This window comes from Pygocentrus nattereri, chromosome 7 (assembly GCF_015220715.1).
Source record: "Pygocentrus nattereri isolate fPygNat1 chromosome 7, fPygNat1.pri, whole genome shotgun sequence".
NCBI lineage: Eukaryota > Metazoa > Chordata > Actinopteri > Characiformes > Serrasalmidae > Pygocentrus > Pygocentrus nattereri.
Window position 1 is genome coordinate 28,343,398 of NC_051217.1, and position 119,573 is coordinate 28,462,970.

General features: G+C 38.6%; 3 protein-coding genes and 2 long non-coding RNA genes across 9 annotated transcripts; 2 read left to right on the top strand and 3 right to left on the bottom strand.

The window, feature by feature from the left end:
• Positions 1-213: 213 nt before the first annotated feature.
• On the bottom strand, positions 214-61,518 carry tp53i11b (tumor protein p53 inducible protein 11b). Of its 4 annotated transcripts, none has more exons than XM_017711152.2 (7): positions 61,396-61,518; positions 19,200-19,337; positions 8,715-8,773; positions 7,092-7,140; positions 5,754-5,850; positions 4,595-4,696; positions 214-1,287 (listed from the first exon to the last, which is right to left on the bottom strand). In XM_017711152.2, exons 2-7 carry the CDS (start codon positions 19,326-19,328, stop codon positions 1,154-1,156), a joined length of 570 nt encoding a protein of 189 aa, XP_017566641.1. In that variant the 5' UTR covers positions 19,329-19,337; positions 61,396-61,518; the 3' UTR covers positions 214-1,153. The 4 variants fall into 4 exon arrangements, with proteins under 4 accessions (XP_017566641.1, XP_017566644.1, XP_037395597.1 ...); XM_017711155.2 differs by lacking the exon at positions 61,396-61,518 and adding an exon at positions 60,477-60,596; XM_037539700.1 differs by lacking the exon at positions 61,396-61,518 and adding an exon at positions 48,524-48,601.
• LOC108435354 lies at positions 60,818-63,384 on the top strand. The gene is made up of 2 exons (XR_001858439.1): positions 60,818-61,144; positions 62,996-63,384. It is a non-coding gene; the product is annotated as an uncharacterized LOC108435354 (long non-coding RNA).
• A 3,918-nt stretch (positions 63,385-67,302) lies between these two features.
• On the top strand, positions 67,303-86,087 carry LOC119263707. The gene is made up of 2 exons (XR_005130482.1): positions 67,303-67,659; positions 85,530-86,087. It is a non-coding gene; the product is annotated as an uncharacterized LOC119263707 (long non-coding RNA).
• Positions 86,088-93,037: 6,950 nt separating this feature from the next.
• si:dkey-29p10.4 (E3 ubiquitin/ISG15 ligase TRIM25) lies at positions 93,038-101,646 on the bottom strand. 2 transcript variants are annotated; one of them, XM_017711151.2, is made up of 7 exons: positions 101,534-101,646; positions 99,072-99,910; positions 98,750-98,845; positions 96,785-97,033; positions 96,627-96,649; positions 95,479-95,627; positions 93,038-95,188 (listed from the first exon to the last, which is right to left on the bottom strand). In XM_017711151.2, exons 1-7 carry the CDS (start codon positions 101,568-101,570, stop codon positions 94,632-94,634), a joined length of 1,950 nt encoding a protein of 649 aa, XP_017566640.1. In that variant the 5' UTR covers positions 101,571-101,646; the 3' UTR covers positions 93,038-94,631. The 2 variants fall into 2 exon arrangements, with proteins under 2 accessions (XP_017566640.1, XP_017566639.1); XM_017711150.2 differs by having other exon boundaries at positions 101,330-101,643.
• A 2,174-nt stretch (positions 101,647-103,820) lies between these two features.
• On the bottom strand, positions 103,821-117,387 carry cd81b (CD81 molecule b). Its single transcript, XM_017711099.2, has 8 exons — positions 117,160-117,387; positions 114,754-114,868; positions 110,110-110,207; positions 109,096-109,170; positions 108,883-108,996; positions 105,599-105,694; positions 104,668-104,751; positions 103,821-104,471 (listed from the first exon to the last, which is right to left on the bottom strand). The coding sequence occupies exons 1-8, from the start codon at positions 117,223-117,225 to the stop codon at positions 104,406-104,408; spliced, it is 714 nt and encodes a 237-aa protein (XP_017566588.1). The 5' UTR covers positions 117,226-117,387; the 3' UTR covers positions 103,821-104,405.
• Positions 117,388-119,573: the final 2,186 nt, after the last annotated feature.

A 119,573-nucleotide genomic window follows, 5' to 3' on the forward strand; every position in this document is an offset into this window, starting at 1 on the left:
CTACGCTGGACATTTGTCACTGTGCAAAACTTCAGAGCCAGTACCTCTACTACTCACACAAATCACTCTGCACTTGAGAGAGAAAGAAATATCAGAAGGCGGCCTTTGGCCCAGGTAGTTTGTATGTTTCTCTTTCTTTTTTAAAACCAGTCTCAAGAATAGGAAGTCTTGGTCCTCTAGGATGAGCAGCAGGAAGTCAGTAATGAGAGTCTCTAAAAAACTAAACAAAAAGCCTTGATTGTACATAAAAACACACATTCTAGTGTTTACTGCCCACTCTTACACCAACACGAGTCACACGAGCAGGAGCTAAGAGGTCTCTGGAATTATAAAAAGGACTTTATCACCATTTATTCCATTTCTACAAACAAGAACCACAGCATTCCAAGCTGAGCTATGGTGTGCAAAAACATGACAAACTCTGCTTCAGAAATAGCTACATAGTAACTACACAGTCCAAAAAAAAAAAAAAAAAACTAACAAAAGATTCACTTTACAATGGTATGAGTTTCTCAGAATAAAAAAGGAAACAAAAATGAAAAAAAAAAAAAACAAACAAAAAAAAAAAAACAAATATGCATGTTAAAGCCATGTTCCCATGTTGTGTTTAAGCTGGATATTGGAAGAATAAGGACATTTAGTGGCACAGAGGTGAAACCTACTGTTTGGATTCACGATTAAAATCCAGATGTGCCACACACCTTCCATGGCCAAGAGCCAGGGCAGATGGCACTGTTCTTACCAGGACGAAAGCATGGTGGGATCACCTCCTTTCCTGTTACTAAGTGATGCACCAGCCAATGGGTCCCTTAAGTATAGCACTGCTTGAATAATGGTTTTAAAACATGCAGTAGCATGCCTCATATATGTTGAAGGTTGCGTGCACAGCTTTCATCTTTCTACACTGACGTGTGAAAGGAGATAGAGGTACACCAGGAGTCAACAACAACCAATATAGGGAGAAAATCATTTAAAACAAAAGATGCCAAATGAGAGTTGGATCTGATCAGTAGTCAAGTGCGAGGATCCATGCCAAATTAGCATGTTGGTAAAGTTGATCATATCAGTGTTTAAAGCTTCTTGCTAAAACTCAGATGTGGCGGCCCCACCTCCCGCATACACCTCACTCTCCAAGACATTGGGGATTAGAGCTTTAGATCTTTTTAGGCCGACGTCCCAGGTGGTAGTAGTATGAGAGGGTGATGGTGAGGAAGAGTATGCGGCTGAGGAGGAGGAGGATGGCAGGATTTGACAACAGACCCAGCTCCACCAGAGTGACGGAGGTTACTGAAACAAAGATTTGAAAGCAAAAAAAATTAGTGAACTAACTGAACCATGTAGCATTATCAAGTGAGATGTTTTCAGAAGAAAACCTCATATCTCCAAAATGGTAACTTTACAGGAAACGGAAAAATAAAACCTACATTACTTTTAATGTAAATCAATGGAACCAGAATATTTTCAGTTATTTTTGGCTGTTTGTTTTGGTCCATTCATCATAAAATTTACACACAAAGTAAAGGGTAACAGGCATTTTCAAATTATGTCAAACACTGAAACACGACAAAAATGGAGATACAAGGTTTTCTTCTGACAGCAACGATATAATCATAAAACAGGCATTCCAGATCAAAAGATGTCAGCCTTTACTTCTGGCCAGTATTTTCCATGCAATATAAACCACCATTTTTCCCCATATGCTCAACAATTTCAGTTGAGCATAAGTATTAGGACAAATGGATGACAAGTGATTCTGACTTTCAGGTGTTTCATGTTTCCTTAACAGTAAACATGTAAAATGCTGTGAATGTGTAGGGTTGTACAGGGGTCTGGTTTTGCTGTAAAAGCAAGCAGGTTTGAACATGAGATTAAAGCAATCACCAATCAGAACCATTGCAGAACATCTGGTCTTTCCAGTTGTGAAAAGTTTGAAAAAGAAAGAAACTACTGGAGATGTAAGCCATGTGTCAGGCCATTGCAGAAAGACCCTAGCAGACTACAGGAACAAAGTCAGAGCTGACTGCACCAGTTCATTTGTGAAGCATGGTGGTAGTAGGCCTGACCCAACATGACTGTTTCTGTAACTGGTTGAGTTGTCTTCCCTGATTATGTAACTGGTGATGACCGCTGCAGAATGCATTCTAATGTGTACAAAAACGTCTTCAGTGTGGTCCAATCAGGAGGCAGCTGTCTAAGTAGGCAGCATTTTAAGGCAGCAATTGATGCTTTTGAGACGAAAGCTGTCCCATTCAAAAGACAGCATAAGTCAGCTGCCTGCTAAGGTGCCTTATTTCGACCAAATCTGAACGCAGCATCGTATTTATCCTTCTCAATATCGCTCTGTTAGTTATTTCTTGACTTCTGTCTTTACTGTTTTGATTGATTGTTGTATTTGTGTGAAGTATTGAACATATTTGTTTTTGTAGAAATGGTTCCTGTGGTGATTTTTTGGCCGTTCGCTTGTCTTGTCTTGCAATCAGGCTCTGTGTGTAGCGAGCTAGCTAACTTGTCAGGTGAAGCTAACGTTAGTTAACTTAGTTATTGGGCTAGCTGTGTAAATGCACAGGCTCTCAAAAACAAGAGTGTACAGTCTAAAATATTGTCTGTTCACTGTTTAGTAGAGCATGTATTAGTTTAATTCTATACTCAGAGATTTTTTTCTGTTTCTAATGTTATAGAACCAGAAAGGCGCTGGCTGAGGAAAAGAAACTTACAGGAAAGGAATCTGTACAGAACAACTGAAAACAAGTCAGAACTAACACTGCAGGCTGACGTTCTCCCTCAATGTTGAAAAATACTTCAACTTAGTAGTCGATCAGAAATCTTTATTTATTTATTTTTTTTTTAAATATAAATACCACAGATGCTAATTTTTGCCTGTCTGCTTGTCTAGCATTGCTCTGCTTCTCACAGTCACAACAGCTGACGGTTACATTTCAGGACTAGAAGCATATCAGCCAGCTTAACAGATGGTGTGTGATGGTGTGCACTTTATACAAAAGTATCAGTTTTTATCCTTTGCGTTAGAAATAAAGCAGATTCTTTAAGGTGGATGAGGACAGTGAATGAACAGAAATGATTCTAAAAAGAGTAGTCATGATTTTCTGTATTCTACGGAGCCCCGTCGGTGTAAATTAAAATAATGCCTAAATAAATAAAAGAAAATTAATAATTAATTATTAAATCATTAATAATTAAATTGATATATTTATAATAATATAATAAATAATTAATAAATTAATATAAACCTTATTGATGTGTGGGAACGAGATCCTAATGTGTGGCCACTTAATAAGGTGTGGGAATGAGATGATTAAGTTGTGACCATGACTAAGTAAGGCGTAGGAACGAGATCACGGCTTACTAAGTCATGGCCATGTATTATTTTCATTTATACAGGAGGTCACCAGCAGGGCTCCATGGTATTCATCTGGGGTGCTGAGTAAAGTCACGACACAGATGACTCCTAAAAGCAGCCTGTTCTACATACAGAATTTCCAACAACAGTGTCAAAGCAGAAAAAAGTGCTTATTCACTGAGGTGATCCGCCTTTACAGTTGGATCTGAGTGTAACCAGCAACTGTGAGTAATAGATAAAAACATGTACAGTGCAGTAAAGCTTATGATGTGTGATGGTTCTGAATGTGATGCTTGCTATGGGTCTTTTCTGAAACAGAGAGGTGCCTTTAAAAGCAGTGAGTTGTTAGGCAGTCACCTCCAGAATGGAGCGCACTAATTGTTTTTCCATTATCACACCTTAAATGCTTCCTCCAAAACGCATTGGGTGGAAGTTCATAATGCACCAAGACGAGCCTCATACACACTAAACCAAAGACTTCATTAGAAAGAAAACGCCGCCTAGTGATATCAAGGGGTCACAGACATGAGATAGTTATTGCATGCATAGACGGTGGATGTTGTGAAATGGCTGAAAAAAAATTTGAGAGGCACTGAAACCAAACATGAAATGAAGGATGTAAATACTCTTCATCTTCTAGATAATGTATGTTTATATTTTATATTTTCAGGTAAAGTGGCGCAGTTTTTTTTTTTTTTTTTTTTTAAAGCTACAGCATGGACATTTTTGTCACATTTACATCACGTCTTCTGTGAGTCTACTGGCTGGTTGCAAAGTAGAAATCTGATTACTGTCTGACTCATTTAGACCCAGAGTTTCCCTTTATCTGATTACTCAAGAGCATGTAAACGTGTTGACTGGATTCCTGACAAAATCTGATTTTCTGCAGTTATCAGATTATTAAGTGTATGGTCCATGTTTATGGACAACAGTGGCCAGAGATAAAAGCTGATATTTTGCTTTAATCTCCTTCTGGTGTTTTGATCTCAAATACAAACTTTATACATTTTATAAATATTTATCAAATGACCCATTTCACACCATTGTTCAAACATTTTTGATTCTTAGTATGTAATGCTTTTTTGTACTAAAATATTTTGCTAATCTTTTCTAAGGGATCCGGTCTTGTTCTGTGGGTTAACTACCAGAAGAGGGCACTACTGTTCTAGACTGATATTATAGCACCACAGCAGAGACCAAAAACACCAAACATGACAAACTTAAAGGTAAACAAACCTAAAAACTGGATGGCAAAGTAGCACGCTTCACTGAGCAGAGTCCACTGGATGATAACTTTCTCAGCAGTGTACAGACCGTTCCACATGATTAGAGAGAGACCTAGAGAGAAGGAGAGAGATGGGAAATGAAACATTTATAAAGAACGAGGACACACTTCTCCTCCATATCCTAGCATTTAATCCACTGCTTCGGTCAAGTGGGCAGGGATATGAAGCTGAAATATTGTCCAATGAGCTGTGAGAACAGACGCACACACACCCACTTGTGTGTTCTTTGTTTGCCACCAGTGGCAGAGAGAATGAGGCTTAGTGTGTAATTTAATGACTGAGTGGCACGGAGTATCTAATTCCCAAGAAAATATTCCTGCTTTCACATTCCAGCATCCACCCACTCACTCCTTTCAAATGACAGACACATATGTGGGCACACACACTCACACACACATAATCTCGAGAATTCTCTGTGTGAAAGAGTGCACAGATGTGTGTGAAACAGCAGACAGTTCTATTTTGGTGGAATCTGACCAACATGAATCATATTGAAAACTACTGTTTCATCATTTCAGTCAGTACAATACATTGCTAAGCAAACCACCCTTTATTTAATTTCTTTTCTAATTATTCTTTTTTTGTGTGAAAAAATTATAGGTATAATTATAGGTAACAAGAAAATTACACAGATTTAATATAATATAAACATTTTCAGTATTTAGTGTCTCCACCCCTTTACCTTTATTACTCTGCCCATCAGTCTGGTAGACTTGCTTTCCATTTTTCCAAACAAATCGGCAGGGATATTTTCCACACCTCCAAAGTTCAGTCTTAGAAGTTGGTTGCATTTTCTGCTTCTGATGATGCAGGTTATCCCAACACATTCAATGATGCTGAGGTCGGAACTGTGTGTTCTGAGAAGCTCAGCAGCTTCCTTGTTTGAATCAGTTTTCCCCCTCTTTTCTATGTAAAGGCTTAATAACAGCTACACATCCTTTTAGACCCAGCTACACATCATTAGATCCATTTCAGTCTCTGACTTTTGCACAGAACTGTGGCATGTATTTCTATATTGCAATGCCAACATTTTTGGAAGGGAGAGAGCAGTAACACAGCAAAACAACAATGGGAGAAAAAAGAGAAGAATGAAATACAGCAAGACTTACTCAGCAATGCCCCTCCATACAGACGTATAGAGACACTGGTAGCCGTTTGCTCCTGGTCGAATACAACCTCATAAAGCTGATTAGGGAATGCCAAGGCCTAGAAGCCAGAGACAGCAAAGACAGGACTCATTAGTAACATGCCAGTAACATAACTGTAACTGTACTGCATTCCAGTGTGACCAGGCTGAGATATCGGTTAAAAGATTAAGGAACTCTTGCTTCTGCTAATTCTACTCATTTTGGCACTTAGAGAAAACTTGTCAGTAATATTGAATGTTTCCAGCTTATGTTCACAGGCATTCATTGATATTTAGCATCGATTTTTTTTGTTTGTTGTTTTTTCACTCACTTACTCTGAAGAATTCAGATACCTCTCAGATTAAAACATTTGTGTTATCAGCAAATTAAATCTTGACAGCTTGATAAAAACACTAGATGGATAATCAATGTATGCAAGAAGCAAAAATGGCCTTATGGCATAACACATTTTGCATTTGAGAGGAGACAATCTCTTTCAAAGCTTACAAATGATTTCATTTGGATTTCATTTCAGCTGACTTCACATTAAATATTGAGCTTTATCATGAAAAAGCTAAAACAATACCACTGAACCAAATAAACTGCAGTGAACCAAAATTAAAAATGGAAAGAAATACTAAAAAGGAATTAATAAGTAGTATGTAAAAAATTAATTTGTGTGGAATACTATTAAAGGTTAACTTCAAAATGCAGTTTCCAATAACTCCACATATTTATTGACAATATCCTCATTTCTGCTCAGTAGTGGGCTGAGAATATCTACATTCATTACATGGAAAATTGGCCATTTTCTCAAACTTTCTGCATAATTAAATGATTAAGACATAAATACAGTCATTCATGTAAAATGTACCATTCTAGAGAAGCATGAGTCTGACTTGTTTAACTCCTCTAAAAGCTAAAAAGTAGTACCTTTTTCCAGACTTACCACTTCTTTACTATTATCAACATTACATATAAAACTCAGCAGACATATCCAGGGTCATTTTGTGTAGTAAATGAAGTGGCAATATTTGTGATGTACATTACAATCTCTGGTTTCTACCTTCACCATTCAAAAATACAGTAGGCAAGTTTCTCTATAATGCAGTATTTCCCTTTAAACCACTCAAAATGACTGATTATGCAGAAATGCTGAAAAATATTTAGAAATCAGTGAAATGCTCCTTTAAATATTTCACACACTGCACATGATTTATCAGTTGACTACAAATTTACCTTCTTCTCTTGCCAATTAATTTCCTTTCCCCAGTGGCCTCAAATAAGCATCTAAAATATTTCTTTACTGGTGGTACTCACCATTAAGGCAATCACTGTGAAGACCACTGCTGAGAACAGGATCCATATTCTGTAGCAGAGAAAAATATTAAAGTGACAGGAAAAAGATCATCTTTGCAGAGGAGGTTGAATTAAAAGCATACAAAAACTCAGATGTAACAGAAATCTATACAATTCATACTATATGGAAATTCTGCAGATTCTCCTCCATGATAATTGAAGGCATAAACTATCTTGGAATGTATTGAGCTTGAAAGTGAACAATCTAGAACAATTCACACAAGCTCAAGAAAAAAACTTCACACAGTGTTACAAGTAGAGCGGCATGTAATGATAATTCATAACTTTGCTTGACTTTGACTCAACTTTCTCAAAACTGCATTAAAGTTAAACTCTTCTGCAGCATAAATCAATGAATGAGAACTAATGAAAAGAAGCATTGCTACTGTGTCAATAAAGAATTCATATCCTGTCATCAAAAACGTTACCATACTCTTTTTATGCTTCGCCTACAAAATTAATATTTCACTTAGTAGTGAGTGGTATAGCCAAAAAAATTACAACATGGTTCAAGAAAAAAAAATCTGGACTGTTTGTGTGTGTGTATATATATATATATATATATATATATATATATATATATATATATATATATATATATATATATTCCAGTACGTTTTGTTTCAATGGCTTATCATTAAGAAATGACCATTTGCTTTTTAAATAAAACCATTTTTAACAACCAAAGTAAATCTGAAATACGTTTACTGTACAAAATAGTAACAACAAAAGGGAACAATATCTAAATAAGTTTCCATGTCAGCTTTGCTTTCTAACACTATCCCTGCTGGCCTGGCTTTTTGGCCTGGCTTTTTGCTAACAATTATTTTCTCATCTGATTTTCTTCAAGTCTGAAGTTGCGAAGTATTTGGCAGCTGTTAGATCAAATTTTCCTTTCTACCTTAAATGGAACAACAGTTACATTCTGGAATCTGCTTTGGTTAATGTGTTGGGCTAAGGCTAACCCCAAAAGACCAGCCACTCATTTATGTTTGTAAATGAGTAAAAAGTATACTACTTCAGATGCGGGAGCTAAGCAGCAGGTGATTAAGGGTGTGCTGTGTTTTCATTTTCTTTCGGAATGTGACAAAAATCCATGACTCAGCCATTTAGTTCAACATGCCAATGATGGCGTGTTTAGTACAGCTTTTATGTCACATTATCTGCACATTTGTGACATACTAGTATAACAGTTATAACATTGCCCATATCTGAGATTTTATAACCAGTATACTTGCCTCACTGCTGAAAGGAAAAACATCTAGTTAGAAAGATTAAAAGATCCCTGTAAACACATTCACAAGGCATCATTCCAACACAGCTTCAGTTTCATTTGTACAGCTGTGGCATCTTTCACCAAAACAGTGTTGAAACGTTTATACGCAGAACAGAAATAAAGAAAAAGAAAAAAAACAATAATAAACAAAGTAGTATTTTGCAGTCCAGCCACAGAACTATTAAATATCCACTGGAATACAATATTCCAGTGTCTTGCACAGAAAGTGCTAGGGGCTAAAATAAACAGAGATAGAACTCGCTTTGCTTTAGAACCTTTAGCACTGAGCTCATTCATTGTTCTCTTACCTCAAACCCACAGGCTCGCGCACAGCAAACTTAATCTCATTCCCCAGCATTTGACTGATCTGGGAGAGAGACAGAGAGCATGAAAGGGAGAGGTATTTAGTTACGGCATAGAGAGACAAGAACAGAAAAGAAAAAAAAAAAACTCAATGGCAACCTTTTTGAGGTAGGAATGGAATCAAAAATCATGTTCAAAAATCATGTTCATAAAATAGACATGCCATCAATCATTCATCATTTAGACAAATAGGAACATCTAGATCAGACAAAACTGGAGTGTGTTAGCCACTGCGAGAATGCAACATGGCTGATTTGCATCATTCAACAGCGCAACTGCAGCCTGTATATTATTGAAATATGTATATTTAGCATAAAATCTGATTTGGTAAAAATTAGCCGATATAGCCTCCCACACACAGAGTCTGACAGTTCCCACATATTCACAGAATGAAGTTCACAGCTAATGTTCTGCATAGCCTCCCACATTCAACAATTTCAAGCTGGTGAAAACAACACATGACTTCAGTTACTCTACAATAAGACTTTCATGCCAGCTCATCTTTCACCCATATAATCACTGTTTTGCAGTCATACATTTTAACCATCTCAGTGACACTGTGGCAGATACTTGTCCTCTTCTTTCTGTACTATATTTTTGATATTTTTCTGCATATTTTACCAAATTCATTTCTTTCATTCAGTTCTTTTACTAGGTTGTAGGGAAAGCTGCTCTTTTTGTTATTTCAGGTACATTTTGCACCCATTCAACTGAGATAACATCCTCTGAACAAGTCAGAAAGAGGAAAAGTCTTTAGTGTTAAGACAAAAAAAAAGGAAAAAGATAATGAGTTCTGCTCACGTAGAATATTAGTTGGCTTAACCACTGGAACACACAGTGAGGGAAAACAAATATTGTTTTGATATTCACTTGATATTCACAATTCTTCCAGCGCATATATACACTTCTGAATTTACATGCATAAATGCCTTCTGTACTTATGAACAAAACAAAAACATTAATTCAAATTTGATAAGGAAAAATATATTTAAAATACACACATACATTTACATAAAAGTTAAAAATAAAGTTAAAAATAAACTTCTGCATATTAATACTCATCCCCTGGTTGGGAAGATTTCTCACAAGTAGTAGCAATCGTGAAGGATGCACTGGAAATAGCTACAGTGCCATGGCAAAGACATTAAAAGTACAGTTGGATCAAAACCTTGCAATTAGAAAGTTTATGAAACCACAACTAATAGTCCTGGTATGCCATGCAAGATTTCTCTCAAACCCACTTGAAGAGTTACAGGATGACCTGAAGCAGCAGAAACAACAGTTAAACAGAGAGCAATAGACAACTGTACCAAAATCACCTCGGTTTCTACAATCCACCCAAAACTCCTCTGCTGAAAAAGGAGCACAGAGCAGCCCTCCAAAAAATGATCAAATTAGCATTCTGACCAATCAGAATGGTTTTGGAATGAAATACTCAGGTCAGATAAACAAAAAAAAAATCTAACTTTCGGGCAATAATTCAGCTTTGGAGAAAAAAAAACGGCTGCATGAATGACCCAGACAACATCATACTCCTACTGAAGTACAGAGGTGGGAAAATTATGATTTGTGGCTGCTTCAAACCGTACATTACACACCATTCAAGGAAGCATGAATACAACAATTTAGCTGGACTTTAATCTCACTGTGCCAAGAAAAGGAAAAAGATAGATGTTTCAATGAAATAATGACCTTAAACAGAGTCAAAATAACTGGTAAAGTTGCTTGCATGTCCTAGCCAATCTCCTGACTTGAATCTAACAGAAAATGTATGATGAACTTCAAATTTGGGAGTTTATCAGAGGAACCCTCCTAGCCTTGGAAAACTGAGCCACTTTGCCAAGAGAAATTGGCCAAAACTGGCCCAAAATACTTCCATGAAACAAAGACTTCTCTAAGTAACTAAGTTCTCTGTAACTGCCAATAGTAGCTTTGCAACAAAGTTCTCCTGTTATTAGTTTGTAGTATCTGATTCATTTTGCCCCAGTCAATTTATCATGGAAACAAACTTGAAGCTGCTAATTTTTTCAGTTTTCTGAAAATAATGGAAGCCAGTAGGAAGCTGCTGAATTCTAAGCTATACTGCGCTCTTACTATGTTACTCCAGTGTTTGAAAGTTGGACAAAGCTCCAACTGGGTCATTCTACAGAAGTGGTTCAAAATATTGTCCTTCCCTTAGAAAAATAATTTGCTAAAATGAGAATCTGAAACATATTTGGACACAATATGTTAAATAGTTAAACATATTGAACTATGTTTGATAATAATTTGATAAAAATATTGATATGCTGTTAAATAATGAGCATTGCATGTCTCCAAGCCATATTAATGAAACGAAACAAAAATAAATAAATAAATAATTCAAATCCTACCAAGATTAAGTAGAAATAAAAAAATAAACACAAAAACTGTTAAATATGTTTTCACCACCGGCACACACAAACATAATCTCTCTGGTCTGAATTAAGATGTAGCCACTCCCCTCAGTTTGTGACCTGCAGCAAATAATACCCCCCCACCCCAGTATCAAACAGTGTTAGTTAGAAAAACTGATATTGAGAAGATGATAAACACTGCATAATGTCATAGCTAAAATGAGTAAATACAAAGAACCATTTTTGCTTTGCACAGTGAAATTCCAATGTACAATAAACATAATGGAATTTTAAAGGGAAAGAAGAATTTTAATGTTTTTTAATCCCAATTTCAGCCCCTTCTGTATAAACACCCATATATACACTCATCGGCCACTTTATTAGGTACAAATAAAAATAGCTAGTAAAAGGCTGGACCCCATTTTGCCTTCAGGACTGCCATAATTCTTCATGGCATACTTTTAACAAGGTGTTGGAAACATTCCTCAGAGATTTTGGTCCATACTGACATGATAGCATCACGCAGTTGCTGCAGATTTGTCGGCTGCATATCTATGATGCGAATCTCCCGTTCCACCACATCCCAAAGGTCCTCTATTGGATTGAGATCTGGAGACTGTGGAGGCCATTGGAGTACAATGAACTCACTGTCATGAAACCAGTTTGAGATGAAATGAGATTTGTCACATGGTCCATTATCCTGCTGGAAGTAGCCATCAGAAGATGGTTACACTGTGGTCATAAAGGGATGGACATGGTCAGCAACAATACTCAGGCAGGCTGTGACATTTAAACGATGCTCAATTGGTACTAAGGGGCCCAAAGTGTGCCAAGAAACTATCCCCCACACCATTACACCACCACCACCAGCCTGAACCGTTGATACAACGCAGGATGGATCCATATTTTCATGTTGTTTACACCAAATTCTGATCCTAACATCTCAATGTCGCAGCTGAAATCGAGACTCGTCAGACCAGGCAACATTTTTCCAATCTTCTATTGTCCAATTTTGGTGAGCCCGTGCAAATTGTAGTCTCAGTTTCCTGTTCTTAGCTGACAGGAGTGGCACCCGGTGTGGTCTTCTGCTGCTGTAGCCCATCTTCTTCAAAGTTCAACATTTTATGCCTTCAGAGATGGAATTCTGCATTCCTTGGTTGTAACAAGTGGTTATTTGAGTTATTGTTGCCTTTCTATCATCTCAAACCAGTCTGCCCATTCTCCTCTGACCTCTCACATCAACAAGGCATTTTCGTCCACACAACTGCTGCTCACTGGATATTTTCTCTTTTCCGGACCATTCTCTGTAAACCCTAGAGACAGTTGTGCATGAAAATCCCAGTAGATCAGCAGTTTCTGAAATACTCAGACCAGCCCGTCTGGCACCAACAACCATGCCACGTTCAAAGTCACTTAAATCACCTTTCTTCCCCATTCTGATGATCGGTCTGCACTTCAGCAAGTTGTCTACATGCCTAAATGCATTGAGTTGTGGCCAAGTGATTGGCTGATTAGCTATTTGTGTTAACAAGCAATTGAACAGGTGTACCTAATAAATATAAATATATTTTTTTATTATATACATATTTTACTTACAAAGTTTCTTATTTGATACTATTACGTGCATGAAATAAACAGGGTTCCAAGTACAGGAACACACATAAAAATTATTCGCTATGGTACAATACAGATGTGGCAGAAGAAGACGACAATAAAAAACGCTGGAACATGAAGTCTATATTTAGCTCTCTAGTCAGGTATTCTCCCTCTTCAGTACTGGAGAGCTGAATTTTAAACAGTCCTCCGATGAGACACACCTGTTTTCCCTAATATCACAGACAAGCACACAAATCGAGCACTGTATGGCAGTGTCTTTGCCTCTATAGCCATCACAAATACTTCATTTTTGTGAAAAAGTCTTTACGTAAATATTCCATTATTTAGGAACGTGCAGTCATTCCCAGCACTCCAACAGGAAGTAGAACAATATTGAATATTCTATAATGTGAAAATGCACTCCATAAGCAATGTGTAAAATAGCTCTTAATTAACAAAAAGGTCTTGAGCTAAAGTGACCCCTTCATCATAAAGACACTGAGAAGGAGCAAATAGTATTAAAGTACTGTGCTGTGAGCAGCTTACATAATAACCACAAAAGCCAAGTTTAGCAAGTTTGCGGTTTTTAAGGCTAACGCAAAAGCAGATTAGCATCAAAGCAGATTGGCTATTTTTACAAACACAAGGTAGGCACACTACTTCAAGCAGCAGAAGCAGAAGTCATTTTGGCTTCCAGTTCAGTTTGCACAAAAGGGTCACTGCTATTACATTATGTAACCGAGGATGAAAACATCAAGGCCCATTCTTGAGTGCCCTTTTAACTTCTTTTTGCACACAATCACAAGCGCAAGCAAATGCCACTTTGTCAGCTATCCCTCGCCTCTGGCTAGCAGAGCAGCTTTCTGACGAGGCTGCAGCCACATTTGAAGGACTTCTAGTTTTTTGATGTGAAGAGGAGATGTTTGTCCTAAGAGTCACATGTCCAGATACAGTGCAATAACTTATCCATTCTTGGTAGTTTTGAGTGGGGTGTATGTGCACAGACAATGGCATTTTGTCAACTTGCTAGCAAAGGAAGCAGCAACAGGAGCAAAGCAAAAGGGAGTGAAGGACAAAGAAAAAAATATTAAAACAACAAAATCTGAAACAGAATGCATGTGTGTAAGTATGTGCAAATTGCTCATATAACCAAACAGCTAAACTAGAAAACCATAAATGTGGAAATGTTTTTTTACACCCCTGTATTGTATTGCTTACACACACACACACACACACACACACACACTTCTCCTCTTCTTCAGTCATAGGTGGGAGATTCTGTTTATAAAGGAATGAAATAATACAGAACAAAGGGATACTGCAGGTGAAAAAAAAGCAGACAGGCACAGACTTGTTTGATGGTTGACATTTTCCTGACTGCAAACACGTCCAGAGAAAATCAGTTTTCTGCAAGAGGAAGCACAAAAAGTCCCAGAGAAAAAAATGATTCATCATACTTGCAACATTATCTTCCGAGGGCACACCTGTTCAAAACCTGCTGGGCACTGCTGAGAGGCGCACCACATCTGTGATTCAGGCCAAAAGGTTAGGGGGCTTAACAGATGAAAATTTCTCCCTTCACCTCCTTCTCTCTTACCTCCTCCAATTCCCTTTTTCTCTACTCACCTCCTCACCTTCTCATTTCTTTACACCATTCTCTCCTTATCTGCTGTTCTTCTCTCATCACCTATTTCCCTTACCTCACTTCTTCCTTTTCTTTTTTCCTTCCCACTACTTCTCCTTCCCTCAATTCCTTTGCACCTTCCCTCCTCCCTTTTTTCTTCATTCTGTTCAGCATCCATCCAGTGTATGTGCTCATCTTTTTCTTTTAAATACTGAAAGCTTGCTTTAAAAAGAAAATTTAAAAAGAAAACTACTGAGCTTTAAAAAGAGCTATTTTAATTTATATCTTGGAGCACTTCATTTAAGATGATTACATGAAAGTCTGCACACACTTCTTAAACACAACTACCCTGCAGGAGGAATTTCAAAGCCATAAAAACTAAAGATGAACCAATCAATGTCTTTGGGGCCGATACCAATAGCCATTGAGCACTGCCGTGATAAAAAGTTAGAGTGAACAATAACCCAGCAAGTAACTGAAGACTGAAGGCCTTGCTCTAAGAATCATGATTTACATTTCTGGACGCGATTTCATTTTTCCAAAATGTGCAAAGACAACCAAAGCTCCTTTCTTTTCCCTTACAGTATTTAAACAAGAGCAAGCATACTTCATACATATTACATATATTTTTAACATAGATTTTTCGTTCCTTAGATCTGAATACATGATCCAAAGATCTCCCTCCATTCTTGTCCCATTTCAATACATTAAGACTTTGTCTTCCAGATTAAGTGTCCTTTTCTGTTCATTTCTATGACCACATAAAAATGTTCTGCAAAAAGGTTGTGACAAATGCAGGTATATAGGCTTTAAGCAAGGTAGCAAGCAAGTTCAAAAGAATATGTACCAAGAAGTAATAATTCATTTTAAAATACCTTTAAAACTAGTATTCAGCAGCTAATACAATCACAGTAGAGAATTGGTAATAGATGTGACAAAGTTATAAAGTCAAGGCAATGGAATATGGTACAATTATGTTTCCTAAGTAAAGGTACTGAAAATGTTCCAGTGAGGGTACCACCCCAGTGACAAGAGGGGTACAGCCCCAGTCACAATTTAGTACTCTTTTTTTGAGTCTAAGAAACCCATAATATAGTGAATTACTAAACTAGACAGGTTACTACACAGTTTTATATACACATAGACAATGATTTCAAGCATGTGTATGTGTAGTGTACGTTCTGTATAAAAACTCGCTGGATTATCTTATAGTTTACACAGTGAAAGTGGACCACTGTCGAGAGACGCTGACCACCATATAAACAGCATAAAGCAGTACTGTTAATATTTCTGTCTCCTTGTCCCTTTTATCTGTCTGTAACTATCTGGAAGCACTGAGGCCCCTCCAGTCATCAGTATGAATACTGCTGTTCAATGCCAGAAATGGCAAGACATTCACAAGGAGATACTTGAAGACTTGGAGAGTAAACAGAGACCTCTGACATTCAAGAGGGTGTCCACATCATGAGAGGAAATGGGGAGATTAGAGGCTCAAAATGGGAGAAAATTGAGGATTTCTCTTTCTATCTCCTACTCATGCTTTCATGAGGATTTTGTGTAAAGGTATTTTATTGAAGATGTGACTGCACTGATGCTTTGCCTCCATCTGTTCCTGTTGGTTGCTCAATATATTGTTTGCTAATTGTTATCACATCAAGATAATGGCCTTCATAGTACTGGTATATGCAATGTGTGAATAAGTCCAGCCACTATTAACATTCAATCAAATTCAAAACAAAGGCAATAGAATAGGACATAGAATAGCACCCATCAGCCTAAGGTCGTGCTCAATGCCAAATGCAGACTAAAGGAGTATTAAGCTCCCCAGCATTGAGCTACAGAACAGTGCAACTACATTCTGTGGAGTGACTGATCTCCATTCAATACCTCTAGAAGTTGGGGTGGCATTTCTAATCCAGAAGTAAGCATTCAACATCAATATTGAAATCTCTAATGTTCTTATGGCTGAATGCAATTGAATCCTAACAGCAATGTTCCGACATCTAGTGTAAAGACTTCCCAGAAGAGTAGAGGCTGTTACTGGAGCAAAGAGGGGGGCAAAAAAACCTATTCCTATTAATACCCTATGTTGTATGAGCAAGTGTCCACAAACATTTGGACATATAATCATATTACTACATGTATTAGCATTAGTGGGGTCAGGCACTAAAAATGGATCATTACTTCTATATTACAAAAACCATTCCAACTCCTCTCAAAAGATATTGGATTGAGCTCGATCACTCCAGTGAACACAACTCCACTGTGCCACAGCCAAATGCTGGGGGGCTTTATACCCCTTAGGCAGGTGCTTGGCAATGGGCACAATGACTTGAGGCTCATGTGCTACTCTAGAGCATCCCGTTTTATGGTCAATGGTTTTCTATGGAGATTACACAAGCTATTTATGCACAACCAAGCATAGTGTGACTGTAATGGAACTGCTTCCTTGTTTTATTCTGCAATACAGCTTTGTGATTTTTTTTTCTTCCTCAATATTACTCAGCACTGCTCACAAAGTTGACCTCTGGCAGCTGTTCTAACGTTAGTAAATCATGTTAACACATCGACATTTAGCAAACTGTTGTTCGCAGGAAAAAAGCCCTCAACAAGAGAGTTGACATCACAAGCAAAAAACATGGTTGGCAGAGAGGGGCAGACCAGCAGTGAGAGAGTGAGAGAGTGAGAGAGAGAGAGAGAGAGAGAGAGAGAGAGAGAGAGAGAGAGAGAGATAGAGAGAGAAGACTGGAAAAAGCAGGAACAAACAAGGTTTTGGAGGGAATACTCAGGCGAGTTAAATTGCCAACCCACTCATCCGTCAGACAATAACACATGCACGCAAGGTCTTTTTTTTTTATGACTGAAAGCGGATGCGAGTGCAGGGCTAGAAATAAAAATGAGGTAAATGCAGAAATCCATTGTGAGAGCATGCTGTTCACATTTTTCTCTCTACCTTCTGGTGCTGCCACATGCTTTGTTATTGAACTGAAACTAAATAATTAATCTCCATAGTGAACAGAAGGAAGCAGGAGAATGTTTGAACTGCTGCACCAAAGGCCCTGCAAGAGTAGCATAAATATAAAACAAGAAATCATCACCTCCATGACAAAGCTTCCACCAAATCCCTACATGATTCAAACTTCTCTCTTCATAAACAAGACATTAGAAGCTCAACCTTCTTAGAGAAAACAAGTATTTTTTATCCTGAGAGTCTTCCCTAGCAGGAAAGAGTGAATGGAGGGGGGAAAAAAAAAATAGTACTTCCTTCTTTTGTGTTTGGTAATAAAACCTAGCCACATAAGCCCTCATATGAACCTACAGCAAGGACAATGCTGCATTTTTCTTAAAATTGGACATGGGTTTACATTCCTAATTTTTTACAATAAATAGGCTATTTTTACTAACCTGTTACTAGTTACTGTTACTCAGTATTCCATACCATTCCAAATTTTGGTACCACCACTGAAAAGATTTGAATCACAGTTTTCATTAATATAAAATCAATTTGTTGAAGATACATGTTTGAATGATTATTGTGCTACTACTCTACATATTTCAACTAATCTCTAGGAAGCTGTAAAGGTTTGTTCCTCTCTGTTAAGGATGATGAACAAACATATAGATGATTCTTTAATGACCAGGAATGCTATAAAACACTGAAGCAATATTAAAATAAAATTAAAACTTAGAATTCCTCAGGTTTTAAAAAGTGCTGATCAAATCTTGGGGCAGATAACAACCAAGACGTTAGTATAAATAGATTATTAAAGCACATTATTATTTAGTAATTTTATAGTGTTCCCACAAAACTTTGCATTGCAGATTGCAAGATTGCATAAAACATCTTAAAGTACCTTCTGGTGTTTAAGGCAATTATAAATATGAAAAGTAATTCCAAACTTTTGACCAGTGGTGTACAAATGAAGACAATTCTGTGTCTGAGCTAAACTATGTATCTAATCTAAATCATGTACCCTGACCTTAACTAAGCCAAACATCTGCAGTTCTGTAGGTGTTTATCTGGGTTCTGTTGTGACCTCCTGGATGAGTCCTCGGTGAGCTTTTGGTGAAATTTGGTAGGCCTGCCACTCCTGGAAACGTTCTCCACTTGCGAATAATGGCTGTTTGCTGGAGTCCCAGAGCCTTAGCAATGGTTTTGTAATCCTTTCCAGACTGATAGACTTCAGTAACTTTGGTTTCCGCATCTGTATTTCAATCGCTTTTCCTTTTTGAATTGCTTTTTAAGACCTTCTAGCCTGTTTCACACTGCCAAATAGGGTCTATTTAAGCGATGTTTAGATCCGGCAGGTCTGGCAGTAACCATGCCAGGGTGTGGCTAGTGAAACTGAACCCAGTATTTCACTTGAATTTGGTTAACTGGTTGATTTAGTAGTTATGGGGGCAATTACTTTTTCACAAAGGTATAGGTAGGGCTAAACAGTGTTCTACCTTCACTGAATGAAATCATCATTTAAAAACAGGCATTCTGTGTTTACTTGGGTTATTTTTGTCTAATATTAAAGTAGTAGTTTGATGATCTGAAACATAGTAATAAAATATAAAAGAATATAAAATGTTTGATTTGGAAAGAAATTGGGAAAGGGCAAATACCTTTACACACTGTAAATTAAGACAAATGCCAGCCGCTTGGTTTTGGCCTGAACTTCTCCTCAAGCATCAACAAATTATTAATGAATTAATTAGTTAAATTCTGTGAGGAGCGTCGCATTTCTTAATATCCTAACATGTAACTATGCTCTTTGCTGACAGGACATTACGAAGCAGAGAGAGGTGTGACAATGATATTTATCAGCATAAACACAAAAGAAGCTGACCTTTGACCTGTGCACCTCTCCATCGTCATCCTCTCCTCCAACTCCCAAGATTTTGCGGGTCTTGAGCCGACTCACTAGATCAGTCTGACTGTGCTTTTTCATTAGCGGTGGATGAGGTTTAGCAGTCATTCTGGTAGCCTAAATGGAGGAGGAGTATAGCGAGAGTGAGATAGAGACAGAGACAGAGACATGATTTAATGAGAAGATTTAAATTAACAAAATTTCACAAAAATCCACATCATTAAGCAGCTAAAGCACAAGGAAACAGGTGGTCACTATGGCAGTAAGGCTACTGAGAATAACTTTATTAAACTCTACACTGTTTTGAAGGAAGCAAATCAAATCATGAATCCTGGTAAATTCTCATAAAATCTTCCATCTTTTCTTACATATACACCCTCTCTTACCTCTCTTCTGTGATGGGTTCAGAGACTTTGGTTCCAAAGCTTTGGTGTTGATTTATTGAACCAGAATAACAACAAAAAGGTAAGTAGATTTCTACTCATATGCATGCTTGGATAACATGGTAGAATTTACAGAAACTTAAATTAAATACAAAAGAATTTTAGGTGCTAGCGAGTGTTTACATATCAAAATATATGTGGCAACATTGAGAAACCATGTTGTTAAAGCAACTTATTAAAAGCCAGACACAGCCAGATTTTTGCCTGAGCACTAAAGAATTTGCCCCCTGTGTGCTTGTCCTTGCATGTATAACATACATCAATAAAGTAATTCAGATTCTGGATTGCAAGCCTTGCATTATATAGCCTCCTTCTGGCCATTTGACCAACGGAATGGAAATAGAATATTTAATACATATAACTGAATAAATTGTTTCTCTGCTATCACATTGACTAGGAAACTATTGGCACTCTGAGCTCAGCTGATCTGCTAGCAAGCAATGAGGGGTGAAAAGGGAGGAGTCAGAACCTCCTGCTGTAAAAACCGCTCCACAACGATGACTGTGCTGAGATAAAATAAACAGCACAAGTGCAGCTTATGATGTATAAAAAAATCCTGTATGTCAACTGTCAAAATAAATTGTACTTAAACACTTTTCTAAATGTTGACTTTCTTGCTGATGCATGAAAACAACAAACCAGTTAGCTTCCAATTTTATAAATCATACACGTTAACATTGAAACATTGTATCAGTGTTACTGGAAAAAAAAAATTGCACAGTTCAACTGAGGCACCTCCAAAATGGCTAGTGTGAAAAGGATCAACTAAACACACCATATTGATTAACACCATATTGCCCAAATTCCTCATATCACATCATTGTTCCACTTAATCAAGTTCCGATTCTTCTAAAGCTTGCAAGCAGGTTGAAATGAAATGAGAAACCCACAGCACCAGGTTGCATCTTCAAAGCTCAAACAAGGACAAGGTGATTCCCTTTCGCTGCACGTACTGAGCAGCCCTGCTTTGTTTGCAGACGAGGAGCCAGCTGGTCTCTACTCATCATGGGGAGAGATGAGCTCAGTGTCACAATTCAATAAAGGAGAGGACAAAACAGCATCTGACACCTTGGCACTTCCAAGCCTGAAGGGGCTGAGAGGATGTGAGGGCCAGAGAGTCATCCTTCCAGCTCCTCACACCTGAGACAGAACACAACCGACTACCCAGCCACCAACTGCCTATGACCCAGCTTCCTGCACACAGACGGAGGGTTCATTATGACGGTCCTCATAAATGAATTAATTTCCAAATTTCCAATAAGAAAGTTGCTCATGACGAGCTGACAAAGTTGGAAATTACAGGTGCACCATCTGAACCGGCCAAATTCGGAAATGGCAGATTTTTGCTCCAAACACCCAAATGGCAATTGGCAATGCTTGCGTAGTGCTTAAATGCTGCTTGATCCATGTTATTTAAATAAGCAACTCATTTTACAAATTTGAGATGCCAGTTTAAAGAGAAATTAAATGTTTATAATGTGATTTAGATTTGTGTGTGTTTGTGTTCATTTAGCTCACTCAGTGTGTGCTTCAGGTAAAAAAAAAAAAAAAAAGTAACAAGGCAAAAAAAAAACAAAAAACGTTCATTGGCCAATATGGTTGTAAATAAATAGAAATCGTAATCAGCCATAAATATTCATGCTAAGCGCATCACTACTGTGATGCACTCAAGCAAGTTCCAGTCAGTACATTCTCTGTTATCACGTGTCACCACAGTAGACCAAGCTTCCAAACCAAACCAAAGGTAAATATATGCTGATGACTCTTCACTAATAATTTAAGTTAAAAAAATTTAAGTTTGTGTAGTTTGTGTAGGTAATCTCAGTTTTTACAATGTTTAATAAATAACATTATGATGTGAAAATAGTTCACATGGACCTAAACATAAAAGTCACACGAACACAAGTTGGATATGAAAACAAAGTCAATACAGTTTCATCACAAAAGTCTAGTGAGAGCAACAACAGTTACATGTTTCAGCTCTCATAAGACTTTGTTGCTTTTGTTCACTGCTCGTTGATTTATCCATACTTCTCCTGCCATCCCTGTCCAGTGCAGACTGCTGAAGGTGTCCTTCATATCGTATTGATATTTTTTATATTGCCAACATTCGACTCCACGCCCTTCAGTGAGAAATACATTTACCATGGCAGTAGCTGGAAATAAAGTTGTTCTTATCAAGAGAGCCATGAATGTAACTTATGTAAACTGCCATTTAAAAGCTGCACACGAGTGAGAGGGCTACAGTCACAAAGTCGTAACAACAGCGCATGAGCAGCTGGGCTTCAGGGTGAAAATATAGATGGATCTTTATTTGGGAGATATTGCTGTGAGGATTGGGAGAACTGATGGAGATAAACACACAGTTAGGAAGGAAATTAGTTAAATCTCACACACACACACACACACACACACACACACACACACACACACACACACACACACACACACACACACACACACATACACACACTTATTGCTTATCCTTCTGGGTCATGGGAGGATATTTCAATCACATTTTTAAATAATAATAATAATAATAACACTAATAATAATAATAATAATAATAATGTTATTATTATTACTGTTATTATTATTATGAAAAGAAGAGCATGTTGTACTGAACTTTAAATTGATCCAGGCTTCTCTGTATCAGTAGTCATCCCATATTATATAATAATAATAATAATAATAATAATAATAATAATAATAAGTTGAACTTATATAGCGCCTTTACACAAAACCCAAGGTCGCTTTACAAAATGCATATCACCTTACACAAGGCCCGAGGAAGATGCAGGAGAAAAATGAAGGAGAAAAAGATGAGATTTCAATAAAGATTTGGAATGAGAAAGAGAAGAGGTAGAGCGAAGAGAGAGAGGAAGAGAGTTCCAGAGCAAGGGGGCCGCAACACTGAAGGAACGACCACCCATAGAGCTGAGCCTGAACCTAGGGACCACTAGAAGGCCTGCTTCCGAAGACCTGAGGTTACGAGTGGGCTTGTAGGGTATTAGAAGGTCGAGTAAGTATGCAGGAGCCAGGCCATGAAGTGCCTTGAATGTGAGAAGTAGAATTTTATAGCGAATACGTAAAGTAATGGGCAGCCAATGAAGTCTCTGAAGAACAGGAGTAATGTGCTCAGATTTTTTAGTGTATGTGAGAATCCGTGCTGCAGAATTTTGCACTATTTGTAACAACCTAAGTGACTTAGCGGGGAGCCCATAGAGCAATGAGTTACAATAGTCCAGGCGAGAAGTAACAAAAGCATGGACCAGAGACTCAGCTGCAGCCGGGGACAGTAAAGGACGGATACGTGAAATATTGCGAAGGTGGAAAAATGCCGACCTAGACAGAGACTTGATGTGCGGTTCAAAAGACAAAGAAGGGTCAAAAAGAACACCTAGGTTTCGGACAGTGACAGATGGAGTGATTGTAATATAATTTACAGTGAGAGCAAGATTTTTGAGAGCGTTAACAGTTGACTTGGAGCCAGTAACTATAAACTCGGTTTTGTGTGCATTTAAAGAAAGAAAATTTGCCCTAAGTTCAGGTCAGTAAGACATCTATTTAACTGGGGTGGGGGAAACAGTGCTGCTGGTTTGAAGCTGAGATAGATCTGAGTATCATCAGCATAGCAATGAAAGTGTAAATTGTGACTACGAAAAATATAACCGAGGGGGAGAATATAGATTATAAAAAGGAGGGGACCAAGGACGGAACCCTGAGGGACACCATGTTCAATGGGCACTGTGTCAGACGTATGGTTCCCAATTGAAATAAACTGAAGCCTGTTAGTCAGATACGAGTGGAACCAGGATAGTACGGTTCCAGAGAGACCAATCTCAGTGAGCCTAGTTAAGAGAACATTGTGATTTACTGTGTCGAAAGCAGCAGTGAGATCAAGAAGCAAAAGAATGGAGATGCAACCTGTATCCGCGGAAAGGAGAAGGTCATTTAGGACACAGAGAAGAGCAGTCTCTGTGCTATATCATGGATTCTTTTAGAGTAGATATACAGTCATTTTCAAACCAGTGCCTGACACAGAATTAGCCACAGCTAGAATTAATAATGTTAACACATCTTCTCTTGGGTCATGGGAACAGATTTGTTTGATGTGATGAAGAGACTGCAACAACTGTTATGATGTATATTCTATAGGCTAACATTCTTTTTTTTAATAAAAAAATATATATTCATTAAATCTTACTCAGTAAACAGAAATGCATGTACAGAACACTGGGATGGGGAGGGAACGGTGGTTGTTTTTGATTTCCTTCAATTCTGTTATTGTGATAAAAGAGCTGCTTGATTAAGAGAAAATAAAACAAAACAACTTATTAAAAAAACTCTTCTTTTTATTGATTGTGTGGCCATGTGACACTGTCTGGGTGGTCAATTATCAAATATGTCAAGTTTGCAGCCTCCCTAAATATGATACAATCTTCTTCTTTCGGCTGCTCCCTTTAGGGATCGCTACAGTGGATCATCTGCCTCCATCTTGCCCTATCCACTGCCTCCTCTTCTTTTACACCAACCATCTCCATGTCCACCTTCATTACATCCATAAACCTTCTCTGAGGTCTACCTCTTCTCCTTCTACCCGGCAGCTCCATCTCCAACATATATACAATGATTTCAGTTTATGCTGTAAATTATATAACTAAAAACCTCATGAGCATCAAAAAGGTTGAAATGATCTGTTTATGTAGAGAGGTTATGGGCTGTACAACTGGCCTGTTATGAACACTGTAAATGCTATGGAACTTTTTTGTAGACCTGTTGCTCCCTGGTTTGATTCCTGCAGAAAAACACCAAAACAACAGGATTTCCTCATTACTCCATTCCTGCACAGCACACACTAGAAGATGTGACTCTGAAAAAGAAATCATGCATTGCACATTGGCATCTGGCCTTAAATCCTCCTCTGTCATGTAACATTATAAAGGTAACTTATGTACCATCTATTTCATGAAGTACATGGGGCTGGATGAGTAAAAATAACTGGCAGTCATCACAGTATGCGCACTAGCCAGACACTAAAAGACAACACTTAAAGAACACTTAGCTGGGTTTAAGAAAAAGTTTTATCAGCAGGGTCATCTGTCACACCTTGATCGCAAATTCCACAATCACATCTAGGTAGCGAGCTTGCCTAGTATAGCTTTACAGTATCTGTTATTAAGTTTTATGTCTTTATAACAGTCTTAGATCAAACTCCTAGCAGAACAAGCAGGATGTCCGCTTTACTATTCAGAAGACTTCCTGCCAGTCTCATTCTTGGCATAGATTCATAGCATCTGGAGGAGGGGACTTGACTGGACGAATGGAGAAGCTGTTGTCCGTCACATTTAATCATTGTACAAAACGAACTACTTTATAATAAATAAATAAATAAATAAAACTAAATGCTCACAAACATCAATCCCTGAGATTGTACTGCATTAAAAATGGGTTTGCATGATGGAGATGGGCTTGGGAATACTTTGATAAACTGTTGTCAATGAATATCGTCACTGCATCAACAGATAGAACACCGCACTATTCTCAGAAGATTCTATATGTCAACAAAGTCCACAAACTCTCCCAACTCAATATTGACATTGAGGTTTGCAGTAAATTAACTAACACACCCATTGTGTTTCCTGTGTTTACCACACATTTAATTTGCGATGATGCAGTGATGTTTGACCATGATGGCAGTGACGGATGGACTGCCAAATTAATAGAGGTATAGTCAGAGATGACTTTGGTCAAGAGGTATAGGAAAGGATGAACAGCTATAGGTTATTTGTACTGTGGTTTGATCAGATGAGTGTGCGGTTTGACAGGGTCAGTGTTGTGGAAAATTTAATGAAAAGTGTGTGAGGGTTTGATCCCAGCACAGTAGGAAAAGTTTTTGTTTGTTGTGATGCAGCTTGTGACCAACTGTAGAGGCGTTTGGCTGTTTGGAGTAAATATAGGCTAACGGCATTAAAAAGAGCTCACAAATAATGTGATGTTTCACTTTTTGGTCTAAAATTAATTTCAGTGGCATATATGTTATACAAGGCTTAATTTTAAGCCCATTTATGTATGTTTAGTCTCAGTTCGTAGGCTGTGGCTAAGGCCGTTTGCACAGAGGTGAAGGCCAAGTGCTCCATGGGCTTTGAGAGACTGCATCACAGAAACGTTCGTTTCTAACGTATCATAAAACATTTCTCTTTCTGTAAGTCTTTTAAACCTGTAAATGCTGTATGTGTTACATCTTCGTAAATTCTTTAAGTGAGTACCTATTGCACTTCTGAATTCTACAGAAAGCAGGATATAATCGACCACCACTGTAAAATGTAAAACACTGGGTTTTTACTTTTAAAAAGTAGGGTAACTTGCCACGTCTTTTTAAAGTAAATTAGCAAATTCAGTTTAATTGAAGTCTGCATATAAATTTAATTTAAGTAAACTATTAAAGGTAAAGATGTACAAATTCTAAAGCTCAGAATCTAAAGTGAATATTTCTAAAAAAATCTTTATAGACACAAACTTGCTCCAAATTTGGGATAGTAATTTTGGTACAAATTTGGATAAGTAATATAGTAATATTGAAGGTGTACAGTAAACAGACTGCATTAACTGTGAAAGGTTTCAGTTTGTGTTAAGTACACATCTCTGATTATTTTCAATTAATGAACCATTAAATTCAGGCTAGATATTTATTGTTATTAGGCCTCTTTGGGTCAAGGGAACAGGGCAAAATTCTATAGAGCAGTCCATGTCCACACATGGTGGAAGTGATATAAAGCAGTGATTTAAGTATATTATCCCATGGGTGAATGGGCAAACAGAACAGCCACAGAAGGTAAGACTGTGGTATTACTGACAGCTGTTAGTCATGATTTATGAGAAAGACTCCAAGGAAATCTTTGAACTGAAAGTAATTTATAACATGCAGCAACCAGAGTGGAAAAATAACTGTAAGGAGAATTGTGGTAAACTGAGCAGATAATATTTGGAAATGCCCAAGAGAAACCTCTCAGGAGCTCAGTGAATTGCTAAATTTCCTTCGGGATTAATAATACATCTCTCTCTCTCTCTCTCTCTCTCTCAATACCAGCATGGTACTGTGACAGGATGCCACCTGTGCAACAAGTCCAGTCGTGAAATTTCCTCACTAATAAATATTCCACAGTCAACTGTGGAACGATAGCAACTCAGCCACAAAGTGGTCACGTAAAATGACAGAGCGGGGTCAGCGGATGCTAAGGCACCAACTTTCTGCAGAGTCAATCGCTACAGACCCCCAAATTTCATGTCTTCAGATTAGCTCAAGAACAGTGTGTAGAGAGCATCATGGAATGGGTTTCCATGGCTGAGCAGCTGCATCCAAGCCTTACATCACCAAGCGCAATGCAAAGTGTTGAATGCAGTGGTATAAAGCGCCGCCACTGGACTCAAGAGCAGTGGAGACATGTTCTCTGGAGTGACTAATCACGCTTCTCCGTCTGGCAATCCAATGGACAAGTCTGGGTTTGGAGAATGGCACTTCTCTGACTGCATTGTGTCAAGTGTAAAGTTTGGTGGAGGGGGGATTATGGTGTGGTGTTGGTTTTCGGGGCTTGGGCTCGGCCCCTTAGTTCCAGTGAAAGGAACTCTTAATGCTTCAGCAGATGAAGAGATGTTGGACAATTTCATGCTCCCAACATTGTGAGAACAGTTTGGGGACGGCCCCTTCCTGACTGCCTACTGTACACAAAGCAAGGTCCATAAAGACATGGATGAGTGAGTTTGGTGTGGTAGAACTTGACTGGCCTGCACAGAGTCCTGACTTCAACCCGATAGAAAACCTTTGGGATGAATTTGAGCAGAAAGTGCAAGCTAGGCCTTCTCGTCCAACATCAGTGTCTGACCTCACAAATGGGCTTCTGGAAGAATGGTCAGAAATTCCCATAAACACACTCGTAAACCTTGGGGAAAGCCTTTCCAGAAGAGTTGAAGTTGTTATAGCTGCAAAGGGTGGGCTGACATCACATTAAACCCTATTGATTAAGAATGGGATGTCACTCAAGTTCATATGCGTGTAAAGGCAGAGGAGCGAATACTTTTGGCAATATAGTGTATATACAGTTGACACATTATAATTTCAATATATATCTATATTAATTGTAATTAATTGTAAGGGGATTAACTATGTACCATGTCATCACAGCTTTGGTGTTCACAACTGTATTTGACACAGTGGCAGGTATTGCAGAAGTACTACTTACAAAAATAATTTCAAGATGGGGCCTACCATGCTCCATTCTGCCCTTCCATACATATTCTGGGCATACACTCTTCAGTATTCAAAATAGCTTCTAAAAGCTGGAACATAAAAAGTTTTATCCAAAGAACTTTCATTACTGGTGACCCATACAACACCTTTTACTGTGTACTGCATGAAAAGGTTGGCTTGTTATCTCATTCCAGTGATTGGATCACCCTTCAGCTGCTGAGAGCTTTTACAGAACTGGGAAAATGAACTTTTAGCTACAGTGCACCACTGAGCTGAAATTCATTATTGGAATCCCTTAAGTTTCACTCTCTGGTGTCACATGCACATTTTAAAATTTAAGACTAATTTAAAACACTTCTGTACAGCCTGCAACTGTTCACTTGATTTTTAGTTAATTTTAAAAGCGATTTTAGGTACGTTTTAAGACATTGTTTCATTTTTGTGTTCTTATTTATTTTAATGATGCAAAGCTATCATTTTACATCTTGTATTTCTTTGTTTTTGAAGAATTACATTCTTTATGCATCCTTATTTTATTTTATTTATTACGTTTATATATTAGCATTTATGTTTTTAATTTTAACTTCTTAATCTTCTTTTCTGTATTGGCTCAACTACATTGTAAATGAGGGTCTCCCTCAATGTACTCAGAGCTTAAATACAGGTTGACTGACTTATTGATTGATTGAGAACTTGGGCCAAGTCAAGTGAGCAAATCAGAGTTAAAATAGCTTAACAAATCAGCTTTTTCAGTTACCAGCTAAGATTGTAAGAGCAGGACCAACAAACCCAGGGCATCTAATTCGCTTTCAAATGTAATTAGATGAGCACTGTGGTGAGCAGAAAGAACACGTGTCTTGCAGTAACTACTATAAGCCATTATTTCAGCATGTATTTCAGGACTCTAGGTCTAACCCCAACCATATATTCACCCACAAGAGCAGTGTGCTGTGGAGCCTGACAATGAGGGCCTGCCACAGAAGTGCTGTGTAACCTGTAGAGGAGGTCCTACCACAAAAGTGCTGTGCTGTTGACGGTTAAAGCATTGAAGCATTAAAGTCCTGGTGATGTCATTCCAGAGGAGGACATTTTCTCCCTGGCCTACACACATGGTCTTCTTTACAGCAGGCCAACTAACACGAATTCCAACACAGATTCATTCAGCCTGTCTGAAGAAATACTGGACTGGGGCTTAACATGAGGCACAATAATCCTTCCCTACTCCACAGAGCTCCTAGGTAATATATTTCTTGGTGTCTAACCAGAAAGACATAACAGGCTGCTGACTATGGACACAACTTCAAATGGACAATTTTGTTCAATCTTGCTGGATAGAAAATGATCCAGTGTAACATTAGCCACAGGCAGATTTTGTACTGTGAGATGTGGGGAGTTCAGCAGTTGCATATTAGTGGGTCTGCAGTATTAAGTTCAAAAGGCTTCTGTTTAGTCTGATATCGCAGCCTTGGAAAGTGCCAGTAGCCTTGCATCAAAAACACTTCTCTAGCCATAAATTCTAATAAATGTGATTTGTTAGGAAAATCTTTTTTCACAAGGGGTGTATCAATGAACCTACTAAGCATTCACTGCCTAGCAGAGGAGAGTACGCTTCCCCAGTAGATTCTCCCAAGGTTCCTCCAATAATACAATGAATAAACATGATAAGAAGCTTTTTCTCGCCACTGTTGTCATTGGCTTGCTCTTTGGGGTATTAGGCATGTGATGAAATATGATTGTCTAGTAACTAGAATGTCAAGTAACTGTAATTTATACTGTAGGGAGTAGAGCAAGTCTCTCGCATCACCAATACAAAACATGGGACTAACAGATTGTGTTTTCATATATTTAATTTAGATAAATGTTACTTAAACTTTAGGACAAATTGTAATTATAATTGTCCCATCAAACATTTGGAAATTTGCCATCTGTACTCGTATGACAGTTCCTTGAATCAACATTTACTGCTGAATCATCTATACAGTCTGGGTCTTAACTTCACACCTAGCCACAATGCCTTTGTTAGATCTGTATATGTATAAAGCCTTTACAACCCCAATTCCAATGAAGTTGGGACGTTGTGTAAAGCATAAATAAAAACAGAATACAATGATTTGCAAATAATTTTCAACCTATATTCAATTGAATACACTACAAAGACAAGATTATTAATGTTCAAACGGACAAACTTTGTTTTTTGCAAACATTCACTCGTTTTGAATTTGATACCTGCAACACGTTCCAAAAAAGTTGGGACAGGAGCATGTTTACCACTGTGTTACATGACCTTTCCTTGTAACAACACTCAATAAGCGTTTGGGAACTGAGGACACTAATTGCTGAAGCTTCATAGGTGGAATTATTTCCCATTCTTGCCTGATGTACAACTTCAGTTGCTCAACAGTCTGCGGTCTCCGTTGTCGTATTTTGCGCTTCATAATGCGCCACACATTTTCAATGGGAGACAGGTCTGGACACATGTACTACGAAGCCATGCTGTTGTAACACACACAGAATGTGGCTTGGCACTGTCTTGCTGAAATAAGCAGGGACGTGCCTGAAAAAGATGCTGCTTTGATGGCAGCATATGTTGCTCCAAAACCTGTTTGTACCTTTCAGCATTAATGGTGCCTTCACAGATGTTACCCAGGCCATGGGCACTAACACACCCCCATACCATCAGAGATGCTGGCTTTTGAAATTTGTGCTGATAACAATCCAGACAGTCCTTTTCCTCTTTGGCCCAGAGGACACAACATCCATGATTTCCAAAGACAATTTAAAATGTGGACTCGTCAGACCACAGGACACTTTTCCACTTTGCGTCAGTCCATCTCAGATGAGCTCAGGCCCAGAGAAGCCGGCAGCATTTCTGGGTGTTCGATATATGGTTTTAACTTACACTTGTAGATGGAGTGACAAACTGAATTCACCAACAATGGTTTTCTGAAGTGTTCCTGAGCCCATGTGTTAATATGCGTTACAGAATGATGTCGGTTTTTAATGCAGTGCCGCCTGAGGGATCGATGGTCACAGGCATTCAATGTTGGTTTTGTGCCTTGCCGCTTACTTGCAGAAATTTTTTTTGATATTATGGACTGTAGATGATGAAATCCCTAAATTCCTAGCAATTGCACGTTGAGAAACGTTGTTCTTAAACTGTTGGACTATTTGCTCACGCAGTTGTTCACAAAGTGGTGAACCTCGCTCCATCCTTGCTTGTGAATCACTGAGCCTTTCAGGGATGCTCCCTTTATAACCAATCATGACACTCACCTGTTTACAATTAACCTGTTCACCTGTAGAATGTTCCAAACAGGTTTTTTGAGCATTCCTCAACTTTCACAGTCTTTTGTTGCCCATATCCCAACTTCTTTGGAATGTGTTGCAGGTATCAAACTCAAAATGAATGAATATTTGCAAAAAACAATAGTTTATCCGTTTGAACATTAAATATCTTGTCTTTGTAGTGTATTCAATTGAATATAGGTTGAAAAGGATTTGCAAATCATGGTATTCTGTTTTTATTTATGTTTTACACAACGTCCCAACTTCATTGGAATTGGGGTTGTACTTCTCGCTATCTCAGCAGAGGACTAATTCTGCTCCCCAGCATCAGAGCTGGAAGGTGTTCTCTCTGGAAGATATCTGTATTTGCAAAACCACATTTTCATCAGTCTAAGAATTGACTGTGTTTACTGCAGAGTTCCTGAAATCTAGCAATGGAAGAAGTGATGTGCAGGACAGTTAGAAGATGCAGATTTTGGTGTTCATGCATTATGTTCAAACCTGAGTTGAAGTCCTTGGGAACATGGTGTAATATGCTTGAGCATACTGAAGGAAAAAACAAGATAGAAATATGATAAAAACACTCATCATCTTAATATTGTAACAAGCATGGGTTATGGACATCATCCTGTCCCAGCCTGCAAAACAGCAGCATGCATTTTACTGCTAGATATGCATCCAGTGAATTCACACACTGAACACTGACATGGCCAGTTGGACAAACAAACGACAGACAGATGAGGTAATGACTTGCCAATTTTATATAACTTAAACAGAGTGAGGAATACATAGTTCTGTTATGATGAGTGGGCTGGACAATCTATTTCAGCCTTATGATTGGTAAAGGCAAAGCTTATTTGAGCTTTACTCATGTTAGAAGGTGCAGAATTTTGGCAAAATATCTAAGGCATTTATTGGATATTGGAAAGTTGTCCATAGGGCATACTTTTTACATGTGTTGAATAACCTATTTAGAAAGAGAACATGTGGTCTTTTTAACACATAAGTAAGAAACTTCACTATGTAAAGTGCAAGTTATTATATAGTATCATTATTAGACAGCAAAAGTCAAGCTTCACTCAAAAAGAACAAAATAATCAGCTATCCAACACTACGGATTTTGTGAATTAAAGAAATTAAACATACACAGTTATGCACATTGCCTATGAATTCCACTCAAAAAAGCTACAGAATAAAATCGAGTTTTCAGGCACCCTTTATTGGAGGATCTCAGCAACCTGGTACTTGTACAAGAACAGTTCACAAATGTATACAGGTGCTTCACTGCAGAGCCTTATAAATAAGAACCAGTACTTTAAAACCAATCCGGAATTTCACTGACAACCAATGAAGAGAGGCTAGCACTGGACTGATTTGCTCAGTGCTGAAAATTGTAAATGAGAATGAAAAACAATACCCAAATTTCTAGGAAAAGCATTAACTCGATCTGAGTGAACCAAGAGCCACCTGCAAATCCCTAGGATGTTGTCAAGACCAATGACCAGAACCTGTTTTGTCCTCATTTAACTTTATTGTTAAAGAAAGTTACTGTTCATTCAGCCTTTAATAGTGTCAATGCGCTCAATTAGATTTGCTACTCTACTAAAATCATTTCGATTTATGGAAAGATATAACTGTGGATCATCCTCATAAAAATGGATATTAAATATATTTAAAATGTCTGATTAAAACTCTAGGAGGAAGAATATAAAGTTAAAGGAAAACAGGGCTAAGAATGGAACACTGGGGTACCTCAAGCGTAAATTCAGTCTCAGAAGACAATATATTTCCAACAGACACTGAAAATTTTCTATTAGATTAACAAAAACAAAACCAAGCTAGTGCCAACCCATTCACTAGGCCTGTTAGTGAGCACCTATAATATAACCATTAAAATACCTCTCTTGCTAAGTCTTTACTGAGGCATCACTACCACATGGAAAAGAATGGAAGGAATGCACCACGTCTGATACAAAATCCACATCAGTTATCAGTTTATCATACTGTGCATGTGACAAAATTACTCATTTTTCCCTCTACTAAGCCATACAGGCCCCATTTCTGACTCTGCACTACAACTTCAGTGTGACCCAATCAAGCAATGGGGCATGCTTCAATCAATGTCTTATAAATCAAACACCACAGCGATTCAGACACCTATTCAACAGCACCAATCTGCTTCTTGCCTACTGAAGTGATACTGATGCAGTTGCCTAGCAACCCCCCAGATTGCATTTGGCATGCACTCTTATTATTCAAAGTATATTCCTTGATGATGCTCTTTTCTTCTGGACGACACACTTCTCCTTTGTTGTTCTAATGATGCTTGTAAATGATGCTTTTGAAGGCAGTTAAAAGACCACTAACTATTACAGTCTCACTGTTCAAACACGTCACGTCATCTTGAAATGAGGAAGGAATTTAATGCAGCTAAATGGGAGAACCAATGTGGACATTAAAGATGATGAAGCTTCATCACTCAACCTCGGCTCGAACAGCGCAACCACCACCTGCACAGAAAGACACACCCGTAGACTTGGCCTTTACACTAAGCTGGCTAGATAAATCAGAATGGACAAACTACATCAATGATTCATTTAATAACTGACTTAAACTGCAGAGAAACTGAAAGGCAAGCACTTCAGCATATCGGGTCCCATCCATGAAAAGAATAACTGAAAGCATTCCTCTACCAATACTGGCAGAGCTAGCCTGGGGGCACTGCCTTGGTTAGCAGTCCCACAGAGACCATTCAGCCAGTCACAGAGAGAATATGTGAAGTGCAGCCTTGCTCTAATGAGAGCATATGGTTATGTCTGTGTCTGAATGCCTTGTACTACTTCCCATTAGTAGGCTATTCCCAGTGAGAAAGCACAAACAGATCTGCAGGAGGCAGACATGCCATAAACCCATTGAATATCACATACTATATCATATACTATAGTCAGAATTAGGTACATGAAGTAAAACTTTATGTGAAGGCTCCCTACACAGTAACTTGGGTCTAGTTTAGAAGTTTACAACAGTTCTATGTAGTTCTACATGAGTTAAAGTACAAAAAACTTTTGTCAATACAAAGGCACAATTTCTAAAGCAAACACAAAATTTCTAAAGCAATTAAGGGCTAGTTTGACCTGAAAGCAGTTCTGAACAGAATCAGGAATGAGCAATAACATTAACAACAAAAATGCTCCAGAAATGTTAACGTTTATGTTACAAGTTCGTTTGTTTTTTTGCTAAAAATGCTTTACAAATGAATAAGAAGTTTTAGCTCTTTAATTCCATCCTATAAAAACCTTCCAAACCAAGCCATTAATTTTTAAGGTCATTTTATGGCCTAAGTAGATAGAAAAGATAAGGTTATAAGGTTATAAACTCTGTAATAACAATAATTTAAAAAAAAAATACTAAATGTAATTTCAATAATAGAAAATTTATTCATTCATTCATTTGTCAAGTTTTTTGTAAATTATCTTTCACCTTTTGTCATTTCAATCATATTTTTTAGTTCAAAATAGGAAACACCGAAGTCAAACTTTCTTCCCAAAAAAAGAAAAAAAAAAAAATCAATCAAATAATTAAAAAAAGGCATCTTTATTTAAAAAAATAAAATACTAAAGTCACTCAACAGGTGTCTAGCAGTGCTGAAGGACCAACATACTGAACTGTGTCATTCCAGCAGAGATTTTACCATTACAACATTAAAGTCATAAGAAAGCCACAGTAGATCACACGTGGCTTACATAGAAAAAAGGCTGTCAGTTATTTAGACAAACTGAAAAATGCTAATGGTAAGTTACCTAACATTACTATCCTAGCCTTTTTCAGCTTGTATCTTCCAGCTCGAAAACAGCTAGTTTGTGAAGAGGTAGTCAACTGATGTCAACTAAATGTTTTATTTCATTGAATTTAGACAAGTAGAGTGTAAAAATGAACTTGAATCTAGCTTTCTATCCGGCATTCTTTAGCAGCACTCTGCTATGTGACGCTACTCAACAACAGTATGCGTCCAGTGTGCTGTGGCTTTAATTCAAATTTGTTGTGTTTGGTAAACTAGGAAAACTCACAATACTCCCCTCACATGTCCAAATATCTGTGTTAAATGAGCTTGTGAACAGGAGTAGCTACCATGTTGTGCATCTCTGGTAGAGCAACATCAGAAAAATAACATTACCTTTAATGAAAATGAATAGCACTAAATGAAAAGCATCACCAATTTTTCACTGATTAAAATGTGTTCTAATCGCACTTATGAAGCATCTTGTCTCTGTGTATGGCTTTTACCCATGTATCAGGTATTGTGTATCTTTGGAGGCACCCTTCGCTATACCGTTAAGAGTCATTGAGCAAGACTCCTAATACTACCTTCACCTACCTCTATAAAAATGATCAAAACTGAAAGCAGCTCTGGATAAGCTATTCTGCCAAATGTCAAATGTAATGTATATAGGCATCAGCACTGAAACTTTTTCTGGCAGTATTGCAGCTCAAGTTACTCTGGATGACAATGTCTGCTAAATACCTTAAATGTAATGTACGTAGTCCACTGTCCACTTGATACTGCCTTAGCGCAGTGGACTTTCCTGTGCATTCATTCATCTGTCTACTGCTTCTGTGTAAGAACAGAGTCTGCTGCAAATTACAGGAGCTCTCTACTGTGTCTATAGCCAAATGAGTGTTGTAGATCTATGTATAATTATAATTTGAGCTCTTAGCGTTCTCCTCTAAGTTACTGCTGCAACTGTTCATTTGTGTTAGCTGAGGCAGGAAGTCCTGTGGGAGCAGGACAGCAAATCCAAAAGGCCAGCAGAAACAAATTGCTATTAAATAGGCTGTGACAGCTCTCATTAAACACAGGACGCAAGCACTGCCAGAGGATTCTCCTCCTGATGCTAACCAGGCACCGGTGCTGGCACAGGGCAAGTGGAAAAGAGATGCCACAGAGATAAGGAGGTGGATATTTGGCTTCCATTTCCTTTACTTCCAAATGGAAAATGAGGCAGACTGCCAGAGAACTGCCGAACGTTTTGCAATCTGACTGAGAGCACAGTCATTTAGTCCCATGCTGATCCTTCTATTTTCAACTAACAAATGCCTTTAACTTGTCATTACACCTATTCTAGGAAGTTCATTTGACTTTATTACCAGCTTTTAACCATTAAACAGATTCTGACGTTTCAGTAGGACTATTTTCTCACTTTCCATTACACTGGCCAAAATGACCCACATAAAATGGTGAAATGCTGTCCTGGAGGGCTGGTGTCCAGCACAGTTTAGTGACTTTCCTGCTTACTTACAAAACCTGGCAATTAGCTCCTGAGTCGTGTCTGAGTAGGAAAATCACCAAACTGCTGCACACCCTCCAGGACTGGAGTTTGCCACCCCTGCTCTTTGCAAAAGTTATTTGCTAGCAAATGGGACTGTTCAGTGTTATGGAAGAATTCAGTGTGTTAACAGTATAGGCTATTCTCTGTTCTCACAAATGAAATTTATTTGTTATGCAGGAATGTCCCAAACCGAAGCATCTGTTTAATAGATTGTGCAGTAGCTCCTTTATTCTCTGTTTTGCACAGAGGAATACACATTTATAGCCTCTATAAAATGGTTTCAGATAAATTTCAGATAAATAAGTTCAGAGTGAATACCACTATGCACATATCAAATCTAAAGTGATTTAACTGCAGCATTTTAAAGCAAGTGGTTGCTTTCATCAAAGACACAATCAAGGATGGAAAAAAAAACATACCTATCTAGAACATAATGCTGAATATGACCTGATTTTACTCCTTTATAATTTAACAAACTAGCATTAAAAACCTACAAAAATTCATCAATACTTCTTTTCTAAAAATGTTTGTCATTGTCATGTAACTCTATATTTTCAGACTGAAAATGAAATCCAGTGTCTCATTTACACTGGACTCTAAACATATGAACAGGTACAGATATAGAGAATCTTATGCAGCAGCTAAACAGGTATATAAACGAGTAAGAACATCACCAAAGCTGCAGGCTTGAAGGCTTGACATTCTTGATTTGACTTTTTGTCCTCACTGACATAAAGTGTCGTCAGCATGAAGGTGAATTTCTAACAAATTAAACCTGCAAAAATCTATCAAGACTCAAAGAGAAAGAATGGGAGGTTGGGATCTATTCACTGGGAGAATGAAGTCCAAAGTTCTCAGTGTTGCACAATGTAACGTGCTGTTGCTGAATGATGCAATTCCAAGTAAGAGTAGAAATTTTACCAGAGAAGTATAAAGGAAAAACAGGAGCAGTTTTCACCTTAAGCCAAACACGTAAGTATTTACACATCTATGCTTTAAATACTCCATCTGAACATGCTTGCAGCACATGCACGTTATCACTCCAGCACTAAATGCACTACTCACTTAAGTATATGCAACTGTTCAATCCTCACTCTAATACAGGCACAAACAAAACATGAGCAAAGTTGTTTACTACAGTGAAAATGTGATACAACATTTTGCTCCCTAAACAACAGCCTTCACACACACCCTCTATTCTGATTGCCTGGTCCATCTTGTGCCTCAAAAAGAAGACTGGACTGAAATACTCCTAATTTCATCATCATGAATAGGTTTACCCTTTCATCACAGCATGCATTTCCACTTGCGTTCCAGCTTCAGGTACATCCTTGTAATCAACTAGTTAGCTTCAGGGAAGATGCACATAAGAAATTATAGGCTTTTAAAATTTTGATTAACCAACTTAATTTGAGAGACATCTTTTCACCAAATTGTCCAGGCTTTTTCTAAATAAAAGCTCTCGTTGTAGTATGTAAATGCTGTTAAAGCTTTCGAAAGTAGTGGTCACTCTCCAGTCCATACAATTCATATATGAAAACTATGCAAAAAAAGCCCTGTTTATGTATGTTTTGAGATGTCACAAAAACAAATACACATATCAGCTTATTTAGCCAACACCAGCTTAGCTCCATCTGTTCACGATGAAGGTATAAAATATTTCAGCCCAGACTACTTTTGAATGAGGCATATTAAAGGGCATCGGATCAAAACAAAGCTAATTTACATATAATTAGTCTTAAAGACACAGTAATAACCTGTTTCATTCTTTCAATGGGTATTAATTAAGCCACAACAAAAATGATAAACTATCATTACATGTTTCCACCAATTTTCCATCTGGTTATGGTTGCTGTCAACCAGAGGACCACTGATCAAGCAATGTCAGAGCTTCGGAAAGGATTGTGATAGGAATTGCAAACTATCACAATTTTTGTTGTCAAGGATTTGCATCCGTACTCAGTCGTTGAGCACCAGGGCTTTTGCGAAATGCTGCGCATTTTGGAGCCGAGATACAGCGACCCATCTTGAAGATATTTAACTGACACAGCACTCACTCTCTACAACCAGACCAAAACCAGAGTCATGGAATCACTAAAAAAAATGGTCGGATAGCTATAACGTGATTTGTGGATATCTTAATAAGACAGAATCTTATTTCACCATAGGTTTCATCACAGGTGAGTGTCAGCATCTCATGTGATCCAAACAAGAGCAGTGAATGAAAAGCTTCCACTTGATTCGCCTCATCACTTGTTTGTTTTATTCAGTTGCCAAGAACTTGCTGTTAACAATGTGATTAAAAAGGCAGAGACAGAGTTGTTATAACAAGGTGAACTGTAGCTAGTATTAGCTAGAACCAAAGCACTGAAAAGGTATTTCTCTGCTCTCTTTCTCTGTTACCTTGACATGTTTTAAAATGCGCACTACAACAAACAGCTATTTTCATCTTTTTTGCATGTTAGCACTAGTGGACCAGTTTACCATGTGTGTGTATTTTGATATGTAAACATTAGGCAAAATGTCTTTTTTTTCTTCTCAGTGCTTAAACAAATATCCATTCATTAAGTTACACAAATCCTCAAAAATAAAAATGACTCAGAATATTAACATGAAATGCTTTTGATCCATGCAGATAAACACCAACTCCATAATCAAAATCTGTTTTAATACACACACACAAAACATGTGCAAACAAAATAGCTGGTGTACATGTTGTCTATTTATATAAGCTGCCCCCAGTAGATTAGCCACATAAGACCCAACCTGGTGGTGTAGAAGATCAGTTTTCCTGCACAGCCACACCATTTTACGGTGTGTCACAGGAGCTTACTGTCAGAGACAGCCCAAAAAGAGTGGAATGGTCCTGGAAGCACCCAGCTGAGACTTTGGTGCCCCTGCAATACACCACTGCAAAACAGCTGCTGCCCAACACACTCACACAGGACTGCAGACTAAATAAGACTAAATAAGGTAACTCATTTATGGTTGTGAGAAAAGTGCATAAGGCCTTTGGAATTATCTGTGTTTATGCTTTTATGCTTCTGACTTTCATCAAGTCAATGTTAAATACAGACAGTCTTGCTTAACAAAAAGTACACAGTACATTTTACAGTGTCATATGTTTACTGAACAAAATGTTTAAATACTCAATCTCATCGAGTTATTCTGACAAATTCCTCTATACAAAAGTTTCAGCTGATGTATATTTTTGGATGTGTTCCTTCTCCAGCCTACTCCAGATCATGCCACGTTCCTTTTCTAGTTCGCCCACGCCACAAGAGAGCAGGACCTGTGCTGAATTCCTCCGTGACATCTTCCTGACTCGACTGATGATTTTTCAATATTCTTTCGTAACCCTTTACAGTCTCATTGAAGACTTCAACTTTTTTTCTGAGCTCCTCTAAATTCTATTTTGATTGGTTCATATTGCACTTCAGTAGAATTATGTTGTGAAGAACAGGGAACCAACTGCTTTTATAAGGCAGCACAGATTAAACCCTTGTCTAAATTGATTTGAAGACTTGACTAATTATCTACTCTTGTTTTTTAGGTCATTGTTCTATTATTCTACAGGCTCACATTCTTCTGTTCAACAAGAATATTGCATTGTATAAGTTGGGAACATGTGTTAAGTAAGACTTAATGCAGAAACACAGAAATTAAAGCAGAAATCCAGCCAGAACAGATGACCACATCAGCTGGCCAATACTTCAATCTGATGTTGAGGTGATTTAAGTATCAGCATCAGTTAATTACAACACATGCATAACCAATAAGACTTCATACAGAAAGGGCTTTTAAAACGCAGAGATAATGGTGTGGTGTGGCACATGGCCCTGCAAAGTCATCTGCCATCACAGTCAGCGGCTTGGGGGAGGGCAGATGTCAGTCACTGCCAGCTTTGCAAATCACCTTGTACATAGATGTGTCTTCCACTTAGAACTGAAAGTAACACACTTAAAATCCAGTACTTTCAAAGTTAGCTAGAGGTTGCAGGGGAATCATGAAACAGGGAGGCTCTACTCTTGCTACCCAGCTGTCCTAATCAGAATGTTTAAAATAGAATTCTAAGATGAGTTGATTGAGAACAACTGAAGCAGACTACACCACTGATGAGTGTGCTACATGCAAGTTCTGAGAAGACCTGCACAATTACTGGTTAAATGCTATTACAAAAGTGGGAAAAGTGGAGGCAAGTAAATGTATTTGAAATATTAAATCTATCAAGCAGGAAGAGACGACACTGGATGAGAGGATAATACATGCTGTCAGCACTAATTTCAATAATGTTGCAGTTTTTAATCAACCAGATAAACAGTAAAAGGGGGGGTGACATGGTTAGCTAAATTTTAGCTGGCAGTAACATTACTTAATTTTGTGTCAAGTTAAAGACTGACAGTGGGCTAAACGTTAAACTTTTCTCTGTTGATTTAAGGATTTAATATGCTCATTAATGTAGGGGGCAGTCGTTGACTGGAGGTTAGGGAACCAGCCCTGTGACCGGAAGGTTGCTGGTTTGATCCCATTGGCTGACAGTCCCTGACTGAAGTGCCCTTGAGCAAGGCACCTAACCCTGGCACCATGGATAGGGCTTCCCACTGCCCCCTAGTGTGCATGTATGTGGGTGTTTTCACTGCATGGATGGGTTAAATGCAGAGGTCTAATTTCACAGTGTGCAAACACAGTGATAAATGGGTGTTAATTCTAATTCTAATTCATTTTAAAACAGCACCTACATCAACAAACAAGTGTCAGATGGTGTGACTCTTGTTTCCCCATTTGATTGTGAGGCTTGAGGGAAAGTAATTAGTTCTAAATGGTAGAATTCACACCATGATCACTATGTCTGGACAATAAATGATCAATATGCCTGATTTAACTTAAATACATGGTACTTTATACAGTCAGCTTTAAAGACCAAAAAGGAAATGGCCGTAGAGGTAACGAAGGCATGCTTTTTAATCATTACATGCTTAAACATTTCATGTTTAGTTGTAATGTTCATCAATAGGTCCATGGCTGGGATGCCATTTGGCTAATTTTGTTGTTTTTATGTATGTGTTTATTATTCTTTAACAAGTCAAAATAGTATTTTCATAAAATGTAGTACAGGGATGCACAACTTTGCTCAAGACACAATTGATTCGACTCATCTTTTTATTTTCAGGAGGTTTAATAGGTGTATTTGAGTAGGGGAACTATAAAGTTGTGCTGGACACCATCCCCCCAGGACCAGACATTATCTTCTCTCATGCATGCACCATGATTTTTCTTTTTTACAGATTAATAAACCACTTTTTTTGCTTGCACTGTGCTCCTAAGTTAATTAGTGTAGTCTGTTATACCAGCTGCATGCGCAAGCAGCAGAAACAAAGAAAGAGCCTTTTTAAGTCTGGAGTATATTTTCTGCCACTGCTATTTCTATGCTGCTATTTTGTATTCATTTAGACACTGCATTGAGTAGACTAGCCACAGTTTAAGTAAGTTAGTGTCAAGTAAAGATATGTACACTTTTAAGACACATTAAACATTACAAATTTAAGCAAATAAATAAATTAAATAAAAAAACACCCCCATCCAGCAGTTCTATCACATGTAATAGACCCAAGAAACCTAAAGAGTGGTGTTGAAAATTCGCCACCTCAACATCTTTAACCCACAGCACTTTCTCCAAGATGATTCACTGGGGTTTCATTGCAAGAGAGATACAGTGACAGGAAACAAACATTGAGACTTTTGTTTTTGTTATTATTGTACTTCCAGTGCATATATCCACATTCTGTCTTCTGACATAGTGCTAATATTTATAAAAATAAAAGTATGCATTCAAAAGCATAAAGAGGATCCCTCTGTTGGACTTTTTATAGGATTCAACTAAGTAGATTGCCTAGGCCATGAAAGCACCTTCACCCTTTTTAGAAACCAGTCTTACAGCCAAAATAGTGCATGTTTGGGTTCATTGTCTGGTTAAAACACCAATTTTCTCCCTTTCCTTGGCTGATTAGGTTAAATTGGCATCTAACATTTTGCCTCATGTTGTCAAAATACCCCAGTGTCGTAATTGTACTTTACTGTTTATGGTGTTCTTGGGATCATTTGCACTACATGCCAAACTGAAGTTACTGCCAAACAATACATTGTTACAAATAACTTCTGATTGGTCTAAATATTCATGAGTACATTTAGATGTGCATCACTTTACTGTTTTTTTATTTAATTGTTTTATGAATTTATTTTTATTTATGTTTTTTGCTTATTATTCTCTGTGTAACTGTTGTTCGCCCTGCTGTCATGTAATTCTGCAACTCTTCTCGAATGGCTGCTGGATTCTCTCTTAACTTCCCTTGCATTTGAATGTATACAAACCTTTTGTTCAAGTACAGAGTCGAAAGACATTGTGTGAGTAAATCTCAAGATATACGAAATATCTGCACTGGAACTGTGTCAAATAACAAAAAGGTGAACAATTTTGGGCTGAATGCAGGTGGAAACATAGAATTATTATGGTGAGAAAAAAAAATGAGTGTGAAATTACTAAATCAATCCAACTACTTATAAGGACTGAGCTCAAAGTAGGAGGTGATGGTGCACTGTCCAACAAATAGTAAGCTGCAATTATGTAACATAAGTTATCATGGCTTAAAAGTACCTCTCCAAAAACTCCTTTAATGAAGACTTTAATCTTCCAGCTCAATGGCACAGGAATGCTCAGCAATGCTCTCCTTAAAGACACAAATCCCCAAATTTAAAACTTCCTATACAGCACATCTGACAGTCATCAAACCAAGAAAGGAGACTCAAAGGGACTATAACACTTGCAATGTTACCACAACCACCAAACCTCAGTGTCTAACTCAAAATGTAGGTTTTCCCTAACATGCTTGATTATACTTTTGACCTATACTTACAACCTAATATTAAACTTCTTAAACTATTAGCTTAATGAAGTCTGCGTGGCCAGGAAAAAGAGCTGTGTCAAATTCACGCTAAAAACCAAAAGGAGCACAAACGTCAGTTGACAGTCACTGTGAGCGTTCTCTTAGAGAGCTCATCTTTCTGTTGAGCTCATGGTCAATAGCGCTACTGTGGCTTAGCGTGAGTGACAGGCAAGCAGTAGGTCTCCAGAGAGAAGGTGACATTATACCAACAGGAATAATATCATTGCCTCCATCACCAGCCTTCCCTGTAGTTTCACTGACAGGTAATCCATCAGCAGCAGCTTCAGAAAGATCAGATGACTATGACTTACTGTGACAGGAGGATTCACCACTGTTCTACTGATGTTGACAAAAAGAATCTGAGTGTAATGAAGCACTAACTAAGATCACAGAAATAAAACACACACAGTCAAAGTACCATTTAGAAGGGGTTAGTTTTACATGAGATATTATTATATAATTACCAGTGATTATATTAATAATAATAATAATAATAATAATAATTTGCAAACTGCCATGTCTGCTAATATTCCATTATATAAAAATGACTCCCATCTCTAATTCCTAACACTATTTTTTTTTGGGTGCAGAACCTTGTCAGACATTATAGACTTCGTGTGGTAAAGTTATATTTTTCCTCCCCATGGAAAATAATTTTCTTCCAAATTGTACTTTAGGTGGGAAAACACTTCATATTGTCTTTTCAGTACATTTCAGTTCATTACTGGCCAGTCCTGTTTCTCAAAAGGCCACAAAGTTCTTGACATGTTCAGTATGCAGTATTTCAAAATCTTCATAGTAGCATAACACACACAACGGAAGCTGTTGGTGCACGGCCACGGTATTTACTTGCCAGTGCTCTAGAGAACAAGAATCTACTAACCACCTAATGTGACTCATAGTGCTAAAGGCAGTCATACACGCACGCATCCACACACGCACACATCCACACACTCAAGGACACAAGAAAGGTTTTTAAAATGGAGGTGCTGAAATTTTAAGCAACATGTGCACGGGGCTGTACAATGTAATGTAATAAATTATAAAACAATCTACTGAATTGTTTGGATAATTTACACCAAACAACATATATTCAAGACATCATGATGAGTGGATTATTTATATTTATAATTGGAATTGTGGCTAATGCAGTGCAAAGCAACATGGTACAGTAATGCAACCAGGGGTAGCACCACAACCCAAAAGTGTAGCCACAAAACATTGCTGAAAAAAAATGTTTAAATAAAAATATTTAGTAAATTCACATATTTATTAAAATAAACTTTGACCTGGAACATTAGTTCTTGTATTGCAAAAAGATTTTTCTAGGATTAACCAGCTGCAGCTCCACTCACCGTACGCAAAATCATGAATGCTTTACTGTTTGGGAAATGTCCCACCTCCCAGCTGACATGGAAATTTTGACTGGTTGTCCTGCTGAAATGGAGATTCTGATTGGTTCGGTCTCCAAATTTGACTATCAGCGGTCAGTGCAGTTTAGGGAAAGAGCAAGTTTTTATTTTTTATGCAAGCTTCCTGAAATGGTGAGTCGTTGCCCTAATACTTTTAGAAGGGGTGGGTCATACGTTCACTCGCCCCATGGTTCTGGCAGCCCTGAATGCAACTGCTTTCTCCTGTTATACTGTAACACACAGTTTGAATTGTGTTGAACAATAAATGTAAAACCAAACATCCCAAGAAAAACTTTCCACACCATTACAAAACCTCCACTGGTCTGGACAGTTTACATAAAGCAGGTTGGATTCATGCTGTTTGCTCTCTCATGCTCTTGTCTCTACCATATGTGCACCTTAGCAGAAATTGAGATTCCAGTCTTCAACTGTCCAGTTTTGGTGAGCCTGTGCCCACAGCAGCCTCAACTTTGTTCTTAACTGAAAGAAGAGAAATCTGATATGGTATTCTGTGGTTGTAGCCCATCCACTTCAAAGTTTGATGTATTGTGCATTTGGGGGATGTTTTCTGCTGACCACAACTGGATGGAGTAGTTACCATTGCTTTTCTGTTAGCTCAACCCAGTCGGGCCATTCTCTGATGACCTCGCTCATCAACAAGGCATTTCCCTCTGCAGAACTGCAGCTCACTGGATGTTTTTTCTTTATTGCACCATTCTGAGTGACCTACAGAGCCTGTTGTATGTGAAAATCCCAGGAGATCAGCAGTAGAAATATTCGTTTCCAACTCATCTGGTACCAACAATCACATCACATTCAAAATCAGAGACCACACGTTATCATACATATCATCTGACTGAAAAAACAGGAAATGCAAATTTCCTCATGAGGAAAAAGAAAGTAACCCCTTGTATATGATCGACATGACATGCATTTTTTTGTGTCCAATTTCAAACCTATTGTCCCCAAAAAATATTTAATAAATATATCGCTGCTTAGGCTCCGGCACCCCCCGCAACCCTGATGGAGAAGCGGATTAGACAATGGATGGATGGATGGATGGATATATCGCTGCTGCCAGTATAACTTTGTATCTCCATTTTTGTTGTTTTTCAATTTTGATATAATTTGAAAATGTCCGCTGACCATTGTGTGGACTGTGTACAATTCCGGTTCCATTGACTTACATTAAAAGTAATAAAAGTTTCCTTCTCCAAAAAGGTACCATTTTGAAGATGCATTGTTTTCTTCTGACAACAGCAATACGAAATATCCAAATATTCATCAATACCTATTTTTTGTGAACCATTTTTCAGTGTATCATTAAAAATGTTTTTTAGTTACTTTTAGCCTCCAAAAGTCAAAAAATGTCAGGCGGTGCAACTGTCCAACCATGTACTTTAATTAAGTAAACTACCAAAAAAGAAGTTACTTATTTTTTTATAATAATATTTTGAAACATTGTCATTGACCTATATAATCTTTTCTAAAATGTTTAAAACTGAAATCCGCTGCACACCATCTGGTACTAATGATTAGAACACCACCAGAGAATATCTCTGAGAGACGAGTCTCATTTAAATCTCAGATAAATCTTGCCTGGTTTGCTCTTTGGTGTTGCAGTTTGGGTAATCATCATGCCTAGATCAAGAGCTTTCTGACACCTTTCAGAAATAAGCTTGTAGATGCTTATGAGTCAAAGGATTTGAGAAGTGTTTCCAAAACATTAAAATAAAAGAATCCACTGTCAAGAAGATCATTTAGAATCATCAGAAGATTTCAAACCACTGCTATCCAGTCCAGTCTAAAAGAACATCAGGGCAAGATTGTTTGCTAATGAATTTCCAGGCAAGGATCAGGACCTCTGGAAAAATGGTTTGTGGACAGGTGAGTCAAAATTAGAGCTGTCTGCCCAAAACACCAAAAGCCATGTTTGGGAAAAGCCAAAAACTGCATCTGATCTGAAAAACTTCATACCAACTGTAAAGCACGGTGGTGAAAATGTTATACTTTGGGGCTGCTTTGCTGCCTCAGGGTCTGACCAACTTGCAATCATAGAATTAGCTATGTATTCTCTTTCATAGTAGAGAGTGCTGAGAGTGGAGAGTGTGAGACCATCTGCCAAAAAGTTGAAACTGAAGAAGTGGACCTTCTAACAAGATAAAGATCCCAAACATCCAGGTAAATCCACCAAGGATGGCTCAACAAGGAAGAAATTGAGGGTAGGAGAACGGCGTAGTCAAAGCCCAGATCTGAACTCCACTAAAATGCCATGGGGAGATTTGAAACAGGCTGCAAAAACCCCTCTAACATGGCAATTCTGCATTACGGAGTGAGCAAAAGACTAACAGTAGATGCGAGAAACAGTTACAATTATTAAGATAAAGCCATTTCTGTCAATAGGGGCAATACCAGTTAGTGAAGCCAGGAGTGTAACTGAATTAACTGAAAGGCATGTCAGTAATTTATTTTTAAATAATTGCAAAGTCAAATTTAATTCATTTTTGGTTCTATTACATTTACATTTACATATTAACATTTATCAATGCATCTTGTTTAGCTGATAATAAACACTACAAAAACCTAGTGATACTGCCTGTCAAAATGTCTTTTTTTTTTTTTTTTACCCAAGGCTTCATGTTACATTAATTTCACCATTTATCTACACATGGCTAGCTAGGCAATTAGTTAGTAAACTAACCTGGTGACATAACCTGGATCAGACATGTGTGTCAGGTTTAATTGGTAATGTGATACTCTGCATTGCTTCAGATCCTACACCTCTCCTTCCAATGTCTTTGGTTTAAGAAATAAGTTTCACTCTTTGCTCTGCATATGGATGAATTATTTGAGGAAAATATCTATTTGCAATTTTGATTTTGAAATAAAAACAAACATTCAGCCACAATCCAACTTTCCAAAACCAAATCCAATCCAACTATCCAAACGTTCAATGTCAGGTATCCAATCCAGTTTCGCTATCTTACAAAGTTCTAAGCACTTGTCAGTTACTTAAACTTGACATTCAGTACTTACAGGAGGAGGTTAGCAATGGATCATTGAGGTCTTCAAATCCAGACCTTTAATCTAGTGTCTGGTCCTAGATTTTGTCATTACTGGTAGGGATGACCTTAGGTGGCCAATCAGTTATGTCAACAATACACTGAACAACTAATGACTACAAAATCCAGGACAGGAAATCTATCAAAACAGGACAACTTACATCCCTTACATCAAGATAACAATTTGGCAAATAAAACAGGGCACATGAGGACAAAATCTTTTACATATTTAGGTCAAAACAACAAAACTATTTTATGAATGCATCTAGAAGTCATTTACATTGATCATTCATTTCACTGATCACCGATTTGTCCCCCAGGTCCACTACTGTGCCTTTTAATGGACAATTTACAGAATACTTTAATATTTTTCAAGCTAATTAAAACCCATTATTGACTTTAAACACAATAAATTGCCCTGAATTTAATAGTAGTATATGAGAATTTGGTGAAGTCACTCCTGTTATTTAAAGTGTGTCTTTTTCAAGTTACTGACCGCTCAGAATGCATGGCAGTAGCTCACTAAGGTTTAGCTTTTTCTAAAGCAATGAAAGTGCACACAGCAAAGATGTTTAATGTACTCACCACCTCCCCATCTCACAGTGGTCCCACTGCCCCTAGCCATTTCTGTCTCTTGCTGTCATTCCACCTGGTTGCTAAGCAGCTGCATGGTTGACATCTGAAAAAGCACTGGGACGTGCGTCAACCAGGGGGCACTCCTCATCAGGGGAATTAATTGCCTGATAAAGGTCAAAGGCACGACTACAAGATTTGTGCCTTGTTCTTATTCTGTAAATGGCTCAACGCAAGTAGCAACTTCTTTCACTTACTGTGAAAAAGAGGATTCCACGTCAGATTGCAGCGTGGCCGTGCTCCCCTGGGCAAGCTTAGTTTTGGCACACTGAAAGCTGTTCAAAGATCTGCATTGCTTCCCTGAGGGAGGCAGTGGCATTATTCAACATGAGCATTTCAACTGCTCTATGTTTGTCCTGTTCGTGCCACACGTTCCACTGGAAGTCATTAGCAGGCGAGATATCATATCCATTGGGCTGTCAATCGGAGAACCTCTCTGAATCATGTGGCTAACACCATGGTGAAATGCTGTGAAAAGAGACAATTATAATTCCTGTCAGGGTAAAGAAGCATATCATGTCCTGGTTATTGGAGGCCAGCTATCTATATTTCTTGTAAAAATGTTTAATGTGAAGTAGTAGGTCCAATAATAGAAGAAATGTGCTGCAGACCGAATGCTAGAGAGCGAAAGGGTGTGTATACTTCCTTCAGGATGTCCCCGGGATGACTGGTATAAGAATGAAAGAACTTAATTTAAAACTAGCCAAAAGAAAGGTTCTTTCATTATAAGAATAATTCTTAAAATCAGCTGTTGCTACTAAGTCGTGTAAAATTTGAAATAGTTCACTACCTCAAACATCACTAACTGCATTATTCCTGAATGAGAGCATTTTCCACAAATGACATTTGGGCTTCTGTAGCAGCTGCAGACAGGCTGCACAGACACAGGTTGAAATCCTGGCACATTGACAATGTCTGTTTTCTCCTAATCTCACTTCCACACACACACACACACACCCATATACTCCTGCAGCCTGTGCACTGTGCAATTCATCCTTTACACATATCTTAGATACTAATAAAACAAAGTTGGTTTTCATGGCCCCTTAGCACCATTTGAGAAGACTACAAAAAGAATTCCTTTGAGAATTTCCATTGCACCTTCTATGTCTGATGACCTATTAAACCTCTCAGGAAGTTCTTCTGAAAGGTACTAGCAGGATTTGATGCACCTGAAATTCCTGCTTCACCAAGGATATACTGTCTACCATACTGTATTTAGAGTAGATGGCAGCTAATGTCATCTGAGTTGTGTTATAATCAAATTAGAACAGGCAACTGTCCTTTGGGAACGCATTACATCCCATCAAAGAAATGTTCCATCCTCAGAGGAGTCAGACTTGCGTTGAGACTGCATGTAAAAGATCTAGAAATGCCCTTGTGTATTTTGGCATCTCCTTTCTCCTAAAACTCAGCATGTTATCTTGTGGATGAACAACATTCCCACCCCAAGGAGCTATCAAAGCTTTTCCTAAGCAACTCGGAGTGAGTCCTTTGATTTGCAATGTGGGTATCTCCATAGTAGGTCAGGCACCAAGAGACTTGAAGATGAACTGTTTAAAACAAGAAACAAACATAAACATAAAACTTAGGTATTTATTTGGATGAATGCAATACTGAAACAGCTGCTCTGAATCTACATATGTTCCAAGAGTTTCAAGCAACATTACAAACTCTCTCTCACACTCACTCTTAATAATGTAGTGCCACAAAGGTTTCTCTGAGCGATGTCATAGAACCACATTTGGTTTCCTAAAAACATGTCTGAAAAGGAGATTTGTGAGTGTGAAAAACATTTTAAAGGTTTAAAGAACCTTTACATAATGCAAAGGGTTCTTTACCAGTTGCTCCTATAAACTTAACATTAGGCAGATGTTCTTTAAAATATTAAAAACTTCTTTACATTGGCAGTGTTTACACACAAACATTTTTACCTACCCGATTGAATACATTCCGATTATAGATTAAGACTGAAGTGTTTATATGCTCACTTTACCCAACATGAAAATCTCCATTTACACGCAAACTATAAATAATTCAATTGCGCACATACATACAGTACCACTTAGTGTAGATGTTACCATGACAGCGAGCATCACGTGAGTCTAGTCATATTAAGCAGAGCTTGTGTTTTTAATAAGCTTAGAACTTTTAATAAAATTATGGCAGACTCAGGAAAACAGACTTCACATGTACAGTGGTGCTTGAAAGTTTGTGAACCCTTTAGAATTTTCTATATTTCTGCATAAATATGACCTAAACATCATCAGAAGTCCTAAAAGTAGATAAAGAGAAACCAGTTAAACAAATGACACAAAAATATTATACTTGGTCATCTGTTTTTTGAGGAAAATGATCCAATATTACATATTTGTGAGTGGCAAAAGTATGTGAACCTGTAGGATTAGCAGTTAAAAGTAAAAAGAATAAGGCAGAAAAAGCTCGCCCCATTGTACAACGATAAAACCCGTACCTTAAAACAAACAGTTTGGAAACTAGAGCAGAAATGGCGACAAACCAAGCTGGAAGTGTTCCACTCTGCCTGGAAGGACAGCCTTATAGAGTATAGAAATGCTCTCACTAAAGCTCGCTCAGCATATCTGGCCTCGCTGATCGAGAATAATAAATACAATCCTAGAGTACTGTTTACTGTATTTTCCCGAATAACAAAAAATAAGGCAGGTACTGAAGCACAAATTCCGCCAACTCTCACCAGTGAAGTTTTTATGGACTTATTTAATAATAAAATTGAAAATATCAGACAACAAATTCATGATTTACGAGCAGGAGTCTAAGCAAACTTCAATTAGTTCAAAACGCTGCAGCCGGGGTCCTCTCTCAAACTAGAAAATTTGATCATATCAGTCCAGTGCTATCATCACTTCATTGGCTGCCTATTAAATTCCGTATTGATCATAAAATTCTTTTATTGACGTATAAAGCCCTACATGGGCTCGTTCCTGAGTACCTGCAAGACCTTATTTCCTATTATGAGCCATTACGGCTACTCAGTGCTGGCTTATTAATAGTTCCTAGAATTCATAAGGCTGCAGCTGGGGGAAGAGCTTTTTCTTATAAAGCTCCCAAACTCTGGAATGATCTTCCAGAAAATGCTCGGGACACAGACACAGTCTCAATCTTTAAAGCTAGGCTGAAAACTCACTTGTTCAGTTTAGCTTTTGATGGGTAATTGTTCCCCCTGTGATAAAAGCAGCAGATCCAGGGGTCCATGGACACAGGGAATTATAGTAAACTAGGAGACGCTGGTGCTGTCGTCCCACTGCTATTAATATTAGTAGTATAATCACTTGTAGATAGTTTGACCAGAGGAGGATGGGTCCCCCCCAGTGAGCCTGGTTCCTTCCAAGGTTTCTTCCTCAGTTCTGAGGGAGTTTTTCCTTGCCACTGTTGCCCCTGGCTTGCTCACCCTGGGGTTTTTAACATTCTTGTTAAAACTTTTCTGGAATTCTGTGAAGCTGCTTTGTGACAACATCCATTGTAAAAAGTGCTATACACATACATTTGATTTAATTTACAGTTTTGCTTTGATATATGCCATGGAAAACGTGTTTACCAAAATTATATTCAAGAAAAATATGTAAATGAATACAATTTAACAGTAGATAAATGCTCTAAAAATAGCTGGGGACTGTGTCTGCTCCAAGAAAGCAAAATGACTGGCAGCAGTGTCTCCTAGGCATTGTAATTATCCCGGCAAAAGTGGCAGTAGTTCAGCCCTATGCGTTGGAGGTCCCCACATAAAAAAAAGGACCTTTTGCTCTTCATGGTTGGTGAATGGTGAGTAAAAATTGCAAAACAGCGAACAAGCTGTCTGATGGTCATTTAAGAGATCCAACCACATTTTGCAGCTAATATTCGAGAACACTCAGCAGTACTAATGCTAAATCTGTAACCTATATCTAGCTAGTTAACTGCTGGGCAGCGCTCCTGAAACAGAGATCACAAGCTCCTATTATGATTCACTATAGTCATATCTGTGTACAGAGAAATTTCTCATTGTGTGTCACTACAAAGAAAATTTTCAGAGAAACACTGCTCCAATTTTAGGCACAGCTAGAAAACATTACTAAGGTAATATACCAATTTCTACCTTCAGTTAAGTTGGGCTGCTAGCTGTCATGCAACAATGAGGTTAAACACTTACAGTAGGGTCCTGTAACATGCAGCTGACAAGTTGGAAGCAGTGTTTAGATACATTACAAAGGTGTAATAAATCTTCAGAAAAAGCACTGTTAATAGATTTAGAAAAAGTTTACCAATTAACACTGAGTTTTTGAGGTCATGTGTGCCCAATTTAGTCCCACCCAACTAAAAACTGAACACAAGAAACTAGCAGAAAAAGTCATTTGAAATCTTTCAACAGAAATTCTTTATCTCCCAGTTCATTGAAAAAAACATCACAAAAACTAAAGATAATAGTAGAAGAAATCAGGATATTTAAAAGAAAATCATAAAAAATAAGTAGACAGGGTCTTAAAAAAGAGAGACAGAAACCCACTCCTCTTCCTCTACAGTTTTTTAGTCATTCCACTCACAAAACAGGCTGCGAATACAATATGTGCAGTCACTTACTGTCATGAATACTTGAATGCAAATGCGTGCTGTGTATCAGGAAACTAGTAGTCACATAGCTCAAATTCCTCCCAGTTCACTGTATGGGTAAACAGGAAACAGCAGGACTCCGACAGCATAGAGTACACAGAGTTGCCCCACTGCCAACCTTTAAGTGGTGAGGGTTCCTTACAGCACAGTATTTGTGAGGAATTGTTGGTTAATGCAATGCAAAATCTATTGTAGGCACCAAGCATGATGTAATTTATGTATTTTTAAAAATATATAACACAAACAATACTAAAGCCTTCTTTATTCATGTTCTCATATTTCTTTGTGAGGCTTAAAGCCTCCTAAAAACTAAGCTGGCAGAGTCCTCACTAAAAATTAGTAATACTTATAGTGAGCGTGCAAGATTGTGTAATGATCTTGCTGTGGAACATAACAGTCACAAATTAAAGCTACTGCTACTGTCCTTATAGACAGGCAATCTACCTACCTGATAAAGGATGTGATAAAGGTTTACACACTACCTACACTGTTTTTGCTCACATTTAAAGAAAACCTACTAAATTCACATGTAATGAGATGCTGGACAAGATATAAACTGTTCAAGTGTTATCAAAAATTCTCTTCATTCTGGTGCAGACTGTTTGAGGCACATACTGCCTAACCCTATCACTTACACCAAACAGGCAAAAGGACAGTTCATAAAGAGCCTTTGCTACCTGGGTGTGTAATCCAGCCTGAGAAATCCAGGGGAGGACATCTGCTTATGTTGAGGAACAGTGGTGCCATGCTGACACAACAGCACTGGAGGAAATTAAACTGGAAACTGCAGAGAGAAACAACCCTTGCCCCAATTTTTCCACCCACGCCATCCACCTAAGCTCTATACACACAATAAGTGCAAGCTCACAGCTCTTAAGTCTGGTGGCTAAGCTGGTCCAAATAATTAGTTTAAAAAAAAATCTGCCCATTTTTGTGCAGGAAATAAACTGAATGCCTCTCTTTGAAAGATGATTTGTAAATAGCAGTTCTGGAAACCAGAACCAGTGACTATTAAGCCATGTCTTGAGGGCAGGTATGTAAAATTAAACCTTTTTTCATTAACCACTATGGAGATATAATTTCAAGTAAACTGAAAGGGTAGCCGTCATACTGACAAGAATAATTCACCTCTGAATTACACCTTAGTATATTTCTACAGAACATAAAATATTACAAACCCAAATCCAAAAACGTTGGGACAGTATGAAATGCAGATAAAAACAGAAAATAGTGATTTATAAATCTGCTTTGACCTGTATTTTTACACTAAAATTAATACCCACAACATGTTCCATAAAAGTTATGATGAGCAATTTAACACTGTGAAATGTTAAAGAAACATCGTGAATAGGTGATGCAATCAAGCCAGGGTATAAAAAAGGAGCACCCTGGAAAAGCCTAGTCTTTTATGATCCAGGTTGGGTTCAGGTTCACTACTTTGAAACAATGCAGCAGGAAAAGTTTAAAAATTAATGTTCAACCGCACTTCAAATATGTTATTTTACTCTCTACACTGCATGATTTAAACAACAGATTCAGAGAATCCTAAAAAAAATCTGTGCTTAAACAGCAAGGCCAAAACCCAAAACTGGATGCCTGTGACCTCTGATCCCTCAGCTTTACAAACTGACACACTTCTGGAAACATTTATTGTGGTCTGATGAGTCAACCTTTCAGATAACTGATGATGTGGTCTCTAACTGAAAGAAGAACAGGACCATCCAGATTGTTACCAGCATAAAGTTCAAAATCCAGGACCTGTTAAAACAGCATGGCTGCGTAATCAGAGAGTGTGGGTGCTAGACTGGCGTTGTTGCAGTCCAGGCCTGTCTTTCATTGAAAACATGTGCAAACACAACAATGAACGACCTGAAAACTTCAGTAAGTGAAGAATGGCAAAAAAAATTCTGCTCTGGAAACTGGATCAGCTTCTGATTTTAGTCCCCAAATGACTATTACATGTTGTTCCAAAAACAGGACAGCAGTTTCCTTTTAACATGTTGCTGGCATCAAATTTGCAATGACTGTATATTTACAAAGAACAATGAGCCTATTTTGCCAACATCTTCCCAAGTTTTATCTTGAATTTTTTCACGAGAAATAGCCTTTTTTGCAGGACTCTATCAGATTCATGACACATTCTTAAACCAAAGAACAGTTCTCACCTCTGCGCTCTTGAGTGTACAAAAATTCTGTTCTTAACTAAAAACAAATCCCAAACAAGAAAACAGTGGTGAATGAGGCTCATTGAAGTTAAAAAAATTAAGATAAAACATGACATTTTTGTGGTTTTGTACATGTTTTTGGACGATTTTCAATTTAATACTGGTCAAACAATTTATTAATCACAGCTTTCAGTTTTTTAATTACCATAGAATTAGATTTGTATACCACATTCCAGTACTACTCATCCGTGGCTCCACACAAGTATTTATTCTTACTCTGAACAGTTTTGTCCAGAAAATGCAGATCTGAAATAGGTATTCAAGGCCAAGTACAGTAAATTCAAAGAAAACAGGAGAAAGTGTTGATGTGTCACTTCACTGGAAAATAGACCTCTTCTGTGATTGAGTATTTCGGCATGACATAAGCCTCACATTTGTTACAAGACAGTGCATGACAAATCAACTCAGTGAAGAGTTAAGATGGAACAGAAAGCAGGTCACCATCTGCTTGTGCTATCCAGAGTGCAGTGCTCTCTGGGACTAGTGCAAGGGCTGTGTGTCCCTCAGAACTGTCTCTTGATACCCACACATTATCATCATCAACATAAAAAATGAGAGAGAGAGAGAGAGAGAGAGAGAGAGAGAGAGAGAGAGAGAGAGAGGAGGGGGAGAGGAAGAGAAGAGAAGAGAAGAGAAGAGAAGAGAAGAGAAGAGAAGAGAAGAGAAGAGAAGAGGTGTTCAATAATGGTGCTACACACACACTACAGGCAAAGCATATATACACATATTTTAAATAAATAAATAAATAAAATAACAGCCGGATATGTTTCATGGTAAAATATAGAAACGCATGAGCTGATTTGTGTGAACCACTATTTTGAGGTCATTAACTCCTGTAATTTGTCAGAACATTGGTATCAGTAAATATATGTGGGCAATATGAAAATGTGTTGTTCTTGTGAAAAATTCCATGTGATACCTTGGATATTGTCAGTACTTAAAGAACACTGACTGACTATATGTTTCATTACAAAAGTAAGTGTAATTAGGACTGTTTATTCAGTACAGCACAGCTTGTAAAACATTTAACAAACTGCAATGCTCTAAAAAAAAAGTAAACTAAATAGTAAGAGTACTATAATAATAAGAGTAAATAATAATAATGATAAAAATAATTTATAATAATAATCTATAATCTAATAATAAAAATAATAATCATATCTAACAATTAACAACTGAACTGTATAACAATATTTTCAATGTGCTGAAGACGTAAAGTACTGTTCATATTTTATCATCTGGGAAGTGCAGGTGCAGCTGGGATTGGGGTGACAAACTCTCAATTTCTCTTGTGGATACTGGTGACGGGGGATTACAACAAGAATCAACCCCGACACAAGACTCTTAGCTTAGAAAGGGGGTAAAAAAACTCATCTCTCTTGCTTTGCGCAATGAAGCAGTAAATATCCAACACAGATAAAATACGATTTGTCTTTCTCCCCATTATTTTGGCATTTATGCCTTTGGATTTAATAAGCATCTTTCAAAGTTGGACAACTATTGTCCTTTCTGCACATAATGTATTGGTCGTAGTCTGGACCCCCAAATTCTTACTTTTTTACCAAACTAAGCACAGCAAGGCAGAATCTTAAAAAGTACAAGGCTAAAGGGCTCCAAGATAGCAAAGTCAACAGGCTTTCAGGAGGAGAGCCGAGAAAAATATTCAAGAACTGTACTGTGTCTTTAGACTATTTCTGTCAGTTTGTCACCATACTCTGAGGTTTTTGCTACTTGAAACAAAATCATTCTTTATGATCAAAAATGGTAGATAAGGATTAAAACCTATTCTACACAGCATTCTGAATGGAGATCCTTATATAAAAGGAAAGTTTAGTCCAGGATAATCCCCCCATAATCTTTCCAAGAGATAACCAGTTGTTGACATGAGAGAGATACTGAGGCAAAACCCATTTAGCATGATGTAGAAAGCTCTTCCACTTCAGCACCTCGAATCTCCTCCCTCTGCAGCTAACACAAATTCTTAATGTTGGAAGTAAACTGTCCACTAATCACATGTGTGAGTTATTAATTTCAGGACAAACAAAACTAAACTGTTACTACTGAGACTACCTACAGATCTTTGGTGACCACATATAAATTCATGAAAACGTACTTCAGTATAGCCACTGCATTGCTACTTCTGTACTATCTGACTTTAAGGTTACTGGTAGCTTACGTTGGGTTTAAAAAAGTGCCAGAGCACTGAGCATCATTTATACTTACTATTAAAATACACATGGCCAAGAGGTTCAAGGAACCTCATAAAGCTGTTTTCACAGATGAGATCTACAATTTTTGCTGTGGCTCCAGAATCCCCAAAGAAAAAAGTTGACAAATATGTCAGTAAAACAGCAATAACTAGTTGCAGTACAGAAGGACTACTGAGCTCCCACTGATCAGCAGAACACATCCAAGAATGACAAATGTCTCTAACGATCTAATGTCTAGTTAGATTTGTTTTGTTTTTTTCCCTTTTACAAGTAGCTGTGATTAGTAAGACGCTTAGTTAAGGCACTTACTGACACAGGTCACCTAGTATATGAGCTCAGTCAACTGTCAGTGGTATTACAACAAAGTGGAAGTGATTGGGAATGACAGCCACGAAGTGGTCATATAAAATGACTATATGGACATATAAAATGCTGAGGTACAGAGTGCGCAGAGGTCACCAACTTTCTGCAGAGTCAATCGCTACAGACCTCCAAACTTCATGTGGCCTTCAGATTAGCTCAAGAACAGTGCATAGAGAGCTTCAAGGAATGGGTTTCCATGGCCGAGCACCTGCATCCAAGACTTACATCACCAAGCACAAAGCAAAGCGTCTAAATGCAGTGGTGTAAAGCGCCGCCACTGGACTCTAGAGCAGTGGAGACGTGTTCTCTGGAGTGATGAATCACGCTTCTCTGTCTGGCAATCTGATGGACGAGTCTGGGTTTGGCGGTTGCCAAAAGAACGGTACTTGTCTGACTGCATTGTGCCAAGTGTAAAGTTTGGTGGAGGGGGGATTATTGTGTGGGGTTGTTTTTCAGGAGTTGGGCTTGGCCCTTTAGTTCCAGTAAAAGGAATTCTTAATGCTTCAGCAGACCAAAAGATTTTGGACAATTTCATACTCCCAACTTTGTGGGAACAGTTGGGGGATAGCCCCTTCACGTTCCATCGTGATTGCACACCAGTGCACAAAGCAAGGTCCATACAGACATTGATGAGCAAGTTTGGTCTGGTCTGTGCAGAATCCTGACCTCAACCCAATAGAAAATCTTTGGGATGAATTATAGCAGAGACTGTGAGCCAGGCCTTCTCGTCCAAAATCAGTGTCTGACCACACAAATGCGCTTCTGGAAGAATGATCAAAAATTCCCATAATCACACTCCAAACCCTTGTGGAAAGCCTTCCCAGAATAGTTGAAGCTGTTATAGCTGCAAAGGGTGGGCCGACATCATATTAAACCCTATGGATTAAGACTCAAGTTCACTCAAGTTCACACACGTGTGAAGGCAGACAAGCAAATGCTTCTGCCAATATAGTGTATCTCCAGTGCTCTTCTGTCAAACACACACAAAAGAGATCATTTAGAGGAAATTAATGGCAAATCATGTGACTGTTTTACACTCTTTGACAAGCACACCTCTCAGAATAAATCAGCAGTAAGCCTCTCCAAACAAGAGAACACACTCAAGCATTTTGTCCTTGTGGGCAAAACAGTAGGGCAGATGTGCATCACAAAGCATTTTAAATAAAAGACTTTCCTTATAAGATTGCAAACTGAGCTTGAACACTAGCTTTTCAATGCTTCTGTCTCCAATACATCCTTCCATATCTGCAAATCTGTGCTTCATGGGGAGTCCCACAGCACTGGGAGGTGTTGTCTAATGCTGCTTCTACTGATTCTGAATTGTTTTATCTTGCCCCTAGCAATTTTTATTATTAATCCAAACCTTAAGGGTTGTCAGACATACAGTACAGTATTCAGAACATATCTTCCCCTATGGCTAACAGCCCCCCCTCCATTCCTCCAAGTCTTAGCTGGAGGCTGATGAAAACACACAGCAACTACCGCTGTGATAATTATGCTTTGATAATAAACATGAGTCAACCCCTGAAGGGAAAAATTGTCTTTGGAGGTGGGGGAGCCAGAACCTCTTTTGCAAAACCAGTGAAACTAGCATGGCATGTGATGATGAACAGGCAAAACAGCTGGAGGATCACAGAGTGTATTAGCTCCTCGGTGAGTAGCTTAGCCATTTAAGCCTGAGATAATGTCATAGTTTATTCAGACAGAGCCAAACTACATAAGACAAGAGAAGACAGTAACATTTCCAACTTTGTGTGTGTTTGTGGGAACAATAACGTTCATTAACAACAAAGGCATGATTCTCAGTGGAATTCAAGCCCAAAGACCTGTGCCGGACCCACAGCTGAGCACTCGCTTTTCTTTCTGAATTTTCTCGTTTCCTATTTTTTGTCTCTATTCTCTTTGCTTCTGTAAAATTTTGTTATGAAACCAGACTGACAGGTGCAGTCCAACAGGCTTTCTCTGACATGCTGTCATTCATCTGATTGTCAGGTGAGATATATGAGGCAGCTACAAGCAAATAAAAAGTAGAAGTATTCTCCAAAGCAGTGCAGAAACCTCCTAAAACTGCTAACCAACTTACAAATTATTTATATAGCCCTGGAATATTTATCGTCCATTATTTTCATAACCGTATCGGTCAGCTAACATGCTAACACTGTGTTTTCATATATTTAAGAGAAAATTAGGACATGCAGCATTATTATTTCAAACATGTGGCAGGCGAAATGGGATTTATTTGTGAAATACTAGGACGTAAACATTAAATTCTGTAAATGAGTGAAAAACAGAGTCATGGTCAAACATAACGGAACTAAGTAACCCGAGCGGTGGGCAGTTTAGGTTCACACACTGAACAACGCTCCCGGATTTTGTTCCAGCTGCCTCACTTTTACCATGAGCTCAAACCGACAGCTGAAATGTCCAGGCAGTTGGAACAAAATCCTGCATAAAACTTTTACTTTCTTTGCGTTAATTTCTTACCTTTATCCTGAAAAAACAAGTCAGGAAAACCGGAAGTAAAATGAGAGCCACGCCGTCTACCAAAGTAGAGGAAATAAGGCGATAAACAGCTCGTGATAATCAATCTTCAATAGGTCCAGGTAGTCTGGCCCCCACCCGTATTCCGGATATCCCCGCCTCCTGCGCTCGGATTGGCCGTAGTGTCCCGCCTGCCTGCTCGGATTGGATGTTTATACACGTCGTTGTTTGGCGGCCTGCTCGTACCAACCAATGGCAAACAGGAGAGCGGAGGGTGTCGGAATACAGGCGGATTAAAAACAAGCGTAACACTCGGGTGTTTCTGGAACAACAGATACACGGAATTTACTGCAGCACAGTGCGCGTAGTGATCAGACTCAGCCCAGGTGCTACTAAAACAGCAAGTCATGTAAAGATGATAACTTCAACGACTTGTGATCGGGAACATGCGATTAACCTGAACTAATAAAAACGCCTCGTAACATTTTAACAGCGTGACGGGAAACTTTTAAACACAACGTTGAATCATTAACGACACTCGTGCGTTTGGCAGGGGCTGCCAAAAAGTCTCCACACCGCTGGATTCAAGTACTCAGACAAGCCAGTGAAGAACACATGCAGAGCACGAATTCATTTTCCCTTAAGCAGCGTTTGAAACCGAACCCCACTCGGTAAGACACTGCCATGTGCGCAACGTTAATAATATTTACTGAAAACCAAAATCTTTTGTCTTTGTCAAGCAGGAAAGGACAGGTTCTGAAAAAAGGCCAGCGAGCGCTGATTCTCAAATCGCATGTAAAGACTGAAAGCAGCAGTACGGCGTAAATAAAGTATGTAGCTAGCTGTGTATAACTATGTGAGGTGCGGATCTCTGATGCAGTGCTGAAAAATGTAGGGAATATTATTGTAAATCTACACTTACCGGTTCAGTTAAAAGAGCGATGTGACTCAAACTTTTCCTTGTGTTGTTTGGTCGGTGGTTACAGCATGCTGGTCATACTGCTAAGAAATTGATATCGCAGTGTTCTTCGGGTTTGCAAACAGACGTATGAACTTACCGTAATGTAGCGAATACTCCTGCGCTACCGTAATGTGTAGAGTATATTGTGACGCTACAATATGTTTCAACCTGTTCCCCTTGGAAGACCAGATTTACAACGAAACGCCGATATGGATAAATATCAGCAGCAAACATAATATGAAAAATGGTAAAGTACTGATATCACTGAATGTTTCACTCACATAAAAAGAAATTCCTAAAATGTATTTCAGAATGAGAAAAATGAATGGAGGTTTTGAAAATTTCCCCTGTTGCATCCGTGGTAATCAAAAATGTTCCAAAGCTGATATGTTTTGTCCTATGAAAATTTTTCCCTCGAATATCATTGGATCAACAAGGTCGTTAAAAAGTCAAAATATGCACCGAATTGACGTAACTAAACTAGCAGCCTCCTTAAACAACAACACATACCAGCGGCTTAGAAAATGGATGGATGGATGGATGGGACATACCAGCACTTAGGCCAGAGGACTTGAGAGGAGGAGTGGTTATTCAAGAATTACCACTCTGTAATTTCTCAAACACTAGGCGGCACTCCCGAGCGAGTCCAAAAAGAATGGGTTAAGATGGAGAATTTGAGCAAAACCAGTTTATGAATTTGTAAACAATTTTAATATAAAATAATACATTCATTTAGTAAACACAGAACAGCGTACATACAGCATACGCGACACAAATACTACAGGTGAAAAAAGTTAGTAAATATGAGTATTACCAGTCCAGTGAATAAAATAATTTCAGAATAAGATAAACTTCATCTGAATTGGAAACGGAATCGAGTTTTATTGGTCAGGTATGCTTACACATACAAGGAATTTGGTCTTGGTTACAGGAGCTCACAGTGCACAGTACCAGACAGACATGTACATGTAGTGAATAAAATAAAATAAATATAAAATATAACAAAATAAAATAAAACCTGCGGTCCTACCATCACTCACTCACTCACACACACACACACACATAGTCATACCTGTAAATTACAAAGTCATACCTTACAATGTACAAAGTATGTAACTAAAGTTAAAGTGCTGAGTGCAGCAGCAGTTAAAAGGTGTGTAGTGGTAGTGAAAGGGATCTATGAGGTGACAGTCAGATAAGGGGTAATATGGCATGTAAGTAAGATGCTATAATAAACATTGGTTTGAGACGGCAGTTACAGAGGATGGAGTTGAGTTTGATACTATATACCAGTATTTTTGAAGTGCAGTATGAAGCTGGAATATTGTTTGTGTAATATTTTAACTGTTCAAGAGAGTGATGGCTTGTCGGAAGAAGCTTCTTTGTAGCCTGGATGTCCTGATCCTCATCTGGCTGCAGCGCATGCCTGAGGGAAGGAGCTGGAACAGGTGGTGTCCGGGGTGAGAAGGGTCTGTGGAGATCTTCTCTGCACGCTTCCTGGTTCTGGAGGCATGCAGTTCCAGCAATGTAGGCAAATTAACTCCAATTGTTCTCTCCGCAGATCTGATCATATGCTGCAGTCTTTGAGGTCATGCTTGGTGGCTGAGCTACCCCACACTATGACAGCTGTGTAGAAACGCACCATCAGCTCCTGGGGCAGGTTGAACTTCCTCAGCTGACGCAGGAATTACATCCTCTGCTGGGCTTTCTTGATGATGGAGCTGATGTTGCTATCCCACTTCAGGTCCCTGGTGATTGTTGTGCCCAGGAACTTGCAGGACTCCACTGGCATCACAGTACTGTCCAGGATGGTGAGTGCTGGCAGGGCTGGCGGGCTCCTCTTGAAGTCTTCTGTCATCTCCACTGTTTTCGCTGTGCTCAGCACCAATTGTTGAATTGTTGTTCTTGAGTGTTCAAGCTGTTGGAGAATAAAATGGAGTCCCATGTTCACTTCGTCGTCCACCGACCTGTTTGTTTGTTATGCAAACTGCAGAGGGTCTAGCAGAGGATCTGTGATGTTCTTCAGATGTGAGAGCACCAAATGATTTCATGACTAGAGAGGTCAATGCAACAGGTCTATAGTCATTCAATCCTGTGATGGTTGCTTTCTTATGAACTTATTGTGGTGGAGTGTTTGAAGCAGGAAGGTATGAAACACGGCTCCAGTGAAAAAGCGTTGTAAAGACTGGCGCAAGCTAGTCAGCACAGACCCTCAGACAGGTGAGTGATACATCGTCTGGTCCTGGTGCTTTCCTCACTTTTTTTCTCCTGAAGAGTCAATGCACATCCTTCTCGCAGATCCTCATATCAGGCTGCATAGATGGCTGAATGACAGGAGGGTGTGAATCTGTGCTGAGCGGGTATGAGGAGCTGAGCTTTTCAATCCTGCAGTAAAAGGTATTAAGCTCATCAGCCAGCTGACAGTCGTCCATTGTCTTGGGGGGTGGGGGTGGGGGTGTCCTTTTGTAGCTGGTGATATTCTGCAGGCATTTCCAGACAGTTGATGGCTCATTTGTGGACATCATACTACTCAGCTTGTTTGAGTAGCTCTTTGTTAAGTGTGTTCCTAGCCTGATTGTACAGAGCCTGATTTCCACTCTTATACACTGCTACTTTAGACCAGCACCACTGTTTCAGTCTGGCATTAAACCAGGGCTTGTCGTTGTTATATTTAATGCGAGTCATGGTGAGAACACAGGTGTCTTCACAAAATGATAATAAATATAAATAAATAATAGATAGATAGATGGATGGATGGATGGATGGATACTTTATTGATCCTGAAGGATCCTTTAATAATCCTAACCAATATGATATAACCTGAGATGAGAAATGCAGTGCAATAATGACTATACAAAAATTTACAGGTGACTGCATATAATGACCACAGAATGAATAAATAAATATGTGCATATATTGTACCAAATAAAGTATGTAGTGTCCAGATGTACAAGATGCGCAATGAGGTATGCAGAAAGTGCAATACGTGCAGCACACTGTCTATATGTGCAGATGAACACAAGATAAGCATGAGATTCAGATTCAGTCCCCCCCCCTTCTCTGCTGGTCCCCCTGGGAAGAGTTGAAGAGCCTGATGGCTCTGGAGACAAAGGACCTCCTGAATCTGTCGGTTGAGCAGCTCTGTGACAGCAACCTGCCACTAAAAATGCTCCTCCTGTCCATGATGATGGTGTGCAGTGCGTGGCCATCATCCTCCATAATGGAGAGCAGTTTGTGTAGTGTCCTTGTCTCAGCCACCTTGACCACAGAGTCAAGTTCCAAACCGACCAGTGACCCCGCTCGCCTGATCAGCTTGACCAGTCGCATCTCGTCTCTCTTTTTTATGCTTCCTCCCCAGCACACCACAGCATAGAAAAGACCATGGTCTGATAGAACATCTGCAGAAGCTTCCTGCAGATGTTAAAGGACCTCAGCCTCCTCAGGAAGTAGAGCCTGCTTTGACCCTTCCTCTACAGGATGTCTGTGTTGGTTGACCAGTCCAACCTATTATCCAGTTGCAGCCCAAGATACCTGTAGGTCACTACCCTCTCCACTTCAACCCCCTCAATAGAGATTGGCTGTCTGGGTGGCCTAACCCTGCAAAAGTCCACTACCATCTCCTTGGTCTTGGCAGTGTTCAGAAGCAGGTTGCTCCCACGGCACCACTCCACAAAGTCCTTCACCAGGGTCTTGTACTCCCCCTCCTGCCCTCCCCTTACACAAGCCACAATGGCAGTGTCATCAAAAAACTGCATGTGGCAAGTCTCAGAGTTGTACTGAACGTCTGAGGTGTAAAGTGTGAACAGAAAGGGGGAAAGTACAGTCCCTTATGGTGCTCCTGTGCTGCTGACCACAGTCTCTGATGTACAGTCCTTCAGCCTGACATACTGAGGTCTGCCAGTGAGGTAGTCAGTAATCCAGGAGACCAGGTGTGGATCCACTTGCATGTTAACCAGCTTGTCTCTCAGTTGGAGGGGCTGAATGGTGTTAAATGCACTGGAAAAATCAAAGAACATGACTCTTACAGCACAACCACCCTTGTCCACATAAGAGTGGGCATGATGGAGGAGGTATAGCATGGCATCCTCCACTCCCACTTTCTCCCTGTAGGTGAACTGCAGGGGGTCTGTTGCTTGTCGAACCTGGGGTATGAGAAGATGTAGAAGAAGGCACTCCAGTGTCTTCATGAATATGGGATGTTAGAGCAACAGGCCTGAAGTCATTGAGTTCACTGGGTCGCTCCCTCTTGGGTACTGGAATGAGGCATGATGTCTTCCACAGTGTGGAATAATAATAGTACTAATAATACATTTGGTCAATTCTACAGTGGAGGAATGGAAAGTGTCAGCATAGTGTACTTGTTTAGAGGCTGCTAACTTGCTAACTGGTCAGTTGTGGAGAGATGCCCTTGGATGCACTACTAATTCACTGTTCACATTGTGAAAAAAAAGGTCAACTTAAAATTTTAAGACAACTTACTTCACAGCTTTTTAGAGATAATTCAGCTTGTGGACCTAGAAGTTCACCAATGTACTCAAGTTGTCACAAATGTAAAACTTTAAAAAAATTAAAGTTTTTAAGCACTGCAGTTTATTCATTCTATGTATGTGATTGATTTATTTTTTAATCAGGACAAACCAGCCAAGTTCTCTTTCCTGCCCAATCCAAACAAAAACCAACCAATATGGTAACACTGTTCAAAATAGTCAGTGAAATAGTGAATTTTAAGACACTAAATGTTCTTTTCAATTTCAGCAACGAGTGAACTTCAGTCTGGCTCACAGAGAAAACAATTTTGGATCAGGTAAGCAATTAATTATTTGCATAGCACATCTAAAGTTAACAAAGTACAACAACCAAACAATTAGTTAGCACCAACAGCAGTTCAAGCCAGGCATTTTGACAGGTGAGACCTTGGATTGAACACTAAAGTTTTCAGGCTATTTGTCTGTTGAATAAAAGCTTCCTAAAAGCAGAGGATTGCTTGGGAAGTAAAGTTAGATTTGGTTTTTGCATTTTGATACTCAATTTTTCTCCATTTTTTATTTACTTTGGAAATAAACTTCATAATTCAAAATTATTTTGAGTGACTCAACAAAATACAAAGTATGTAATACAGAGAAACAAAAGCAATATTTTATATGAATTCAAACATCAAAAACATTTCAACTCAACTTCTGCCCTCTTACACTTTTTACAGTATAACTAACTAACTAATGCTACTTCAGATGAACCAAGAATTCCAAGTACTCTGAAAAATCCTGAAAATTCAGTTAAAATATGAAATTCGCCTCTTTGCTTGCTGCACGCAGTAACACGCCATCACCACACCATTCACTGCAGTGCTGAGAATGACCCACCACCCAAATAATACCTATTCTGTGGGGATCCTGTGAGGTCCTGACCACTTAAGAACAGGGTGAAAGGGGGCTAAAAAAGTGTGCAGAGATACAGTCTGTAATTGTAGAACTACAAAGTGTGCCTCTTTGGTAAGTGGAGCTGCTATAATGGACAAACAGCACAGAAACAAAGAGGTGTTCCTAATGCAGTGTTCAGTGAGTGTGTAGATTGTGGCACTATGATTGGGCCCAGTTTCCCCTGAGGCTGACCAGTGTAACCCAGGTGAAAGTAGACATTGGTTATTAAATAGTTCATAAATAAGAATAAATACCAAGCAGAAATTCATCAACTAAATAATTTACTTTAGTGATATTAAAAACGTCTAAAATAGATAAATAGAATTAAAAACATTATTTCATGCTTTTGGTAATTTATTTTATCATTGGTTGAAGGTGAAAGGTAAATCGCCTCATTGATAGTCGTTCTCTCCCGGAGGATTCTCGTGCAGAATCGAGGAAGCAAGAACAGGTGATGTCACGTTTGAGAGTAGCTCCAGAAAGAAGAAGGAATCTAAGTGTATTTGACGATTTATTTTGTTTCTGTAAGAGTTTTGTTTACCCTTCTGTCTATGTCGATAGACTATGGTTTTGTTCAGCGTTTTAGTTTTGAATTACTCTCGAGAATCGCGGAAGAAAAGTGAAGTTTTGAGCAGCACGCGTCCAGCGCGTGATCAAGGAAAATAGATGGCGAGCCACCAGAGCTAGGAGCTACGACTGGACTGGGTGTTTGTGCGTCGAAAGAAACGGGGAGAGTGGACATCGCAGTGAAGGCCGGGTGCTTCAGCCTTTCCCTTCCTTCCCTGCCGAGGATCCATCACCAACCGTGGTAAGACTGTTCTACTTTCTCTCTCTGGGTCACGTGAGCAGTGCGTGGAGCGCTCGCGCTGCTGAGTGAAAGGGAGTGTCTCCCTTTCATTTGCTAAAGGACTGTTTAGCACTAAGGACTCGATTTAATGGACATTGATACAGTTAACCGTGTTATGGTTCATGTTATGTATGTACTTTGTGTTTAAAAGGTTGATTGATACTGAATGTACTGGTGTTAACTTTCCCATGTGGGCTTAGTGAGATGCCCTGTGTTTTTTTGGTTGTAATAACCTACTGATAGAGGGTAATACCAAATGCTTTTGATTTAGTTATAACAAAATAGGCCTAAGTTGATTAACATTGAAGATGGATAATTAAAAAAAAAAAAACTAGTTATATGAAATAACTGCAAACTAATACTAGAACACTAATAAGAGCTCAACTGAGATACTAATTTAACTACTAAAACCAACTAAGTTTAAGTTAACTAGAGATTAAGAATTCAAAAATCGGTTTTCCTAACTTAAAGGTGTAACTGAGTAAGACTCCGATTCTTGTTTGACTCTCTTTGCATTCATATGCAATTATTTTTCTATGTTATATGTTGTGTCTGTAATGTACATTTCTACTACATCTCTCTTTTTTCTTTTTTTTCCTAGTTCTAGTCCAACAACAACAACAACTAGCTTTTAATATTTGTAGTAAGTGCTACACCAGCCTACCTGCATCCAAAGCACAACATGTGCAATTTTTTTGGGCAGTCTTAGCAAACATATCACTTATGGATATGCTTTGCTTTTGCAGCTTATATCCCCCTGGCCTACCCATTAATTTGTTGCACGTTTTTATAAATGTATAAAATATTTTCTTGTTTAGTTTTGTAAAACAGGACTTATGGTTATAAAGAAACCAGTACAGGACTCTGATGGATGATGATTATACATGATCTGTATTGCATTCTTACAGCAAAGTATTGTTAAAGCAGCCAATGCAGGACTTTGCAGTAGCTGGTTAATAGCTAAATTAGCTGTAGCTAAATTACATTCATGCCCATTTAATGTACAGCAATCTTGCTGTGTTAGGTTTTTGTTGGATTAATGCTTTTTGAATGCAGTCTAAACTGGTTTTAAAAAGCATATGGCTTAAGTAATCAGAATATCAACATATGATTAAAGCAAACCTACTTTTCAGATGTAAATCTTCAGCTACAGAAAAACATCACTTATTTACAGTTTGTATCCAGCCTGTGTGGCAGTAATTTGTGATCCCTATGATAGGAAACATTGCAACTAAGGATAGACAGCTGCATTCAGGAACCACCAATTCTGTTCTGTGAGCTTAGAGCTACCACTTTGTGAGCTACTGCATTATGGCTGAGCTGTTGTCCCTATATGTGTCCAATTCACAATAACAGCACTTACAGTTGACTGGAGCAACTCTAGCAGCTCTAACTGACTTTTTGGAAAGGTGTCATCCTATGACCATGCCAAGTATAAAGTCACTGGGCTTGAACTATTCCTATTGCCATGTGTTTGCATGGCTGTTTGCTTGATTTTATACACCTGATAGCACAATGGTTTTGACCTAAATAGCCAAACACACTAATTAGAAGAGGAGCCACATACTTTTTCCATATTGTGAATATATACTCCACTTTATGTCTTCTGCACAACAAGATACTGTTGACTACAAAAAGATATGCACAGATGTATGTGGGTGTGTGCACTGTTGGTGGGTAGTCACATCAATACATAATCTCCATCATATGGTAATTAACATCCAAGGGATGCACACACACAATAACCTACATGCCTCTTATCAGTGTGCGAGGAGGTGGACATGAAATTTGCTTGCTTGAGTCCTACGTGAAGTCAGAAATGTGAGGTGAAAGGTTTAGACACAGTAGTTTTTTTTGCACTGAACTGCTATTTTCACTGATTCCTGCATTTGCATTGAGACAATGTTTTAAAAATGAAATTAGAAATTACACCCATGCACATAATTTCCAGTGCAGTGACTTGTGTGTGAGTCTGTGTTTAGTACTCCAGGCTGTCAGCTACAGACTGTCCACACAAGAGCTATTTTTGGTTGCAGCAGACCACACTTTCTAATCTGTAGCTCCCCAGTTCTTTTTCTTTACATCCATTTCTCCTGAGAAATGAGTTAGCCTCTTACTCCAAAGAGTATAGGCAACCTGGAAACCAGTCCACCTACAGTTTAATCTTTGGAGACACCAACGCACTCACGCTTTTCAACCAAGCACAGCCTTTTCCAATCAAACATTTCACATTCCAGCAGGGAATATGAGGTGTCTTTGATCCCTCATAACCAGGCAAATGATCTAAACACTAGCCAAAGATTTGTAACTGTATTTAAGTATATTAACAAGGATGGGAATATTACTGAATTCTCCTACTTAAGTAAGACTACAGTTATCTACTGTATTGATTATAATATTAAAGGAACTAACTAAAGAAAATGTTAGGAGTTTTTGAGACATTTAGCTCTGTCATTGAGAACAAAAGTAAAACAAAAGTAAAAACATGATATTACAAAAAAAATGACTCAAAGTTTTGAGTGCTGAGACTGATCACAGAATATTCTGCTAGTGCACATTTTTTTTACATATCTTTCTGTGTCCTCTTCAAGGCACAAGGCGCATTAAACAACATGCATTTCAGGATTTAGATGATTATACTATAAGGCTTATTTGTTTTTGTTTCCAACATTGTTTTTGCAGTCTCTGAAGGGTTATGTAAACACACATTAAACAATAGTTCTTCAAGGGTTCTTTAATAAAGGAAATGGTTCTATTTAGAACCATGGGTTCTATATAAAGCCATTGCATGGTTAAATTGTTCTTTGCATGGCAAGGAGGTTCTTCAGATTGATGGAGAATATGTTGTATATATAGAATCTTTTCAAAAATGGAAGCCTATCCCACTGGTCATCGGGCAGAAGGCAGGGTGCACCCTGGACAGGTCGCCAGTACATCGTAGGGGCACATTAAAACAGTTGTATATAATTTTGTAGTTAATAGATTGGGCAAAGTAAGTTTGTTGTGTGTGGTATAATGTTATCCTCCACTAAACATGATGACTCTGAGCACACAATAGCATGAAATGTAAACAGTCTTTATTCTAAATGGTTTACAAACTCAAACACACCTTTGTTTTTACTCTGTACAAGTATTAAAATGGAAAGTAGTGAAGTAAACATACTGTAGCATGTTAAAGAAATGTTTAGCCAAGAGCCAATCAGAAAGCAACTGACAGTCTTGATAGTTGTGTCTTGTTTACACATCAAGCTGAAAGTAAACAATTAAAACTGAATCATGCATAAGTTGTCAAGAATTTATTTTAATGACTGACCTTCTGCTGGTTTCATCGCAAACTAGTAATTCACAAATATAACTATTTGGCCTAGCCAACAGGTTTCCTGTAATTAAAATATTCCCTGTGTCTCTTTCGCTTCTCACTGTTCAAGTATTACATCTCAGAAAATAGCCAAGCTGCTCTCTGAGAAATCTTTTAGAAATCTCAGAAATCTCTCAGCATCTATCAGTATAGAAGGACTTGATTTTTTTCATTTATGTCCAGAACTTTTTACAATGAAATGTTTAGGTTAAGCTCTTCTTTTCCTACATTAAAACTTTAAGGCACATATGTCAGGATCTGGTTCTCTCAGGCCAAAACACTGCAGTCTTCAGCACACTGCCTCATTAAAAAAACATCTCTTAGCTCATCTGCTATTTAGCAAGCCCTGCGTGAACTGAACTCAGAGCATTAGATGAGGGTACACATTAATCTCTGCAGCACTTTGGCCTGGAAGGTCCCCAGTTTGACATGACTACTTCAGGGTAAGCAAGCCAAACACATTAACTATCTGATTGGTTGTCATAATTTTGCCCTACAAAAGTTTCAATCTGTCTGTAAAACTATTTAATATTAAGCATTGTAAATCAATGATATATCAAATAATATAATCATTTTTTTAAGTAAAAATGACATCAATTTACATTTGTGGCTAAAATTGTCATCTTGCACTCTCTGCTGTTTGTGTGCCCTGTGTTCTGCTGTAGTGAGATGCATCCCTTTTTTCTTCTTTTGCAAGGCACCATTGCATTATGGTATGCATTGGAAATTGTAGTGTACATCATCATGTAGTGTACACTAAAATGTGCAATGTATTATGGGTCTGGGAAGTGAAATTTCTTATGAGATTTTGGTCAATGCTACAAAATGACTAACACACTACATAATGCACTCTTTCTTTAACTGGGTGAAACCACATATTGCCAGACAGTACCAAATATTAAAAGTATGTAAAAGTAGTACACCACCAGTGTGAGTGTGTACAGTATGGTGATATGTCATGTTAGACACAGCCAACATTTTGTTTTTCCAACTAAATTCTAGCCAGTAATAGCGAATGTGCCTACTTGCACTGGACATTGTGATGAAAAATGAGCCTTGCAAGATATTTATCTGTGAGATTCACAATCACCTTCCCCTACACACTGTACCAAATAAATCAGCTGTGACTGGTCATTTTGCAAGTTAGTCAACCAGCCTCTTCCTGACAAGGTAGGCAGTTTTTGACAACATCTGATCATCATGTAGTGAAAAGCATCAGGCAGAAGTCTAGCTTACATGTCTACGGCCAGCACTGTATGCAAAAGCTACAAAGTGGATGTTCCACCCACACAGAAACAGAGCATCAGAGGCTGAGACTACAAGGACTGTTGAGAGTAAATGTAATTTGTTACTTTCCACTTCTGTATATAAATATATTTAAATTATATTTTGTTACTAGTACATTTCTCTCAGAGACATAGCACTGCTGACATGTTTGTTTATTAAGCTGCAAACACAGATGTGTATTTGTTTTGTTATTCTAAGACGTGGTGAGCCTTGGCGTTTATCTGGGTAGAAGACTGATGGGAAATAGATGCAAGAGATTTGTCTACCCCTGCATCTATTAAAAAAATTAAAAGGAGGTTTAATCTATGAATGGTTACTAACCTAACTGACAGCAAATTAACATGGCCTCTTCTAGCTATCATTCTTTTTAAGGTGTATTTCTTTAAGGCAGCTGAGGCAGAGTGCTTGTTCTACAGGGTGTACTTATGAACAAAAGGAGCTCAGAGCCCTGTCATACTTTCAGAGAGGATTCCTGGCAAGTGAATATCATATAGCTGATGAAAAATACAAAGAATAATTAATCAGTATTTCCAAGTAAGAAAACAAGTGAATGTCTGTCACTGCATTTCCAAGGAGCACTCAAATGCCACAATAGACAAGTGAAGTCATGTGCCATTTTGTAGTCCAATATAAGGAAACCTAAGTTTTTTTCTCTATGGGAAAAAAGAATGAAAATCATTCTATCAAATGGTGTTGTAAATAAAAATGTCAAAGCTGATACTTTTTCTCCTATGTAGATTTTACATCTGGATATCACTAGATATCACCCTCTGAATCAAGAGGTCGCTAAGTACTCAGAATACAAATATTGTTACATTCATGCTACAAGCAAGACAACATCCCTGATTAAGATCACCTGGAAGTTCAGTACTTCAACACTGCTATAAAACATCAGCTCCTCAAAGTGTAGATTATTACTACTACGTTTAGTACTACTACATTTCACACAGCTTGTTGGTTCGCATGGGGTATTTTAGCGAGTTTGCCAGTCTTATGATGTGAAGTCAATACGCAACAGCGTTAGCTTGCATGTTGCAATATTTCATATTTCCTATCAACCTTGTAACTCAGAGGATCCAGTGGCATTCAAATTCAAAGAGCAAATGTACTTGAGACACAATACATGGACTTCAGAACATGCTTATTTACCATAGGCACAATAAAAGAGAGCAAAAATGCAAAAAATCCAAAATATTTACACCCCAGATTTCCAGATCTCCTCCAGGGTTCTACAACATGACTGATGCAGATGAATGAGTCTTGGAGAAAAGTTTAAAATACAAAAGAAAAGAAAATGGACAGCTTTTGCTCAGCAAATCCTTTATTGTCAAACTGAACTGTCTGAATTATTTCCACCAATCATAAATGTATCTTTACCTGCCAAAAAGAAGCGATAATGTCCAGTGTTGTATAGAAATCTGACCCCCTCTTGCATTTATTTGAGTCAGCTTCCTACTCCTGGTTAATATAAACAGCTATATTTAGATGTCATGTGAAAGAAGCAATTGAGAATGAATGTGAGCTCAGCCCTGTGAATGAATGGGATATTGTTCATTAAACATTATAATCCGTTCTTTTCACACAGGCCTATGGCCAGTTTACAAGTGATTTTTCCCCCCTGCTCAAAATCACTGGATAAAAAAAGACCAGCTTCACATGAGGCTTTTTTGAGAGAATGAATGATAGAATGATAATTTGAACCCAGCATGAAGTCAAATCTTCAGTTCAGCAAGTGCACCAGATGATGATAAAATGTACCTATACCAGTTATTTTCTATACATTTCCAATGGCAAAACAGAAATAAAACTGTAAAAATATAAATTAGAATTATTCTTTGTGGTTAACATCATCAACATTTGAACTGTCTGCTCGAAGGTGAGCCATTTCATTTGCCCTGCATTTGATAATATGAACTAGTTTGATGAATAATAATCTGTGTGTACAACAATACACCTAAAGAAAAACTTCTATTACCTAAACATGTAGAGGATAGAACATTTATAATGGAAAAAGCAAAGCTGTTCTCACTGCCACCAAAGTTAGATCAAACTAAGCTTGAAGTTAGCTGGATAAGCAAGAAATCCTGTGTGGTGAGACAGACCCTTGGACCATGACTGCTAAGAAGGTTTGTAATTTAACTCTCTAATATCCCAGGTTTATTACATACAAAGTCTTAGTATTCAGTAACTACAAGGAGTACAATGCAAAGTAACTGAGCTGTTCTTAGGTTATAAACGTATGTAGTAAAACATTGGGCCTTCCAGTAACTTATTAGAACCCCAGAGAGCATTCTATCATCAGCAATACACAAATATTCCAGTTATAATTATATTTCCTTGATTTTAACAGTTTATGGTAGTCATTGTTATCAATTACCCTTTAGTTTCACAGTACATCATGGCTTAGTCCTGCCAAAAAGCTAGGGCTGGGCACAGTCCTAGTCCAGCAGTTGTATTCTGTCAGTGAACATGTCAATCTCTAACATAACAGGAAACATTTTTTTAATAGCAGAAAGTGCTGTGGAAAAAACAATTGTCTTTACCATCAAAGTCATTACTGAGAAAACATCCAGGAAAACTTGAGCTGCATCACTGTATCTGTATCAAGCAGATGGAGGACCATTGACAGTAAATAGAGTCTGGACCTGGTCACCCTGCTCTTTTCAATAGACAGGCACTTCAATCATGGCACTTTCTAAATGGCCTTGGATACCAGGAAAACATAAGATTGCACTGGTCCCTGGATGACACAAAACAGAGATTTTCACATAGATTTTTTGCTTTACATTTTTTCAAATTTCTCTGTAAATCACAAAGTCAGATCTGTTCTGCAGTGTGTGGAACTGTTACTGGACTGTCGTGTGTAGTTTTTCTTCTGTATATTCTAATTCTGATTTCACAGCCCAAAAGATGAATGTATTTCTGTATTTAGAAATGTATTTATTTGTTGGAAGTGTAAGAGCCAAATAGGGAGCATCTATGCTATTATGACAACCTACACAAGCAATTCTACAGTATTGAGAGTATTGAGTATACAGTATTAGCCTAACTGTGCTTTGGAAGCCATGCTGAATATGTTTATAAGCATTGAGTGATAAAGTAGGTCCATGTGGAAACTCGGAAAGATGGTCATTTGGAACTGTTATTCAGAACTGTTTGGTCTTATAGTGAAGAAGAGATTAATGGCATCAGGTGGCAGGGTTAACCATGGTCACTACAACAGAATTAAATTTGGGGGCAAAATCAGCAAACACAGATGGCAGTTTGATAAATCTATTTGTGGCTTCCTAAGCTATGGCCAGGGGGATCTTAGGACTCCGTTCCCAAGATACCGTTCAAGGATGATGACATGCATGCTTTGTCCTCTAGTTCATCCCCTTAATATTTGAGATTTGTGATCTCCTTTATAGCATATTCATTAAACAGTGTTTTAAAGTGAAGATTATACATTGTAGAGAAGGTAATACAAGGACTGGTTGAAAATGCATACAGATTTAAAAGATAGGAGCACATTAGACCCCTCCATCGGGTCTCCTCCAAAGTTGTTCAAAAGGGGTGGAATGTCAGAAACACAGGGCTGCAGTCAACGCAGACCTGTTTTCTTGAGCAGTGTACCATGCAGGTCATAGCAAGCTTAACATTCATAAGCTCTAAGCCTTGATATGATTTTGAAAGCACACACAATGCAGGCAGCTACTGCAGTGTGAAAAGCCTGTTTGATCATGCTTAAAACTGTTTGCGTTTCTTTGTGCAGGACAAGTATCTGAGGTCTGTTGTGTGACTCATGCTGAAGTAATTAGTTACTGTATGTTGTGAAGTCCAAGGAGCTTTCAGATGATGTTTTAGACATAGCTTCAAGTAGGAGTAGTCAGAGGGTAGCAAGGTAATCAGCTGAAGCTTAATTAAAATCTTCTCTTCCTTAACCAATATGGTGAAATACAACAGGCTTCCAACAAAAGAGATCATTTATAAATGAGGAAAAAAACATTCTTAGTTTACAAAGTGAGATGTTAGCTGAAGAGTTATGAAGAGAAAAAGTAAATAAGAACACTTGTACACTGCATAAAAAAGCTATCATCCTGTCAAGAGTGTAGCCTGCCTCCCTGTGAAGAAAGCCCGTTTCTGCCGGTTGTATCCGTGATCTCATTCTTTCAGTCATTACCAAGAGCTCATGAGCATAGTTGAGGGTTGGGTAGACCGACTAGTAAACAGAGAGCTTTGCCCCACCCACTTACTCCAAGAGGTCTGAGTAGTCCAAACCGTTGTTTGTTGCATAAGCACACAAAACAGTCAGAGTTTTCCTCACTGCTATTTTAATGCATATCGATGTGACCCTCTCAAAATCTAGCTCCTTCCCCCTCAGTAAGGTTTTGTTCCACGTGTCAAGAGCCAGTTTCCAATGCAGGGCTCTGTGCTGCCAAGGACCTCCCTGCCATCTCCTACTGCCTGTAAGGTACTGCACATGGTCCCCAACACTGAACCTTGCAGGTTGTGGGCCTACATGGTTGTCTTACATTACCTGTTTGGGCTGAGCCCAGTCGGGTTATATGGGCTGCCTAGCCTCCAGGTGCTCGTCGAGGAACACTATCCCCAGGCCTGGCTCCAAGGGTAGCTCCCAGTAAGATGATCCCTAGACCACACAAGCCCTTCGGTGATGCCAAGGCTCTGATATAAAAGTGGTAAATCCATAAAAGATGAACCATCAGTTCAGTTGAATATTTTTATCAGTATTGTTCTCCAAAAAGGTATGAAGATGCAAAAAAAAGGGCAGTGAAGAAAAGAATGCAAATGTAGATTTGATACTGGTGATATTAATTACTTTGTTTTTTCTAAAAGAGATAAGAAGTAATTGAATCGGACGCCAGCAAAGATAATTCCAGTAGTGAATGTGCCTGCTTTGAAATGCCTGATGCAGCACCAGTCTCTCTTGGTGCTCATGTGAGGGATCAAAATGAACATTTCATTCTTAAGCTCCCTTTTTCCAAAAAGCAAAAGCTCTTTTCTTTGAGGCAGATTTCAATTTCCTCCCCATCTTACAAATGCAAAGCAGCTGTATAAAAAGGCAAGCTCATTTATCAATAAAATGCATTAATAAATTCCATTACATCACTAATCCAAATGGAAACTACACAGAAATGTCCCTGGTCACCCGGCCATGCAGTTTACCCCCTCACATTTTCTGCAGAAAGACTGCAGAGTTTCTACCACAAGTGTTACGTCTTCAGTTTTGTCATAACTGCTAATTTTGGTGGTTTGATCTCAGCGCTGTAATAATGAAGATCAAGACAAAATACAGACAACAAGAAAACAGAGGATATGTAGGAAGTGATGTCGCTGGGTCTCACTAGATTGACTTGTAATACACCCACAGGAAACATCTTGAAATTGGATTGTCTTTGCTGCTTTTCATTAACATCCTCTTCCACTTTCATTGTTTTCAATTTCTTAAGCATTAAGCTGTGAAATATAAGAGTAGAATTTTTTTGGCTTGCTCTAGGCCAGGGGTGTCCTTATCTACAAATGGCTGGAGTAGGTGCAGGATTTTGTTCCAGACAAGAAGAGCACAGCTGATTTCACTCGTTTAATCAGTCAGTCGCAGTCTTTAAACAGCTGATCAGGTCCTGCTCCTGCTTTGTTGCAATGAAAACCTACATCCTAGTTTCCCAGTGCTGGTCCTGAAGTACCAAGTCCTGCACATTTCAGTGTTTTCTTGCTCTAACACACTCAGGAGGGGTTTTTTAATAAGCTGGTTAGTTGGATCAGGTGTGTTGGGAGCAGGCATTTATCAAGAGTGAATTCATCTTTATTGACTTACTTTCACAGTCTGATTCCAAGTCCTGCCTTGTGTATGTATGTGTATATGTATCTCTCTCTGTCTCTCTGTCTCTCTCTCTCTCTCTCTATATATATATATATACACATATAAGTGTGTGTGTGTGGTGGTGTTTTTTTTACCTGGTTGTACCATTTTACCAAGTTCAGCATTGGATTGGTCTGTGTGGTAAACCTCTCTTCACACACACTATAATCAATGACACTTCTGTTTTGTATTTAGTATTTCAATTGCTGTTTAGTAATAAAACGACAAAAAGGGAAAAAATGGCCTAAACGAACTTTTCAGATGATAGCACTGGAGGTTAAAATCTGAAAGGATATTTTCTCATTTAAAAATAGCCAAGGGAAACCAGTAGGTTTTCATGTTAGATAAGTAATGGAGGCTGCTTTTTCATAGAAATAAACAAGCTGACACTGACCAGTGCAGCACTTGATGCTGATGAGAACTCATTGTCTTCTACACAAGGTTTTTGTCCTCAGTGGATGATGTGCCAACAAGTTACTTTGTCAGAGAAAAACATTTTCATGGTTTGTGAACTTTGCTATCATCGTCTACAGCAGTTAGCCTATTTAGCAAAAAGCTGGATAAGAGCAAGCCAATATACAGTAACATCCCTAACAACATGTCATTGGGAACAACTATACAATGACTACCTTAGGGTGTCCTATCATACATTTAAGAGTGAGGGACTAGGACAGTTGCTAGCCAGTGTCATAAGATCATTAGCATAGCCATGATTAGTAACCTCCATTAAGCTTTGAGAATCTGGCCTCCAAAGTTCAACCCAGAATAGTCGCCATAGTGAGCCTGTATTAACATTACCATTTTAACAAAAATAATATAGAAAACTCTATATTACAGCAAAAATTTTACTGCTGCAAAAAGAATAATAGACTCAAAATAATCTATAGGGATGGGAAAATTGCTATGGAGAGCATTGCCTTTGAGACATTCATACTGTTGGTCCTGAGAGGTCACGAGGCGGTTACGCACCAACTGTCGAGATTAGGGGATGCTGCTGTTCAGTGGGTTCAATCCTCAGTTAAAGTGTCAGGGGAAAGCACACAGGACTCTTTACTTTTACATATCTTTGGTCTTTTTCTTAATGTCCACGCTCTTCCAATACTGGCATTTCTCACTCTCTCTTTCATTAACCTTGGCATTGATTTGGCTGCAGCATTCAGCCAAGTAGGTGTTTGTTCACATTAACAGCAGCAGGAAGACATTGAGTTCCGTGCAAAGCACGGGGAGTCCTAAAATTAGCCATCGCACTGCTGAGTGGAAACCTCAAACTTGACTGGACTTTTGAGAATCAGGTCTGCACCGCTGGTCACTGCTGATCTTGCCTCTCAGTCCGTCACTCTCCACTCATCTGGAACAAACTGGGACTAGTGGCAAAGTGAATCCAATATCAAAGCTGTCATGTGAGGAGAGAGGGGAGTCTGGTCTTTTTAGGTTAACATTCAGAAAAAGAGCACTACATTCTGTGCCGCATTTTTGAAAACAGTCAGACAGTTGAAAATAGTTGCAGTGCTATTCCACTAAACAGACCACATAATTATGGCAAATGGAATTCTTACTGTTTTTGGGTGTATCGATGTGCCTCTTGAGTTCCTGACTCACAACAGACGGTCCTGAAGTGTTTCTGTGTGGAAGGACAGGTCCTACAGATGAGGAATTGGCTACGATGCTTAATCCCTAATCAAGTGTGAACACAGCAGCTGCAGGACAGTGCTGGCATTACTATATTACATCAAGATGCAGGACAGTAATTCATCAATTTGACAGGCACTGTCTGAGCTGACCAGTGGGATGTTTAAGTGAAGTGATACTTTTTAATCCCACAAACGGGGAATTACCAGAGCGGTGGGCAGCCCTATCCACAGCGCCCGGGGAGCAATTGGGGGTTAGGCGTCTTGCACAAGGACACCTCAGTCATGGACTGTCGGCACTGGGGATCGAACCGGCAACCTTCCGGTTAAAGATTAAAGAGCAATCTAGATATTGAAGGGGCAAGCAGAGGGAAAACATAGTAATGTCATTTATATAAAGTTTTTTGAACATGGCCATCTTTAGTGCTTTCAACCAAATCATTGTTGCATTCAAATGTCTGCTAGCAAGACTTTCTTAAATCAGCTCCTGAGTCTTACTGTTCCTGGTCACGATGCAGGCTAAGGAGGGAAAATGCCAAAGAGGGTAGCCTACCTTGCATGTCTTTTCAAGGAGAAGAAAAGATTTTAAAGAGCAGGTGGACAAAACCGGTGAAAGGAATTCAAAAGGTTCAGAAGCTTGCTGTACAGCAGGGGGGCATGGAAATGTTTACATGAAAGGATAATCTTCAATGCTATCTTCAATGAAAAAGGTTTTCAGGCCAAATACCAGTTGTGAACTTTTTTGGATGTATTGTTAGAGTAAATATGTCATGTATTTCACGTTAACAGCTCAAAAGGGTTTTGAATTTAGCCAGCCTCAAGCTTTTTTCACTGTCATTCAAGGATCAGTCTAAAAATTGGCTGTCATAAGCGATTTTTTTAGGTGATTAAATGATGAATACATTGTGTAAGTGGTCCTACTAGTGGGTGTGTGTGTGTGTGTGTGTTTGATAGAGAGGCAAAATGAGGCAGACAAAAACTGAAAATGTCATGAAATGCTTGTCTGTGGGGGAGGATGAGTGTGGTCACCGGAGTGTAGGAGAGGAGACAGTGCTAATGGCCTACACTGCGCTTAGGTTGTGTCCACATGAGCCAGGAAGAGACACAGGGTACACCCGCACACCAATTATTATGCACGACCCATGAGTATAAAACACCATAACCTGTACAGATAGAAAACCCTACACACAGGATAGTGCATGATACCTTAGTGGTGCTCAGCATAATAATTTCACACATCTAATCATGTTCTCCACATACCATGTGCGAGTGTATGAGCAAACAGACACAAGTGGAGCACCCCCATAGTTTAATTGGGCTCATAAATAACAATAGAGATAATAGCCTCAATTAGCTGGTAATTACAGCGTGCACCATGGTGACAAACTGTGATTAGCCTAGGGAGCATAGCTCTGCCAGGTGGGTTCAAAAAGCAGAGCTGTCACTTCCAATGAGTGACACGCACATAGAGATTTGACAAGTCATCTGCACACTACAATACACATGACTGCAGAGGCGGACAATTTCATGACCACGGTGTCCTGCTCCCCTGGCAGCGTAAATCACACATGCATGCTGAAATGAGGGAAGAAAGGCAGAAGAAAAACAAAACATTAAAAAAACTAAACAAGAAAGAAAAGAAGAAGAACCAGGATGAACAAAGGATGATCTTAGCACGATTATGCAAAAGTTTGGCAACAGAAGGAGAGGTCAGCAGCAGGAAGCCCAAACAGTGACCATGATGGAACTGAGAAAATGACTGAGCAGCAGAGCGAAATCACATTACTAACTGTGTTACTGTACTGTGGATAATTACAGTCATGCTGGTCTAAATTGTAGCAAATTGGCTACATTACTTAAATGAACAAAGCATTGCATTAATTAAAATAGGACCTGTTCACACTTAGATTTCTAAAATCCACTGTGCATCCAACATTTCAAGTTATAAGTGAATCCGACACAGATGTCTTTACTGTCCCTACAAAACCTTACATCTCTAAAATGGCAACTTTAGAGTAGAAGCAAAAACCATTGTTATGTTGAATGGAAGTTAATGGAGCAAGATTTTTTTTTTACAAAAAAATAATAACAATAATATTCTTTATTTATATAGCACTTTTTATGCTGGTGGCAGCTCAAAGTGCTTCACAGACAGGTAATAAAGCTTACCAGTAATGCAAGTAATTATGAAGACTAATTTGTAATTATATCAGAAAATAACACAGATCAAATTAAAAAGATAAATACCAAGAGACATAGAGTTTAAATTAAAACCTAACTTAAAAAGTGTTGTTAATGTTTTTTTTTTTTGTTTTTTTTTTAAGGGTGAACTGAACTTGACTGCCTAATAAAAGGTGGAATTGAGTTCCACAGTTTAGGAACATAATAACCGAATGAGGCCTCACCTCTCCGATCTATCTGCAGATCTAAGACGACACGCTGGAACATAAACAGGCAGACCCTCTGTGATGTGAGTGGGTGCGAGGTCATTTAGAACTTTAAAAACTCACAGCAGAACTTTGAAATCTTTCCTGAAAGATGCAGGTAGCCAGTGCAGTTCTTTCAAAATGGGAGTGATATATCTCTGTTTTTAGGGTTTTTTTAGGATGTGTGCTGCCACATTTTGTAGAGGATGTATTGTTTTCATAGAAAGCCCCAGTAAAAAGAGCAGTTTTCCTGTGTCACTCAGAGTTACTCAAAAGGCTGAATTTTGCAATGTTTCTCATATGATAAAAAGCTACTTTAGTGACTGCATTTACATGCAGAGGATAAAACAGCTAAAAAAATTTGTATTGTAATGGGGAGCGAGGAGGCAAACGCATATGCGGAGATAAACGAGATTTATTAAAGGCAAATCCAAAATCAGGGTCGAGACAGTCCAGGTTTATACTAATAAGATAGTTTGAACTAATTAATAAGTTCACAATGTACTGTCTTTCCTTCTTTGCTGTACACGTAATAATCTGAGAGAAAATACAATGTTCATTATTTGTATGATAATTTAACAAGCTATCCTTAGGTGTGGAAAAGTAATTGTCCTTTCTAGTGAATTCAAATCAATTACAGGGAAAATTGGAATCTGTTTGAACTCTTTGGTAAACAATCAGGTCTGATTGGTGACAGGTCCTGCTCGATGTAAATTTGATTAGCTTTGGCCCTTAATATCAGAGTGAAGCTGGAGGATAAACAAAATACAAGGAGCCAAAGGCTTTTTTTAAAGACATTTGCAAGAAAAAAAAGTGCTATAGCGTGACCTGTCCCAAAGGTATCAGTGTGACTTTTAAAGTGGTGCTGAGAATACACACATATATATATATATATATATATATATATATATATATATATATATATATATATATATATATATATATATATATATGAAAAAATACATAATATGAACATTATGAGCACCTCCTTGTTTTATCAGCTCCACTCACTATATAGGTGCATCTTCAGTGGTCAGGACCCCCATGTTGTTATGTGATGACACAACTGATTTAATGACAAAGGCCATAAACCAATAATCTACAACTCTGTTTCCAAAAAAATGGGACACAGTGCTAAATATAACATATATGTTAACATATACTTCTATCCACATGATGTCTTTCTCAGGGAAGTCCTTGTTGGTTTCAGCAAGTTAATTCTGCAGTTACTGCAATATCATGGCTCTGTAGTAAAAGAGTTTGTGCGCTATCACCCATTGAAAACATTTGCCACAATATGAAACACAATATAACAAAGGAGGCTCTGAACTGTTGAATAGTTGAAATCCAATATCAAGCAAGCAAGTGAAAACATTTAACTTTCAAAATTATAACAATTGGTCTCCTCACTTCCCAAACACTTACTACTGTTAAACAGCTGATGCAACACAGTGATAAACATGACCCTGCCCCAACTTTTTTGGAATGTGTTGCTGGCATCAAAGTCAAAATGGGCATACATTTTTCAAAGAACAACAAATGTCTCAGTTTTTACATATTTGAAATGTTGTCTTATGATTATCCTTATAGTTAATCATGTGATCCATTAAATCCTTCAAGCTGACACAATAGCTTGTGCTAACAACACACTCCCAAGAAGCAAACATTAGGCATTATCACTTGTGTATTAAGAAGCTTGGTTTGCAGTTGAGTCATGCGGCATTTAGGCTGGAAAACATAAGCTACAGAATGAGAAGCTAGAGACTGGAATCAGTACAAGATACAATGCACAATATTGTCATAATACAATTCAATTACTGTATTTAAAGTGTTGTGATATGACAAAATATTGTGATTTACACTTTGTTTATCTCCTTACTGTCTTTTTAAAGAAGTAGAACTGTGAAGTAGAAAAATGAACAAAAAACGGTTATCTTTATCTATTGAGTAAATGCTTTTATTCAGAGAAGTCTATAATGACAGCTGAATAATGTATTAGGAGTCTTACTTTTTTGCCATCATGTTGGTATATAATGGTGCTATTTCTGATTCCTGCTTCAACAGGAGATCAAAACCCTGTTCTCCTGTTTGCAAGGTGAGGGTGTTTGCACTATACAAAGTAGCTGGGTCTCGATCAAGCTGAATTAAATTTACAAGAATTTAAACTGTTTTTCATTGATTCTTTACGAGAATTAAACTCTCTCCATCACATCTATAAAAACGCATCTGTGAAATATGAATCAAGTTCACTGAGACAACTTACATGTTAAGCAACTTCTGATCATGATTCTGTATACATGGCTATATTTTAAGTTAAGTGAAACTTTATTCATCCCACAAATGGGGAAATTCCACCTCCACATTTAACCCATCTGTGAAGTGAAACACCACATACACACTAGTGAATACACACACACTAGGGGGCAGTGAGCACACTTGCCCAGAGCAGTGGGCAGCCCTATTCACAGCACCCGGGGAGCAATTGGGGGTTAGGTGTCTTGCTCAAGGACACCTCAGTCATGTACTGTCAACCCTGGGGATTGAACCGGCAACCTTTGGTCACAGGGCCAGTTCCCTAACCTCCAGCCCACGACTGCCCACGACTAACCAAAGTCTCTCTTTACATGAAAAGAGTGCAGAGACAGAATGGACCGAGAAGTATAGCAAATCAGGAAATGTTGGCAACATTTCACTGTCCAGTATAACTATTTTTTTTTTTCTATGGTAAGATAAATATAGCTGATCATCCCTACTAGAAAAAACAGCAAAGACCAGTATAGTTTGTCAACAGCAAAAACCAGCATATGCTGTGCAGTCCTAACTGGTTTATGTCAATCTAGTGCTTGTTTAGCTGGTCACCCAGAATGGTTATGCTGGGTGACCAACATATCAGTCCCTAAAACACAACATACGCTGTGTTTTGCTGGTCAGTAGCAATGGAAGCTTGAGTACTACAACACTAATGATAGGTAAAGACCACAATCACTGCTTCATAAATAGAAATAAATCATATTTCAGTGTGAGAGAGGACAAAGTGCATATAAAAAGAGAAGATCAGCTTTTCCCTTTCGAAACTTGCAAAACTTAGAACCATTTTGGTTGTTTGCAAATTGTCCTTCTGACTGATGGTGAATGTGTTGGTTCTAAATAGAATAATTTTTTTTAGGGTTCTATATAGCACCAATAAGGGTTATTTTGTTATCTATCTCAGGCACTGGCCAAACAATGCCCCTGGCTACAATAAAAGCTGTAAATCTGTACGTTTCTACCAGCTTTGTACACTGTTTGGAGGACTGTGGCCCCGACGATGACGACCACTAGAGCCGTCAGGATGGAGGGACCCGAATACCCAGCGGCGACGAACCTTGGCGAAGACGGCAAGGAGAGTGTGGAGGGGGCGGAGCGCAAAGCCCGAGCTCCCCCAAGAGATGCGAGTCATGCGACTGGCGGCGGGAGGAGGAGAACGAGGACGATGGTACCGGCCACGAGAAGCACCAGGGCACGGAGTGAGTCCCGAGCTGCAGCCTGGGGGTGGTGATGAGGAGATGGAGCAGCGAGCTCTCATTCCCTCTCGGCTCAGTGCTCACACTTTAATGACAGCCAGTTGATGCTGATGTGGCTGGCAGCAGAGCGCATTTTTAAATAGCTGAGAGGGAGCAGAGAGACGAGCAGCAGTAGAGGACTGACGAGCTGATAAGCTTAATGAAGAGAAGGACTGAAAAGTCTACCTGAAGCCATTGAAAAGTGGCTAGCATAGTTTTTTTCATTGGTTCTGTTTGCTTTGTTTATTTGGTGGGTGTGAATTAAAATATGACTGCTGCAAAGGTGAATCCTGCCTCCAGCGTCCTCCCTAAGCCTGGGGTAGCACATGCCGTGCTAGAAGGACCTTTACAAGGACCGAGATCTGGATTCTGACTTGGCCTTTGTGGTACATTCACCTTTTTGTTGTTTAACCACTGCTGAGTTGCGTTGGCTTTGTGCCTGGCATCATTTTCCTGCTGAAAGGTGAAGATACTGTATTTTCTCAAACTCACACTGTCTTATTGTCAGAACAGGATCTAACACTAAGTACGCAATAAAAAGTGTTGCACTGCGGCAGCTTGTATTTCAAGTTGTCTGCAATCTCTGTCTAAAAGCAATCCAAAAACAGCAAGTAACAGCTTGCCTTCATGGGAATGTGCTCTGGGAGGTGTGATTTGGCTGGTTACAATGAATGTTTGTCTTTGTACAAGAGATGATGGCACTATCCACTCTAGTGTTTAGCACATGGACTGACAACCCAGTTAAGAGACATGAGCGTTGTCTGTCGTTACTTGTTAAAGACTTCTTGTTGTTGGTCTCGTTGTGCTGTTGACATCCCCACAAAAGGAAGTTTGAGTTATTTCTCCTCCAGATAGCCTTGTTAACCCTTAACATCCCATCCTATTATATACCGGGTCTTATTAATCAGTAACTACAGTGACTCCAATGCAAATGAGTTGAGCCAATCTTAAGTTATGATAGTTTGTAATCAAACTTTGTGCCTGCTGGTGGGTCCTTCGCCTTTTAAGGGGTTAAACCATAAGCTGAGAATCTGGAATTCACAGACCATTTCCTGCCTAGCTTTTACAGTGGCTATGTGCCTTTTTACACTTAGCAGGCTCTCATGAAATGCAATACCATGGAGGGTCAACTAGTTGTGTGTTTTGTCTGTTACCAATCTGTTGCTTGCTAGTCTATTTGAACGGGAACACCACCAAGTTTCCAAAAAATGCTGTATAATTAAACATTTGAGATGTAAACAAAGTCATGCCAAGGGGTTGGTGTGAAATGCTCTGTTTTAGAGACACTTACTGAGTCAGAATTGTTCACAGCGGCGATAGGAACCAGATGGCCACCTCTAAAATCTCTCTCAGTTATTCTCCCTAGAGTTATTACATTAAATGGCTATGAATATGCTGCCTGATGTCTGAGACATTGTTTTTTTCAAGAGTTTTGTGATAAAGTTTTGGCCTGAAATATCTTGTTAATCCATTTATTTTAATCCATTCTTTGTAGGACATTGTAAGACAAAATGGCCCCTGAAAACATTTTTTTTTTCCAGATTTTCCACTGTTTTACCATCATCAACATTCCATATAAAACTCAGAAGATATATGTAGGCTCATTGGTGGTTTTGTATACATAACATAGCATACATTTTGAAAAAACAGTCGAGTTCCCCTTTAAGTGACACAATATATCTTCTTCTAGCATTATATTAGGTGGTAAATACAATATTCGCAAAAATTCAGTCAAGACTAAACCAAACCCACAGGAAAAAAGATTTCTGGGAAAAAGAGTTGGGTGCAAAGCTGTATTTATGAAGCATAAATGACTTAATTCCTATACAGATTTTTTCTAGTTTTCAATTTTTTTCTGTTCATTGTTAATTGTACAACTGGACAGTTTACACAAAACAGTAAAATTATAAACCCCACAAAATACAACTATACATCATCATCATCATTGTCGTTGACTGCTTAATCCAGATAGGGTCTGGGTAGCAGTTGGGAGAGTAGAGAATCCCAGATGACCCTGTCCCCTGCAACTTCCTCCAGCTCATTCCTAGGGACCCCAAGCCGTTCCCAGGCCAACTTGGAGATGTAATCCCTCCAGCGGGTCCTAGGATGACCCAGGGGCCTTATGGCTGTGCCTGGTACACCCCCACCGGAGGCATCCAGGGGGCATCCAAATCAGTTGCCCGAACCACCTCAGCTGGCTCCTCTCAATGCGGAGGAGTAGCGGCTCTACTCCGAGCTCCTCCTGGATGGCCAAGCTCCTCACCCTATCAAATAGAGTGTAGCCCGCCACCCTGTGAAGAAAGCTCATTTCCGCCACTTGTATTCACAATCTCGTTCTTTCGGTCATTACCCACAGCTTATGACCATAGGTGAGGGTCAGGATGTAGACAGACCAGTAAACAGAGAGCTTTGCCTTATGGCTCAGCTCCCTTATCACCACTACAGTTTGGTACAGTGACCGCATTACTGCTGCTGCCTGTACAGAGATCGAATGGCCCAGAGTACCCCATACTCCTGGAGGACCTCTCACAAGATATCTCAGGGAACCCGGTAATAAGCCATCTCCAAATCCACAAAACACATGTAGACTGGGTTGGCAAACTCCCATGCCCCCTCAACAATCCGCGAGAGGTTGAAAAGCTGGTCCATTGTTCCATGGCCGGGATGGAATCCGCATTGTTCCTCTGAAATCAGCAGGTAGGAGGTGAAATAATTCCGAACAGGGGCCTCCAACAGTCATTCCCAGCACACCCTCACTATTCGCTTGGGCCTACCGGGTCTGACCATCAGTTTTCCTTGCAATCTGGTCCAAGTCACCACCAGATGGTGATCAGTTGACACCTCAGCACCTCTCTTTACCCGAGTGTCCAGAACATACAGTCCCAAGTCAGATAAAACGACAACAAAGTCGATCATTGAACTCTGACCCAAGGAGCTCTGGTACCATGTACACTTATGAACATCCTTGTGTTTGAACTTGGTGTTTGTTATGGACAATCCATGCCTGGCACAGAAGTCCAATAACAACTCACCATTCGGGTTTAGATCGGGCAGGTCGTTCTTCCAAATCACGCCTCTCCAGGTCTCCCAGTCATTGCCAACATGAGCATTGAACTCCCCCAGTAAGACTATGGAATCTGTAGGCGGGACCTTTTCCAGAACCCCGCCCACTCACTCCAAGAAGGCCGAACCGAACACTCTGACCTGTTGTTTGGTGCATAAGGACACACAACAGTCAGAGTTTTCCTCTCTGCGATTTTTATTTGCATTGAGGCGACCCTCTCGTCCACCGGGACAAGCTCCTAAACTAAACATGTATCTATTAAAATATATGGTACTAAATGCATCTTCTAAGCTGCTTCAGAAAACAATGATTAGTCAATTTAGTTTGACCTATATTAAATTGAAAATAGTACAAAAACATGACATTTGCTCTTTTACTGTATGAACATTAATGGTTTGCTTTGTAAATTTATGCTCATTCCAATCTTTAACTTATGTCTAGATTTATTTCTGTTTCCTATTTTTCTGCACAGTATATGTAAGTTTATGTGAAATTATATGTCCTGCTACTGAAACACTGCAATCTATCTATCTATCTATCTATCTATCTATCTATCTATCTATCTATATGAATATCAACACATTCCAACAAAGTTGAGACAGGAGCATGTTTACTATTGTCTTACATCACTTTTCCACTGTCACATTGAGACAGGTAGACCAGTGCACCCCTTCACTCTCTGATTACATATTAATTAAGGACGCTGAAAAAGACATTAAAATGCAGCATATGTTGCTCTGAAAGGTTGACTCATCACACCACAATACTCGTTTCCACTGTGCATCAGTGCATTTCAGATGAGCTTGAATCCAGAGAAGTTGGCAGTGTTTCTCTATGTTACTGACAGTACATCTTCTGCAGTGCATAGTGTAGTGTTAGTAAATGCAGCAACAGTGTTTATTAACAACAGTTTGCCAAATTCCTGAGCCCATGTGGTGATCTCCTCATCGAAGCATGCTGGTTATTAATAAAGCACCATCTGAGGGAACAAAGGTTGCAGGCATTCAGTTGCAGTTATGCTTACAGAGGTTTTTCCAGATATCCTGCATCCTTTAATAATGTTGTGTACCACAGAGGGTGAAATACCTAAAATCCTTACAAAACCTTGTTAAAGAAGAAGTGGTGAGTCTTGACCTGTCATTGGTCATAAAGGTCTAGGGTTTTACTATATACTCCTTTTGTACCCAAGCATCACATCACCTCTGTTAAAATGTTTTCAGAATATTTAATAACATTCCCAGTCTTAAATTGTCTCTGTCCCAACTTTTTCAAAATCTGTCACAGGCATCAGTTTCAGAATGAGCTTAAATTTATGAAAAAAGTTAAGCTGTTTTTATTTGCACATATTGTCCCAACTTTTTGGAGCTGGGTTTGAAAGAACAGATTCAGATTCAACTAAACAGATTAATTTGTGCATGTATTTTTTATACATTTCCTTAAAGAGCTTTGACCTACATTTAATTAAACTTCTGCACTTTCCCCAAAATATTTAGTTTATCAATTCCCAAACAAAAAAACACTGATGACGCTATAAATTTCCCAGGTGAAGTGAGCTGAACTTCAGAATGACAGCAAGGTAAACCCTCAAATATAAGAGCTCAGTTATAAAATCTTAGGGAATTGTTATGCCAGTACAATTTAATCAGAAATTGCAGACTACGGTGAACTGTTATCTCACATCAGCTCAGACAACAACTCAGCTGTCAAACTGGTGATTTTTTTAATCCTTCAGCTTTTAACTAGAGCGCTAAAGGAGGACGTTATTGTCTAGATAGACTGATCTCTCCAGCTCTTCAGTGTTGTCCGTCGGAGATGAAGACAGGAAAAGAAATGTGGGTCATCAGGGGCTTTCCCATTCTACTCCTGGACAGGTCATTTGTCATGGATCATAGACACACATTAACTGCTTTCTTAGTTTGGAACCTAATGCTGATGAACAGGAGTTGATAACTATATTATCGGGGCTAGGAAAACAAATTTTTATTGAAATGTTCTCTAGGGGGAACATTTTAACCAGCTTCTGAGATAAGCTTTAAAACGGAGTTAAGCACAAAAAACTCAGTTTGGTATTTTTTTTCTGTGATACAGTAGCTAATATATGGTATTACTTTCCCCAGCTGAAGGACCAGCAGCATGTGCCTAGGAACATAATGTGACACCTGTAACCAAGTAGGGAGTTTGTTTCGAATAAAATGGAAATAATATAGACATACCTGCTTGTTTCACTATTGACTCCTTTTAAGAGTCAATAAATTGGCAATTCATCATTAGCATGGGACAATGACAGTTTCTTACTACCATGAAACTTTGGAGTTACAATGTGCAGCAGATCTAACAACATTTTAAAGGCAATTTATCTGCTGGTTCTCTAGTAGTTGGCTGGCTGCCCATCCTAGGTCTCTAATCATCTGCTTTTACTCCTTCTCCTAGATAAAAGAGCTTTGTTCTGAGGTATGTAGCAGGCAGATAAATGTTAAGTGTTAAGAGTTCATTAAGTGTTAATACTGTTTCTACTGCACCTACTGTTAGTTCTAAACAGCAGTTGAAACAATCTAGCAGCAAACATCTGAGATATAAAGATGTGTGGGTGACCCATTCAAGACTAAAATCCAAATCATAGACACTAGCTCAGCAGTTGTGGCAAAATAAAATCTCTTGCTTGCTAGACCATTTGAAGGGGAACTCCACCAAGTCTCCAAAAAATATTGCATAATTAAGCGGTTGAGATGTAAACAAAGTCATTTCAAGTGGTTTGAAAAATCAGTGACACAATATACCTTCTTCTTCCAGCATTATAATAGGTGGGGAAGGTATTCACAAATATAAATTATGCCATAATCTGCTTTTGGTGAGTGTTCTTAGGCGGAGATGCAAGCAAATGCTTTTGGGTTTTGCCAATTCTGGATCAGAAAATGTTTTCCGAGTTCTCTTTTCTCTGTATACTGAACTACTAACTTGTGTCCCTCCACCTTTTCAGAGCAGTTTAGTGCTCAGGGGGGCCAGAACACTTTGCACCTGAATGATCAATGGACAGAAGGCTGTTGGCAGGCTCAGTGATTTATTTTGCCTGTTAAATCAAAGAGAAACAGTTGTGCACCTGTTCACTGAGCCAAACAGCAGAGGCAGCTGGAAGCAAGAGGACCCCAGAGAATATATCTGGACAGTCCAGGCATGGTATGGCACGGGCATAAAATTGTTGTTATGGCACTACACCTGCTGAGCCGTGAGGGACTTTAAAGAGCTGCCAAAAACAGCTGACCTGAAATAAGGAAACTGCTCTGCAGGATAAAAACAGTGAGATGTGGAACATGATGAATGCAACCATAACATCTCAGAATGCCTGGTTTCAAGCTAAAACGTATATTATTAAATAACTGGAAATACTACAGAGAAAAAATGAAAATGGAAGATGTGAAGCTGGGAGACCATGATTATGATAATGTGACATTGCACTGTATCTTAATGACAACTTAGAAAAGGTTCTTTGCATATATCAATGTGTGAACAGCTGAGACCACATGCCAAAGACAAATGATGTGATGAGAATAAGTCTCAGATGGATCAGTCATGAAAGCCATGTAAGCCATGATCAGTCATGAAAGCCAGTCATCGCCATGAAAGACTGAATATCTTGTATTTGAGGGCATCTGAATTTCAGCCATGGGTCACCATTTTTTGTACTGCAAGTTGATGCTGTTGTATCAGAAATTATTATTTTATTGACTTTGGTGGGCACAGTAATGTGATCACTTACATGGAAACATTTAGGTTGTTGGATAGCTTTTTATAATCGCTAAGAAGCATTTGTCAGTGCAAAGTTCACTCGTTTAAAACTTAACAGATCATTTTATGCCCAGAATGCTCTGCAGCTGCAAAACATTCATTCCATCAAAACATCAGAAACAACTGAACACATTAATGAAGATCCAATATTGTATGTAAATCTGTAAAGTAGCAAAAGTGGAACAGGGTATAAGTTGATGTGAAGTGCTTTTGAGGTTTGAATTGATATAAAAGATTTTGTTCATATAGATTCAACTTTTTTGTCTTTCCCTTGTTTAATTGCAAGTATTTATTTAAGTTGAATAAAACCTGTTAAACTCTTTGTTACCACATGAAGTTTTTAGGTTGAACTGACAAACCACTTTTTACCATGAATGAGAAAAATCAGAACAACAGAATGGTTTATCTTTATTGTATAAGAACAAATTAAATAAAAGAAATAAAAGTGTGTCACGGATACTGTAATGCTTACTGCACCTTTCTTCATATATCCAAGCTTAGAAAGCCAGTGTCAGAGCATAGGGTCAACCATGATACAGCTCCCCTGGAGCAGAGGGTTAAGTGCCTTGATCAAGGGTCCATTAGCAGCAATTCTTATTTAATACATTTAATAAACCTATTTATTAATGAAACGATTAACACTCCAATGGGCCTCTCTGGAATGCAAGCACTAGCTGAACAAAGTATGCTTAGTAAAATAAACATCAGTAATATGAACAGCTTTTTCTCTTTCATCTAGAGAGAATTAAATATTAGACACAATTTGCAGAGAACAGAAATGTCTGAAGAATAGATCTTAAATTACCTACATCTGGCACTGCAGAAGATTCAAAATATTTGATGAATTTAATTCATCAACAGCTCCAATATTCAACAGGTATTTGTTCTAAACAGATCACACCACCGGTCATTTTCATACTCATGCCCAGAGAGGGGGCAGTTACCAGACATTCATGGTTTGCCCTCTCCTCTCTGGCTATCTTTAGAAGTAATCTTTATTTATACTTGCATATTTGTGAGGAAAATCCTTCCTTAATTATTTACAGTTCCTACTTCTCTTTTTGTTGTAATTTTGTGCTTTTGTGTTGGTTCAGCTCCTGGACTGGTTTGCTGTTGCTCACACCTCATTTCAAACTTTGATATTTTATTTTAAACCAGATAAATCCCAGATTCCAGTTGGTTGTTTTTTTTGTTTTTTTTTTTAAACCAGAAATTATTGATGGATGAATTTCTACTAGCAAGGACAGTACAAAGATTGGGGCTATTTTTTGATGGACAGGGATCTTGGTCTGTAGTATGAAACACCTTAGCATTCTCTCTGTTGTACAGCAAGAGTGCCAGAGGGACCAGGTGCACTAGAGTCGATACAAGATGATCTCATACTGACAAGTGCAAATCAGTTTTGAGCAAAAGGCAAATATTCTACCATAGCTAATGTGGACATTTACAGTCTGATTAGAACAGCTACAGCCCTGTATCATAATTATAAAAGCTCTTTAAATCAAGGATACTCTGCTCTCTGCAAACAAAAAGCATAGTCAATTTTATTTGACACTAAAATACAAAAAGCAGTAATTTCTGAAAAGTGCAAAAATGTACAAATTTTGTGTTAGTATGGGAATGCAGTACATTATCTCATTTATTGTGATCAGTACAAAGAATATTGATAACAGTGGTTTGTTTTTGCAGTCATTTCAGTAATTACTATGTTATAAATGGAATGTCAAGAAGTATTGGCTCACTACATAAGAAGAATCATAAGGACTGGAAAACACTGTGGTATGGACATTATCAAATCTCAGTAGATACTGTTCTATGTTTATGTATGATATGACATATCATATACACATGATAAAAAATATCAATGTATAAAAATACAATTTACTATGACTGCAAGAGACAAATTCTACAGAACACTACTAGAAAAGACAGTGTTTTCCAGAACATTATACTGCAATGAAACATTGCTATTTATAAGCAGCACACTACTCTGTAGCAGGTCTAGCAAACAGGTCACAAATAGAGAGCCGTGTTTTTGAGACAGCAAGAGCAGGGTAAAGCGGCTCAGAGAATGTATGCTGGAAACTGTAGAGCAAGGTAAGAGTGCCCTCTTCAGCCACACTGTAGAATGTCAAGCAACCCTCCTCAAAATCCAAGAGTATCCCCACCTTCTGGAGTCCAGTGACACACACAGCTGAGGTCATCTTATCATGCAGTGCTTCCACTTTGCCCTTCTCATACACCAGGCACCAGGAGTTTGGGTAGAAGCCAATGCGGCAGCTATCTTTCTGTCCCTTTCTGACTATCTGCCCGTCACTGACACCCACCTTCCAGCGGCCTTCATCCAAAGACACCTCCACCTCCCAATAATGGCGGCCCTGGCACAATGCCTTAGAGCCCAATACTTGGGGGAAGACAGTGAAGCGAGAGTCATTCTCTGGGTAGGCCTGCTGGATCTCACTGTACTCCACATCTCTGTTCTCAGCAGAAAGGAGCAGCTTTGGATGAGCAGTGTCAGGATCCAAAGTCAGATTTACACCACCTTCAGGAAATACAGGACAAAATATTGAAGATGGATTATCACACTGAACAGACTGAGCTCATGGATCAGAAATAGCATGTTACAGTGTAATAACAGCCCAATTCAAGAGGCTTGTGATGGTCTACTTCTAGTAATAGATGTTTGCAGAGTGGGATCAAGAATACTATATGTTGCACTTGTAAAAAAAGTGCACACCTAATTCATCTAACCTATATCATTAAAGTTTCTTAAATATGGGAGCTCAAGGAAACATATTTACAGTATCATGATTACAGCAGTGAAGGACTTACACAACAGTCTGAACGGGTCCCGGTGGGGCACTGATATTATTACAATCTCAAGTCTTCTCTCTGTCCAGCCTTGCAGGCAGTCCAGTCTGCCTTGATTAACTTCCTCGACTGGCTCCAGGTTCTCCATAGGGTCTGATAGTCTATTAAAACTAGAGAAGGTTGGGGACATGAAGAAGTGTTACTGGTGAATTTATGGCTAACCAACTCTGCTTACTTACCAAACAGACTTTGGCAATTGCAGGGGTGATAGTGGGAAAAAATTCCTGAGCCTGAACTTTTTTTCTCTGCTCGGGAGGTGAGCAGGGTGGGGGTGCTATGTATGCGACACACTTAACACATAACTTGTTGGCCCCTGGGTGCAGATATACGTCTATGTATAACCCTGATCTTCATTACTGTCAAAGAGTTTTTGCTTTTGAATTAGTCCCTTCAATGATAGATTGTGTTGAATTTTGTTGAAATACATGAACAACATTCAGACATGAGATAAACAAACCCAATATAAGCCTATATTTCAGAAGCTTGTGCAGATTACCAGAACTCTTGGGACTAGCAGGCCTGCTCAGGAATCCATACCTGTTTTTAACTAGTCACATACCTTATTGCTTCTATATTATATTATATTATATTAATATAATATATTAATATATATTCCCCAGGCTTAATATAGTTGTGTTCCATGGCTGAGTTTATACGTTTCGCGTTGACAGTGGAAAAAAATTTGCACGTGTATTTCCCGGGATTTCCTACTGAATCTATCAATTTGTTTGGTCAAAGCAAGTCCCGCCCGCCCTGTGTCTGACTGGCTTAATGACTAGTAGGCTCGGCCTTGGTGTTGGTTACAGTGAAACCTGCGCATGTCAGATCAAGAGAAGCGTCAGATCCTATGGTCAGATCACGAGGCCAGGGGTCGGCAACCCGCGGCTCCGGAGCCTCTGATGCGGCTCAGCTTTTGAAAATAATTAATTTAATTAACGTATATTATTTTTGAGACTTAAAAAAATGTTCGGGCGGAATATCACAAACGTCCGGTATTTAGTTTCGGTTCGCTTGACTGACATGTCGGCGTCGTCACTCTTTTCAAATTATCCTACATGCAACTACAAACTCTTTAAAAAAATGAACATGGATAAAAATAACCATCTTACCCTTTGGCGATCTTTCTATACTCCTGAAAAGAAAAAAAAGAATTTTGCTATTTTTTAGTGATGATACAGTGAAACATTTCTATAGTGTTTGTACAACCGAATATTACTCAAAACGTTCTTTTAAAATCTTCATTTCCCAGCAGCACTTGCAGTCGTACCATGATGAAGGCCTGGTCCTGAGGTCGGGATGATCCTTGTGCATCTGCTAATGTATGCAGTGAACTGAAAGCGCTCTGGATAGTTCTCAGTCCCTGATTCAGTGTTTCAATTTGTTCTTCAATGCTTCCCAGTACTCTGTTCTCCTCCTGGGCTACACAGCTCAGGGCCTGCTGTTCCTCCATTTCCAGGGCCTCCCGCATGGCATGATACTGCTGTACAACAAAGGCCCGTGTGCCCTCTACCACCTCCTACAAGAATGATGGGGTGAAAAGTAGGAACATAAATACACTTAGCATTTAGGACTACAAACAATATATCAAAAACCCCATTTTCAACAAGGCTGGGATGCTATGCAAAATGTAGATAAAAACAAAATGTAATGATTTGCAAATCATTTAAACCCCATATTTAATTGTTAATAGTACAAAGACAATATTTCAAATGAACTAAGAAATTTTATTGCCCATTTTGAATTTGATGCTTCCAAAAAAGTTGGGACAGGGGCATTTTCACCACTGTGTTTCATGACCTCTTCTTTTAACACCACTCTGTAAGCATTTGGGAACTGAGGCGACCAAGTGCTGTTGTTTTGAAATGTTTTCCACTTTTGTTTTATACATGTGTATTTTTATTTGAATAATGTAGAAAATTTTTCAGTGGGTGACAGGTCTGGACTGCAAGCAGGACAGTTTAGCGCCTGGTCTCTTTTAATATGTATTAATGCTGTTGTAATACATGCAGAATGTGGTTTGACGTTGTCTGAAATAAGCAAGGCCTTCCCTAAAAAAAGATGTCGTCTGGATGGCAGCATATGTTGCCAAAAACATGTATATATCAGTCAGCATTAATAGAGCCTTCACAGATGTGTACGTCACATGTGCACTAATGCACTGCTAAATCATCATGAATACTGACTCTTGAACTGTGCGCTGATAACAAGCTGAGTGGTCTATATCCAGGATGACACAGTGTCCATGATTTCCAAAAATGTTGGAACATCTCAAATGTTGATTTGTTGGACCACAGGACACTTTTCCACTTCACCTTGTTCATTTTAAATGAGCTTAGGCCCAAAGAAGGTGGCAGTGTTTCTGGATCCTGTTCATATATTGTTTCTTCTTTGTGTTTTAGAGTTTTAACTTGCATTTGTGGCTGCAGTGATGAACTGTTTTCACAGACAGTGGTTTTCAAAAGTGTTCTTGAGCCCATGCAATGATCTCCACTTGAGGCCCAAAAGATCATGTCCAGCAAATACTGTTTTTTGTATACAAAGCCTTGTCTCTTGCATACGAAGATTTCTCCAGATTCTCTGAATCTGTCAATGTACCATGGAGGATGAAAAGCAACAGTTCTTTGCTATTTTACTAATTTTATTCTGCAACAATTCAGCTGCACTACTGAGACTGGTGAACCCCTCCTCGTCTTTACTTCTGAAAGACTGTCTGAGATGCTTTTTTTATCATGTTGCTGACCTGTTGTTAATCAACCACCGGGTGTATTTTTTTGGAATTACACAACATTACCAGCCTTTTGTTACTTTGTCCCAACCTTTTTGTTGGCTTCAAATTCAAAATGGGCATATATTAAAAAAAAATAACATATTTTTTAAACAATAACATTTCTCAGTTTTAACAATTGAAAGGTTATCTTTGTACTACTTTCAATTAAATATTGAGTTCAAATGATCTGTACATCATTGCATTTTGTTTTTATTTACATTTTGCACAGCATGCCAACTTTTTGGGAAGTTGTAATTTATCTAACGTACAGGAACTAGGGATAAATAACAATTTCCTAGAGTCTAGTCAGACACTTTCTGCAGCTGTATTAGAAGATAATCCTGTATAATCTCCTGTAAAGTTTCACTTTATCAAGGCTAACTAAAACACTGCATAGGGACACAAGTCTCTGCACAAGTCATGTACTGATAAATCAGGATCTCAAGTAAAAACAATTACACTTACCTGAATATTGCTCTTGATCTCTGTGAGCTCATTTACTCTTTTCAAGACAGCGGTTTCTTTTGTCTGTATCTTCTTCATTTCGCTATTCAGAGTGCCCTGAGAAATTGACAAATTTCCAATAAACAAGCAGAAATGGCAAATGAGTCAATTATTAGCATACTGCATAGAACTACAAAGACTTTGAATTTGGTGACAAAACAAAAATAGCTATTATGGAAAGAGCCATAGTCAAAATGTAGCTATAATAAATTATTGCTGTTCTGTAGGACATTGGCCAAAATGCTTAATTGATGCCAAACTCTTTCTGTCTTTGTCTGCTCACCCTAAGCTCTTTCTCAGCCTCTCTGATGCTGATGCAGGCATGGTCCTTATGCGAGCCTATTACAGTGCATACAGTACATACGCACATCCCACAAGGACGGCAGTAGATGCGGTTCATCTCCTGGTGCTCTTGGCACCTCCAAAGTGACACATCTTCCACAGCAGGCACAAGTGGGTGGCTCTGGAAAACAGGTGATTCCAAATGGCTTTGCAGATGCTCTGGGCACATAGATGCCCCGCATACCAGACAGGTCTTCACAGCTGACCTCTGCTCTCGACTGGAGCAGTAGTGGCAATGCACTGAGCTCTCATTGGAAGGCCCCTCCTTACCAGATACTGGAGATGTGTCATTGTGAGCTGGAACGTTTCGTGACGGTTGCCCAGGACTGCCTGAGGAAGTTTTGGCTTGTTGAGAGCACTGGTGGGGACGAGTACTTGCTGGAGATGCTGGTTTTCGTTGGGACGTCTCTATTCCACTACAGGATGGCTCTTCCAGATCCTCTTCTCTCATAGGATTCTCCAGTGATGGTTTACTGGTTGATGCCATGTTCTTTTTAGATGGTGTGCTATTTACTGGGGATGTAGCTTCTGTTGAGGATGTGTCATACAAGGGAGACATTCCTTGGTCTTCTGATAAAGGCATTCCTGTGGCCTTTTTCTTTTTTGGTGGCGTATCAGGATCAGAAGAATCACTGACAGAGACTGGGCTGCTGTTGGATGGGCCTGTGCCAAGTCTGTAGCCTTCACTGGACCTCCTAAAGGTAGTTGAACTAAACTTCCTTTTCCCAAGCACATTTTTGGGGGAGTAGCGTTCAGAGAGTCTTTTCCCAAGAGTTAAGTCTAAAAAACACAACAGTGATAGTACAGTTCAATATATGCAAAGATGTACTATAGAAACCAATGAATAATTAAAGAACCAAAATAGGGCATGGACAAATGCCACCTATGCAGACTACAGTTAACTTTATACATTATTAAGTAATATTAGAAGCCCAGCTGGTAATTATATGGTAATTATACCATCCAGAGAAAGTGCAAGTTGTACATCAAGTATGCAGCACTCATATGTGGTACTTCGTAACTGAATTTGAATCATGATGATATTGTTTATCTCTATTTTTTGTCTAAATTTACAGTATTGTCCAAGCTTATGATTTCATATCTTATTTGTTATATGACATTCTACAGCCCAGCATTGCACCCATCAGCCTCATCATCTCTTTCCCATGATTTTATATCCCTTTTGTGTTATATATCAATGTTCTCTCACTACAGCACCCAGCATGCATTATGCAAACAGATAATTGGAAATCTTATTATACAATAAAGAAACCCTGACTTCTAGCATGGCCACTAATGTAGAGGCTAATAAATACAGATGTATGGTATTTGGCTTCCTTAAAGTGACATTAGCTATCCGGTCTGCTTCTTCATTAGCCAGCTGGCTAAAATATTTCAAACCTCCTCATGTGTCTGCCACCCCGCCAAAATGGCCAGTTCAACCCACAAGAATGACTTTATGTGCTAACAAGCAAATGAGCTAGCTTTATCCAACCTAAATAAATACTTTGAAGTGCCAATATTTTTGAGTTAAGTAAACCTAGTTCAACTGTTTCCACATGAACTCATTTTAGGTTGAACTGTCAAACCGTCACAGTGCAAAACCCTGATAGTTTTCAAATGCTTCTTTCATCTTCAAGATACATCAGGAGTTTTTCTTGGTTTTTAAACCACAGTAAATTTGGCCAGAGTGCTCTTTTAACGTATTCCATGGTTTATCAGTGAACAAACATAAAGGAATGTGAAACAACACGTTTATTTCTTTTAAAGTGAAATCTGCATTGCAGCATTTGTTGTAGCCTTCCAGGAAGTGAGGACGGAATCATACACCAAGGCTGTGTCCGAAACCACATACTACCACAGAAGTGCACTCATTAGTGTGCTAGCTAGCTCTGGCTAACGCAGTAGTGTACGGTTCTGGATGGATTTGTGGCTATGGTAACTATAAGTCCTGAAATGAACGCGTTAAACGTCAGCAGATGTGACAGATATCGCGAAAATAAACTGCATTATTTAAATAACAAAGCTGTGGATATGGCCGTTGTAATTTCGTGCCAAACTGTTACCATCTAGGTCAGGCCTAGTGTAGACACTAATATGGCGCACTTCGTCCAGTCGAGCGGAAAACTGGAAGGCACAACAAACGATTGAACAAACAAACAATTCATAAAAGTAGCTGGAAAAGCGAGGTCAATGTACTTCTGTGCACTGCTGCAGACGAGGAGGCTTCATAGGGGTCTCTGAAGTCTGGAGGCTCCAGGCATTCGTATTTGCATTCGGGGCAATAATAAGGACCCGTAGAGGAGCCGCTCCACAGTTCTCCAATGCAGCCCTGACAAAAGCGGTGCCTGCATCCTAGTGTGATCTGATTCCGACACTCGTGATGACATAATGGACAAATACCTGGACGGCCAGCCGGTTTATCAAGTGAAGACCCCATCTGATCAGCTTAGCAATACAGCGAAGCGTGGCAGTTAGAGAGAAACGAAACTTGTAAAATGCAGTGGGCGGAGACAGTTTACTCTTAAAGGGACAGGACCACAGTCGCTGCACAGTGAACGAGAAGGGGAATGCTGCAGACCGAAGCCCTAAAGGGGAGGGAACTGGAGACGGGAGGCTGTCAATCATTTTTTGCATCAACCAATTAAATAACTGCTCTTGTCCGTCACTTATATTTTGCATTGGCCAATCGCAGATTAGAACGAGCTGTCCGTCATTTTTTTGCATTAGCCAATCAAAGAGTCTGCAGGCCAGCCTCACCTGCACCGCCAGCCTGTTAACGACGTCAGCGTCGCACTGACACGACAGACTGTTTGTTGAGGGAAAAACAGCGAACCACGTGTTGCTGGGCAACAAGAGTTACACTGAATATATATAAACGCTGCCATACTAATTGTAAGATAATTTAATACGGAAACTTTCAGAAGAAAACCACGACGATAAAACATAATGTCGGGTTCATTCGCAGAAAAAACAAACAGACTACTCCCATGCTGAAGACGATGATGATTTTACTTCCTAACGATGATGTTTGATGGTTGCCGTTAGATACTATTAGAAAACGGAAAACTGTATGTGGAGTCAATCCCAGAACATCTGATTAAATGATTTGAATCTCTTACACTGTGATATCAACCCAGAACACCAAGCGACCACTGAAAACCACCAGGAACCGAGAGACACTTTTAATTGGTTCTATGACCTTTTTCAACGGGTAGTTTGGTACATTAAATGCAGTTCTGAACGAAAAATGGATTCATGAATTAAATGGATTCAGCTTTAACGTGTAATCTAGATGTTGTGAGAAGGGGAAATAAAGGGGACCTAAAATTATCATAAGCACAAAACGCTGAAGGCAAACTGTTTCCATTAGGAAGTAAGTGGCCATGAAATAACCTTTTGTGAACAAGCAAAGTTTAGGTTTAACTCAGAAAATGACACATGCCAGTCCGAACTGCATATGTGCACATATTTCTATATTGTGTTCATATATTTACCCACAAAGTCAGGAAGAACATGTTCTATCAGTTCACTGATGCTTTTATGCGTGATGGTCAGTCAGTGGACTCCATCCTGCTTTACCTGCCAAACAGACCTAAGTATGTACATATAAGCATGTACACATGCGCACATAAACAAAAACAAATGACAGATTTCACACAATGTAGTGGAGTAAAACATAAGATGTGTGACTGAAATGTAGTGGATGAAAGTAAAAATTCATCCAAAACAGAAATACTTCAGTAAAGATATATGAAAAAACTCTTTAAGTACAGTAACGAATTACATATTGTGTGCATGTATGTATGTATATGTATGTATGTATGTATGTATATATATATATATGACCATCACACAAAGTATAACTAAAGAAAAAATTCAAATAAAGAAAAAATTCAATCTGAGTGGAAATGAGCAATGATGAGTAGAATTTGGTCTAATACTCTGCCCAACCACTGATGGACTGCCTGGAAAATGCTGAGCAAAACACAATAGTGGACCACTAGCTTTGCCATCAGCGGGCCAACAGTGGTCTGCTTTCCTCTTCAGGGAACTTGGATTCCAGGACATTTTGTGACCAAGAATGGAGTTCATTCTTTACTGGACCAACAACCAAAATTCAAGATGATCTAGGAAAATCGCTCAGAGAGATACAACACAATTTTCATCAATCTGAAGAACCATTCCACCATGTATAGAACTACAGAGTATAAACCTGGACTTAAACCTTAGCCTATTAGATCAATTTTGAGGGGTATTGAATGCTACCAGTAACCTTAAATGCAGCAAGTGTTTATTTTGAAATACTTGTCTGAATATTTTTAACAAGTGTCTAATAATGGTTTCTGCTGTGTACTTGGTTGTGTTAACTCCTACAATATACATTATATGATCAGGGACATAAGGACAGAATTATTTGCAAATTAAGTGTGGACTGATTGCAATGATATTCCTCTGTTGGAAGATATCATAACTACCGAATGTGAGTGTCTTCAGCATAAAATTCACATTAAACTTAGCACTGTCCCACCAGTCCAGTATAAGAGAAGTTTCAAAGTAATTGCATCATCCCAGTTTTGGTCACTGGAGTATATATCCACTGCTGAAATAAACATAATATGTACAACAACAAATCAATGTCCTGGAGGTTGGATTTTATGAGTAATAAGGTACAAACATATCAAAAATATATATTTGGCAACTGAACTTTATTGGGACAGCTCCACTTCCATGATATGTTGGTGATATGTTATGTTTTCATACACTCAGAAAATATGCTTTCATCCCAAAGCCCTGAGAACATGCACAAATGGGACATTTCATGTATACAAAAACAAACACAGAGATAAGTTATGGATGAAAAGTGTAAAAGTTATAAATTGTAATCCTGCAAGAAAAGCACTTGAACACAGTGAATTGAATAATATTAGCAAACAACCACAGAGAAACAACTAATTTCAGTTCTTACTACTGTCAACTTTATAGAAACCTTTTCATTATTAAAAAATTTGACAAAATATGTATTGTTGGGTATTTATAAAGCTATTAAACTCGGAAATGCAAAGATCAGGTTGTGATTATCAGAAAAAAATCACTTACACAGTACATGAAGAAATATCTGATTTGACTTGATGTCTAAATGACGTGTAAAACACCTATTTCCACATCTGAAACACTCAAAATAGCGGAATGTTCTCTCTTCCATCACTGGCTGGAGTCTTTGTATGCTTTGAATATTGCATGCTGTTAGTTAAACTAACAATCAATTTGTCCCTCAGTATGCTGGGGCGGCATTACGAACGGCACAGCACAGTACCATGGTGAAGATCATTTCGAAGACCTGCAAGCAAAAGAGCAAAAATGAAAGAAAATAATGAGAAAACAGTATCTACTTCAGCTTCCATTGAGGTGTGTTTTAAACAGGATGTTTCCAATATTCCTCACTCAAGCGCTACTGTCTCTTCTCATAATTAAAGTGTTTTACACAATGCATATAGCTCATGTTATTAAAGGTCACGTAGTATGAATTTGAGTACCATGATGACAGCAATAACGAGGGCAGCCAGACCAATCACATGGAGTTTCTCAGTAAACAGGTCTCTCAGCTTTGTGTGGCAACTCTGAGAAAAGGGACATAAAGCATTAGCACCATCTTCAGTACTGGATTTATCACCTAGTTTGCCACATTGCTGCAAATAAGGGTCACATTTTCAACATCCATCCATCCATCCATCCATCCATCCATCCATCCATCCATCCATCCAACCATCCATCCATCATCTTCCGCTTCTCTGGGGTTCAGGTCGCGGGGGCAGCATCCTAAGCAATAAGGCCCAGACCTCCCTTTCCCCAGACACTTCCACTAGCTCCCTGGGGGGGATCCCGAGGTGCTCCCAGGCCAGCTGGGCGATATAGTCACACCAGCGTGTCCTGGGTCTTCCCTGGGGTCTCCTCCCAGGAGGACTTGCCTGTGACACCTCCCAAGGGAGGCGTCCAGGAGGCATCCTAACAAGATGCCCGAACCACCTCAACTGGCTCCTCTCGACAGTCATATAATATTTCTCACCTTTATAAAATTGTGCAACTAGTTCTATGTTTCAGTGTTTATTTTTCAAATAGTGATTTATGTATTTTTTTTATTCAAGACAATCATAAATTGGTGTGAAAGACTGAAAAAATGTTAACACAATATTCTTCCCAGAATTATATTACTTGTTATTAGAGTTATTACAGTAAATTATTTTTCAGAAACTGACATCAAATATTGGAAAAATATTTGTAAAAAAGTGAAAAAAACTTTTTTTATAATTACACAAAATCATTTCAAAATAAAATAGTGCACATTTAAAATGAATTTCTCTTTAAAACAGACAAAAATCAAATTAATTTTCACAGAAAATCAAAAAATGCAATAAAAAATATAATGAAAACACAACATTCATCACCATAGATGAACCAACAAAATACCTGTGAGATGAGTGGATCAGTTTCTATTTTAGGACAGACAGCAGCTTGAACAGCCAAGAATAACGCATTGTCATCTCCTTTACCACAACACTCGAGCTGAAAGAGAAGCAAAGAAACCATTTTTAAACCATGCCACAAACATCATCATAACATTGAGCTTCAGTACCAATTTAATGTCCTCCATCTCCAACATACACACATGCAAAAAGGAAAAACATTACAGACAAGCATCACTGCCAGAAAACAGACGATTTAGTTGATCATAAAAGAAGTTATAGAGTCTTTATAACATGGTTATGAGGCCAAGAAGCACAAAAAGCTTACAAACTCGTTTCCAAAAAAAAGTTGAGATGCTGTGCAAAATGTAAATAAAAATTAAATGCAACGATGTGCAAATAATTTAAACTCTATATTTCATGAATAGGTAAAATTGAAATTGAAGAGACAACATGTCAGATATTGAAACTTAAAAATGTGCATGCTTCTTGATAAACATATGGCCATATTGACTTTGATGCCAGCAACACACTTTGAAAAACCTGGGAACTGAGGAGACCAGTTGCTGTAGTTTTGAAAGTGAAATGTTTTGTTGTTCTTGTTTAATATAGGATTTCAGCTGCTCAACAGTTCAGGGTCTTCTTTGAAGTAGTTTCTTAATACGTTAGTGTACTTAAGTATTTTTTTGTGTATCTGTACTTTACTGAAGTGTTTCCATTCTGGGCAACTTTTTACTTTCACTCCACTAAATTTCAAAGTGAAATATCTTTTTACTCCACTACATTATGCGAAATCTGTCGTTCCTTTTGGCTTATGTGTGTATAAAAATGTAAAAAAAGTCAAAACGAAAGAAGTGTGAAGCAAACACAACAATCAGGGTACAGTGTGCACTTGTTTTGACCTGTTTAACATACCTACCCAGACTGTGAGAATAAAGCCATAATATTTAGAGAAAAAAGTTGTAAGATTTTGAGAATAAAAATCATAAGATTTCAAAAATAGTCAGCTAACTGTAGGTTAGTGTCTGTGAAACTTCATGCCCTCTTTAAATGGCAGGAGATGTAGTCCCAATAATCATGTAGACGACCCTGAGTGCGATTCTCCTTCAACAAAACAGACAGACAGTTTCCTCCAATTCTGTCTGGCTATTTATTCTAAATAAACAGTTTCCTGCACAGCTGTTTCAGCCATTTCATGTACTAATAACAGGCCGGTGCTGATTTGCCAGGACAGACAGGGACACTGAGTATATTTATTTATTGGTGAAATCAATATGAAAGTATAACTCCCCTAAATGCCCCTCGTTTTAACATGAGCAGGTGCTGCATTCCCTTTGCAAAGTCCTTGGCTACAATATTGCGACCTTTCATGGTATTAATGCCACGTTAATGTCGCAATTCTGCAACTTTATTTTCTCAAAATATTACGATTTTATTCTCAAAGTCTACTATTTTTATTTTATTAACAGTGGCCCTAAAACGCTGTCGTATGGTTCAACATGATGGAACTAACCTAACTTTATTTAAATAGACCACAGTATAGAAATATGTATACATATGCAGTTGTGACTGTCATGTGTCTGTTTTCTGAATTTATACAAACACTATTTCATGTTATAGTAAATTTGTTTAAACCTACAGATGTAGTATAGGTTCAAAAACAGCTTCTTCCCACATGCCATAAGAACTCTGAATAACATGCTGAACTCTAAATAAAATACTGCTCCAATTCTTTTTTAATTACTCCATACCTGAGAGCTCCAGTGCAATACACTCTCTTTTATATATATATATATACTTATTTAAAATGCATGTGTCTATTGATATACATATGTTTACATATGCACTACACTGTACTACTTATTATTTTTTTCTTTTCTCCCTGATCTACTCTGAGCCAATGCAATGTAATTTTGTTCTAATGTGCACTGTATGGTGTAAATTTGAATAACACTGTCTAAGTCTATAGTAAGGTAAGACTCATTTGTGAACCCGTGTTTAAAGAAAGCTTTTATTAAACTTAAACTTGTAAGTAAGTTGCAAATAAATCTTAAACTGAAACTTTGCTTATTTGCAAAAGGTTATTTCCACTTGGTGCTACCTAATGTATATTGTTTGCCTTCAGTGTTTTGTGCTTATGATAATTTTAATTTAAGACATCAGAGTCAGACTAATTAATGCCATTCTTTTAAAAGACTGGTTTACCCAGTGTGACACTAGAGTATTTTCACCTAAAATGAGTTAATGAAATGGTCGTAGGACATTAAAGTCTGAATTAATCTTTTAGTACTTTTACTTTCAAATACTTAAGTACATTTAAGGGGCAAATACTTTTGTACTTTTACAAGTGGACATCTAAAGCGAGGACTTCTACGCTTACTGGAGTAATATTTTGCCTTGGGAATCTGTTCTTTAACTCAAGTACATGATTTGTGTACTTCGTCAACCACTGCTGATAACAAGCTGGATGGTCCCCTCTTCTCTTCAGCCCAGAGGTCTCAGCACCCATAATTTCCAAAAAAGAAAGAATTTTGCCTCAGTCTATCATAAATGAGCTTAGGCCCAGAGAAGGCAGTGTTTCTGGATCCTGTTTGTATATTGTTTCTTCATTGCATGGTAGAATTTGAACTTACAATTGTAGTTGCAGTGACAAACTGTGTTCACAGATAGTGGTTTTCAGAAGAGTTACAGAGCCCATGCACTGATTTCTATTATAGAATCATATTTGTTTTTTAATTAAGTACCACCGGAGGCCCCAAAAGTCACGGCCAGACAATATTGGTTTTCAGCCTTGTTCCTTGCATAAAGAAATTTCTCCATATTCTCTGAATTTTTTTATGATATTATGATCTGTAGATGATGGAATCCACAAATTTTGCTCTTTTACGTTGAGAAACATTTTTCTTGAATTGTTGCACTATTTGTTTGTTTCTGTCACAGAGTGATGAACTCCACATCTTCTGAAAGACCTCTGAAAGATATTACCGATCTGCTGTCGGTAAACCTAATTAGCTGTGACATTTTCCAGTGGGTTTCTTTTTTTTTGCTTTACACAACATTACCAGCCTTTTCTTGCCCCTCTCAACTCCTCTGAAACATTTTTCTGACATCAAATAAAAAATAGACACATATATTTTTGAAAAACCAACAAAATATCTCTAGTTTCACTATTTGCACATCACTGCATTCTGTTTTTATTTACATTTTGCAGTGTCCCAACTTTTTTGTAAACAAGGTTGTAATAGGTGCTGAGCTAAAGTGAGTAGGGAAACAGTCTATTTGGCTCACAGTTCTGTGGAAGACCTCCACAACTTTAACAGCGGCCTGCCTGGTGACTGACTCCACTGGATCCACAGCTTTCATGTAGGCAGCATCATAGAAGCTGATGAGCTCTGTGGAGATCTGAATAAATGACTGCAGTTAGCTTTGTATGACACAATTCGGCAATCATTTGAACTGTGTGGGGTCAGTGACATATGAGTATAATGTGTGTTCATGTACCGTGTCCCTGTTGATGAAACCCCATATTCCTGCTGCCACTTCACAGGCAAACAAGATGACTAAACATGTGAAAAACTGAATGAGAGAGAGAGAGAGAGAGAGAGAGTCATTCATTTTACAAGACTAAACAACACTACCATCCTTGTCTTGATGAGGGTCACTCAAGCAATGGACAACACAACACATTATTTGGTCAAGAAACAGTGTGACTTATTAGTCACTTATTGAAAAAATAGTTCAGGATTCTTGCCAGTTAAAAATTTGATTAACCAGCCTACTCAATCCATTTATTCAGCCTAGACTACAGAACACACATTTAGAAATTTCAGTACATACATGGTAGAATCATTTGAGTAAAGACTGCTGAGCATTAGGTTTAAAACTGTGCTAAACATCCTTTTAACTGGAGCTGAGTTAAATGAAAAATGAAAAATGTAACCATCATTCCATTTATTATAAACATATTTATAATTTTATAAATCTCCTTTCTAATGATGCATCTCAAAGGTGGAAGTACATTTTGAAAGACTGCTTTGGAGTCAATACAGACCTGCCTGCTAGATTTGTTTGTCTACCTGGCTTAAATTCCTTTAACAAAGAAAAATGAGGAGCAGTTACAGTAAGCACTCTATTACAAATGCTAGGAATCAGCACAGATGTATTTATTAGCCTGTTAATGCATGCTGGGTATTGTAGTGTGAGAACACTACAAAATCACTGCAAAATCACAAGAACAATATAAAATTGTGAATTCCAACAAACTGATGAGGCTGAGGGCTACAATGCAGTGCTACAGAATACTACATAACATAACATATTAAATGCTAGCTTTAGGTAACAATCCCTGCTGAAATGACCAGTACAGAACAGTAGGAATTCCATGCTGATCTATGCTGGTGACCTGCTGTCTTTCTAATAGGGATAATGGCTAAAATGTAATGTAATGTAATGTAATGGTCAATATGTTCTCTGGTTGTTTTATCTATATAAAAAAAAAAATCAAACAGTACTTACTGTTCCAAGAAGGCACTGAGACTCTTGAATGGCACCATAGCAACCAAGAAATCCAACAAACATCATCACAGCTCCAACAGCTATCAGGACATAAACACCTAGAAAAGTGACCAAACATTTCTGTGCATGAGCAGGATGTTCAAAAGCGTTGAGACCCGTTCTATTTCATCCAGTACAACCAATAAGCTGAAATGTAATGCATAATTAACATTTATTAATAGGCCTGCACATGTATGAGAAGGAACACATTGCAGGAAATACAAATATCCTTAATTCACCTTGTGAACCAAGTTTCTCTAAAAGATTTTGGCCTTTGGATTAGTATTATTATTATATGTATTAGTATTAGTATATGTATTATTGATCGAACAGATTTAGCATATGAAGTTTGCCCCACTCTTGTCACACAATCTCTAATCTTTATCATCCAGTCCTGTGAAACTTCCTGTTCTCTTTGTGTCTGCATTTTAATCACAAGCTTCTCTCCCCTCCAAGCCTTTACTCCCTCTTTTTTCTGTGTAAAACATGATGTGGTCACTGGGGGCTGACATCTAAGCTTTGCGAGTAATCTGCTGCCTTCATCACCACAGTAACATGTAGAGGAGGCGTCAAAGAGTAGTTCAGCCTACTGAAAGGAAAGCAAATACAACCATAGGGAAAGGAAGACTAAACAGGAACACACCACATCACAGTCACAGTGGTCTGTAATGGACGTATATCAAAGTGAACTGAGCCAGAATTTTTAATAGAATCAGACATTGCCTGATACCTGTGTAGCTTTTAGATGGTAATGTATTTGTTAAAGCACTGTCATGGTGGAGACATACAAACCCTATTCTAAAAACTTTGGGACAGTAGGAAAAATGTAAATAGACAGTGTTTTGACCTGTATTCAATTGAAAACAGTACAAAGACAAGACATTTAATTTTTTTTTTGTTAATATATATGATTATTCTAATGATTATTCCAAAAAAGTTAGGGCAGGGTCATGTTTACATCTCCTTTCCTTTTAACAGTGTTCAGTAATCATTTGGGACCCCAACTGTTATGTAAACTGGAATTTTTTTTCCATTCTTGCTTTATGTAACACTGGGATCAACAATCCAGGGTGTCTGCATTTGTATACTATGCTTCATAATGCACCTCACGTTTTTAGTAGGAGACAGATCTGGACTGTAGGCAGACCAGCCAAGCACTCGGACTCTCTTTCTACGAAGCCTCACTGTTGTAATGTGTCATGTGGCTTAGCACTGTCTTGCCTAAACAAGCTGAGATGTCCTTGAAAGGGATGTTGTCTAGAAGGCAATATCTGTTGCTCCAAAATGCCTATGCACCCCTCAGCATTAATGGTGCTTCGCTGATGTGCAAGTTACCTATGCTACTGATAGTAACACACCCCCATACCATGACAGATGCTGGCTTTTGAACTTTGTGTTGACAAGTCAGGATGGTCCTTTTCTTCTTTGGACCAAAGAAAACAAAGTCATTATTTTCAGAAACAATTTAAAAGGTAGATTTCCTCTTAGCATCAGTTCATCTCAGGTGAGCTTTAGCCAAGAGAAGTCAGTAGCCCACACAAGGTAAACACACAAGGATTTGTCTGAAGTCCCAGATTCTCTGAATCTTTTAACAATATTATGGACAGTCGATGATGAAATCCCATCTATTTTTGGAACGCTGACCCAAACTTGCTCATAAACGCCTAAGCATTTCATGAACACTCATCAATCAGGATAGCATCAACTGTTACTTATTCACCTATTTAAAGTTACAATATAGGTGTTTCTGATTATCCCACAAACTTCCCAGGTGTACATTGCCCCTGTCAAAACAATTACATTTTACTATTACGCTATAACATTTGGAATTAGCATATATTTACAAAAATGAATGAAGTTGATAAATACCTGTAAAAGATGTTTACAAATCGGCACTTTCTGTTTTTATTTGCATTATCCATACTGGCCCTAACATTTTTAGAATTAGGATTGTACATGCAGAGCATTACAAGACAAAAGTAAGCTTATTCAAATTTACCACTATTGTACCATATAATGTATAACATAACATAATGTATCACAATTACATGCAAAATTCAGAAGACAAATGTAGGTCCGCTGTTTGCCTTGGATAGTGAATAGAATGGCTATATTTGTGTTTTAGACCCAAGACAGTATGTTTCTCTACAATGCACTATTTCACATCTAAACACTCCAAATGAGTTTGTTTACATTCCTTAAGATCTTAATCAAGGACGCACACACACACACACACACATTTCAATTCTGAACGTTATTTACATAATTTAGAACTTAATTCTATTAACCCTATTTCAGCATTAATGTCTCTCATGCACTCCAGTTAAAGATGCTAATGTTTATTATTGGGTCATGATGATATCGACTACAGCAGACAACTGCTCTGAATACTAGTATCAAACAGATGATGGTGGTGTTATATTGATGTCGTTTATGGAGAAACTGGAGTTAACCCAGCATTAGGAAGATAATGGAAGAGAAAAAAGCAGAAAATGTTTAAAGGTTGCATTCTGTTTTTCAAAAGGCAGGAAAAAAGAATGGTAGGATTTCACATGGCAATCATAGCTGCTGACTCTGAGTGACTCCAAATTTCAGCTTTTGAACATTTCTGAGCTGCAATGATTTGCCAAGGTGGCAGGGCCTAAGCATATTTTTGTAACGGTTTAACCAGCAGTTAAGCAATCCAGCGTACTAAAAACATCCACTGCACGTTCTAATTTGTGGAGTAATGAGCACATGTGTAGGGTTATTTGAATTGCACATGGGTGTGCAGTGGAAGCCCAGAGCATGATTGACAAGATGAAGGAAGAAAAACAAAGTCTTGATCTTTCTCTTCTTTGCTTGGGTGGGCCAAACCAGCCAGCCAACCCCTTAAAATCAAAAGAGACCATCGGTGCTATAAAAAGCAAAGGGCGTTGTAGTTAAACTCAACAGAGGGAGGCAAGAAGACGGCCCCTACGCAAATGAATGGCCACTAACTGCAAGTTAGTGCCCACAGTAAGAGAAGCACAGAGTCTGGATGAACTGTGTATCCTCAGCAGCTGCGTGAATCTCAGGGTACGTAAAGTATAGGGAGTGTGTGTGTATGTATAAGGGTGGAGTGTAACACGCCCTGTGGTAACATTGTGCTTCTCCCTGGTCAGTTTAAAATTAGGGCCACTCTTCACTGTATGGGTGTGGTTCCAGAAACAGTTATATTTATATAAGGGCAAAAGCGGAGGGGGGGGGGGGGGGGGGGGGGGTCAGAAATCATAATGCATTTTCTTTCTGCATTGCGATGTTTGTGAGTGAAACATGGTATGATAGTTGGGAATGGTGGGGGGGTAATGTGAAACATAATATGACTGGTTAATTGTTGGTTATATTTTCCCCTCCTGCTGGTGCATGGTGATGTAATCAAAGCTCAGAAGATGTTTTAGAGGCAGGAAAACATTACATTTAATACACATTTACTGTAAAGGCACTCAGAAACACACATACACACACTTATTATAGATGATCAACAAAACATGTAGTTTTACTAAATTTGTTCAGCATACAACTGTATGTAGACACGGCAGCAGAAAACGTTTACATTTTGTCAAACCCTTTATGAACTCATTGAACTAAAATAGTAATATTACTAAGGAGAAACAAATGGCCCAAAATAATTCACTCCAAAACATATTGTATTAGGTAGCATCATTAATTACACTACACTACCTTCAACATTTGCCGAGCACAGTCAATAAACGACTTCACTTTGCCTAAAATAGCTGCTCAGGAATGAACTGAGAGATGTATACAAAAAAAGTTTGTTTATTATATTATGATTTTAAATTTATAATCCTGTCAGTAGTGTGTAAACACACACACACACACACATCATAAGCCAGTGGTCCATGCATTCTTGGACTACTCAAAACCCAGAGGATGTACGCAGGTCCTGTTTCCTGTCTGTCTCTTTCATAAGGTAGAGGTTTCTGGACTCATCGTTCACAGCTCACTACAAGGGAAGCCAATAACATCCTAAAAGACCACTCTGGCACTGATAACTACAATAACTATATGGATTCTGCATAGTTTAAAACTCACACAATTTATCCATAAATTGATAAATTGCCAAGTAATCAAATGGCTTGTTGAGCTGAGTGATGACGGCACAATTCCCAATTAAATTAAACACCTGCACAACAACACATTTTACAGTCAGACCACACAGTCTATGTACACTTTCAGTGTTTAGAGTTCACTTTCAGTGTTTCAGAGTATTATTTATTAGACCATATAGATTTACCACAGCAAAACTTCAAGTGACACCTCAGTGACTAAATAAGATAAATATGATGTAACGTCCTGTTGTGGCTCAGATTAAGATGTTTTGCCATTTGATATAATATGTGCAATCAGCCTCTCAGGCACATGTACTACCCCTGTTTGTTGTTGTGGAAAACTCAGGTCTATGCTGTCTAGCTTAGCCATGAAGTGGATGTACAGTTGTACTAATTGTACATTGCATAACGTGCATGTTCATTAATTGATTTATATTACATCAGACCTTCTTATTGGTGAGTTGATCATTTTAGAACCAGTGTATAAAAAATTATGCCAATCCTTATAACTTACTGATGTAGAATGTTCCTGGAGCTTGGGTCCCCTCAAACTGAAGCATCAGGAGATTACTGGTTTGAGCATCATGGCGAAGCCACAGAGCTATTCCCAAAATAACACCCCCAGCCAGCTACAACAGAGAAAGATATGTAAAGTAAGAAAAAAAGCACAAGACTGTACACCCTCTATTAACAGAGAGTTCTCTAGGGATGAATCAGTCATCTGGTTAGTCCATCTTCTAAAGTCACCTCTTCCAAAAATAATAGGCCAGACATTTTTTAGGATGTTTGTGTTTCGAGTACTATGTTCGTGCGATAACAAGTGGGTGAGAGAGGAGTGTGTTTGGTTTCTGGATGTCAGGTGTTCATAACAGCTATCTGTTGGTATATCAGTTATCTCATTCAATTGTTTATCGAGGAGCAGGAACCCACAGTTCCGGAGAGAAAAGTGAGGTTGACACTCTGTGACGCTCAGTCACCAGTGGAGGACAATAAGTGGAAGTACTACGTGATGGTTTGTCACTTTGTTGCATCAGATCCAAAAACATGGATCTGATGAAAAATAAAAAGATACCACACCTCTAGCACAACTGGAGACTGGAATAAAGGTTGTGCATTTGTGCCTGAAATGAAAGAAGGCGGTCAAGAGGTCTGAACTGTAGGTTTGTCTTTCCAATGCTGGGCAAAAAAAAAGGCACAAGATTAAAAAGGAGCATGTTGAGCATGAAAATTAAAGGGGAATAGTTTCACATAATCAAGCCACTAAAAGGTAAACAAAGTCATCCAGAGTGGTTTGAATGTGAAATGCCCTGTACTAAAGAAACTACTCACTGAGTCAGAATTGCACACAGAGTTGGTGATAGGAACCAGATGTTTAAAGTAATGAAAGCTCACCGAAAGTTCTTACATGAAATGGTTACATACACACTGCCTGAGTGATTATTTTACAATAGTTTTAAGACCATTTAGGGTGGATGTGAGGCAAAATAGAAATTATGTGAATATATCATCAGTACAAAAAAAAATCAAATCACATACAGGTTCACTAGACATTCTGGATAATAGACAAAATGCCATGTATGCATTATAGATATTGTGGCTCCTGGTTCCTACTAAGCCAGAAATCTGAGTCAGAAAGATTCTCTACACCATTACACCATCTACAACGCAACACCAAACCTCCCTGAATGGCTCATGCTTACTTAAAGCATAATTATTTCCTTTTGAAACATCAGTGGAATTTAAGTTGAATAGATCTGGACTGAAAATGGTGCAGCAAAGTTAAACAGCAAAATGTCAGTGGAAGATGAAAAGACGTAAAAGTGTTGAAGCCACACAGTTTCTAATATTGTTGGCCTCACACTGTTTTTTGCCATTCTTTCCTCAAAGTAAGAATAATATTGTCTTTTGTTAAAAAATACACTACACCACAGCCTGCAGTGAGAGGTTGGGGTTTAGAGAACTACACATGCCATGTAGAAGTATTTCATGGCCATTCCTCTGGCAATGGCAAATCCAGTTTTATTATCAAACCAAACTGTTTGTTCTTCACCTTTTGGGATTTGCTTCAGTGATAAGGAATAAAGCATAACCATCAACATTCATAATTCATCAGGTCTTGCTTCAAGAAATCAGCAATGAACAAGATAACAAGCGTGAGAAAAGGGCTGGAGTCAGACTCAGGAATCAGGCTACGTTTTATCATCTTTCATTTACCGAAGAGTTTATTTCTGCTTTCTAAACGTCTTTGCGGTGTAGCTTCGACTGTACTGACACGTAGTCGCCACTATCTTTATATCAAGATTAACCCCACGACGTCTGATTTCACGCGCTATACAATGCGTAAAAGAAGAGGACTCGTTTTATGCACACAGCTGACGTCGCTGTCGCTCTTTTGGCATCTTCTCCTGCTGCTCGTTCCTGCGTATGAAGTTTCAGGAAAGTGACTGGAAGAACACAGAATGCTGCGTGACTAGCGCTGATGGGAAAAAGCTTACGCCGGTTACATTGATGGTCTTATTTGAAAGACGTTTCCGGAGATTAAATTCACGGCTTGATTGCAAGATCGTGAAAAAAAAAAAAAGAATATAATTTTATTTATTTATTTATTTATTTATTGTATTATAATATATATTTTAATTTATATATTATAATGGTGCAGCAGCGAATATTTAGATGAAAATAATGTCATTTAGGTGAAAATAGCAGCATTTCTCGCTTTCAAGCTGAGATATGGTAATATGAATCCTCGCAGTCTCTCTGACCGGCCGATGTAAAACAACATAAAAACAAAACCACGATTTTTCCCGCTATAATCTGTGGCTGTGAATTTCCACATGACAGACATCTTTTTTTAACTCAAATGTTAGTTCCAGTTTTAAAGCTGTCTTAGGCTACTTAAACAAATAAAGCATAAACTCACCCAAAAAATGAAATTGAAGAAAAAAAGCATGTACTTAATACACTGAGAACAGCCCGTTAGAACCATGGTTGGTTGAGGATCCTAGTGAGTTCCAAAGAAACGATGCTGGGTGTAAATTAGCCTCAGAAATGAGCACAAAAGACTACAAGAACCATCCAAGCAGGGCTGCGTGCTGTCAGAGAGCTGCTCCACACTATGTTCATCTCACACACGGGAGCCGAGTGAAGGCAGAAACTGAGACGGCCCACAATTTGAGGCCGTGAGGTGGACACTGTGCCTCTAAGTCACACAGACCCACATCAGATTCAGCTTCGGACAAGCTAAAGACATTTTAGCTAAGGCGTTTTCAGAAAAGGAAAATAAAGCGAATTAGCTTGTTAGCTTGTTAACAATGCTGGGCTGTGTCTGAGGAGTACAGTGAGAAGTAAACACATTGTGGCAATGATTTGCACAAATAAGTTTTTTTTTTGCTATATATTCGTTAATTAAATTTGGCTTCAGACCAAAAGATAGGCATGAGACTGGGAGTAAATCTGAGTTTTTAGTAAACCGTTATTTAAACCCTACAAAAGACATTTTAATGGATTTGTTGAAAATAAACACAACTTTACTTTCAATACTTAATCTGATTAAAAGAATGCGTGTGAGCCGAATCTAGGGTGTAACTTTGGAATGAATATTGGAGGGGTCAAAGAGGAAATTGCAAAAGTTAAACACCTTTGGGAAATTTGCAAAAAATAAAAGGATTTAATCTTACCACAAGAATTTTTTTGTTGGTTGTGAAAAGATATATTAATGAAAAATGCAGACATGTATCTTGGCAGAGTTTGTTACATGTACTGTTGTTACAATACTGTGTCCTCAAGATTAGGATCTTAATCCTTATAGCAAAATACTATCTATACTCTTATTGGCCATATTTGGTTGTCAAAAACGCCCAACATGCCTTCATTTCCTCAGGAGGCTGAAGAGAGCAAACCTTTCACTTCAGCTCCTCGGCAACTTCTACAGGATCACAGTGGAGAGTGTGCTGACCAACTGCATCATGGTCTGGTATGGCAGCTCAAAAAGTTGCAATGGCAGCTCCTGCAAAAGTTGATGAAAACAGCCCAGTCCATCACTGCACCTGCCCTCCCACAGGACATTTACAATAAAATCTGTCTGAGGAACGCCAGTATTACCTCAGACCCCCACACCCCAGCCACTTCCTACACTCATTGTCCATTTTATTAACACCATATAAGTGCATTTTGTAGTCCTACAATTATAGACTGTAGACTATCTGATTCTCTGCATACTTTGCCAGCCCCCTTTAATCCTGTTCTTCAGTGGTCAGGACGACCACAGAGAAGGTATTATTTGGACCGTGGATCATTCTCAGCACTGCAGTGACCCTGGCATGGTGATGAGGTATTAGTGAGTGTTGCACTGCTATGAGTGGATCAGACACACCAGTAGACTCCTTCTGGGTGAGCAAACACTGGCATGCCTGTCTGGTGCTGCTCTGCTGTGTTTGTGTTAAGTAATGTGTTAAGTAATTTTACTGATGAGTTGTTGCTACTTTTAAAGGACAAATCCTTTTTTTATGATTTCACAGCACCTGGTGTTTTCCTGGGCTTTACTTGACCTACCTGTACTGCCACCTGGCTAACATGAGTCTTTGCTGCTCTGCTCCACTCAGTGTCTGCCTGGCTGTTTGTTAGTCGTGTAAGCTCTCACTTTTGCAGGTTGTTGGTGGTCCATGTTTTCCTAGACACAGGCTCCAGGGTGGCTTCAGAGCGTTGCTAGCTAACATGGGTTTAACTTGGCTGTGTGTAAAAATGGGGAAGTCATGATGTGTGCTCATAATATGCATCTGGCGATCCTAGTCCTGTTTGGATTTATATACTGTGCCTCACATAGTAATCTTGGGTCCACCATAGACCTTCACATAAATTGTGATGTGCCTCACTACTGGAAACTGAAACTGATGCACTTTAATTCGAAGGGTCACCTCCTTCCTCAGCCTTATGCTGATGTGGTGCTATGGAAATAGCCTGACACACATGCTACATTCACTGCAAATACAAATACTCAGACCAGCCCGTCTGGCACCAACAACCATGCCACGTTCAAAGTCACTTAAATCACCTTTCTTCCCCATTCTGATGCTCGGTTTGCACTTCAGCAAGTTGTCTTGATCAACTCTACCTGCCTAAATGCATTGAGTTGCGGCCATGTGATTGGCTGATTAGTTATTTTTCTTAACAAGCAATTGTACAGGTGTACCTAATAAAGTGGCCTGTGTGTGTGTGTGTGTGTGTGTGTGTGTGTGTGTGTGTGTGTGTGTGTGTGTGTGTGTGTGTGTGTGTGTGTGTGTATATCAGGATTTCTCTTCATGTGCCTGCAGTGGGCTGGATTTGCCTGCTCCTGCA

Bases quoted from the DNA above. Each gene is read 5' to 3' on its own strand.
- si:dkey-29p10.4 (XM_017711150.2), bottom strand. From the start codon at position 101,570: ATGGGGTCTTCACTTGATAAACCGGCTGGCCGTCCAGGTATTTGTCCA. The intron at 99,911-101,329 runs GTACATTGACCT...TGTGTTTTTTAG, and splicing joins GTCTGCAGCAGTGCACAGAA to ACTTAACTCTTGGGAAAAGA. The intron at 95,189-95,478 runs GTAAGTCCTTCA...TATTTCCTGAAG, and splicing joins GGACCCGTTCAGACTGTTGT to GTGGTGTAAATCTGACTTTG.
- tp53i11b (XM_017711152.2), bottom strand. From the start codon at position 19,328: ATGACTGCTAAACCTCATCCACCGCTAATGAAAAAGCACAGTCAGACT. The intron at 7,141-8,714 runs GTAAGAGAACAA...TCTCTGCTACAG, and splicing joins CGCGAGCCTGTGGGTTTGAG to AATATGGATCCTGTTCTCAG. The intron at 1,288-4,594 runs GTTTGTTTACCT...TCTTTGTTTCAG, and splicing joins CTTTGCCATCCAGTTTTTAG to TAACCTCCGTCACTCTGGTG.
- cd81b (XM_017711099.2), bottom strand. From the start codon at position 117,225: ATGGTTCTAACGGGCTGTTCTCAGTGTATTAAGTACATGCTTTTTTTC. The intron at 114,869-117,159 runs GTGAGTTTATGC...TCTCTGTTGTAG, and splicing joins TCTTCAATTTCATTTTTTGG to CTGGCTGGGGGTGTTATTTT. The intron at 110,208-114,753 runs GTAAGTTATAAG...TCACTTTTCTAG, and splicing joins TCCAGGAACATTCTACATCA to GTGTTTATGTCCTGATAGCT.